Source organism: Myotis daubentonii, chromosome 8 (assembly GCF_963259705.1).
Source record: "Myotis daubentonii chromosome 8, mMyoDau2.1, whole genome shotgun sequence".
Classification (NCBI taxonomy): Eukaryota; Metazoa; Chordata; class Mammalia; order Chiroptera; family Vespertilionidae; genus Myotis; species Myotis daubentonii.
This window is the reverse complement of record NC_081847.1, coordinates 6979369-7123547: the sequence shown is the minus strand read 5'-3', so window position 1 is coordinate 7123547 and position 144179 is coordinate 6979369. Positions and strand designations below refer to the sequence as shown.

The window sequence follows — 144179 nt, the reverse complement described above, 5'->3', positions numbered from 1 at the left end:
GTAACTGTCTCATTCACTCATCCATCCTTCATTCGCAGTGTGTGTGTGTGTGTGTATGTGTGTGTGCGTGTTCCTACTCACAGGTCAGGCACACGAGTACCCACCACGGTCCTTGCTGTCGTGGGGTTTGTGTCATGGGAGACAAACAGGCAGGGACAATACGGGGTCAGTGATGTGATGAGGGAAGTTCCGGACACTGGGGGCTGGGACAGGGGCTCTGTGACCTGCCTGCACAGGTAGGAAGGACGCTCCCAGGCCCTGCGAGCTGAGGAGTCTGGGCAGTGTTAGGGGGATGCCCCGGGCACCCTGCAGTGGGCTTGTGGGGGCAGAGGGAGGGGGAGGGCGCCCTCTTCTCTTCTCGGCTCTGCTGGGACTTGCTTTCTGACCTTGACCACATTCCTCTCTCCCTTGGCCTCAGTGTCCCCAGCAATGAAGTGCAAGTAGGACCAGAGGTGCCTCTTGACATCTGTCCCTGGTGGGGAGGGGGCAATTCTTGTCCTGGGAATAGCCTTCTGCCGGCCGGCTGCACCCAGCATCTTTGGGGGAGGGCTTTGACCAAATGGTCCCAGGATGGGCTGAGGCTGCGGGGCAGATGGACTAGCGTCTCGCCTGGTCCCCCCAGGCCCTCTGTGACAGCTGGCGACAACCTTTTGGGGGGCCACCTTGGTGCTTTGTCAGGCAGCTGGTAGGCTTTCAGATCCCGGTCCCACAGCCCATGAAAAGACGCACGTCCTCAGGCTGGGAGCCCCACCGCCCACTGCAGAGACACCGCGCGTTTGAATGTAGGAATGAGGTCGAGGGGCGGCGTGTAAATGCAGTCTCTGTTTGCCGCTGGGCCAGCCGGCCTCCTGCCTCGTGCGGAGACACAGAGCACAGAGCTGACATGGCTCTGAGGGTGCTGCAGCCTGAGCTGAGGCCTGGCAGAGCCGGGGCTGCGTGCTCCCTGGAGCGCTTGGCCCCGGAACTTGTCTGAAATCGGGGACGATAAAAAGGAAACATACTGTTTCCAAGCCCCTTAACCCTAATCTTTGCGATACCGCCGCCGACGGGAGGAAGTGTCCGCTTCTGGGAGGCCGCTGGCTGTCCTTTCTCCCCCACATGTGCCCACCAGGGTGGGGTTGAACACCTGGTGAATTTAGAGTGAGTCGGGGACCAGCGTGGTCAGAGGAAAACCGACTGTCCCAGCTCGCTTAGCTTGGCCATCACACATCTCAACCAAGCTCCTACATTGAGCAGAATGCCACCAAATTGTTTATAAAAAGAAAAATAATCCCTAAAAATGGGATATAGCTGCAATACTATCAACAATAAAAAATATATTAAAAAAAACAACACAAAAACAAGCAAACAAAATCCCTATTGTGGGGAATGAGTGACCAGCCTATTTCTCCTCATAGGCTGACCCCACGCTGGAAGACAAAACCAGAACCATGACAAGGGAAGTGTCTTCTTTGTGGATGGGAATACTTCCCAGCACTGGCCGAGGACATCCTAATGATGTTCCATTCAATACTAGTACATACTGGCCAATGAGTCTTAAAAGTTTACACACTTTATCATGTTTACTCATTTCAACCACAGGACCTTTGCTTGTGACAAGATCAAACCCTCCCATCACAGGCCCTTGTCTTTGTAGAATTTATCACAATCATCTATACTAATAAAAGGGTAATATGCTAATTAGGCCGGACATCTTCCGGACATCCTTCTGGACAAAGCCACAGTGGCGGGGCCCAAGGCAGAGTCGGTTTGGCTGCCAGGGGAGGGCAGTTAGGGGAGATCAGCACAGCAGGCAGAGGCAGTTAGGGGAGATCAGGCCAGCAGGGGAGGGCAGCTAGGGGGCAATCAGGCCAGCAGGGGAGGGCAGTTAGGGGGTGATCAGGCTGGCAGGGGAGGACAGTTAGGGGGCAATCAGACTGGCAGGCAGAGGCGGTTAGGGGAGATCAGGCAGGCAGGCAGGCAGGCAGGCAAGCGGTTAGGAGCCAGCGGTCCCAGATTGCAAGAGGGATGTCTGACTGCCAATTTAGGCCCCATCCCGTGTTGAGGGACCCTTCATGAATTTCATGCACCGGGCCTCTAGTCCTATATAATACCCTATATAATAAAAGGGTAATATGCAAATAGACCAAACGGCAGAACAACCGAACAACCAATCAAAGTGTAATATGCTAATGGTATGCTAAGACTGCTCAACTGCTTGCTATGACAATGCACTGACCATCAGGGGGCAGACAGTCAACTGGTTGACCAGTTGCTATGATGTGCACTGACCACCAGAGGGCAGATGCTCTGATCGGTAGGTTAGCTTGCTGTTGGGGTCTGGCTGATCAGAACTAAGTGAGATGGGCCGGACATGCCCTGGAGCCCTCCCATGGTCCTTCCCTGGCCCAGTTGTGCACCAGTGGGGTTCCTCAGCCTGGCCTGCACCCTCTCGCAATCTGGGACCCTTTGGGGGATGTCTGGGATCCGGTTTCAGCCCAATCCCGCAGGCCACTCCCCTTTGGAGGGCACCAGACACAGGGCTCATGGCTGGTGAGCGCTGCTGCTGCAGCGTGAACCTCTCCTGATCAGGACTGATTGGGCGCGAGCCCACAGCAGGCACAGTGGGGCCGGGATGAGTGGGAGTGGCAGGTAGGAGCTGCAGGTGCGTTGGACTTCGGGTTTTGGCCTGATCCCTGCAGGTCACCCAGAGGGCCTCTAGTACTTTTATATTTACACATTTGCGATGTGATTCATGTCTGCCTCCTCTCCAGACTGTGCCACTCATGAGGGTGAGGTCTCGTGGGTCTTATTCAACGCTGTGTCATCAGGCCCAGCCCGGAGTAGGTGCTTGGTAACTGTTGAAAGAGTGCACAAGAACCCGGGTAAGGTGGGCTCTGTTCTTACCATGCTTTTACAGATGAGGAAACCGAGACTCAGAACCGAAGTGGCACATTCAACGTGCACAGCTGGTAGATGGCAGAGCGGATCCATGCCCTGCTGCTGGGCCTGTGTGCGTCTCTGCGTCGGCCCTCTGTGCTCTGACTCCATAGCGCAGAATGCAGCCCCAAGGCGTCTCAGGGCTCATGCCCTCACTTCAGCTCTCATCTCCTGACAGTCGAGTGGCCTGCAGGCCTGTCTCACAGATGACAAGATGGAGGAGGGATTTGAACCCAGACACTCAGACTCCAAAGTTGTTGGGCTCCTCACATGGTGCAGTTTCACCACCCACCCCATTCCTGGAGGCCTTACCCTGGGTGGGACACTCCTTATGCCCTGCCTTGCTGCACTGTCACTACCACACCATGAGTTCACACCAATTCCCAGTGCCCGCGGTACCAGGCCCTGCTCATGTCATGTTGGGCACACTCGGGTGGTCCATCAAGGCTTTATGGAACCCAACACCTTCTCACTAGATTGCAGGATTTTTCTCTTCACTCTCCACCCCATCTTCAACGAAGAGCTTTGTTAAATGGCAAAGGGGCACCTTGTCTTGAGAAAGTCTTGCTGAGAAATCACGTTCTTTGTTAAACCTGAAGGGTTTATTTCACATGTAAAGTAAAATATCAAAGTTGTCATTCTAGAAAGTTATCAGGCGGGAAGCAGGTGGGGGAAAGCAATGGCTTTCAAAGATGTCGGGAAAGCCTGAGGCACAAGGCGATGAGTTGTAGTGGGTAAGAGTGGGGGCTCCAGAGTCCAGCTTGGCTGCTCACCAGCTGTGTGACTTTGGGCAAGTGGCTTGCCCTCTCTGTGCTTCAGTCTCCTCATCCATGAAATAGAAATAATGATAGTATCTGCCTCATAGGGTTGTTATGAAGACTAAACCAGTAAAAGCATGTAAAGTGCTTATGTGCAGAAGAAACAATGTATGTTAACTATTCCTTTTGGTACCAGCGTCGTCATCACCAGCAGCAGCACCAGCATTGTCAGAGCTCCTTAAGGCACGGGGACACGGCCTTTACATGATCCGTGGAGTCAGGAGCACGTGGTTGCTGGTTACAAACACAGAAAATTGTAGTGGCTTAAGATCAAACTGTGTTTCTCTGTATTTCTCTGTCTGGTCTGAACCAGGTGTTTTCTGGTGTTTTTTGTTTTGGTGTTTTTTGTCTGTTTGTTTTGCTCCTCCATGTTTTGCCTGTGGCTTCCACTCTCCTTTGCCTCATGATCCAAAACGGCTGCTGGAGCTCCAGACAACACCTCTGCATTCCAGGCAGGAAGAGGGGACTGGGAGTGTAACCGCTGCCCTGACTCTCACTCCCCTGAACTTGCCACGGCAGGGCGTCCTCCTGTCAGAGAAGGTTTGCTCTGGCTCGCGCAGGGGCAGGGCGAGCTGGAAGTGCCCTGAGGGCAGGCAGCCTTCAGTGTGGACCAGAGTTGGTGGATAAATACCCACCTCCTCACCCCCTGGTGGGGTAACTCGGAGAGGTGTGTTCTGTGTCATCTCCCCCAGGTCCCAGCAAGATTGAGCTCATGTTGCCCATAGTGTAACCTGTTCGTCAATGTGCTCTGTGCTGGCGTCCTTTCTCTCTCAGACTCACCTTCCCACTGCATGACCTTGAAAAAATCCATTTGCACTTGTGAGGAAACCCAGTCAAAGAGAGGGAGGGGATCCCAAGGGGCACCTGGCTGTCCACCCGCCTCCGAAGGAGCCCCCTCCACAGTTCCACCCTCATCTCAGTGCCCAGCTGCAAGGACAGCTGGGAAATGCCACCCGTTAGCCAGGGTCCCTTGTCAGGAAGGCGACAGGAGCGCGGCTGTGGGAAGGCAGCCAGCACTGCCGCTGTGAACGGAGGAATAATTACAGAGTTTCCGCCTTCAGCTGGGACCAGATCTGACAAGGAAGTGCCAGGTCCCTTGGCCCCTTGCAGCTTCCTGGGAAATGTATTCATTTATTCCACTCCCGGTGCTGACTGAGCACCCACTGCGCGCTCAGCTCTGGGATGCCTCGGGAACAAGACCTGCTTCTCACTCTCGCGGCTCCTGTTGGGAGCCTAGAGGAGGCAGCGGTGCTGGAGGCTGGAACGGGCCAGTGGTGGGAGACGAGGCTGGCAGGGCCTTCCCTGGGCGGGACATGGCCCGTCTGTCAGGGGAGGCTGGGTTATTCTGCAGCAACAAAGAACGCAGCTCTCAAGGGCTCAGAGCCATGTGTCGGTTGGCAGGGAGCTGCCATCTTGAACGTGGTGGTCATTGTGCCCGTGCAGGTGGTCTGGAAGTAGAGCCGTGGCCACCATGCACTGGGATCATTCCGTGCATTTCCTTCCAGGCGTCTTTCTCTGAGTTTGCATGCGTGATAGGTGCCCCGGGAACATACGCTGCACCCTACTATGAAGCTCATCCTGCAACTCTTCTCGTTGTCCCTGAAAAAGTATCACAGAGCCTCTGTGTCGGGGTGTGTAACTGTTTCGTGCTTCTAAGGCCCCATGGTTTATTCTGCCAGCCCCCATGGGGGCCTCTGAAGGTGTGAGTTTTTGCTGTGACTAACAGCCCACGATGGGTGTTCTCACCTGTGCTCATTGTCATTTGAGATTTTCAGACACTGAGAATCCATCCTCCAAGGTGACTGTGTCCACAGATGCTCCCACCGGCGGCGTAAGGCGAGTCCCCACATACCGGCCACAAGCGACATCACACCATTTGCATGTGTTTTTACGGTGACGGGAGATCCCCTTTTGATTTTTTAAATTATAAAAAGTTACCTGCAAAGCATGGAGAGGTATGCGTGGAGCACAAGCCATTTCTCCTTTTCTCCTTTCACACCCCGTTCCAGAGGGAACACTGAGAAAAGCGAGCCTTCCAGACTTCTCTTTATGCATTTACACAATAGGCACTCATATATGTGTATATATATTAACGCATAAATGTGACCACTATTTTATTTTGCTCTGAAGCTTGCTCTGCCGCCTCCTCCCCCCCCCCCGCCCTCCCCCCTACATTTTTCCCATCTCTTATCACACTCGCTTGTATGAATAAGAAAACCTCTGCTGGCAGCTTGGGCTTTCTTTCCCCTGTGCTCTGTCTTCTCACACATGCCTGGGTGGAGGGGGGGGAAGCAGGGGAAGTGGATTCCGGGCTTGTGTTTTCTCTTCCCTTCCTGAGTCCGGAGTTGCGTGGGGCGAGGGGCCCCGTGTGGAGGGGGAAGGGCGGCGGCGGCTGCAGAGTCCCCGGGGAGAGGATGGGGGGGGGGGGGTGCTGTGAGGAGCCGGTGTAGGCAGACAAGAGCCCTCTAGATTCCAATGGGGACTCAAAGCTCTCCGGTGGCGGGATTCAGCAAAATGCTATTAAGGATGAATTTTTTATTGTTCTGTCCTGCAGGCAACTTGGGAAAATGCTGTCATTTCAGCATAAATGAGTCCCTCTGTCTTATTTTATTTTTAAGTGATGCTTTCAGCACTAGTTCTGACTCTGGAACAGGGAGACATCCCTGCGGCCCCACAGCAGGGGCGCTGGGAGCAGAGGTGGGAGACTGGCCTCCAGGTGGGCAGGGGCACGTGGCTGCCTCCCCTCCCCGCCTCCACTCCTCACCCCACCGAGGGCTAGAGGAGGGAATTGGAGCAGTCCTCTGTGTAACTGCCCAAGGAAAATCAAATAACCTGGATGACAAACCAGCCCCGCAACCATGCATGCCGGCTTCGCGTTCATGCCCGGATTTATTTGCTTACTGACCAGCTCCTATGTGGTGCTTCTTATATGCCACGCACTGTCCCTAGTGCCTTAGACCGTCATTTACTTACTTTTACAACCACATGGGGTGATGCTTGGCTACCCGGCTGGGTGTAGGGATGGTGCGTGGATATCCATGAAGTTGGTCCGTGGTGTGAGTGCCCAGCCCAGCTTCTGTCATCCCAGGACCCCCATGGCCTCACCTGCTCCCTGGCCAAAGGCTTTCCCTAGCGAGGGAGCATTCTGTCCCCAAGGCCATAAACCATCAGCTACCTGTGTTGTTGTCACATCTTTGTACCCCACCCCTCCCCCACCCCGCCCCCCATGATGGTCCAGCTTTAGCACAGCCACATCTTGCCCTTAGTGTTAGGGCCACAGCTGCTTCGGGCCCCATGCATGCCTGGAGTGGACTCTTAGACGCTCTGGTTTCTCCAGTAGCCACCCCAAAGGGCAGAGCAATGCACCCTAAGAGGATGGGGAGCCGTCAACACGCAGCAGGGTAGAAGTTTGGCCGAGGCGGGGAAGGAGCCAGGAGGTGAGTCACTGGCCGCCTTTCTCAGCAGACTGTCCAGGAGTCAAAGACCCCTCTGGCCTCGGTGGACATCCTGCCTGACCCCGCGGCCAGCTGTGTCTTCCGGACCAGCTGTGGCCTCCCCGCCCCCCGCTGCCCTGGGACGACACTGCTCAGGGGAGCGGCGTGTGGAGCTCGGCCTCCAGCCTCGCTTTCTGGAGCATCCGCTCAGCCAGAGAGAAGGACCCTGCATGCAGCAGCCGCCACGCCCGTGGCACGCTCGCGCCGGGGCCTGCCACGCTGCAGGCACATAGCTCCTCTCGGCCTCTCGGCCTCTGTGTGGATGAAGAGGCTGTGGCCCCACGGTCGCCACCGGCTGTGGAGGAACCCGGCTGTGAGCTGTACAACCAGCCCCACTTAGTGACGCCTCATGTCGGTTCCATTGTTCAAATGCCAAAGGATCCAGGCATGAGAACACCTTCCCTGCCCCCAGCCTCCCAGCCCGTCGTCGGAGCCAATCAGGCACATTTCCTCTCGTCCCCGCTTCTGAGGGCTTACGGGGCTCAGGTTGTGTTTCTGATGCTCTGCCCGAAGCCCGGGCCCCACACCACAGGCAGGCGGGCGATTCCTCCGGAGATGAACCACGAGGCAGAGTGGAGAGCGAGCGTGGACAGGGCTCCCTGCTTGAGCGGGGTCTTCCACGTCCCCAGGTGCAGCTCTCCAAGGCCCACTCAGCCCAGACGAGAAAGGTCAGACCTGGAGGCTTAGCTGCTGGAAGGGCCTGTGGGTTCCCGGGCTGAGCGATTCTGCTTCTGGGGACTCGCCTTTGTTACCAAGGCCGGGTTCGCACAGCGCCGCGAGCTGGGTGGCTCGGGCTGGCTGACAGAAAACTCAACCCACCTGACTTTAGTGATTGAGGAGAGTCCGTGGGACCTGCTGGGACCGCACAGCACGGCCAGGCGGGGCCTCCGCGCCCTCTGCGCCCAGGGCGGGGCGTCCTCCTCAGACCGCCCACCTCTGGTTTAAGACGACAGGCAGCGTGCCTTGCTGCTGCCGGCTTCAGGTTTGACATCAGTAGGAAAGAGAAAGTTCATTCCCCAGAGCTCAAGCCATGGTCCCAGGACTGAGCCCTGCTGGCATCAGTCTGGGGCTGGGGCCCATCAGGGTGGCAGTGCCTGTGGCCAGACCAGACCAGCTGGCCGCTTGGCTAACTGGTCAGGGCTCGTCTCGAAAGAGGGCATGGGTCATGTTCATCTAGGGTGGCCTGGGTCAGCAAATTAAAATGCAGGGTCCTGCCCTGGCCGGTGTTGCTCAGTGGATAGAGCATTGGCCTGCGGAATGAAGGGTCTCGGGTTCGATTCCGGTCAAGGGCATGCGCCTCAGTTGCAGTCTCAGTGTGTCTCTCTCACATCGGTGTTTCTCTCTCTCTGTCTCTCCCTTCCACACTCTCTAAAAATCAATGGAAAAATACCCTCGGGTGAGGATTAACAAACATAATACATAAATACATACATAAATAAGTAAAGCAGGGTCTTCAGTTCGACTTGAATTTCGGATAAATAATTAAAGGTTTTCAGTGTAAGACTTTTAGTATGTCCCCCATAAATTAAAAAATATATATATAATACAGATTATGCTATACATGTAATACTGTGTATCATAATATATATTTACATGTGTATTGAGAGTGTACATAAATGGAAATATATACCTAAGTCTATTTAAACTATTGCTTATCTGACATTCATTTGTGGATATCCGTATTTTGCTGGGCAGCCTGGGGACTTAGAGGTCCAGGGAGGCTGGGACTCAGGGACGCAGGTGGCAGCTTGTCCACTGTCACACATGAAGGAAGTTCCCCCTTGCACGTGGCGAGATTTACAGCAGAAGGTGGGCAAAGGGGTGCTGTCCACACAGGGGTGAGATGTCACTCATCTGTGGATCGATTGTTCTAACTGCAGATGACAGGGAGCTTTGGCGGCAAGAGCCTCAGCTGCTGGAGTCGCCGTGACTAAGCTGAGCTTCCTGGAGGGGCGAGGGCCCCCACGCTGCCCCCATCTGAGCAGCAGCCGGCCTGGCAGCAGGCTCTCCATCCACGGCTCCTGCTCTCGGGATCGTCTGGACTGCCCCATGGGCACCTGCGCTGGCCTGGAACTGGTCACCTGTGATGAGGTGGGACCTGAGGCAGCTCCGGAATGTCATCACTAAGTTTTAGCTTGACAACTGGCCTGCAGACGAGGTGTCAGCATGGGGACTATTCGTAGCAGCCTCCACCCTGGGCTGCTCTGCCATGCGAGTGGGACTCAATTTTGATTAATGACCAGATGGATTGAGACAAGCAGACTTTTAGACTGAACTATGCCAAACAGCCCTAGAGACGATATTCGCTCTTCAATCATTCATTTAGTTGTTTGATGGATATTTTTTGAGCAGTAACAATGCACCAGGCAGTGTCGTAGACACTATAGAGACATGACACAGATGCAGTCCCAGTTCACACACAACTTACACGGCATGTAGCTGAATGATTGAACATTCCAAAACACCTACTGGGTGCAGGCAGTGTTCCAGACATTGGAGAGAAAGCTGGGAACAAGGTAGACCCATTTCTATTCCTGACAGAGCTTATAGTCTATGCAGTTGTTTGAACAATGGGTCATTGATAAAGAGCCTACTGTGTGTCAGGCAGCATTCTATGCCCTGGGAGAAAGCTGGGAATAAGATAGACTCACTAAACTCACAATCTATTCAGTCATTCACCTGAATACTCTTTGATAAAGCACCTACTGGGAGCCTCTGAGGAAGGAACTGGGCTTCTGCTATGGAGGGAGGGTCCAGGGAGCCCTGGCCTGGGGAGCATGGACACAGGCACCCTGATTGTGGGTAGGGAGGGGTTTAGGGCGAGGAGCATCTTTCTGTGCCTGCCTAGCATTCTTTCCTGAACTCTGGACAAGGTCAGGCACAAGGAAGGGGTGGAGGAAATGCCTGCACATGAGGTTGGCAAGTCCCTTAGGTTCCTGGAGGCTCAGTTTCCCCATCTGCTAAATGGGCTAATTGTCACCTTTAGATTTCAAAGTTCTGTTGTGGGCATGTGCTTGCCTGTGCCGAGTATTCTACAAATCCTTGTTATTTTTACGCGGTTGTATTAGTTTCACAGGGTTGTTGTAACAAAATAGCACAGTGGAGTGGCTTAACACCGGAAGTTTCCTCTCTCCTTGGTCTGAAGCTGGAAGTCTGGAGTGAGGGTGTGCGCAGGCCAGGCTCCCTCTGAGAGTTCTTCCTGTCGCCTGTGTTTACTGGCATTCTGTCCCGTGTTGGCTTTTAGGCACATCCTGCCCATCCCTGTGTCTGTCTTCTGTGGCGTCTCCCCTCTGTGTGTTTCTCCTCTGTCTTTACGGACTGAATGAGTCCCCTCAGTTCATGTGTTGAAAGCCTAACCGGCATATGATGGCATTTGGAGGTGAGACTTTGGGAGGTGAGCTCATGAGGGCGGAGCCCCCTGGCGGGATTAAGGCCGCTGTCTACTAGCCAGGAAGTGAGCTCCCATCAGAACCCGCCTGATCTCGGGCTTCCAGCCTCCAGAGCTGGGACGGATAAATATCTGTGGCTTAAACTGCCCCAACTTCGGTCTTTGTTCTGCAGCCCGAGCTGATGGTAAAGGTCAATGTCTGTCTCTCTTCTTCTGAGGACACCAGCCACACAGGGACAGGGACAGCCCTACTCCAGTGTGCCTCACCGAACTCCACACTCTAGTGCCAAACAAGATCACATTTTGAGGCTCCAGGTGGACATGTATTTTTGGGGGGACACTATTCAACCCAGTACACTGGCTGTCTTGCTTATTGCTTCATCTAGTCCTATAATAACCCAGTGAGGTCAGCCCATTTCTCAGATGAGGAAACTGAGGCTCAGGGGGCCCAAACAGCTTCCAAGTGGCAAACACAGGACGTGCACCCAGACCCTTAGACACCGGGACACGATGGAGAAGGCAGAGAGTGTGCGGGTCCCGAAATTCACGTCGCCTCTCCAGCTCTGCAACCAACATCATCAACAAAAAAGAAAACAACAAAAAAACAAAAACAAAAGAGGAAAACAGAAAGAAAACTCAACTTGACTCTGTTTACAACCCTGGGGCCTCTCCTGGGAGTCGAGGAGGAAATGTTCATGTCTTAGGCAGGCAGGCCCTGCTTCTTGTCTAGACACGGAGAAGCGGTCGGAGGCAGACTTCTTCCCGACGCTCAGCTGAGGCCACGCCGCGCTGCGTCCCCAGAGGAGGGTGTCGTGTGCTTTGCCTCTGGAAACAGACAGCGCAGAGGCCCCAGCGCCGCGGAGGGCTAGGCAGCAGCGCTCCGTCACGTTGCAGGGGGACCCGAGAGAGGCTGGCTGGCGTGCGTCTTCTCGCAGGCGGCTGAGCTGCTTACAAATCAATGAGAGCGGGTGATTGCACGAGGGGCTTATCATACTCGAGGCTGGCACCGCTGTGAGAACGAGGCGGCTGTGCAAGAGGATCATTAAACCTGTAATTAGCTTTCAGAAACACTGGGCCGGGAGGGGGAAGGGAGGGATGGGGTCGGCTTGGCGGTTCGTGTTGTTTTGCCTGTTTCTCTCTCATTTGCCACCTGGGGAGCTAAGCAGGCGGGGGTCCTGGGCTGTGGAAGCCAGAACGGGGGGAACCAGGCCCAGCCTCCTCTAAGCCGTGCGCCCTCAGCCGCCGCTTCCCCTCTGTGTCAGCTTCCTCCTTCATAAGTGGGCTCCGGCGCCAGGGGCTCGCTGAGTGGGTAGAATTGGTCTCTTCGACCTTAAAGTTTGCACAGGACCCAGACTGGAGGTCGGTGGGCGAGGCCGGGAGGCAGCTGTGGCCGTTAAGGAGCGCCCATCATGTGGTCAGCACCAAGCAGTTCTCTCGCCTGCAGATGGGGAAATTGAGGCTCAGAGCCAGGTGGGGACCAGAGTTGCCCGGAGGCTCTCCCAGAAATCTGACTCCCCAAACCTTCCCGGCACCGACTGCCTGGGCCGATGCTGCCGGAACCTGGTGGCGTCACTGAGCCGCCAGGGCGGAGTAGAGCAGAGCAGCAGACCCTACACTTCCCCCGAAACCTCCATGGCAGAGAGCCCAGGGAGCCGCTGTGGTGGGCCAGGTGCCATTACCTGTTCAGGCTGCTGTGGGCTTTTCCTTCTCTCTGGTGCCCACACCTGGAGTGGTGTCCTGCCTTGTCTGAGCAGTGGTGGCAGAAGGGGCATCAGAATGTCAGGGTCACGTGCCAGGCCCGGCGTTGAGTCATTCCTTTATTTTACACCAGGGGCCCAGGGCACGAATTCGTGCACTTTGAATGGAATTGTGAGCTGCAAGGCTGCGGTGGGCACAGGGGTGGGTCTTGGCCCATCCTCCATGCCCCTGCTGGGCCCCTCCTGCCAAGGCCCCTGGTCCCCTCTCTGCTGGCAGCCCTGCTCCTATTGCCACCACTCCCAGGCACTGACGGCGCGGGCCCCACTTGCTCACACCTGCTGATGGCACAAAGCGATTGGGGCTGGCACCAGCAGCGGGTGCGAGTGGGGCAGGTGCCATCAGTGGGTGCGAGGAGTGGCTGCTACCCCGATCGCCCCTCAGGAGCAGGGGGAGGTGGAGAAGCCCTCAGGGGCGATCAGGGCCGGCAGCCGCAGCTCACACCCTCTGACAGCACAGAGTGATCGGCACCAGCGTCAGGTGCCGGCAGTGGGTGCGAGCAGCGGCTCCAACGCCAGCTGCAGGTGTGAGCGGACCGGTGCGAGCAGCGGGTGCAAGCCCCCGCGGGACCACAGCACTCAGGAGCAAAGAATTTCCAGTAACCACCAGAGGCTCGCCCTGATGATAGCGACAGGCGCCCCACCTTGGTCTGGCGCCCCCACTCACCTGCTCCACCATTCCGCTGTGGCCAACGCCCGCCATGTTCTGCACACACCCCCTGGTGGTCAACGTACATCATAGCGACCAGTGTTCGGTTGTTCAGTTGTTTGGTTGTTTGGTTGTTCCGCTGTTCAGTCTATTTGCATATCAGCCTTTTATTATATAGGATTATTTGTTGCCCAAACCATGTGCCGCCTTTCTTCCAACATAACTGTGAGCACCTCCAAAATGCTGGCCAAGCACCACCCACTCTGTTGGGGCTGGGGGTGCCCCACCGCTGCCAGGCACTTACTGTTAGCTCTGTGCTCAGGACCTCTGAGCCCGATCCTCGGAGGGAGCAGTGCCATGGTCCCATTTCACAGGCGGTGAGAGTGAGGACTGGTGAGGCGAGGGTGGATGGCAGAATAACGGTCCCCCACGGTGACCTCTGAACCCAGGGACACGTCATGTCTCGGGGCAAAGGGAGATGAGAGCTGCCGGTGGCATGAAAGTCACTAATCAGCCGACCTGAGCCGGGGAGAGGATCCTGTCGTGTCAGGCGCCCGTGGAGCACAGGGTGGTCACCGGTGAAAGAGGTGCAGGACAGCCACCGTGTCAGCGATGCGACGTGAGGCAGACTTGCGGCCATTGCTGGCTTTGATCCACCCAGACCAGGGATGCGGGAAAAGGCAAAGACATGGATCCCCCCAGAGCTTCCAGAAGGAATGCACCTGCTGACACCTGGGCTTTAGCCCCCTGACACCCATTTTGGGCTTCTGACCTTTGGAACTTTAAGAAAATAAATTGTGCTGCTTACGTGTGCGGACATTTGTCATGGCAGTCACAGCCACGGGTACGGCTGCTCATCCTCGGGCACACTCGCAGCGGATGGTTGGCGGATTCACAGGCTCAGTGACTGGGTTGGGGGTGGGCACATGACGAAGGATGGCAAGTCTGAAGCCCTCCTGGGAGTCCCGTCGGAACAAACGGGAAAGGACAGCTGTCCTGCTCTCCGGGAGGCCAAGGGGGAGGTGAGTCTGGAGGCGCCCCCGCTAGGTAAACGTCTGTCTGAATGACAGAAGCTGGGGTGACAGGACAACAAGAGGGTGACATTGCCGGAGGCCCTGGGTCCCACCATGCCTGACCACCAACGGCTTTCCATTCCAGGAAACGGTAAACGTTGGCTCGGCAGGGGACCAAGTTCATAGTTTCTCCTGTGCAAATGCCCCCTTCCCGGTTCTCAGAGACGAGCTGAAATCAGACGCGGAGGCTAGAATCACATGCTTCACAGTGGCCCAGGCCCGGGCAGCCTCTTTCCTTTGCTTTATGCTTGTCACACGGAGGCACTGAGGGGGAGGGTGACCTACCCAAGGCCACAGAGCACTGAGAGACCGTTGAGACTCAAATCTGGGTCTCCCCCCTGCCCCGAGCCTCCCTTTGTCCCTGTAGTTCCACAGGAAAGGGCTCAGGTGCGTGATGTCGGGCGCTTTTCCCGTTGACGGGACTCACCAAGAGCCGGGCCTGTCCAGCCTCGGGTCCGCACACTCATGAGGTGGCTCTCATTCGCTTGTGGGCGAGGCCTGAGAAGCCAGCATCTGGCTGAGCCACTCTCCAGCCCAGGATTCGTCTGGAAGTCTTTGTGGGGCCTGCCCTCTGGTTAGCTGTGGTTGTGCAGTTAGCATTTCCCAGGCGAGGCGTTCTTCCCCGGCCCCGGGCTCTCTGCCCCCTCAGGGCTCTGCGAAGAGAAGAATGTGCCACAGGCAGGTCCCCTGGCTCGCCCGACGGGTATCTGCCCCGCTCAGGGGGACCGACGGCTCCAGTACAGCGCAGTCACAGCCACGCTCTGACCCAGGTGGGTGCTATCAACCGCCAGGTATGTCCAGGGCAGGCTCCTCTGCTTCCTCCCTTTCCTCATCTCCGTCTGCTGTTGTTTCCGTGGGCAGCCCTGCCATGTTCATAGCTGAGGCCCACCCCCGCTTCCTGCGAGCTGGTCCGAGCAGACGCCCAGTCTCTGATCCTGAGCCAGAAACTCACTGAGCACTTGCCACGTGCCAGGACGCTGCAGATCATATTAGTTCAATGGCACCCCATGTGGTTGGTACAACTAGTGTCCCATTTTAGACACTGGAGGTGCAGAGTGGCCACCTTTGGGCAGCACGGCTGGGAAGAGGCACCGGCGGGGACAACAATAGCATGAATCTTTTTGTCCGTCTTACTGTTGAGGTAGCTGAGGCCCAGAATGGTAAACTGACCTGTTCAAAGGCACACAACAAAGGAATGGCCTGTTTTCTGACTCCCAGTTCTTTCTCCCTCCCCTAGGGCTCCACGGGCACCAAGGGCACCAGGCTATGTGTGGCACGTGGATGGACCTTCACCATGGGCCACCATGGGTCCCTTTGGGAACCTGCCATGGCCAAGGTGATTGAAAACCCTCCCTGGTCATGGGAGCCTTGTCCTCCAGTGAGAGGTCCTGTCCAGCCCATGGATCGATCGCAGTGACACCCCCATCCGCCCCAGTCTGAACCCTAGGAACTTCAGTGGCTCCTGGGGGGGAGGGCCAGTGGAGTAGCTCAGCTTGATGCATCGCTCGAAGCTTTAAAACAGGTCCCATTCAAGGCACAGCCTCTCCTTCCCAGAGGGAAGGCTGCTTTCTCAAGTCTTTGAAAGTGAGCAGAGGGGACTTCATTCAACCACAGTTCATTGTGCGTCTATTATAGTCCAGGCATTGCAGTAGGCGATGGGAAGGTGGCATCGAGATAAAACCTGAACAAGGAGGAGGAGGCGGCCACATCCATATTTGAAGACAAGTTCTGAAGGGCTCCAGGCAGAAAGCATGGCATGTGCAAAGGCCCTGAGGTGGGAATGAGCTTGTCTCAAGGAGAAACCAGAAGGTCAGTGAAGTGGGGGAGGGTGGTAGGAGATGAGGTGGAAGAGACAGAGAGAGATGTAACCAATCAATGGCATATTTTTCAACCCAAATACCCAGTTGCCATTGGGCAAGGGCGAGGGCGAAGGGAACTTAGGTGTGTGCATGTCAACTGTGTGCCATCTGCAGCCTTTCACGCCACCCTCGCGGGAAGGGGAAGCGATAGCTCCCATTGTGCCCATTGAACAGGCGAGGAGCCTGGGGCTCAAGGAGGTGGAACTGCCCAAGGAAGCCGTTACTGGCCAGGCTGGTCTCGAGGGGCCTGTGGGCTGAGGAGGCTGGGCTCTTTGTTAAACACAGGAAGCCCGGGGAGGGACTTGCGGCATCTTAGCTTTCCTCCGAGTCACATGGCCACACGTTTTGGAAACTCTGGGAGGCGTCAGCCCCTACAGTCCCGGGAGCCGCTTCCATAGCGGCTCGCTCTGGATTTCCGCCAGCCTCCTCGCTCAGGCCGGGCGGGGATCTGGGAAGACTGCAGCTGCAGGCTTTTCGGAGAGTCTGGAAAGCTGTGCTCGCCAGGAAGGAACTGAAAGCGGGCGCTGTTTGGGCAGCATGGCCAGATCCGCTCCCAACTGGCTAGACGAGGCCTGGCGCCTGCGAGCTCTGGCTCCTGGCCCGGGAGCGCTGCCTGCACGTCGCTGGGGGCTGTCACCCACGAAGCTTCCTCGAGCCGGGCCTGGTGGCATCTGGGGTCTCCGGGGCACTGCTCTGTGCGGGCTCAGGTGCGATGGGACTCAGGACCACCTGTTCAGGAGCTTGTCTCGGTTGGAGGCCAGAGTCTGTCCTTGGGACCGAGGCTGCCAGGGGCAGGACTGATGAAGTCTTTTCTCATGAAGCTCATGACGCAAAGGAGAGCCACACACCACACAGGGAAACAAATGCAAACATACCGCCTGTGAGTGACGAATGACGGGGACTAGGGTGGAGGGAGAAGGAGGGGTCGGAGAAGAACACTGTGAGGAGGTGGCCTTGAGAGACCTGAGTGGGGACAGAAGATCCCGGGAAGGATAGGATGGCAGGGCCTCACGCACCACCTTAGTGCTACCTACCAACTGTGCCCTCCTGGGGGCCCATTTCACAGGCCAGGAAACGGAGGCAAAGAAAACCTAAGCAACTTGCCAAGGTCATAAAGTTGAGGAACAGGACAGGTGAGACTCGAACCCAAGCCCCTCCCTCCAGGGCCTGCACACATAACCACTAGGCTACACTGCCCCTTGCAGATACTGATCCCCACTGTAGCCCGTGGCTCCAAACTGAGGTCCTGTGCACATCCGAAGACCAAAGGAAGGTGGCACTGGGCAGTACAGCCTGACTGATGGACAGCCGTGCCCATCCCCTCCTGGCCCCCCCCCCTGCCAAGGGTCCCCACCAATTCTGGGCACTCTCGATGGGGGCCTTGAGCAGGCTCACTGGACTGCAGTTGCCCACACGTGTGGCCAAGGGATGGATGTTTCCTCTCATGTGTCAGTCCCCGGGGTGGTCCCACTGCACATGGCTCTGAAGCTCCCGGGACACACGACTCCTTCGAGCTCAGCCTGACCAGGCCGGCTAGGTCCGGCTCCCCGCAGTGTCTGTCGCTACACCCCTTTCTGGACACTGTCAGTGTCTGTCCTCTCACTGTGGACGAGTACCAAGAAGGCCCAGGCCATGAGGAGCACTGGGCTGGCGTCACCACATAGCATCGCCCCGACCCCCCAGCGTCTCACCACAGAGTCCCCTCCGCCCGCCTGAGGAGCCACTGGCATGTCTCCCCAATGCCACTGCGGGAACAGCAGTGCCCAGGCTGCGGTTCTTCCCCAGAGGCCTCCCAAGCCCCGTTCCCTGGTCGCCAGGCTGGTTTGTGCTTCTGGGGAGAGGAAGGGGCGAGGCCCGCTGCTCAGCTCTGCGCTGGCCTTTCCGAGGCTAGCAGCACACACTGACGCTGTGGGCCCCGGTGGCCTGTCTCACAGGATCACGCCTGCTTCTGGCCTTTAAGCGGCGGCCCACGGCCCACCCATCCCTACCCCTGAGCCCTAAGCGTTTCTTCCAGCTCTGGCTCACACCACAACCACCGTCTCAGGAACACCCAAAGCCGGCCTGTCTCTGGGCGGCCGAAGCCTGCGCTGGCGGGAGGGGTGGTTCAGGCACTGCCCAGCCCAGCCAGCCCCAAAGGCCCCTTCCTTTGAGCCAGGGGCCAGCAGCAGCCTGCGGCCCGAGAAGAGGAGGATGGAGGGAGGGCTCACGGCAGCCGGTGCAGCAGGAACAGGAGAAGCACAGCATGTTGCCTGAAACTCAGGCAGGAAAAGCACCGACTCGTTTCCTCCCTCCCGCCTTTATTTTTCTTGCCAAAGCAATCGCTAAACTTTTTCCATTTCCAGCCCCCAAAGCTCAGGACATCCTGTATCAGGCGGGGTCTGACTGTGGATCAACTCCAGGCATGCTTTGTTCTGTTAGGCGCTCCATCTCACCAACCAGGTTGGGGTCTCCGCCCTTTGCCCAACTTCACCTCTGCTGTCGGGTGGGTAGAGGGAACCCCCCGAGCATGAGCTCCAGGGGGTTTGGGGCTACCGCTGGTTTGACCTGCTCTTGGTGGCACCGTGGCTGCTTGGTTTGAAGAAGCTAAAGGTCACAAGGTCACTGGGAGACGGTGGGAAAGCTGCAGCGGCCCTTCCATTCGCAGCCCAAGGAGGCCCTTTGTCATCGCGACCTCTCCGGAATCTCCGCCACAAATATGCGACATTAAGATGCAGAGCTATTTGTTAACGTCATCACACTGCAGCCGAAAAACACGGTATTTTTCCCTCCGTGACTTTTCTCTTCCATCACCAAGAAAAGGGAAGCATAAAATCCAGCAGGCATTCCGCCCCCCGGAGCGGCGTCTGCCGGGTGTCCGACGCGTGGCCTCTGCTCAGGTCCAGGGCTCTCTCCGTGCGGGGGCTCCGCCTCATGCAGTGGGAAACCCATTGTGTTTAATCAGGTTGTACTAGGAGGGAACAGCCAGGCCAACGGAGGAACCGCGATGCCTATTCGAGGAACTTACACAAGCGGTATCAGGAAGCTCACTGTTATTGCTGGTGAGAAGAGCAAAAGTCATCTGCGTTCTGTTCAGATGACTGGAGAGGCCCCGAGGACTGTCCCTTCTCTAAGGCGCCGAGTTCTGATTGGGTCCTGGCTCCCTCCGGCCTCTGGGCTGCCTCCTCTCAGAAGGGAGGGAGAAATTCCTTGCACTTCGGTGCCCGGTGTGGGAGCAGACATGTTCATGCCTCATTTCCTCGGGGCACGTGGTTCAAAGACAGCCCGAGGGTCTGAAGCCCGGGGTAAGGGAAGCCACTCATCACGCTGCCTGTCTCTGTGGGCCACGGCTTAGGGCCTGCGAGAAAGTAACTGAAAGATGCCAGCTGGGACATAACCGCACAGTCCAAGTTCAAGGTTAACTCACTTCCTGACAGTCGGGAAAGCTGCCAGGCCGGGGGAAGAAACCGACCGTCTCCAGCCTGAATGTACGTGAACCTGCCTCGTCCGCACAGACGTGCACAGGGTTTCTCAGATAACCACCCGCTTCTCTGAGAACAAGGACTCCTCTTCAGCCATTAGACCAATTTCTGGACCAAGGACCCTAAGAGAAGACCCTCACCTCACCTCCTCTGTGTCTTTTTTCCCCGACAGTAAAATGAGGGGTAAGAGAATGTAACAGAGTATTAGTTCACTTGTCATTCCTCAAATGTTTATTTCCAAGCACCGGAGAGAAAAATAAAGGAATAAGACATGTCCCTGTCCTCCAGGAGCAAGGGCCTGCGGGAGCAGAGCCTGAGGCCAGGATGGGGGACTGAAGGTGCTGGCCCAGGGTGGGCGGGGAGGGCCAGGGAGCAAGGCAGCCAGGCAGGTGTGACCTGCAGGGGCCCTGGCTGCCAAGCCCGGGCACACTGAGGGTGGACACCCACAGGGGTGCTCACTGAGCACAAGAAGTTCACTGGAAAGGCCACGGGAGGCACACACCTGTGAGGAGCCGCCGGAGAAAGAGCGGAGAAGGAATTTTGCCCGGCTGCCTTGTCCCCCTGGGAATGAGCGCCTTCCAGGTTCCTCATCCAGCCCCTCGGTGGCTGCTCAGAAGCCAGCAGCCCCACCCCCTCCCCCGCTGTGCGGGGCTTCATCCACAGATGAAGCTGGAGATGTGGGTGGCGAAGCGTAGTGCTGCCCACGAGGGCAGGAAGGCGCCTGGCGATCCGAGGAGGTGCGCCAGGTTTTCGACCTGTTTCAGGAAGACGGACCAGTCATGGGGCAGGGGCGTGTGAAAGGGGGCGGGACAGCGCAGAGGGAGCGGACGCACTGTCCACCCTCGAAGGCCCCACATGCTCGGGGCACAGCAGACTGACTCTAGGAAGGAGTGTGTATCCCGACACCAGAAAGGTGAGGAGGACTTGGCCAGAGGAAGGATGTGGGGTGGGGACAGTGTCTGGGCAGCTGGCCCAGGAAGGCGAAGCCAGAGGCTGGGGAGAGCATGGGCTGGGAGGAGCCTGGAGATTCAGGGCAAGAGCTGGGACAGTGGGGAGCTCCCTCCCACATCCAGCCTGGCCCACGGCTGTCTGCTTCTCTTTCACCTTTCCTCACTTTCTCTGTCCTGTTCCTCCCTCCTTCCTCCTGGGCAGGGAGTGGAGAACTGGCAGCCTCCTCCGCTGCTGGCAGAGCAGCAGCAAAAAGGAGGGCAGGGGGGTGGGCACGGGCGGCCGGCTCTGCTGTCCCCAGAAGGGCCCCACCTGGCTGGCTGGTGGGCTAAGGAAAGCCCTCGATGTGAGACCCGCCAGCCTCCGGTGGGAGACCTGGGGATGGGGCATGTGTAGGGCCTGTCGTGGTGCCCCAGGGCCTCCCCACACACAGATCCACCTGATGGCTGTCCTTCAGAGCTGTCCCCTTTCATTTCTCTGATAGCTTCAGGGATTGGATCAGCAATGGACATGTGACCCAAACTGGACCAATCAGAAGTCCAAGACTGAGGCTCTGAGCTGCTGCCTAAATGAATGAATGAGGAAGTCCCAACTGGCCAAGATGCCCGTCTCTGAGTGTGACAGGCAGAAGCGTGGCCCCCAAAGATGTGCATGTCCTAACCCCCAGAACCTGCCAATGTCACCTTAAATGGCAAAAGGGACTTCGCACATGTGATTGCCTTTAGGATCTTGTGACGGGGACATTATCCTGGGTTATGGGTCGGGCCATGTAGTCACGGGGTCTTTATAAGAGGGAGGTGGGAGGGTCGGAGAGAGGAGAGATGTGAGGCCGGAAGCAGAGGTGTGAGTGATGCCACCAGTGTCTGAAGACGTTGGAAAGAGCCAGGCACCAAGGATGCAGTGGCCTCTGGAAGACGCCGCAGCAAGGAAACGGATTCTCCCCTGGCACCGCCAGCAGGAACCCAACCCAGTTTACACCTTCGTTTTGGTCCAGTGAGACCCGTCTCAGACGGCTGACCTCCAGGCCTGTATGGGAGTAAATCTGAACGCCGGAAGCCACTGGCCTTAGTAATCGGTCAGAGCAGCAAAGGAAACAAGGACTGTGGGAGCACCTTCATTGCAGAGTAACACACGCGCCCCTCGTCAGAGAGCTGGGGCTTGCACCACTCGCGGGGTTCTGGGGTGGCGCCTTCTTCCTGTGTAACACACAGGAAGTGCGTCCTGACTGTGTGTATGTTTGCACACACCTGTGTAATCTCCGCCCGCATCTAACACAGACCATTTCTAGCCTCACAGTTGGCCATTAACACTCCCCTCACCCCCCAAAGGTACCCTCTGTCCTGATGGATGTCTGTGACCACCAGGCACTTTTGCCTGTGCTCCTGGGTCCTGCCACCCATGGAATTTTACTCTTTTGTGTCTGGCTCCCTGCACTTGGAGCGGCCTCGTGCTGCTGCGGGTGTCACTCACTGGTGCCGGCAGTATTGCGTTGTACGGATGAATCACATTCTCCTGTTGATGTGCGTTTGGGTTGTTTTCAGTTGGGGCTGTTACGGATGAAACTGCTCCAAACATTCGCGTGTACGTCTTTGTCTAGACAGAAGTGCTCATTTCCAGCAGGAAGACCCTCCGTGTGAAATTGCTGTGTTGTAGGGTCGCTGTATGTTTGGTCGTAATTCTTTCTTGGATTAATCTCTCACTGGTTGCATTTCATCGTGAAGAAGTTCCATTTTCTTCCAAAAAAAACTCTAGTCAGGGAGTCTTCTTCGTGGGTGTGAGACCCCTGAGTGCTCTCGCAGCTTCCCGCTGTGTTGGTGTGATGCCTGGACTGTTCGTTATGCTTCCAGAACTTTGTGGGAGCTGTTAGCTGCTTTCTGCGCCGTGTGTTGCTGCAGAGACGGCTGAGGTCAGCGTGCCATTACCCTGCTTTTCTGTGACTTGTTGTCTGACTCAATGTTTAAAGTCCTCCTCTATCTTTGAAATGCAATCGTCCCATTCGGACATGTCTCAGTGTTGAGCATTTTTCATAAAATTTTCTTGGAATATAATGAGAGTTTTTTAATGTAATTTGTAAGAGGGTTTTCTTCATTTCAGGGAAGCTTTTCTGATTTGTGGTTTTGGATCCATTGTCCTCGCCAGGCTCTGTAATTCAGGGACACCTCATGCCCTTCATTGGCGGCCTTAGCTTTGCTCAGCTTTAATTCTTTGCCTCTTTCAGGTTTAGTACTCATTTTATCTCGAGCCTTTTTTCTATGTTAAATAATCGAATTTCCAACTGTAGCTGCTGTGTTCTCTGTCACTTAAAATTTTATTTCTTAGTAATGCCGTGATGTTATTTTTGTTTTTAATCTGTTTTCTTAGGCCAGTTTTTAAAAATCTTAAATAGGATTTTGTTTTGTTTTGTTTTCATCATTTTGTCTTTGAGCATTTGTTTAATTGAATAAATAATTTTAACTAACATTTTCTATAGAGTGAAGCAACTGGGAGAAAATATCTTCTGTTTCTGGAGACACGTTTTCTTCCTAATTGGGCTTTTATTTTTGTATACCTCTTCCTTCCTTTCCTATTTTGTTCTTCCCTCCCTCTCACTCCCTTCCCTCCCTTCCCTCCCTTCCCTCCCTTCCTCCCTTCCTTCCTTTCTTCCTTCCTCTTCCCTCTCTTTCCCCATCCCTCCCTCTACCTCTACCCTCTCCCTGTTGTAAGTTTCCTTACTCCAAAGTCTGCTCTGCCTGAATTAAAATAACTACATCTTCCTTGGCTCAGTGGTTAGAGCATCAGTCTGTGCACTGAAGGGTCATGGGTTCAATTCCTGGTCAAGGGCATGTACCTGGGTTGCAGGTTTGACCCCTGGCCCCGTCAGGCCACATGTGGGAGGCAACCAATCAATGTGTCTCTCTCACATCAATGTTTCTCTCTCTCTCTCCTCTTTCCCTTTCTTTCTCCCCCTCCTTCCCCTTCCCTGCCATTCTCTCTGAAAATCAATGGAAAAAAATATCCTCAGGTGAGGTTTAACAACAACAAAATAATAGCTACATCTGCCTTCTTTTGATTATTGTTAGCATGGTATATCTTTCTCCACTTCTTATTTTTAATCTGTCTGTGTATTTGTATTTAAAGCATCCTTCTTATAGATAACATATAGTTGGGTCTTATCTACGCTGTCAGTCTCTGTCTTTTAATTGGTAAATTTAGGCTATTGATGTTTAAAGTGACTACTGATTTGGTTAAATTAGTATCTACCATATATTACTATTTCTATTCATTGCACTTATTATTTTTGTCTTCTCCTTTTCTGCCTTCTTTGGTTTTAATTGATAATTTTGCTTTATGGCTTCATTTCTCTCTTTTCTTAGCACACCAATTTTGCTTTACAATTTTTTTTAATGGTTTTCTTAGAGTTTGTAATAATACATTTACAACTAATCAAAGTCGCTGTCAACTAACACTATACTATTTCATGGGTAGTGAAGGTACCTGACTATAGAGTATTTTCAATCCAATTCCTCCTTCCGTTGCTTATAACATTGCTGTCATTAATTGTATTATAAAAACCCAATGCACTTTGGCTATTACTATTTTGAACAAAGTTATCTATTAGATCACTTATAAATAAGAAAAACAAATCATTTTATTTTACTTCAATTTATTCTTCCTCTAATATGCTTCCTTTATGTTCATCTGAATATTCCTTTTCTTTGAAGAACCTGTTAAAACAGTTCTTACAAGGCAGGTCTACTGGTGTTAAATGCCCTCAGCTTTTGTTTGTTCAAGAAAATCTTTCTTTTTCCTTCAAATTTGAAGGGTAATGTCACTGGACACAGAATTCTAGGTTGATGTGTTTTTCTTTCAACACTTTAAATATTTCACCCAAACCTCTTCTTACTTGATGATTTCTGAAGAGAAGCTGATGTAATTCTTATCTTTGTTTCTCTGTAGGCAAGGCATTCCCTCACCACCAGCTTCTTCCAAGATTTTCTCTTTGTCTTTGGTTTTCTGCTGTTTGAATATGATATGCTTCGGTGTAGATTTCTTAGTATTTTTCATACTTGGTGTCCTTTGAGTTTCCTGGTATCTGGCATTAATTGTGGAAAATAGGAGCCACATTGTTACTCCTAGTGCACTGATTTGTTCTCGCAGCCATGCCCAGTCTACTGATGAGCTTGTCAAAGGGCATTCTTGCTTTCTGTTATGGTGTTATTTCCGCCACCCTCTGTGCCCCCCCCCCTCCACACACACACATACACACCCAGCATTTCCTTTTGATTCTTTCTTAGAGTTTCCATCTCTTTGCTTACATTATCCAACTGTTCTTGCATGTGGTCCACTTTTCCCATTAGCATCCTTAACATATAATCATAATTATTTTAAGTTCCTGGTCTGATAATTCAAAAACCTCTGTCATATCCAAGTCTGCTTCTGATGCCTGCTTTCTTTTCTCTTTTTTCCCTTGCCATTTAGTCTGCCTTCCTTGTAATCTTTTGTCGAAAGCTGGACATGTTGTATTGAGGAACTGGGACTGAGGTAAGTGCACTTTGGTGTGAGGATCTCGTCAGTCTGGCTCAGAGCTTCACTGTGGCTGAGGCTTCCAAGTCCTCAAGTGTCTGTTTTGTCTTCCCTGGTGTCTTTGGGTTTCCCTGGAAATTCCCTCTTAAATCGAGTCTGTGTCTTGCACTCTCTTGGTTGTAATCTACTGTTATACTGGAGCCCTGTTGCTGTGATGGCAAGGCAATGGGGAGAGAAAGGCTTTTATAATCTCACATTTAAATCTTTTCAGTGGGCCACATCCCCTGGGATGTGACATTCAGAGGAGTTTCTTAGTCTCTTTTCCTTCCCCCTGAAGTGAGACGGAAAGCTGGGAGGGGCTCCAGCTGTCTGGCTGCCCTTGATTGGGTCAGAGGAGGCGCTGGTAAGGTAGTGCCCTTCGAGCGCAGGCCTTTGTTAAGAAGAGCAGATGTTGGGGAGTGTATTTCACAAAGGGCACTGTCCCTCCTCCTGCTGGAAGCACAGGTGGGGCTCCTGAGGGGAAACTCCTGACAGTGGGGCCCCTCCCGAGACGGGCACCTTGAAGTTCTCATCGTAAGCTAGTTCACACTCAGCCTCCAGCAGTGACTCAGCTACTGCTCGAAAGTTCTGCCTACTCCCGGCTCCAGAAGCTTCTCTCTGGAAGCTGTGACTCCGCATCCCTGCACCCGCTGTCTGTCTCCCAGCCACTGGGGTGGCCATCTGCCCTGTGACCTCATTCTCTGAGGATCTAAGAAGAGATGTTGATATTCAGTTAAGACACCCCCAAGCTATACGAGTTGGAGCAGAAACTGGACGTCTACTGAAGGCACTTTAAAATCAAAGTGCAATGTATTTTATTACCAGTTACTTAAAGCCTCTTGAAACACGCAGATCAAAGGGACGAATTATTTCTTGCATAAACTATCTGCATAATTATCTCAATTACCCCATAACCTGAGGTCAGCCTCAGAACCAGACCAGCACTCCCCCAGCTCATATGCAGGGGATGCTAATGGGCAGGGGTAGGATTGTGGGGGAAGCTCATCCCAGGGAGCAGGTTGCACAGAGTCCTGACCCGGGTGGGGACTAGGGTTAGGCACCCAGGTTCAGTTAGGGAGGTCTCGCTCCCAGGCGCCGACCGTGCACCCCACCCACAGAGCCCTGAGGTGACACGCCCTAGGTTTTGCAGCCTGGGTGCCTGGCTTCATCACCCTAGCCCCAGCCTTGGTTATGAACACAAGCTCTGCACTCTTCCCCACCTAAGTGACTGTGGGTGAAATAGTAGCCTCTTTGTGCCTCAGCTTCCTCACTTGTAAAGAGGAGATAAAGCTGGTGGGGCTATTGTGAGGTATAAATGAATTAACATGGACAGAAACATTTAGTTGGGAGCCTGGCAGCTTCAGATTGAATGTTTGTGTCTCCCATATCATTGTGTTGGAACCCTTGCTCCCAATGTGATGAATTGGGGGGGCCTTTGGGAGGTGATTAAGTCATGGGGGTGGAGCCTTCATGAAGAGGTTTAGTGCCATTAAAAATTATTATTTTCTTTATTTAAAATTTTCTTCATCACCATTTATCCCCACCATACCCTCTTCCACCTCTCCCCCTCTCCCCCCAGGATTGTGATCTTTTAAAAGAGACCCCTGAGAGTTCCTTTACAGGCGAGGACATAGTGAAAAGATGCTCATTATAGACACTAGGTCTGCTGGCGCCCTGATTTGGGCATTCAGTCTCCAAGGCTGTGAGAAGTTAATGACTTGTTCCTAAGCCACGCGGTCTGTGTATCTGTTACAGCAGCCAAATGGCCTGAGACACTAGCGAACAGAAAACCCTCAGACACATCCCTTCCTTTTGCTCCCCTCTCCGGATTCCTGTAGCAGAAGCTGCTGGACCACTGGGCACCTTAGGCACCGCCAGCCCATCTCGCTGCCTCCCACTCTCCACTAAGCGCCTGCTGGCTCTTTCCTGCACCCGTGGGTTGCCCAGCCCACATGCAGGGGCAATCAGGAAGCGCCCATGGCAGCCCTCTTCCTCCGTGAGCTCAGCAGTCAGTGGGTGGAGACCCCGGCTACGCAGCTTCAGCAGGTCATTTAAGATGTCTTCCACGAGTGGTTGGAGGAAATCGGCTCATACTTCAGCTTTATCATCCTTTCTCCCCACCCCTGCTTCCTGCAGCCGCTGCCCTATGAGCCACCCACACCCTCACGCTGTCTCAGGGCCTGCACTGTGGGAGCCCAAATGAGGCCATTGGTCAGCAGAGGTTGTCCTCTCTGGAAACGCCCGTTTCCCAGGACATCTGTCCAGGATGCACTCGTGGTGATGGTCCGTTCAGTCAGCCAATAGCACAGACCGTGCACCTGCTGTGTCCTCAGGCTCCGCCGAGGCTGGGGCTGTCGCCGTGGGTGTCAGGTCTCCTCTGGGCCCAAGGCTCTCCAGAGAGGAGGAGGCTGGTCAATGAGGAAGGGCGTGACTTCTGGACGCGGCCTGCGGGGGCTGGACCGGGCTCCACCCCAGGTAGTCATGAGACCTCCAGCAGGTGAGGGATGCGGCTGATGCTCAGGTTGCCCATCTGTGAAATGGGCAGATGGCCCGGGGACTCAGGGCTTCAGTGAGCCTAAGACACGACGGTGCCCGGGAAGGCCCGTGTTCATTTGCTTGCTCTGTGTCTGGCTGGAAGAAAAGAAAAACAGAGTTAAAGGGGCCTGAAGCAGCGACCGCTCATTTCGGGGATTGGAGGGAGCTGGGTGTGCCCTGTCCCTTGATTTGGGGGCTAGTTATGTGGGCGAGTTCACTGAGGAAACCCATTGGGCCGTGCACCGTGATGGGCGCATAGTTCAGTGAGCGAGTTACCGCTCACGTAGCATAGCGTCTAATGAGGCCCGCCCCCTCGGCCTCCGGATTGCTGGATGAATTCTACTTTGTCTTCATGGAAACAAAACTGCCTCCATGCCCCTGCAACCAGGACGGCGCTCCCCTCAGGAGAGAAAATGATCACTGACTGCAGGGGCCCCGCAGGACGCTTCCTGATCCTGCCTCTCGCGACTCTGGGACCGGGCTGTCCTGCAAGTCCATCGAGTCCACACTTTGCCCCAAAGACAATCGGCTTCTCCTTGATGGTGTGGCAGAGAGGCAGGGCTGGGACAGCTTATGCGGAAACTCCGGAAGGGACTGAGGAATCTGACTACGTGCCAAGCGGCTGCAATGCTGACCGTTCACTGATGAAGGAAAAAATAGATGGAACAAAATCCATCTTCTTAGCGCTGAAGAAGTCTGACTGGTGAAGGAGGGAGGTTTCAGGGGAACGAAGTGGAAAATTTTCCTCTGACTTTTCCTTTCTCGGGGGAACATTGGCCTATGTTGCTGGTTGGTTCCCTTTCTCGCTTCCTGTCCCACCATTTCTGTCTAGTTCTCTCTCCCCCCCCCCCCTCACAATTTCTGATTCCTCAGCCACGCTTGTTCACCTTGAGTCCCGCCTGCCACCCCCTGCACTGCTGAGACCTCCCGACTTCCCACCAGCTCCTCTGTCACTCAGCTGGCAGCCCTCACCGTGCACTCCCGATTCTGGCTCTGTGACTCCTACCTAAAAACGCTCTGAGAGCTGTCACAGCCCCGGGGGACCAGCCGTCTGCAGCCAGAGAACCTTCCTTCTGGGCTCTAAGCGTTCCTTCTGCCAACACATCCCCCCGCTGGAGATTCCAGGTCTTTCTGACACGGGTGGAGCGGGACCGCTGGGCGCCTGTCTAGCTCACCCCGGCTGCCGGCTTCCTGTGCTCCCGTCTTCACTGAGCCCCAGAGCACTTCCTACACTGAGTCAGGTCGAAGGCCCTCAGACCCTGCAGCCGCCGCGAGCCCCCTGCCCCGAGCCCACACTGATGTTTGTGAAGACCTGGTCCCTGGGTCTCTGGGGTTTGCGATTGGACAGCCCCGCCCTCCCTGTGTGGCTCCGCATCCTGGCAGGACGAAGCCCGGCAAAGTGTTTACTAAAGTCCATGGCTTTGGGCACCACTCTCTCTGGGACAGGCCAGCCTCTGGGCTCCTTGAAAATCCAAGGCTGAAAAGTCCAAACCCATGAAACCCTCAGCTTGGAGGGCTGGGGGCCCAGGTGAGGACACAGGGCTCCGGCAGTGAGGGGGTTAAGGCTGCTGGGCAGAGAGGGTCAGAGAAGCCAGGCAGCCCCCAACTCCATTGCCCCACTTCCAGCCCAGGACTGTCCCCCCGAGACACAGAACCCCCTCCCCCCAAGTGCCAGGTCAGCAGAGCGAGGGGTTAGGAATGAAGGCCTGGAGCTGGGACATTGGCCAGAAACTGCCCTCCCTGGGGGCCACGGTGGGAAGGAATGAGAGCGTCTGAAAGCACTTGGCCAGAAGCTCAGTCCATGTGCACAAGGTGAGGGCGACCGGAACTCCACTGTACTCAGTCCTGGGACCCTGCCTTCCAGGGCCCCCCAACCTGCAGGGGAGCCGCGCCCTCCTCCCCGGGCCTCCTCCCAGCTTCCCTTGGGTCCTGAGCTCTGGGACCCCTTTGCTGAGACAGTGGTTCCCTCTCGTCTCATAGGACAGCCCCTCCCTGGGGCCCCAGGACCGGGATCATGCTGCCCCAGACAAAGCCAGAGTACAGACCGCACTGCCTGCCTCTGACCAGTGTGTGGCTGTTATCTGACTTCTCTGCTCAGGGTACAGTTAAGCCAAGCTGTGTCTGGGAGGCGGGCAGGGGCCCGTGGGCGGGACCCCGGGAAGCTGGCAGTGTGGCCCGTCCAGTCCAGGACACTCAAAAGGCAGACACTGGCGGCTTTCATGTCCGAGGCTGGGAGTCAGTGCCCGGGAGCCGGGGGGTGCAGCTCGGCTGGGAGCAGCCCCTCTGTGTCTCTGCATGCCCCCATCCCTCTCTACCCTGTACCCCCCAGCCTCCTGGGCCCAGGCTGGAGTTTCGGGTGAGGGGCACTCACCGAGGCAGGCCCCTGACGCAGACTGACTAACCGCACTGCCTGTTTTGCTTCGGTTGGGCTTATGACTGTGTGGGATCCGGCCGTGTTTGTGCCCCAAATGAAACCCGAGTGGCATGGTTCCTTTTTCCCACGGATCCTTCTGGACATTTCCAAGGTCAGTTCCCGCCCCGGGGTGTGTGGGTTTGGAACTGCGTGGTTACACGGACTCATCTGACCTCGGGCAGCCTCTGCTGACTCCTGCTGGGAAGTGGGGCTGGGGGAGCCTTTTGGGGGGCTGGGAAAGGGGTGCTTTCACACTAAGGATGCTCTTCAGACAAACCTGCTGCAACCGAGGGGCTCCCGGGAGGTGGATGTGGGCGGGGAAATTCCACGTCTGTCTGAGTAGCCTCCATCCAAGGCTGGCCCCTGAGGAGACACCTACTTCAAGGGCCACCCACTGTGGACCCCCCCCCCCCAGCTCCATTGTTTGCCCGTCCTACTCAGGGCTCATCTCAAGACCCGGGCCAGTTCTTCCTGGCCTCATTGCTCCGCTGTGTGACTTTGAGCCTCATCAAACCTCTCTGCCTTGGTTTTTGTGTCATACAAAGAGGATTCTAAACTAATCTACTGTAAGGGGTTGTTTGGATTAACAAGTGTATTAATACATGCCCAGGGCTTAGCACAGTCCTGGCCATAACATAAAACAGCCACTAACTGGGTCAACATCCGTGTTCTTAAAATAAGGTCCATATTTTATGCCCCCGAGCCTCGTCCCTTCCCCCCTCCCCCTTTCCCCAGGACGGGCCCTTGCCTGGCCGAGCTGCCTGGGAGCCCTCTGCAAACCTTCCCAGGGACACCTGCTCGTCCAGCAGGTCCCGGGCCCATTTCTGCCTCCAGCTTCTCAGGAAGGAGGGCTTCTAGCAACTAAAACTATTGTCACCCCCCAACCCCACCCGCCGCTGGGCCGAGCACCGAGACGCGGTTTCTGCAAAGCCACGTTACAAAATGAGAGCAGTCGAGCGCTCCGCGTGTAGGAGTAATTACCATCCCAGGTTCTCTGAACGTTCTTCTCACTGGATCTTTTTGTGTCGCTGTCTCAGAATAGACACGCTTGTGGGCTTTCCTGGGCCCAAAATAGTTGTGCGATAGGAGTTGCAGTCGACATCTGAGTTTGAATTATAACAACTTGGGTACAACTTGTGATTGGCCGAGTCTCAGCAGCCAAATGTGGCTCCTTCTGCAAATACCGCTTCCTTTTATGGAAGAAGAGAGTTCCTGCCCGAGGGCTGTGCCTCCGCGTGGGTCTTTAGCAGCCGGCGTGGCCTGGGCACGGAGCAGGCGTCTTGTTGGGTCAGGGCCTCTGAGGAGGACAGAGTGCCCGCTGCCAGGCTGGGTCGGAAGGCGTGGCAGGTCTCTCTCTGCCTCAGTCGGGGCCTCTGGCAATCTGGGCTTATGCTCTGGCCTAGGGCGTGTAGCGCAGTGGGTAAGGGCCTCGGCCGTGAGGCCAGGGGGGTGGCGTAAGAACCCTGCCTCCTCCACTCTGACCATCCTAACTTTGGGTAATTTACTCCACTTCCGGTGCCTCCGTTTCCTCTTCTGTCCAGGGCATACGCCCCTGCACACCTCCCAGGGTGGCTGTGAAGGTCAAATGAGCCGAGACGTGTGTGGGTCTTAGGACTGTGACTGACATGGGGTGAGTGTTGCTCATTTTGATTGCTAGGCACACAGTAGGCGCACAATAAATGTCTGAGGACCCAAACCGAGCCGGAAGTCACTGGTCCTCCTACTTCACCACTTCACCTCAAAAGACACACCGAGTCTCCCATGGGGCATGTTCCCCAGGACGTGAGGTGGCGGCCACAAATGACTCAGGAGGAGCTGGGGGGGGGGGTGGCGGGAGGGAGTGGAGATGGCACTGGTGCCCCCCCCACCCCCTAGCCACAGGGAAAAGGGGCATTTCTGTCCAGGACTCTGCATTCCCCTCCTTCAAAAATGCACTTAAAAGGCTCAAAAAAGAAAAGTTGGCCCTCACCCCGAGCCCTGGCCCTGGCCCAGGGCACCACGTTTCGATAGCCCGAATTCCTTCTAGAGCGGCGGGGCTGTGGGCAGGAATCACCGTGGGGCCTGTCTCTGCCAGCGTCCCAGGTGAAACCCAACCACGCAGGGGAGACGATGCACTTGACTTCATGTTTTAAAACAATATTTTCTTGGTTTAACTGAGGCTGTCTCGTCGGGGCTCCCCTCCCACACGCCCTGTGCAGACAGGGCGGAGGCTGTGTGAGTTCATTGCCTTGTGAAGTGCGGCTGAAAGTACCTCGGCCGAGGGACTCACCGAGGGTTGGCTGGGGGTGGGCCCTGAGCCAGGGGCTGTGCGGTGCCGACCCCATGCCTGTCCCCTCGGGTTGTCCCTATGCGCTGAGGCCGAGGGTCTCTGCACCTCCAGGTCTCATACTCCCAGGAGAACGCAGTCACACTTCACAGCCAGGGAGCTCTCGGACCCCGGAGCCTTTTCCTCTCCAAGGAGATGCAAGGAAAGGGAAGAGGTGAAGAGGCCGCTGGGCACGAGCAGCCTGGGCACACATATGCCCGTGGCTGCCCTCTCCTCTCTGCAGGTGGTCGCTGGACCTAAGGAAGGCAACCTCCTGCACTTGGGGCTTCCCTCCTGCGCTTCGAGTGAGCCTACAGCCCGGGACCGTTCCATCGTGATTGCCTCCCAGGCCTCTGAGTTCAGGTGAAGCAGGAACAAAGGCGGAATTTTAAGAAGTGCTCACAGTCCCTTACCGCTGGGGAAAGGACTTTCACAGTCCGGTGTCATCCCCTTCGCCACCCTGTCACTGCTCAGTGCTCATAACAGCGGCCAAGGGCAGGGCCGCCTTTTTGTCCAGTTTCTCTGCGCACGGAGCTGAGTGACTTAGCTGAATTTAATTAGGATTTACTAGTAAGCAGCACACCGCAGAGGCTCCGAAGGCAGGGGCCGCTTTGAGACCCAGGCTCCAGGCGTTCCAGGCTGAGTCCGATGGCCGCTGTAGTTCGCCCAGAGGACAGACAGGCTACAAAACAGCACCTTCTCCCCCTAATACTCTTTTTCATTAGTTGAGGCATAATTTACATACAATTAGATGTGCACATTTTAATCTTCACTTTGATGATTTTGACAAATTTCTACTCTATATAACCACTATCAATCATGACCTAGATTCTAGAACATGCCCAAAACTCTAGAATATTCTGAGCATCATCTTAACAAGAGAACCCATTTTACAAATGAAACACACACAAAAATGAATGAAAACCTCTTGCTTATTTGTGAATTTAGGTAGCTTTTCAGCTGACTCCTTGTCCCAGTGATTGTCATGGTGTCTCCTTTCTTGAGGAGGACTTGTTGGCCCTAGTAGACCACAAGCCTTCTCGGCAGACCTGCTGCAGCACCCTGAAGCCAGAACAGCTACAGCCTGCTCAGACGCCGCCATGGCTCCCCACCCTATTCTGAAGCCTCCTCTCTGATTTTGAAGAGTCCTCCAGCCTGCAAGGACAGCTGGCTGGCCCCAAAGCAGGCTCGGTCAAAGGGCAGGTGATAGGACTGGGGTGCCAGCAAGTGCAGTAGGAAGGTGATCCCTTTCCCAGCCTCACCCCAAATCCCAAAGATGTTTCCTCACTAAACGCCACTCCCAGGCCACCCACTGAGAAGGAGCCTGAACCAAGGAGGTGCAACATCAGAGTGTCCTCAGAGCTCCCGGGCCACTGGCGGCTCTCCGGTGCCTTTGAGACTCTGTGCCTAGAAAACTCCTACACATCTCTCAACAACCCAGCCTGAATGTTACCTCCTCTGCAAAACCTTCTCCCGAGTTCCTCAGTCAACCCTCTGACATTCCTTAGTTTTATGTGCTTATTTTTAAAAAAATGAAGTTTATTTCTTTAATTTTACTTTTTGGACCCCAGGTCCAGAGATTTGAATGAGTCTATCTTCTGGGCTCAAAACTCCCGATCTTTTCTGGTCCCTGGAAAGCCCTGCCTTGTTTCTTTTATTCTCTTACTTGCTCCCTCTCTACCTCCATCCCCCCATCCCCCCCATCCCCCCATCCCCGTGTCCGGGCTCCCCCTCTCTCCACAGCCCCACCCTGGACTGGATGTGGAGCCTTCAACTGCGTGTGTCCTCCCATGAGAAAAACCCCAAGAACACAGAGTTTCATAGAACGCGTGCCCTTTCGACGTCCTTCCCTCCCTGCAGCCGGCCCCCACCCGGTGGAGCTGTGCTTTTATCACCGTCTTTGGGGCCCCGGGAGTGGGAGGCTCTGAGGCAAGAGGATTGTGCTGTGGTTCCAGATGTTTCTCGTCTCCCACATCTGGGCCTTTCTGTTCGCACATAACAGTTGTCAGGTTTTACTATTGTCACGTTCCAACGAGACCAGCCAGCAGCCCTCAGCTCCATGTCGCTCCCATCACACGGTCGGCTCTGGCGTCTCCTGCTTCATGACCGGGTGGCGAGCCCAGAAGGGGCTGGAGGGCAGTGGAATGATCAAGATGTGGATTTCAAATCAAAGCCATTACTGGAGCCAGGGTCAACCACGGTCTCTCACCAACACTTGGTCCAAGCGGGTTTTCAAGAAGAAGCTCTGACTTAAATTATTTCTATGGATTGTTCCAGTATTTTGAACTTGAAGTGAATATTTAGACTGTAATTCACAGAAACCTCCCTCTTTGGGGGGAACAGAAAACTGGTTTTCTTGTTACAGTTTTTGTCTTTGTCAGCATTTCTGGCGGCAAGAATGACAAACTGCGCTCGGGAAACGCCGGCCCCACAGCTGTGTTTTATTATTGAATATTTCTGGTGGCGGGGTTGGCGGCCGCTCTGTTTATAGTGCTCATAAGATTTTATGCACGGCTCTGCGAGGTCCTGGGTCTGCGCCTCGGGATAATTCATCCCATCCCCTTTATTCCTGGTCCCTTTCTTTCCAATTTTCCAACGGCAAGTTGAGCAGAGTCAGAAAATGGAATCTGACGGCGGCGTGCTGCAGACCCTGCCGCCCGGCCTCCCGCCGCCCCAGGTCACCCCCTTGGTCCATGACGGTGCCAGGGACGCGAGGTGCCACTTCTCCACTGAGCTACTTGTCCCCAAGGTCAAGCAGACCAGGTCCAGATTCTGCCTCCACACAGGCCTCTTAGGAGCCCCTCCCTGCCCTCAGCCCATGGGTCCTGCTGCAGACTTTCTGGGGGGCTCCGTGCTCACAGACAGAGGGGAGTTGCATTTCATCTTTCAAAATGTTCTGTTTCTCCTAAAGTCAGCCGGCCCGTCTCAGAGCGTTAAGCCTGGCTCTGGAGGTATGAATGGGGCCTCAGCCTCTTGGATGGTCTTTTATCCTTTATTCTTCATGAACATGAAACAAACAAACCACGAGAAGAGAATCTGCCTGGCTCACTGGGAACCCCCCGAGACCAGTGGTTTTCAACCTTTCCCATCTCATGGCACATTAATTACTGAAATTCTGTAGCAAACCAAGAAATGTTATGTTTTTTGCCAATCTGTCAAAAAAAAAAATAGGTATAGTTTTGATTCATTCACACTGGATGGCTATTGCCGTGCTGGCTGCTGTCATTTTGTTATTTGACCATCTAAGAGGCCGGTGGCCCTGAGAGCCAGCTATTGCGTGGCTTAAAAGTTCTGTGGCTCACCGGTTGGAGATCTCTGCCCGAGGCCGGTGGTGTACTGCTTTGGCCTTGGGCATCGGCCATAGCTCCTGAGCGGGGACAGAACTGAGGTCCACATGTGGGCGGTGATCCCCTGCCCCCTAAGACAAGATCGTTTCCAGCCCCCCTTACACATCCACTGAAAGTCCAAACTCTCTGCTTGGCGCCTGCGAATCTGTGGGGGGAGCCGATCTGTCAGTCTCTCTGGTCCTCCCCGTCATGAGTCCGGCCATAGGCCCTCAGCATCGGTCTCCAGGCTTCACCGTGCTGTTCGGCGGCGGGGTTTGGCCTCCCCTGTCTCCACCCAAAGCCATTGCTCACAAGACAGGTGAGGGCAGGGAGGGGGTGCTGGGGACTGGGGGTGTCGGGAGCATTCACATCCCAGAGGAACAGACAACGTTTACTCTCCATTTATTTTTCTGAAAGTTCTCGGCCGTGTCTGCTACGGGGGCTGCCCACCCCCCGGCGAGAGCCAGGACGCTCCCAGCTGTTCATTCACTCTTTGACTTGTTCCCTTTCTGTTTATCCAGCGCCTACTCTGCGCCTGATAACCCAGGGCGCGAGGAGACCCCGCCAGCTGCTGGGTGGGGTGTGCAGCGGGCGTGGGGTGAAGGTTAGAAGTGGCTGGGCTCGCCAAGAATGACAGCACGCTATGGCGACCTGGATCAGTCCTCTGTGACCCAGCCTCGGAGGAGCTGATGGTCAGGGCGGCCTGCAGGAGAGCCAGGGCAGGTGGGTGTGTCCTTGTGGGGCGGGGAGCGCGTGTTCTAAGCCTCCTCAAGGCCCCGGGAGCGCCAGTTCACCATCAGGAGAAGCTCGGGGAGGGAGGAAGGGAGGGAAGGAGGGAGGGAGAGAAGATTCTGTGCCTCCCATGGCTCCTTCCCCTCCCCAACACACTCCCCGCATGGTCTTCTCTCGGGCTCCTGCTGCCGTGGGGCACCTGGCCTCTCTGGGTGCCAGGACCCTCAGCCTGCCTCGCGCTCCCCGGCGTCCTCTCAGAATGCTCTGGTTCGGCGTTGCACGGCCCAGATCGAGCTCACCTGCTGCCTCTCCATCCTGGATTTGCCTAAATGCTGGGCTGCTGGTCCGCCATGGACCCGGAGCTTCACCCGGTGGCTGGAGCTTCCGGTGGCACGTTCTGTGTGGGGCTGTGGGGCAGTTTCCGGCATCCCCCCAACTCTTTCCCCCGCCTGGCCCTTGGGGGCCTTCCCCCATCCTTCCAGCTGGCCAGGGACACAGCCCATGGTGGTCTCCATTTCAAGGGTCTGCCTGTTCCCACAGGGAAAGGGAGGGTGGTCACAAAGTCACTGTAGCTGTTTGGGGCCTCAGCATGTCCCCTCGGCCCGTGCTGGACACCCCCTCACAAGGGCAGCCTGAGTCATTTCCTCCTGAAGGCGGAGCCCCCAGGCCCCCTCACTTCTGAGAAGCGGTGAAGAGGCGTCAGTGCCTGGCATGTGCCCACGGGTGGCATCTAGGGAAGCATTTTGAGCCCAAGCAGCCTTCCAGCCTCCTCTCCCTCTCTCTCTCTCTCTCTCTCTCTCTCTCTCTCTCTCTCTCCTGTCCCGCCCTCCTCTCAGGCCTCCCTCAGCCATGGGCAGGCGGCAGAGTGTGTTCGCACAGAGCCGGGCAGGAGGGTGCAGTTGTGTGTGGACATTTCGAGGCTCCTTGTGCAGGCGTCCCCTCTGCTATGAAACAGGAAGGTGAACGTGTGGGGACAGCCAGCCCGGGGAGGCACCGGCACTGTGACGCCTGCTTTACAAATGGAACGCGGCTGCCCTGGGCCTTGCCACCTGCTGGAGGCCCAGGGCTGGTGAGTGGCCGCTGGAGTCTGCCCCAAACGCAGGGCCCTGTCTCTACCCTCCCTGCAGGACACAGCGGTCGCCACACACCAGCAAACATTGGGCACCTACTGTGTGCACGTGCTCTAGCGTACTCAGTCCTCACAAGCCAGGCTGGCATCGTCTTCATTCCCCGGATGGGAATGGAGGCTCACCCACGCCCAGGAGGAGCAGGCCGCCGAGCTGGGGTTCGGTGTGCTGTCCTCCCGCTGCCGCTGAGAGGGGAGCATGGTGGTCGGGTGAAGGCCGCGCCCTGCCTGCACCTTCCCCAGTCCCCACAGAGGACCCGGCTCAGCCTCCACAAGACGGTCTCTGCATCACCAGGACATTCCGCTGAGATGAGGCTCCAGACGCCTTTTGCTCCATCCAAGGGCTGTTTGTTGGTGGCACAGCCTCCCTGCGTGCTCCTGCCACCTTTGAGCGTGGTTTCTCTCCAGCCCCTGCTGAGGCCCCCCCCTCCGCCCCCCCCCGCGCCCCCCCCCCCCCCCGCCCCTGACTCCAGGCCGCAGAGGCCCCAGCTGTGCTCAGGCCACACTGCAGATGCCAAACACTGGGTATTGGGCCTCTGCTTCCCCACCCTCCAGGGGAGACCCCGCCGCCCTCCACCTGGCCCCAGAGCTGACAGCCCAGAGGTCCTGGCCCCCCTGAATTATACACACAAAAGAAGGTGCTACCCTAGCCCTCATTTCTGGATGTGACTTTTTTTTAAGTGAAGTGGGTTGGCTCAGGGCTTCTTAGAGGCCCAGGCGCCCACACAAGCCCCCGCAGTCTTGTTAAGATGCACATTTGGGCTCAGCAGGTCTGAGGGGCCCAGGATCTGCCTGTCTGAGCGGTTCCTGGGTGCGATGACCCAGAATAAGGTGAGGAAGGGCTGGCTGACGGCCTGGTGTGGTTTGTGCGTTCAGGCGTGTTTGGGGGCCGGGGTGAGGATGGACTCCAGACAGGACAGCAGGGAGAGGGTCAGCTTTGGGGACAGGACATGGGTAGTGACTCACGACTCGCCTGCATCTGGCTCACCCTTCAGACCCAAGGACCAGAAGGAAGGGAGGCTGAGGACCGAGGCCCAGCGCCTCCTGCGGGCTCCCTGCCCTCTGGTCCCGCCGCACAGTTGAGAAGCCTGGGCCCCGCCCTCCTCACCGCCTCCGTGGGCCTGACTGCGTGGCACTGCCACCATGGCAGGCGGAAGGCGGGCATGTGGCCGCTGGCTGCTCACACCTTCCTCTGTTTGTACCTCACGGGTCAATCCGTGAACTTGAGCTCCTCACCTGCCAGACTCAGTTCAGCGAAGGCTGTTTTGTGATTAAAGGGCCTCAACGGGTTCTGGGCCGTGCCCCTTCCCCGCCCCAGTCTCCTCCATCCCGGAGGCCAGAGCTGCAAGTCTCCCGGGCGCGGCATTTCCTTGTCAGAACAGGAAAGAACAGCTGGTGTTGCAGTGAGAATCCATCCGGCCGTGCGCAGGCTGAGCCGCTGAGCTCCTGGACAATGGCCCTAAGGCGGGCGTGGCACCCTCTGACGGGTTAGCAGTAGGTCCAGGCTGTAGATCTGTGTGTGTGTGTGTGTGTGTGTGTGTTGGGGGGCTGGGGGTGTGCAGCAGGGCAGGCGGGGTGGAGAGGGGGGCCCAGTGATCACAACCACCCACTGCCTGGCTCCCAGTGCAAGTGGAGCTGACGCAGCCCTGACGTGAGGGGTCTGGGAGACTGTCCTCAGCACCCAGTCAGGAGCCGGTGGTCAGCGCCCACCGTGTCTGTCCCTCCGGGGTCAGCGGGGGGTGGGATCACTGTCTGATGGGGGGCTGGGCCCTGCAGGACCCCAGCCCCCACCCACTAGGTGCCAGTCAGCAGCAGCCACCCCACCATTTGTGACGGCCAAGTGCCCCCTGAGGGCAAAGGCACTGAGCCTGAGAAGCTGCCGGGACCAGCGAAGGCGCACGCGGGGGACGGAGGCCCAGTGCCGATGCCGCCCCATTCCATGTTCAAAAGGCGCTGGACACTGGGGGTTAGCGCCCTGTTTTCCTCATTTCAAGAACTGGGCCGGCCACAGCACACTCGTCTGAGGACCAGCTTTGGCCCTCCCCTCCCCCCCGCCCCCCATCATGGCTCGGCCCCTCGAGTCCTCGGTCTTTCTTTCATCTTCCTTCTGGGAGCCGGGCCCAAGGCAGGAAGCCAGGCTTGCTCTTGTCGCTGGGCATGCCCAGGGGTTTCCTGAGAGTTCTGTGCCCTGGGGGCCCCGTGCTTGGGGGATGTTGGAAGAACGGCTCCTGGCAGCCTCAGGGATGAGGCCCCGGGAGATCAGGGGCCGTCACAGTCTAACTCACTTTGGGTGGCTTCCCACTAAGTCCTTTATGCCTTAAAAAGAAACTGCGTTTGGTTGCACTGAGCCAACCAAGCCCCCAGTGAGTGAAATCCCAGCCGGGAGCCTGAGGCGACTGCGTTAGAAAGGGGAGCGAGGCTTGTCTCAGTCCCGGGACGGGCAGGAAGCGGGCCCAGTTCCCACCCGTACCCCTCGCCCGCACCCTTCGCCTCGCCTTGGCTTCAGCGAGGACGTCCTGGGCAGCAGTGCTGAGCACCTACTGTATACCCCACACCATGCTCACAGGGGAGCCCACGGTAGTCCTAGCACAGGACATCACCAAGGGTCCCCTCTCCCCCTGAGATCTGCCTGCCCCGCCTGCCGTCTGCGTGGGCCCGTGGCAGGAGGAAGGGGGATGAGAGACCCAGGAGCCTCTTCTATTTCCAACAGCCTCTCAGGCAGAGAAGGAGGCTCCTCGGTGGCCCCAGCCCCCCTGGCAGCCCCCTGTGCCCCTCTAGCCTGGGTGGGGGAGCTGCTGCCGCTACTCTGTGCTGCCCTGGTGCCCGGCGTTGGCTCTTCGGCCCTTCCATCCCCTGATGCAGGCGTTCCGGCCTCCCGGTGCTGCTGGGCTATCTGGGCTCCCCATCTCCTCTGGACTCTGACCAGTCTCCTCTGGACTCTGACCAGCACACCTTCTGCCCGCCCCAGCGTCAAGTCCTTTGCAAAGTGCCTCAGATGGTGGGAGGGGTGCCTCCAGCTGCCCCTCTTCCTGTTGAGTTCTCTGCCTCCTCAGTGACAGTCTGTGGTCTGGGAGCAGCGCCCTGAGTCCATCCTGAGGAAACCAGTGTCGAGGCCGATGGTGCTCAGGGTCAGGAAGCGGCTGAGCCGCCAGCCACACCGGGGCTCTCTCTGCTGACTCCTGTGATGTTCTGTGTTTTCTAAGAGGTTTATGACAAACAGGTGCTGCTTTTGTTATCAAAAATCACCAATAAAAACTGGAATTAAAAGAAGATCACTAAAGCTTGCTCAAGTCCAGTGCTGTTCAATGGAATGTCCTAGATGATGGGAATGCCCTTTCTGTCTGCCCTGTCCAGTACACTGGCCACTCGCCACGTGTGACCATCCACTGCCTGAAGTGTGGCCAGTGCAACCACCGAGCTGGATTTTAAAGTATGTTTCATTGCCCTTCACTAAGGACACGGTTGGCCAGCACAGGGAAGCACGGATCTGGACGCTGCCGCCTCCTGGACCCACGCGCAGGCTACCAGCGACTGCTCCAGCTCCTGAGGCTTCCTCCCGGCATCTCCACCTGCATACAACGCCTCATACAAAAACACAGCCATCACCACTCCGCATGCTCCTTGTGCGCAGCCTCGTGTGATGGGCTGGGGAGCAGGCTGGAGGGTCCAGTGCCCGCGGGCTCTGGGCAGTGTGACTAACGTGGTGGCTTAGAGGACAGTCGGGAAGTCCATCACTCCTCCCTGCCTTCCTCCCCCAACCCTTAGTGCGGCAACGTTAGTTCAAGGTCCTTCCAAATCCCTGAATGGCACAGGACGGGGGAATAGAGAGAGCGCAACATGGAGTTTTTAATTTTTTATGTAACTAGATCTGCCCACTCAGCCGGCTGCAGAAGGCAAGACCTGTCCCCACCCTTCCCTCGCCCCCCCCCCCCCCACCCCGAGCAGCCCTCTCCAATCCTGGTCCCCGGGCTCAGCCGGAATGGGGGGACCGCAGGGAGCCATTGCTTCCCGGTGAGTGGACAACTTTGGAGAGCAAGTCCCCAAATGCCAAGGCCTTCCCTCCCTTGTCAGTGTGGATCACTTCCTTCCTCTTTCCCCCCATTTATTAAGAACTAACACTGCCCCACCCCCCGTCTCTCTTCTCACTAGGCCTCCAGCGAGATGACTAGATGCTGTTTGCTCATTTTTTTGGCCATTTAACCATTTCTGATAGAGCCGGATCCCATCCACGGTGTGAGTGGGCAGGAAGGTTATCCTCCACCCCTCCCCATCCATGTCATCTTCTTAGGAGAAAAGGAGATCGTGGCGGAGAGAAGTAGCACCTGGTCCAAGGTCCCACCATCCGTGAGCAGAAGGGCTGGGATCCTGGACTGTAGAAGATTCTGGAGGATTCTAGAGTCTGGGTTTGCTTTGTAGACCAAGCCCAGCACATCCTTCCAGGAGACATAAATGCCAGCAGCCGCAGGACTGGCTGACAGAGGATTTAGGACACAGAGAAGAGAGAAAGTAGGGCAGCCTGGGGGAAGCTCTGGATAAATGATTGCAGGGTTTGTCTAGCCCAGGATGACCCACAGGGAAGGCTGCTAGCTGCAGGGGCCATGAGGATCAATTTCCGTATTGCACAGTCAAGGGCTTTTCATTATTGCTTCTTACAAATTGGCAACTTCCCAATGCGGGGATGCTGCTGCTATCGCCCCTGTTTCACAGCTGCAGGCCTGGCTCAGGGAGGTGAGATGACTGCCAAGGTCACACAGTGGGTGAGGGCGGGGCAGGGCCTTGACCCGGACCTGGAAAGCCGGAGCTCATCCTGAGCACACAGCCTCCTCCCTGGGTCTGAGAGGAGTGCAGCTTGGCCCGGCAGAGCCGGGGCCTACCCAGGTCCCATGGCCTCTCTTCCCAAAATAGTCCTGTCAAGGGCTGTCGGAACTCAGCCCACACCGTGCCCAAGCGATGCTGACATGTCCCTTCCCTCCTGACGCTGAAGTCCCACACCCTCTACCCCTGCAGCCCTAAGGAGGGAGAGCAACTCCAAGCAACTCCAAGTGGTCAGACCAGGGCACGCATGACGCCTTCTGAATCAGATAGTGAGGGCACAGGCCCCAGGGCCTTGGATGGGCAGGAGGTGTGAGTGACAGCCCATGAGGAAGAGGTGGGCACCCAGACATGGAAAGGTCTTGGCATCATAGCCCAGTCCATGACCAGCAGCCCGGCGGTCCACTTTCTCTCCGTCCTCACCTCTCTCCATCCCTGCCTCTTGCTAAGAGAAAGAAGGGGTATTCAGGTTTTAAACAAAACAGGTTCTGAAGTTACAGAGACCTGGGCCAAATCTGGCTCAGGCTCTTATTTGCTATTGACCCTTGACCCTGTCACATGACTCCTCTGACTTTCCTTACTCCTCAGGCATGAAAGAGAAAATGACGGTGCCTAAAACGTTAAGTCTGTGGTGGGAGATAGAGGAAGATGCAAGTGCTTGGCCTGAGGCTGGGTGCAGAGCAAGGCTCTAGTATGGTGGTTGCCATATGCTGTGGACACCTGCTCCTGCCTGGCTCCGCCCTGAGTGGCCACAGGGGACGAATCTGCAGGGGTCCCACCCTAATAAATATGCTGGGGCCTTTCTAGGAATGCTGGGCTGAGCTTATACAAGACTCAGAGATTCAGCAGGTGGGCCAGCCGAGTGCTAAGAATGGAAAGATAAGCCAGGTAAGACATTGTCCTTGGCCATGACTGTCCTGCCTCCAAGCCCCAGTTGTATGGGCTTGTGATGTCCCAGCCCGAGGGAAGGACTCATGAGTGGTCTGAGCCAGCATGATTCTTTTTCACTTTGTCAAATTTCACTTTGTCAAATGCTTGCTTTCCGAGCCTTTTTTTTTTTTAACCAGGAGTGGCCATGTGACCCAGTTTTAAATGATGAGAACAAAAAACCATCTTCTGGATTACATCTGGAAAGGGTTTTCATCCTGGATAAAAAGACTCGATCTCAGAAGGTCTTTGGTTCCTGGGGATGCTGCATACGCAAGCATGATGTTTGGAGTTAAGTAGCTATCTTGTGACTAAGAGGCAATGAGCATTAGGCCAAAACTACATTGGGTATAAGAATGGACAAAGCATGGATCCTTGATGAGTTTGTTGAATGTCTGAACCTGCCCTGTGACCCTACATAGCTGGGCCTCTGGTTAAGTGAACAATAAATAGCTATGGTTGGAACCAATGTTGATTGGGTTTTCTGATGCTTACAACTAATCAAAGCAGTCCCAACATCAGCCCCGGAGGCCTGTGTTCAGGAGCATGAGCAGTGAGTGGGAGCTGGAGCACTGCTAAAGGAGCCTCTACACAGGTGCTGGGTGTGAGAGAACAAGGAGGAGGCAGAAGGCATTTTGAAGAAGTGTCTTGTGGGTTGTGATTTGGCCCTTAATTTTCTTTGAAAATGCAAGTGAGCACTGGAATTATATTTTGTTTACTTTGGACTATTTATTGTATTCTTTGACTGGCAGAGATTGAGTCCTCTGGGACATAGAAGTTACTTGGGTTCCATCAGAAACCACAACTGGGCTCTGAAAAAAAAAACCAGGGCTTAAAAAGGAGATCAATTTAAAAGGAACTTACATGACAATATTTGTATTCCTTGTGCTTGGGTTTCTCATTTGGAATAACTTGGGGAGGGGGGGAGTGTAAAATAGGTTTATGGCCACAGGAACTGGGGAACAGGGGCTAATGTCAAAGCATAATATTCAAAGAAGTTAAAAACATAACTCTCCTGTAAGAAAAAATAAGTCCACATCATAATGCATTCATTCATCAAGGAGGGAACTGCCAGGATGGCAGAGTTAGCTCAAAAGAGGAGATGAGAGAGGTAAAAAGTTAGAGACAAAATTGGCTAGAGCAAAGAGACAAGAAAGAAAGAAACCCAGGAGCACAGCTACCTGACATTTTTATAGACAGGGACTCCCTTTCCAAAGAGTAACATCCCTCCATCCCTCCTCTCCATAATCAGTCATCAAGAGCTCTCAACATTAAAGAGGCCAAGATTTAAAATGGCAGTGGAGTAAGAGGATGCTGCATGGACCTGCTCCCAGGACCAAACTGGAATTACAACTAAAATACAGAAAAACTTTCTGAATAATCAATAGAAGACTCACTGGAGAGAACACTGATAACTGAGGATGAAGTGGAGACCACATACCAGTAGAGACTGGTAGGAAGGCAGAAGTGCAAAAGGTCTGGCTGGGCTCCCACAGATAGCAACTGAAGTTCTGGAGAGATATCTCAGCTGTGGGGGATTGCCACTGAGAACTTGGGGTCTAATCCCCGAGCCAATGCACAAAATACCCTGTGAAGCCACTCAGCTTGTGCTCTGGCAATGGAAGGGCAGAGTGGACTGGAGCAGTGTGAGCAGAAGCCAGGACTGGGAGCTCTGGGGTTCGAGCTCAGAAAGCAGATAATCCTGTTTCCTATGCTGAGTCATTCACTCACGCTTTGGAGGTTATCTTTCTCACATAGAAAATTGCTAGACAGGCAGCTTTGCCTGGGGGGAAGACAGCAGACCCACCCTATTGGAATACACCTTGCCCCACCATGTGGAGTTTCTGAGACACATTAAGAGACTGAGAAAAACAGTTAGCCTCCAGGCAGAAGCAATTGCCCCACTTTGTTGAAAAAACAACAACAAACAACTCTTGCCACACCTGTGGACAACTGTGTACAGGCAATTCAAGACAGAATCCTATCAGTCTGTAGGCAGAGGTGGTCAGAGGAGGATTTGAGTCTCTGCCTAATCTAATTAGTCAGAAACAGCATTTGACACTGTCGTGCACCATAGATTGAGAGGCATAGCAGATCTACCTAATACAGAGTCACAAACCCAAACAGGCAGCCAAAAGGAGGAGAAAAAGAAACAGCCCACAAATGAAAGAACAAGAGAATTCTCCAGAAAAAGAGATAAATGAAATGGAGATAAGAAATTTATCTGATATAGAGTTCAGAACAATAATGGTAAAGATGCTCAATAGCATGAGAAAAGATATTGTAACTATGAAAACAGAAATAAAGAATGACATCACACAAGTAAAGAACACACTGGAAGGAATACACAGCAGATTAGGGGAAGCTGAGGATCAAATCAATGATTTAGAAGACAGGGTTGAAAAAAAATCACTCAACCAGTGAACCAAATAGAAAAAAAAAACCAATTAAAAAACAAGAGGACAGCTTAACAGAGCTGTGGGACAATGTAAAATGTCATAATATTCGAATAGCAGGGGTGCCAGAAGAGGCAGAAAGGGATAAAAGGATAGAGAACATGTTTGAAGAAATAATGGCTGAAAACTTCCCTAACCTGGTAAAGGAAAAAGTCATACAAGTTCAGGAGTCACAGAGAACTCCAACCAAGAATCTAAATAGGCTCCTGCCTAGATACATCATAATTAAAATGCCAAATATTAAAGACATATAGAGAATCTTAAAGGCAGCAAGAGAAAAGCAAACTGTTGCCTACAAAGGAGCTCCCATAAGGCTGACACCTGATTTCTCATCAGAAACCCTACAGGCCAGAAGGGAATAGCATGAAGTACTCAAGGTAATAGAAAGCAAGGATCTGAAATCAAGATTGCTATATCCAACAAAGCTATCATTCAAAATAGAAGGTCAAATAAAGAGTTTCCCCAGACAAAAAAAAAGGCTTAGGGAGTACATTACCATCAAGCCAGCATTACAAGAAATGCTAAAGGAACTGCTGTCATGAGAAGAAGAAATAGAGAGAGAAACCTAGGCACACAGAATTAAAATGGCAATAAATAAGTACCTATCAATAATAAATAAGTACCTATCAAAATAAGTACCTATCCATTAGTAAATATAAATGGATTAAATGCTCCAATCAAAACACATAGGGTAGATGAATGGATACAAAAACATGACCCAAATATATGCTTTCTACAAGAGACATACCTCAGAACAAAAGACACCCACAGTATGAGAGTGAAAGGATGGAAAAAATTTTTCCATGCATGGAAAAGAAAAAAAAAGGTGGAGTAGCAGTAGTCATATCTTACAAAATGGACTTCAAAATGAAGGCTATCACAAAAGACAACAAAGGTCACTACATAATACTAAAGGGATTGATCCAACAAGAATATATAACTTAACAGTATATATTCTCAGTAAACTTATATTCAGCCAATATAGGAGCACCTGAATAGATAAAAACTTCTAGATGACTTTAAGGGAGAGATCAACAAGAATATAGTCATAGTAGGGGACTTTAATACCCACTGACTTCACTGGATAGATCTTCCAGACAAAAACTTAACAAGAAAGCAGTGATTCTAAAGGACACACTGGATCAAATGGGTTTAATTTACATGTATAGAACATTTCACCCCAAAACAGCAGAATATACATTCTTCTCAAGTGCACATGGGTAATTCTAAAAGATAGACCACATGTTCGGACACAAAGCAAGTCTCTACAAGTTCAAGAAGATGAAAATCATATCAAGTATCTTCTCAGATCACAGTGGAATGAAATTAGAAATCAACTACAGCAAAAACACCCCCAAACATTCAAACACATGGAGGCTAAATAGTGTGTTACTAAACAATGAATGCGTTACCAATGAGATCAAGAAAGAAATCAAATACTTCCTGGAAACAAATGAAAATTAACACACAACAACCCAAAATCTCTGGGACACAGCAAAAGCAGTCCTGAAAGGGAAGTTCATAGCACTACAGGCCTACCTCAAAAAACAAGAAAAAATTAACAATATAATACTTAACCTTACAACCTAAAGAACTAGAAAGGGAACAACAAAAAAGGGCCTGAGTAAGTAGAAGGAAGGAAATAATAAAGATTAGAGCAAAAATAAATGACATGGAGACTAAAAAAATACAAAAAAATCAGTGAAACCAAGAGCTGGTTCTTTGAAAGGATAAACAAAATTGATGAACTGTTAGCCAGACTCATCAAGAAACAAAGAGAGAAGGTCCAAATAAATAAAACAAAAACCTAAAGTGGAGACATAACCACTGACACCACAGAAATACAAAGGATTGTAAGAAAATACTATGAACAACTATATGCCAACAAGCTGGACAATGTGGATAAAATGGACAAATTCATAGAAAAATACAATCTCCCAAAACTGAATCAGGAAGAATCAGAAAACCTGAATAGGCCAATAACAACCAATGAAATAGAAGCAGTAATCAAAAACTCCCAGCAAACAAAAGCCCCGTGCAGACAGTTTCACACGGGAGTTTTACCAAACATTCAAAAAAGAACTAACACCTCTACTCCTCAAAGTATTCCAAAACATCCAAGAGGAAGGAACACTTCTAAGCTCTTTTTATGAGGCCAGCATTACCCTAATCCCAAAACTAGATAAAGACACTACAAAGAAAGAATTACAGGCCAACATCCCTGATGAACATGGTTGCTAAAATCCTCAACAAAAGGCAGTCTCTTCAATAAATGATGTTGGGAAAATTAAACAGATACATGCAGAAAAATGAAACTAGACCACCAACTTACACCATACAAAAGAATGAACTCAAAATGGATAAAAGACTTAAATGTAAGTTGTGAACCATAAAAATCCTAGAAGAAACCATAGGCAGCAAAATCTCAGACATCTCTCACAGCAATATGTTTACGGATACATCTCCTAGGGCAAAGGAAACTAAGGAGAAAATAAGCAAATGGGACTACAACAAAATAAAAAGCTTCTGCTCAGCAAAAGAAACCATCAACAAAACAAAAAGGGAGCCACTGCATGGGAGAACATATTTGGCAATGGTACATCTGATAAAGGGTTAATATCCAAAATATATAAGGAACTCATACAACTTAACAAAAAGGAGACAAACAATCCAATTAAAAAATTAGCAAAGGACCTAATAGAGACTTCTCCAAAGAGGATATACAGTTGGCCTGGAGACATAATGAAAAAATGCTCAAAATCACTGATCATCAGAGAGATGCAAATTAAAATGACGAGATACCACCTCACACCTGTCAGAATGGCTACCATCAACAAATCCACAAGTGACAATGCTGGCGAGAGTGTGGAGAAAAGGGAACCCTCTTACACTGCTGGTGGGAATGCAGACTGGTGCAGCCATTATGGAAAACAGCATGGAATTTCCTCAAAAAATTAAATATGGAACTGCCATTTGACCCAGTGATCCCACTTCTAGGAATATATCCTAAGGAACCTGAAACACCAATCAGAAAGAATGTATGAACCCCTATGTTCATTGCAGCACAATTTATAATAACTAAGATCTGGAAACAGCCCAAGTGCCCATCAGTAGATAAGTGGATAAAAATGCTATGGTACACTTATATCATGGAATACTATACAGCAGTAAAAAAGAAGGATCTCTTACCTTTTGAGACAGCATGGAGGGACCTGAAGAGTATCATGCTAGGTGAAATAAGTCAGTCAGAGAAAGACAAGTATCACATGATCTCACTCATATGTGGAATCTAAGTAACAAAAACTGATGAATGGAGTGGATCCAGAGACATGGAAGCAGGGAACAGAGTGTGGAATCTCAGAGGGAAGGCGGGGGAGGGTGGGTGGGTGGGGAGGTAACTAACCAAGGACCTTCTATGTATATATGCATGGCCCTTGGACACAGACAATAGGGTGGTGAAGGCCGGGGATGGGGCAGGAGTAGGCTGGAGGGGGCCGATGGGGGGAAAAGGACGCATATGTAATACTTTCAACAATATAGAAATATTAAAAAACAAACAAAAACCTGGTTAGTGTCCTCTGTCCCACAGGATAAAAAAAATTGTCAACCCTGAGGTTATCTTTTCTATTACCAACAGTTAATCATTTTTATCTCTCTGGACAATGATTTGTAAATGGTCAATCTTCTATAATTAACATTTCACTGAACATGGTCTGGGCTCTTATCACTTGTTAAGTGGTGTGTCACAGAAGGTACCTCAGAAAATCAGCTTCCTTTCTTTTTTTAAAAAAATACATTTTATGGATTTTTTATAGAGAGGAAGGGAGAGGGATAGAGAGAAACATCGATGAGAGAGAAACATCGATCAGCCGCCTCCTGCACACCCCACACTGGGGATGTGCCCAGAACCAAGGTACATGCCCTTGACCGGAATCGAACCTGGGACCCTTCAGTCCACTGGCTGACGCTCTATCCACTGAGCCAAACCGGTCAGGGCACAATCAGCTTCCTTTCATCCAGGCGTGAGACCTTGCTCTGGTCCGCGCTGGAAGAGCAGGCGTCATCTTTCCCCCCCTCCCACGCTTGAGTGACACCTCTTAACGTCACAGAAGGGAAATCCATGATGGTGCTTTGTGACTTATGAAGCTGTGAGACCTGGTAGCCCATTTTCAGTATTCATCCACGCACATGTACACACACATGCACACTCAGAGGCGTGCATGCGCCTGGGTAAGAGAATTCCTCCTTGGATTGGAGTGTGACCTGCTACAACCTGGGCCCCGTGTTGCCCTGGTGATATACTCCTCACAAAGAGTTGCTATGCTGGATGGGCTGGGGCATGTGGTTGCTACAACCCAAAGTCAGCACAGGCTTGAGCCCCAGGGGACCCAGTCATGACCACCAGCATGACTGGCTCAGACCGCATCCGCTCTGGAGGGCTCGCCGGCTGAACTCCAGCCCTGCTGCCCGTTGAGTTTTAGTCTCTCTTCCTTTGACCAAATCTCTCTGATTTTCATGTGGACAAACTTGACTTCTCTGGGCAGGTCCTCCCCTCTTTCCCTCTGCCTCTCTAGTCTTGTTTCTGTCCAACCTTCTGATCCTGCACCACAAAATTCTGGGAAGTGGCTGTCAAAGAGCAGCCCTCAATGGGGGACTGGGAGCAGGAGCGGGTCAGGGGGTGGGCACTGTGACACGGTGACACATCTTACTTCACTCTGTGGCTGGGACTCCAGTCTGAAGAAGGCTCAGGTACAAAACATCAGCTGTGCATGCCCATCCTCTCTCTCTCTCTCTCTCTCTCTCTCTCACACACACACACACACACACACACACACACACACACACACACACACACTTCCTGTGCAGCTGGAATTGCAGGGTCTCCTACTTGCATGTCCCCCTTCAAGGCCCTGGAAAGGGCTCTGACAATTCCGCATTCACAAGTTTGTAATCATCTCCTCCGTGAAGGCCCCCAACTGTGTAAGCCACAGGCTCCACAGAACCTCGTGGGCCCCCAGTCCTTCTCCACTAATACAGTCAGGAGAGCGGCCATGTGGCGGCAGCTGGAGTTTCCCTCCAGTCGAGGCTTTGGGGTGCGCACAGCACCCGTTCTCGGTGGTTTATCCTGCTCCAGCAAAGTGGGACTTGCTGTAACCGGAGGCCTCTGTCAGCCAGGCTGCTTCCTGGTGGCTCAGGACAAGTTGTGACCAGGGTGACTAGGCCCTTGGAGACATGTCCTTTTCCTCGTGATAACCAGAGGAGGGAAGGGCTGGCACATGGCCCTGGAGAGGGCATAGGGGGCTGTAGCAGAACTAAAATGATTCTTAGTCACTGGGATCTCACCTTGGCTTCTGCTCCCAGCCCCACAGCCGGGGAGCCCTGACCCCGCCTCAGGCTGCTGGATCTGAGCTCTCCCAGCCTCCGCCAGCTCCTGGGCCTCTGTCGCTCACTGATTTGGGGAACGGGGAGGGGGGTTGTCTTATCTTTAAAGAGCAGATGGAGAAGTTCTCATTTTATATTAAAGCCATCCAGTCTCAGAAAAAGCAATCTGCTGGCAGCTGCTGGAATAGCGATTTGAAATGCATGTCCACTGCCCCTCGGCTGTCCGGGGGGCTGGGCTTCTCTTTCCCCCCATCTCTTGGAAATTGGCCAAATGCTGGTATCCTGCTCATATGGGGGGGCCTCCTTTATGACAGGGGGACAGAGAAGGAGCCAACCTGAGCCTGTGCCGGTGTCCAGGGCCCAGGACAGGCTCCTGTGGATGCTCATCACCAACTGGTCGGAATCGGGAATGTGGGCAAATGCAGGGCTTCCCTTTCAGGCCCCCATCCTTTGCTCCTCCAAAATCTGGCGTTGCCTCCATCCATCCATCCATCCATCCATCCATCCATCCATCCATCCATCCATCCATTCATCCATCCATCCATCAATCCATTCATCCATTCACTCATACCTGCATTAATTCTTCTATTAGTGGTCTTTGAACACCAGGGTTCTTCTGCTAGAGGCAGCAGAGACTGGCCCTGCCCTGCTGTGACAGAAACAGGAGCGGGCGGTGTGGGGGACACGTGTGGGCGCTGGCGGCAGGTGTGTGGGCTGCCTTAGGCGGGGCCCCGAGAAGCAGACCCTGACACAGGCAGGGGAAGCAGTTCACTTGGGGGTCCATCCCAGGAGGCAAGTGGGAGTGGGGGACTGAGACAGGGAAGGGATGACGATGGGTAGAGGCCACTGCTATGGGCACCTGGGCTCAATTGCCCTGGGGACCCCAGAAGTGTCCCCTGAGGGTGAGGGGGTATTGATGCCCCAGCTCCATCCAGCATAGCTGAGGCCTTGGGACCTGAGGACGCCGGCTACTGAGGTCACAGCTGTGCCATGGGGAGCCCCCCAGGGTGGGACAGAGCAGAGCAGAGGGGCCAGTGAGTATGAGGGGGGCCTCTTCTGGGCAGTGGAAGCATGAGTCCCTGCTCAGGGTTTTGGGGGCTGAGGGTAGGGGGTCAGCAGAGAGCCTGGCACAGTAGGAGGCCGCCTTGGCCTCACTTTTATAGTAAGAACGGGGTGGCCCTGCCCAGCTCTGGGGAAGGTGCCCCCGGGGAGAGAGCAGGTGGAGGGAAGATGAGGAAGGAGGCCAGGGTGGTGCCCAGAAGGGACAGCTGCAACCCCAACAGTCTGCATCCTGCAGAGGCAGTTTCTGAGCCCCCCACGGCCCGGTCCCCTCACACTTGGCTCACTCCCACAGGGACCCGAGGATTTGCTCAGCTTCCCATCAGCCGCCCCCGTTGGGCCCCTCCAAAGCCAGGACCCCTGCGGAGGCCCAGGAGAGCCTGTTTAATGAACAATGAGAACAGGACACCCCAGAAAGCAGCCGGGGCCTCCCAACGGGTCCTGAGCAGGCGTGCGGCTCCTGGCCACGGCCACTGCGGGCAGGTCTGGCTCTCCCAGTCTGTGTCCCTGTCTGCGACGGCATCCCATGGCAGCGCTGTGAGGAAAGAGCGGGTGATTCGCAGTGTGGTCACCCCGAGGTGGGGTGGCTGCTCCTGCCACTGTGGGCAGAGGCCAGGGACGTGCCACACAGGGTGGCTCCCACAACAGAGAATTATCCTGCCCAAGTGTCAATTGTGTCAACGTTGGGAAAACCCCCTCTTGTGGAAAGATGAATGTTCCAGAATATTCTGGAAACATGGGCTGGGCTCCTATCAGGCCCGCGACCCAGGGAAAGCCATGTGCCTCTCTGTGCTGGCTCCCTCCACCTGGAGCTGGGAGACCCCTTCTTCCCCCCCCAACCCCCCAGCTTCATCCCTTGAGTGTTTCCAGGGCAAACAAGGCCTGGCTCCTATAGGGATGAGGCCTGATAAATAAAGGCCCGGTTTTATCCCACGGCCCACAATCCAAGGGAAAGAAGAAAAGCCTGGCCCGTGGCTCAAAGAGCTGCCTCGTTTCTTCCTGGAAATAATCTGCTCTTAAACCCCACCCAGGCGGCCGGGCTCTGGGCATCCTGCCCTTTAAGGCAGATTGGTTTGTACATGGCTGTGTCTCTTCAAAGAGCTGGCAGTCCAGGCTGCGGGGCACCAGCCTTTTCAGGAGGCCCTTAGAATAGGAGCTGTTCAGCTGGTACCTGGGCAGGTAAGCTTCTTAGAAGAGAGTGTGCCCTCGCCTCTCAAAGGTTCTGAAGAGGCTCCGTGGGGAGCTCCTCCTGATTTATCTGGCAGGTCCCTGGCTCGCTGGGTTGTTACCAGAAGGAAGGTCCTGGAAGCTCAAGGCAACGTGCGTCTCACAGCCAACCCTCACATTTGCCAGCCCAGTGCCCAGGCCCCTCGGTGCCATCCCCTGGGGCAGGAGGACTGTGCAGAAATGCATGTAGGGATGTTATTAGAGCTCCAAGAACGTGCAGTTACCTGGTTCCGCCGAAGACCCCCTGTCGATAGGTGTCCATGCAGGAATCACATAGGGCCGGGGCTTGCCACCAGCATTCACAGCGCCCATTTGGGGTGGAAAATGCCAGCATTCTTTCCAGGGCTTCTGTTTAAATTCTGCTACACATTCTAAATATCACCTGTATTATTTATTGACTCCAAATTCTTCCCCCTTGGAGCCTCTGTGTGTTGGGAATGATGAATGGGAAAAAGGCGTTAAGGGCTCTGTCGCTGGGATCAGGTGGCCTTGGTTTGAGTCTGGCTCTGCCACTTGTTGGCTGTGTGCCCTAAGGAAACTTATGCAACCTCTCTGAGCCCAGGTTAGATCATCTGGGAAATGGTATGGAAATGGGGCTCTCATCCCAGGGCTGGCAGGAATGAGGATGCGGTGAGAGGCAAAGCTCTCTGCACAGTCAGTGCTCAGGGCCGGGGAAGACAGAATGGAAGGAATTGGAGCTGAAGGTCTTTCCCTGGGGCCAGGTAAGAAAGCAGGAAAAGACTTGATCGCATCAGCCTTGGACACTTGATGGAAACTACCTATCATCTCTGATGGAGAAACGAAGGACAGAGCAGGAACCCTGGGTCACATAGACCTGGTTTCAGTCCTGGCTCTACCCCTTCTGAAGTAGTGACCTTGGTCATAGGACAGCTGCTCTGAGCCTCCGTTTCCTCATCTATGAAGTGGGGATCCAGGCGGCACCCACGCCCTGGGGCTGCTGGGACTGGCCACGGGAAGGAAGGCTTGTTACATGTGTGGTGTGGTGACTAGCAATCACTGAAAATATTTGAGGCTGTTTCATTATTTAAGAGTGACTGCACAGGACACAAAGCGAACCTTTATTCTTGTTATAAACAGTCACACAGAATGCTGTTCTTTATCTCCTCAGGGTTGGGCTGAAGGAACCAGGGGTCCCAGAGTTTGCTGGGCACCATCACCCTGGGTGTCTCAGTCTGCCCTGGCAGGCGGGGTCAAGGCTGCTGCCCTGGTGGGGCTGTTAGAAGCGCCCTCCTGCTTTGCTCCGCATGGAGTGGACGGTGCATCATGGTCTCACTCACCCTTCTGCTGGACGCTGCAGTCCTGCCTCTCCCAGGGCCCCTGACAGAGCACACCCCTCCTTTGCCCCAGAACGCTTAGCCATGTCTGTGGATCTGAACAGTGACAACACCACCCCAGCATCCTCTTCAGATAGCTGAGTGCACCTCCCTCCTGTGAGGCAGAAAAACCCCCAGCTCACAAAGCATATGACACACAAAAGTGATATCAAACAAGACAACAGGAACTCACATGTCCAGGGGCCCAGTCCTGCCTTGTATCTAACAAGCACTCAGCAGGTAGGTGGCATCCCTCAAAAGGCTGAAAAGAGTTGTGGGGTTTTTTGGTCATTATTACTTTTATTTATAAGGTCTTTTCCCCCCCTCAGTAACATTTGTCGTTTTATTTTATTTTTCTTTTAATCTTTATTGTTTAAAGTATTACATGGGTCCTTCTTTCCCCCCATTAACCTCTTCCACCCCACTCCTGTCCTCCCCACCCCCAGGCCCTCACCAGCCCATTGTCTGTGTCCACAGGTTATGTATAGAAGTTCATTAGTTGATCTCTTCCCACCCATCCTCCCCTGCCTTCCCTCTGAAGTTCAATAGTCTGTTCATGCTTCTATGACTCTGGGTCTATTTTTGATCATCAATTTATTTGGTTCATTAGATTCCACATATGAGTGAAAGAAAAATCATGTGATACTTGTCTTTCTCTGACTGGCATATTTCGTTCAGCATAATCCTCTCCAGGTCCATCCATGCTGCTGCACGTGGTAAGAGTTCTTTCTTTTTTATTGCCATGTGGTATTCCATTGTGTAGATGTACCATCGTGTTTTTATCCACTCATCTGCTGATGGGCACTTAGGCTGTTTCTAAGTCTTAGCTATTGTAAATGGTGCTGCTATAGACATAGGGGTGCATATATTTTTTGTGATGAGTGTTTCGGGTTTCTTAGGATATATTCCCAGAAGTGGGATGACTGGGTCAAATGGGAGTTCCATATGTAATTTCTTTTTTTAAAAAAATATATTTTATTGATTTTTTACAGAGAGGAAGGGTTAGGGATAGAGAGTTAGAAACAACGATGAGAAAGAAACATCAATCAGCTGCCTTCTGTGTACGTGCCCCCAACCAAGGTACATGCCCTTGACTGGAATCGAACCTGGGACCCTTGAGTCTACAGGCCGATGCTCTATCCACTGAGCCAAACCAGTTAGGGCTGTAATTTCTTGAGGAAACTCCATACTGTTTTCCATAATGGCTGTACCAGTCTGCATTCCCACCAGCTGTGTATGAGGGTTCCCTTTTTTCCACATCCTAGCCAACATTTTTCATTCTTTGGTTTGTTGATGATAGCCATTCTGACAGGTGTGAGGTGATATCTCCTTATCATTTTCATTTGCATCTCTTGGATGATTAGTGACTGAGCATTTTTCATATGTCTTTTGACCATCTGTATGTCCTCTTTGGAGAAGTGTCTATTTAGGTGCTTTGCCCATTTTTTCATTGGGTTGTTTGTCTTCCTTCTGTTAAGTTGTATGAGTTCCTTATATATTCTGGAGATTAACCCCTTATCAGATGTATCATTGCCAAATATGTTCTCCCATGCAGTGGGCTTTCTTGTTGTTTTGTTGCTGGTTTCTTTTGCTGTGCAGAAGCTTTTTATTTTGATGTAGTCCCATTTGTTTATTTTACTCCTTAGTTTCCTTTGCCCTAGAAGATGTATCCGTAAACATATTGCTATGAGATATGTCTGAGATTTTGCTGCCTGCGGTTTCTTCTAGGATTTTTATGGTTCACAACTTACATTTAAGTCTTTTATCCATTTTGAGTTTATTCTTGTGTATGGTGCAAGTTGGTGGTCTAGTTTCATTTTTTTGCATGTACCTGTCCAATTTTCCCAACACCACTTATTGAAGAGACTGCCTTTACTCCACTGGATCTTCTTGATTCCTGTGTCAAATATTAATTGAGAATAGTGGCTTGGGTCGGTTTCTGGGTTCTTCGTTCTGTCCCATTGATCCATTTGGCCATTCTTGTGCCAGTACCAGGCTATTTTGAGTACAGTGGCTTTGTAGTATAACTTGAAATCTGGTATTGTGATTCCTCCAACTTTGTTCTTCCTGCTCAAGATTGCTGCAGTTATTTGGGGTCTTTTTTGGTTCCATATAAATTTTCAGAGAGTTTGTCCTAGGTCTGTGAAATATGCTATTGGTATTTTAGGGATTGCATTGAACCTATAGATTTCTTTGGGTAGTATGAATATTTTAATGATGTTGATTCTACCAATCCATGAACATGGTTTATTCTCCCACTTGTTTATATCTTCCTCTATCTCTTTTTTCAACATCCTATAGTTTTCAGAGTACAGGTCTTTTACCACCTTGTTTAAGTTTATTCCTAAGTATCTGAATTTTTTTTTCTTGCAATGGTAAATGGGATTGTATTTTTTAGTTTCGCTTTCTGAGAGCCCACTATCGGTGTATAAAAATGCTATGGATTTTTGGGGTGTTAAATTTGTATCCTGCTATGTTTCAGAATTCATTCATTAAATCTGGTAGTTTTTTTTGACAGAGTCTTTAGCGTTTTCTATGTACAGTATCATGTCATTTGCAAATAATGAGAGTTTTATTTCTTCCTTTCAAATTTGGATTTCTTTTATGTCTTCTTCTTGTCTGATTGCTATGGCCAGGACTTCCAGAACTATGTTGAACAAAAGTGGTGAAAGCGGCTATCCCTGTCTTGTTTCTGTTCTTAGGGGATATGGTTTTATTTTTTGCCCATTGAGTATAATGCTGACTGTAGGTTTGTCATATATGGCCTTTATTGTGTTGATGTATGTTCCCTCTATTCCCACTTTGCTGAGAGTTTTTATCAAAAAAGGGTGTTGGGTTTTGTCAAATGCTTTTTCGGCATCAATTGATATGAACATGTGATTTTTGTCTTTCAATTTGTTTATATGATGTATCACATTTATTGATTTGCGAATATTGTACCAGCCATGCATCCCTTGAATAAATCCCACTTGGTCATGGTGTATGATCTTTTTAATGTGTTACTGGATCCAGTTTGCTAATGTTTTGTTGAGGATTTCAGTGTCTATGTTCATCAGGGATGTTCGCCTGTAGTTCTCTCTCTTTTTTGTGTGTAGTGTCTTTATCTGGTTTTGGAGTTAGGTGATGGTGGCCTCATAGAAAGAGTTTGGAAGTGTTCCTTCCTCTTGAATTTTTTGAAATAGTTTGAGGAGTAAGGTGTTGATTCTTCTTTGAATAGTTGGTAAAACTCCCTGTGAATCTGTTTGGACCAGGGCTTTTGTTTGTTGGGATATTTTTTATTACTGTTTCAATTTCATAGTAGTTATTGATCTACTCAGGTTTTCAGATTCCTCCTGATTGAGTTTGGAAGGTTGTATTTTTTAAGAATATATCCATTTTGTCCAGGTTGTCCCATTTATTGGAATAAAGTTGTTCACAGTATTTTATTACAATCCTTTGTATTCCTGTGGGGTTGTTACTTCACCTCTTTTGTTTCTGATTTTGTTTATTTGAGTCTACCCTTTTTGTTTCCTGGTTAGCCTGGCTAGAGGTCCATCAATCTTCTTTATCCTTTCAAAGAACCAGCTCTTGTTTATCCTTTTTTTTTTTTTTTTTGGTCTCTATATCATTTATTTTCTCTCTGATCTTTATTATTTTCTTCCTTCTACTTGTCCTGGGTTTTTCTCTTTTGTAACCCATTCATTGTTAAATAGAATGTTATTTAGTCTCCATGTATTTTATTGTTTTTGAGTGTTTTTATTGTAGCTGATTTCTAATTTCATGCCTTGAGGACAGAGAAGATGGTTGATATGTTTTCAATCCTCTTGAATTTGTAGAGACTTAGCCTGTGTCCTAAACGTGGTCTATCTTTGAAAATGTCCCATGTGCACTTTAGAAGAATATCTATTCTGTTGCTTTGGGGTGGAATGTTCTGAAGATGTCAATTAGTTCCATCTGTTCGAGAGTGTCATTTCGGATTGCTGTTTCTTTGTTGATTTTCTGTCTAGAAGATTTATCCAGTGATGTTAGTGGGGTATTAAAGTCCCCTACTATGATTATATTGCTGTTGATCTCTCCCTTGATATATATCATCTGGAAGTTTTTTAACCCATTAACTGCCATAAGCATCTAATAGACGCAAGCGGCAGACCTTTATTAATTAAATTAAAAATATCATGGCAGTTAACTGGTTAATATATTTAGATGCTTCTGCATTGTGTGCCTATATCTTTACCAGAGTTATAGCGTCTTATTGTATTGATCCCTGTAGTATTATGAAGTTGCCTTCCTTATCTCTTGTTATGGCCTTCACTTTGAGGTCTATTTTGTCAGATATAAGTACTGCTACTTCAGCTTTTGTTTCATTTCCATTTGCCTGGAAACTTTTTTCCATACCTTCACTTTCAGTCTGTATGAGTCCTTTGTCCTAAGGTGGGTCTCTTGTACACAGCATATCTAAAGGTCACGTTTTCGTTTCCTTCAGCCACCCTATGTCTTTTGATTGGAGCATTTAATCTATTTACAGTTAAGGTTATCATTGATAGATACTTGTTTGTTGCCATTTTTATTCTTTATGCCTGTGTTCCTTCTTCCCTTTCTATTTTTTCTTTTTACAACAATCCCATTAGCATTTCTTGCATTGCTGGCTTGGTGGTAATAAATTCACTTAGCCCTTTTTTTTTGTCTGCGAAGCTCCTGATTTCACCTTCAATTTTGGATGATAGCTTTTCTGGATAGAATACTCTTGGAGTCAGCCCCTTGCTTTGCATCACTTTGTATACTTCATTCTATTCCCTTCTGGCCTGATGTGTTTCTGTTGAAAAATAAGTTGATAGTCTAATGGGAGATCCCTTGTAGGTAACTTTCTGTCTCTCTCTGGCAGCCTTTAAGATTTTTACTTTGTCATTGATGTTTGCCAATTTAATCATGATGTGTCTTGGGGTGGGTCTTTTTGGGTTCATCTTGTTTTGGACTCTCTGTGCTTCTTGGACTTGTGTGAGTTTTTCATCCCAAAGTCAGGGAAGTTTTCTATCATTACTTCTTCAAACAGGTTTTCTACTCCTTGCTCAGCTTCCTCTCCTTCTGGTACCCCTATTATGTGGATGTTGTTTTGTTTCATGTTGTCCCAGAGCTCCTTTAGACTCTCCTCCTGCTTTTTAATTTTTTTTCCAGTTGCTGCTCTGCTTGGGTGTTTTTTCTACCTTGTCTTCTAACTCTCTGATTCAGTTTTCGGCTTCTGCTAGTCTACTGTTGAAACCTTCCATTGTGTTCTTTATTGCAGCTATGTCATTCTAAATTTCCTCTTGATTCTTATATATGTTGGTGAATTTCTTATCCAGAAGTTTGAGCATCCTTATAACCATTACTCTGAATTCTTTCTCTGACAAATTGCTTGCCTCCATTTCATTTAATTCCTTTTCTGGTGATTCCTCCTTTTCTTTCATTTGGGGGATATTTCTTTCTCTCCCCATTTTTGCTGTTCCTTTGTAATTGTTTCTATGTATTAGATCAAACTGCTGAGCCACCCAGGTTTTTTTGAATTGGTCTTATATAGTAGTGTTTTGTGGGACCCAGTGGTGCAGTCTCTCAGGTCTTCTGGGCTGGGTGTTCTAGGAAGGCCCCCTACTTGAGATATTTGGGTTCTCCTGATATAGTTGGGTCATAAATGTTATTGTCCCATTTGTGGATGGAGTCTCCTCTCAGGATGTCTCACTCCCTATCATGTTGTGCCAACTGCTTTGGAGGTGCTGACTGAACAGCACAAAATACAACACAACAAGACATGACACAGAAGGAATAGAACACAAATGTACACAAGACACCTATAACTCCAATAAAAGTGACCACCAGGAAACAGAGAATTAGGAAAGAGAAAAGAGGACAAAAATGACAGCGAGAAGGAGAAAAAGAAAGAAAGAAAGATTATGGAGAGAAAGCAAAACAAAACAAACAAATAAAACAAAAATAACAAACAAAAAACACCCAGAAAAAGGGGAGATCAGAACCTGTAGATACAGGGCTTAAATAGAGAAAATAAGGTTAAGGAATTGGATGAATAGGGGAAGGACCATGGTTTAGAAAAGAGGAGATGGGGGGGGAAAGAACATAAGAAGAAAATAAATAAATAAAAACTAAATTTTTTTTGAAAAGGAGAATAGAGGCAAGAGCAGATAGGCCTGAATTTAGGAAGTGAAACAAGTTAAAAAATTAGGAGAAGAAAAGAGCAAGAGAAGAGAGAAAAATTGAGTAATGAAGAAAAAGAAAAGATAAGGGGAAATGGAGTAGTAGCAGGGAAGAGGAATTAGATATATGAATAAACCAACAGAGACTAGGATAATAACATCTATAAAGCAGGTAAAGAAGATCCATTTTTTATAAGGAGATAAAAGAAAGGAAAAAGGAAAACTAAAATGGGGAAAGGAGAAGAAAAATGAGAGGAAGAAAAGAGAAATGAGGAAGAGAAAGGTGCAAAAAATAAAATAAGGTAAAATGAAAAAAATTTAAATAATAAAAATAAAAAAGTTATGTGTCGTTCACTTCAGCCGAATTTTACTGCCAATGGGGGCTGGTTGAGGACCCCACTCTTCTGTTCTGTCTGCCAATTCTGGGCTTCCTACTAGGTCCTTAGGTGCTGGCCACCGTCAGACACTGTCTTTGGCTTTTAGCACCCTGTTGAAAGTCCGAGCGATCCACCAGTCCACTGCTTGTGTCTGTCTCCACAGGCCTTGGCTGCAAGCAGGCAGGGCCAGACTGCCCTCGTTGCCTGTCTGCCAGCTGTCAGTCTTAATCACTCAAAAGTCTGTTTCTGATAGGGCTGTAGGTGGGGTTGGTGCTGTTTCGCTTTCAGGGAGTAATATGGGTGATTTTTTCCTGACCCAGAGTTACTCCTCCTTGAGTGGCCCAAAATATTATCCTGGCCTTGGTTGGTCAGAGAACCTTATATGGAGACCAATGGGGTTGGCTGGCAACCTGGAGTTTTTATTGGTCTGGTTCCCAGAATAGTGGGGCGGACAATCCCTCTTCCAACCCAGGGCTCCTTGGGACTATTCAGACCGGTAACCTTGGCCTCTGCCTTTGTTTCCTCTGGAAGGCTCCAAAGGCAGGGTGTGGCGGCTGTATCACCTGTCTTGAGGCTACTGGGAGGGGCTAGCTCTTCAGGGGAGAAATGGCCACTTAGGTTTGGAAGCTTAAGAATGTCCCAATGCAGGACTCCTGGCCATGTCTCCCTGCCCTGCTTCCCTCCTGGGCCTCTCCTCAGGCACCTCAGGTCTGTGCCTCCCTCCCTCCCTGGCCAAAGCCTCAGGTGAGTGTTTGCAATTGAAACGGCCTGTGTTCTGGGCTTAGAGAATAAAAGCAAAGACAAAACAAAACCAAAACAAGGAAACTTCTGGTTTCTCCGCCTCCCCCCCCCCCCCCCACCAGGCTGCTTTCACACCCGGCTCAGCCTTTCTCCTCCCTGTGCAGCCTTTCGAGGCTGTGGTCTTGGGTCAGTTCCCGGCAGCCAGTAGCCCTGTGGCCTTTTCTTTTCACAGGTGGACGTTACACCTGTTGCCAAGGGACTTGGCTTTGGTGCAGCACAGCTTCCCTTCACCCTCTTGGCCCACTGGCCCACCGCCTTCCACAAGCCCACGTTCCCGTTCCTACCATCTCCAGGCGTCCTCTGCCCTTCCTTGTTGTAAATTGTCTCCTCAGCTGTGTTTAATTTGTTAATTCCAGGCCGATGATCTCTGATTTAGTTGTATTTCCAGTCTGATCCGGGATGAGGTGTATGACACGTCTGCCTATTCGGCCGATATCCGCGTTGTCATTTTCATACAGAATACCACGAACCTGTCTACTGATGTGCCATGGGGCTCACCTGCATTCAGTGTGAGTCGCTTTTTTTTTTTCTTTTTAATTTAAAGGTGATGAAAATAATAGGCTCTAGCTACCAGAGTAATTCAGGTCAGTTTCAACCCAGCCAAGCCCACGTCTCAGCGCTAACACTGTTGTTGCCCTGGAATTCTGTTATCCAGGAATGTTGTTGAATGATTCGGGCCCATCCCTCTGGCCTCGAGAGTCTGGTGTGACTCACCCCCTGGCCAGCAGTTTAAACCACTTCAGGCGGGAGGAAGTGCCCAGTTACCCTGGGGCAGCCCTGGTGCCACTTTGATTCTTTTCAAAAAGGCAGTTCACGAAAGACGATTCCATTTAGATCCCTCAGCAAAACTTCTCATACCAATAAACTCACATATCACACAAAAATTCTTGGTCTGACCATATGTACCATTTTTTTATATTGAGAAAATGCTAATCATTAGAATAAGACCCAAGGAAGATATTTGTTCCCATTAAGGGAACGAGGAAAACCGAGTCTTGAAAAGCCTAGACAAAATTTGACGGTGCCTTGGAAGCGGTCAAAGTGGCATAAGGAGCTCTGGGGGTCTGGCAGACTTGAACTTGCACCCCTTAATGCTAACCACCAGACCTAGCTCTCAGAAGACTCTGGCTTTGCAGGGTCTCGCGTCGCTAGCATGAATGAGGTCAGACACATAGTAGGTGCTTTTATGAGGAGCCTACACTTCTCTGCGGGGCCCCGGGCCTGAAGAAGTGCCCTCAACAGGCTCATCCAAATGCTGGGGTGCGGGGCGGGACACCTGTCTGAAACAGGGGATGCTGGCCCTGGCCGCACACACAGGATGGAGATTTGAAATGCATTCCTGAGAGGTGTTTCATTTCAGTCGGCTGATGAATTGATAACCATGAATACTTTATGTCTCTCTCTGGGCTTGTCTGGACAACATGTCGTGCTGAGAACTTGACAGAAAAATTGGATTCAGGATCCAAAGAGCCTGGGAGGCAGAGCCCAGACCCCCAAACCCACCTGACCCAGGCTGGTCCCGCCCCCCCCCCCCGCCCACTTTTTCCAAGGGTCAGGGAGCTTTGGAATAATGAGAGGTCCAGGGTGTTTTTGAAATAATAGAGGAGGTATGTTTAGTTGGGGGGTCTTTAGTTTGGGCAATCAATTCCTAATAGCCCTCCCCCGTGACCTGGGCTAAGGTGAGTGGGCCGGTCCCCGAGGCAAGGACAACAGAAAGGAGACAATCGACTTAAACTCAAGAAGAACTTGAGGTTTTATGAGAAACTCAGGCCCAGAGAGGGTGGACATACCCAAGCTCACCCAGCAAGTCAGGGGTGGACCACAACCCACATAGGTGAATAGCTGTTATTCCTGGATTCCATCCATCCATCCATCCATCCATCCATCCATCCATCCATCCATCCTTCCCATGGAGGAGGGAGGGAGGAGACAGGGAAGGAAGGAAATAAGCTCTAGGTCCAATTCTCTCTTCACTTGTGAGCCTCCTTCCCACGGACCCCACGCCCCCTGTCCGCCTCTCCCTGTTCCTTCCTCGCTCTGTGCTGTGAGTCGTCCCTCAGGATTCGTCTGTCCTCCTAACTGTCGCCTGTGCTCAGGGCTCTGGAGGACACGGTCCCCCTTCCTGACTCTCCCGGAACCTCTCTCCCCTCCCAAACCCCGGGCTGCAGGAGGGCGGTCCCCGCTTCACTGCGGGCATGGGCCTGTGCTCTTTAGCGAAGGCACCACGGGTGCCTGAGCCTGGAGGGCCCTTTGGGACCCGGGCCTCTGACTCCTGGGCTCTTCCTCCACGCAGGTGGGGAGCCTCCAGGTGGAAGGGCCGTGGATTGAGATCCCATTTCGGTTTCACAGTAGAAATGTTAGTGTTTTTGCAGCGGCCCTGAGGGGCTGGCTGGCTGGGCAGGTGGAATTTGTCAGAGCACCGGAGGCTCCTGAGTGTGGGCTCAACACCTTTTCTGCCTGGGCCCCCTGCCCCCCTTGCTCCTCCTCCGGCCCCCCCAGGACAGCGGATGCCCCCAGGCAAGGCCCCGAGTATGCCACTTTCTGGCTTGGAGGAGGCGGGTCATTTGGGGAATCGAGGTGTCACAGCCGGTGAGTGGCAGGGCCAGCATGAACACCTCGAGTTCATCCTCCTCCCACAGGCTGTGCGGGTGGTTAGAGGGGAGCTCTGTGGGTGAGACAGGGGTCACATCCCGGGCCAAAGCACGTGCACCCAATAAGCGTGGTCATCCTCAGATACACATGCATGCACACAGCATATACACCCATGTACACACATGCAAACACACATGTTCACACACACAGCTGACTCAGGCCTGGCAGTGGCTGGCATGCTTGCTGTCTAGACAGAACTAGGAGCTGAATTGTCCCCGACTTTGCGCGGATGCAGCTGGGGGCTGTAGACAGGTACCCACACCCGAGCATACACATGCACCCAAGCATATACAAACATGCATGCACACCTGGTCATACACAAACATGAACCCACACATGAGCATACACATACACCCGAGCATACACAAACATGCACACACACCTGAACATACACATATACCCGAGCATACACAAACACGCACACATACCTGGACATACACAAACATGCATGCACACCTGAGCATACACATACACCGAGCATACACAAACATGCATGCACATCTGAGCATACAGAAACATGCACACACACCTGGACACACACAAACATGCATGTACACCTGAGCATACACATACACCCAGCATACACAAACATGCATGCACACCTGAGCACACACATGCATGCACGCATACACGTGCACACCAGGATGGGTAGTAAAGCTTAATTGACATTCAGAGGATGGCTGGGTCACTGCTGGGGATCCCAGCACACTGAAAGCCCCACCAGCTGTCTCCTGCTACTCCCCCTTAACCCGCCGTTTGTCTGGGAGCTGAGGAAAAGTGGCTCTGAGTGATCTTCCTCCGCGGTGGCTCCGCGGGGGTTTCCGGAGACTGCAGGTGACGTAGCCACTCGGCTGTCCACCCTCCTCCGAGGGCCTGGGCGCTCAGCGCGTCCTCCCTCTGCAGTTAACTGGCAATCACACCGCACAGTCCCCCGGCCGATGCCGGGGTCCAGACCCAGGGGTGCGGGGGCTCCCTCACAGCCTGCGGCGGCCGTCTCAGACAGGCAGGACGGAGGGGACATGCGGGACTGTGGGAGCCAGCGGCTGGGACCTTAAATATTCCAGTCACGGCGCTGGCGGCAAGGCCGTAACCCGGTGCATTGTAACAGGGGAGAATTCCATTTTGTTTCTGAAATGCTGTTATTACACACTCGGGGAGCCCACAAAGGCACCTTGGCAGGACAGGTTGAAATAAATACCTGAACTCAGAGAGCAGCAACATTTACTTAGCAAATGACATTTTAATGCTGCGAGTCGAATTTACATACTAATTAAAATTTCCCTTTAAAACATGGAGACTTTTGGCCTCTCCGCCTACCCACAGTGACGAAGATTAAAAGATTTTTTATTACATCCTGTCAAACGGAGCTCGCTGGGAAAGGTAGGAGCGCACTCGCATCGCCCATTGCCGCCAGGGCCTCATTCAGCGCCTGGCCACCTGCGCCCTCAGCCAGCTCATGACAGGCCGGGGCCCGCGAGGCTGGGGTCCACAAGGCTGGGGTCTGCAAGGCCGGAGTCCGCGAGCCCGGGATCCCTGAGGCCGGGGCCCACGAGGCCGGGGTCCCTGAGGCTGGGGTCTGCCAGGCCGGGGTCCACGAGGCCGGGATCCCTGAGGCCGGGGCCCGCGAAGCTGGGGTCCCTGAGGCTGGGGCCCGCGAGGCTGGGGTCCCTGAGGCCGGGGCCCGCGAAGCTGGGGTCCCTGAGGCTGGGGCCCGCGAGGCTGGGGTCCCTGAGGCCGGGGCCCGCGAAGCTGGGGTCCCTGAGGCCGGGGCCCGCGAGGCTGGGGTCCCTGAGGCTGGGGCCCACGAGGCTGGGGCCCGCGAGGCTGGGGCCCGCGAAGCTGGGGTCCCTGAGGCTGGGGCCCGCGAGGCTGGGGTCCCTGAGGCTGGGGTCCACAAGGCTGGGGTCCCCGAGGCTGGGGTCCCCGAGGCTGGGGCCCACGAGGCCAGGGTCCATGGGGCGCACCTGCCTCCTGCTCCTGGGAGCCGGGGCCTGAGCAGTAGGAGCTGAGGTGGGGGAGGGACACAAGGACCCCGTTCATTGTTCCCAGAAACATTGTGCCTGGTCTCCAGGGGCCTGACATGCCATAAAAATGCCAAGGCCTCCCTGGCAGGAAGCACCTGGTTGCATTGCCCAGGGAAGCTGGTACCTGGTAAGTGGGAGACCAGGCGGCCATATCCAGTCATGCCTCTCCCCTCCCCCCACTCCGCTTCCTTCCCAAGGTCCTCTGAGTAGCAGTCCCTTCTGGGCACTGGACAGATAAGGGGGACCCAGATGGCCCCACTTCTACAAGGCCACACTGGCCTTCTATGGCTTCAGCTCTTGAACCAGAAAAGCCGCCTTTCGCGCCTGTTCCTGGGCAGGTCTGCCCAGCATGCGTGTGCTCCACATTGGAACCATGTGTGGTGTTGCCGAACTTTTACCTTTTAGTGATTCTGGGGTTTGCGCATGGTATCTTTCTGGCTCTAATTGGCATTTCCCTGATGACAAACAAGGCGGGTGCCCTCTGGGTGTCTGCGACCACGGGCCTGTCCTCCTTTGTGGAGTGCCTTTTCAAGGTTTTCCCATCTTTCTGTGGGTTGTCCATCCTTTCCTCGCTGATCTGTGGGCGTTCTCTACAGGCACGTCCCTGGTGAATAGCTCCTGGGAATGTTCTGTCCCTGCTACTCCGTGCCTGCCTGCTGCTCTCCCGTCAGTTCCTTTGCTGGGTAGTTAGCTCTTAGTCACCAATTCAGCAACCCTGTCCTTTCTGCGTCCTGCTTCAGAATTCTTTCTCTACTCCACGGCATAAAGATAGTTGATATGTTTTCATCTCGAACCCTCTTCTTCCACCTTTGCATTTAGATTCAAAAACACTCTTAGAAATGCTGTTTGCACACAGCGTGATGGGGGGGAGGGGCGGGCGTCAGAGACAGCCCCTCTGAGGGGAAGCAGCCACAGCCGCCGTGGGCCCGGGCAGCTCCGCGTGGTCTACGTGGGGGAGAGGGCCGGGAAGGAAAGGAAGGCTCTCTCCCCGGAGCCCCCAGAAATGGCTGCAGGGTGTGAAGTGGCGCAGGCAAGACACGGCTAAGTTGGGGGTAGAGGCGCTGGCCGGGCTGCAGGTGGGCTGCAGGGTAAGCAGCCCTGGGCCTCTGGCCACATCAACTCTGAAGGTCCTGCTTGACCCACTGGCTCTCCCTCCAGGGTTCCCCTGGGCCCCCCAACTATTGTTGTCTCCACTCTTCCTCTACCCCAGGGGGCTCTGCCTGGTCACTCCCTCTCCTACCCTGCTGTCTCCTGAGCAGCAGCTCTCTCCTCCAGCCCAGCTCAGTCCCTCACCTCCTCTCTCTGTCACTTTGCTGCTATTTATTGTTTTCACCAACCCAGCAGCTGGCTCCGCCCTGAAGGAAATGGCCCAGCGATGAGCTCTCCTCCTCCAGGTGACACCTGCCTGGTCCAGGGGTGCCCCTGCCCCGCACACCATGAAGCTGCCCACAAACATTCTCCCAGGACTCAGGCTGAGCAAGGCCAGCCCTGTGGGAGCTGCCGGCCAGTTCTTAGAGGCCAAGACTGCAGATGGTCCACAAGCCTGCAACACCGAGCACATCCTCAGGGAAGGGGCGTGCCCTGGGCCTCAGCCCTTTCCCACCTGCAGACGAGACCCTCACAGCCGGCTGTATAGGAGGGGCCACTCTGTTCAGCTAAGGGACCCATCACAGCAACAGGTGACCAGATCATTTGCAGTTATTAAAATAATTCCACATCCATCGACATCTGATCTCACCTCCAGCATCTTCCCACGGGGGGATGAGTTCCAGGCTGGGGCTCTGAAAAGAAAGGGCAGATTTTCTGGTCTCTGAGCACTTCACCATCCTCCCTCCGGCCACCCCCCCCCCCCGCCACCCCACACACACACACACACACACACACACACACACACACACACACACACACACACATTCTGGAATGCTCCATTCCTTCTGAACATAGTCCTTTTTTCATTGATGTTCTTTAAAGTGTGGGTCTTGCATTGGGAATTAGGATTGTCCAGCAGTCACAGGGGCAATGAGAAGCAGCTGGGGGTCTGTTTGGGAAAAACAAAAGACAACAAGGAAAGGCTCTCCCAACTCAAAACCAAAAGAATGGTCCTGCCCCATAGCCAGGGACCCGTGGGTATGCTGGTGGCCTGTTTGCTTTTACGTGGAGGAGCATTTTATTCTATTTATTTTCTTAGAAGTTTTTTTTTTAAAATAGATTTTTATTGATTTCAGAGAGGAAGGTAGAGGGAGAGAGATAGAAACATAAATGATGAGAGAGAATCATCGATCACCCCCTACTGGGCATCAAGCCTGCAATCCGGCATGTGCCCTTGACCAGAATCGAACCCGGGACCCTTCAGTCCACAGGCAGATGCTCCATCCACTGAGCCAAACCCGCTAGGGCTAGAGGAGTGTTTCAGAAGAGCGACTCTCTTGTGGGTGGGTTTGCGAGTTTGATGAGCGGGGCAAATGTGGCATTATCTAAATGTCTAGAAGTGCTGTCTTTCTGGCAAAGCTGAGGAACACCTTTTCTGTTTGTCTATTGCTGCACAAATGACCCCAAATATCATGGCTTAGACAGCAGTTTATCATTATTATGGATCAGATTCTGGGAGCGGGTGGGCAAGGCACAGCAGGGACACACACATCTGGGACCTGATTCAAATGGCAGGGGCTGCCAGGCCTCTCTCCTTTGCTCTGTCCACGTGGCTCTCCATGCAATGGCTTGAGCTTCCTCACAGCATGGCAGCCTCAGGGCAGTGAGACTCCTTACCGGGTGGCTCCACAAAAAGTGATGTAGAAGCTGGCATGTCCCTTAAAGGTCACGCCTGTAGCTAACAGAGCATGTCTTTCTCACACTCAGTTGGTCAAATCAGGCTCAGGCCAGCCCAAATTTAAGAGGAGGCAACATGGACTTTACCTCTTAATGAGAAGAACATCAAATAACTTGTAGCCATTTTTAATGCCCTGAACCTCACAGTACTTGTGAACTTGGACAGAAATTGCAGATGACAAGAACCAAACCAAAAATAAGTAGAATGCTCAGGGTGGCCACAAAGAAATGAAAACTAGAAAATGCAGCGTTCTTCATGGTTCTCCCAGGGGAATAACAGCCACTCATCCACACATTAATCTATTCATCACTTATTCATTCAATAAAGGGAAGACCTACTATGTGCAAAGCACTGTTCCAGGTGCTGGAGAAACAGCAATAACAAGGCCCTGCTATCATGAAACTAAGAAACAATTGTCAGGAGGGAAGACATTAAACATATAATCAAAAAAATATTTAACTATCAAAAGGCAACATCATGGGATCATAAAACCATATATTGGGGGATTGACCCAAGCAGAGAGTCAGGGGAGGTTCCTTTGAAGAAAGGCGATTTAAAATAGACATAAAAGACAAGTTGGTATTTTCTGGGTGAGGGGAGGAGAGAGAGAGAGAAGGCATTCCTGGCAGAGGGAGCAACTTATACAAAGGCTCCGAAGCAGAAGCAGGAAGAGAGAGAAGACCAGGGTGACTGGATCTCAGAGTGCCAGAGGGGAACCATGTGGGCTGGACGGGCCGATCATGCAGGTGGTAAGGACTTTGCCCCATCACAAGGACAATGGCAAGCTCCCAGAGGCCTAAATGAGCTTTCTAAGCTCATCCTGGAGGCTCAAGAGGTAGCCAAGAAACTGGGAGGTGTTGGCTGCAGTGTCCAGGTGAGAAGGATGGGCTTGCTCCAGGCCAGTGGGTTGGAAATGGAGCACATTCGGGAGGTAGAACTGACCGCTCTTGGATGATGGCACGCAGCCTGGTCGTGGGAGGTTGCCGAGGAATATCCAGGAACAATTCATTCGTAGACAAATGAATGCTGGGTTGACATCAGAGACAAGAGGGGGGCTTCAAGGTGGACTCCCAGGTTTGGGGTTTGAGCTGAGTGGGGTTTGGATCTGTGGGCGGGACATCGTGGTGGGAGGGAGGAGAGGGAGCAGGTGAGCTCAGTCCCAAGCCCGGTGGGGCTCTCTCAGGTGCTGGGGTCACGGGTGCAGTTTCCTGGCATTGGCTCTGGGACAGACCAGTCCTCTGCTAAGCCAGGCACCTGGCCAGAGCTGCTCCCCTCAGAAGGTGGGCTCTGTCCTAAGAGACCCAACAGGGGGTGGGGGAGGCTGCAGCCCAGCCTATAGGCTAGACCAGTGCTTTGCCGTCTCCTGGGGCAGCTGAGACTCCAGCCCCCACGTCTGACGGTACAGTCTCAACAGGGCGCCCCCAGCCTGGGCCTCCAGCCTTAAGGACACTCAAGGCTGTTTACAGGGTAATTGTCGTGTTAATTGACGGTGGGAGGCCACACTGCTCCCCAGCCACCTGCCTGGGGTCTGGCTTCACTCTGTGACCAGGAAATACTGCTTTCTGCGGTTCTTCTAATCTAGGAGGACAAGAAGCAAGGTAATAAACAAACAGAAACACACACAAAACAAAACAAACTCCAATTCATTGTTTGAATCAGTGTTCTAAACGTAAGAAATGGTTTCTGCAGGCCACACGTTACCCTCCTTCCTCTCCCTCCCTCCCTCCCCTCTGTCTTCCTCTCCCCTTCCCTTCCTGCCTATCCAATCTACCCCCCACACCCCTATCTATAACGGTTCAGGAGCCTCAGTCTTCTCACTACCATCCTCTCTCTTTCTCCAGACAGAGCAACAATGGTCCGTGGGCCCAGTTCTCCTCTGAGAAGTGGGAGGACAGTAGTACTCGCCACACGGGTTTGCTGTGACAATGAAGTGAATGTGAATGCTAGCCCTGCTTCCTGCTGTGTGCCAGTCCTCCATACATGCAGTGACGGGGTCCAAGGCCCCCCAGACACAGGCCCTGTCCCCTGGTCCTACATGGGAATGAATACACCTGACAGGGGTCTGAATTTGACGCCTTCACATCCAAGGCGTCTGCAGGGGCGCAGGGGCTCAGGGGCTCAGGGGCCGTGGAAGAGATGAGCCCCAAGGCGCTGTTCCTGGCCTTCACCTTTGCAGAGGGGCCGGCTCACCTCCTGTTACAGGAGCTTGTACAGGGGTTAGGTGTGAGGAAACGGTACTGGTGGTGGGCGGGGTGCGGGCGACAGAGAAGGAAGGCCAGTTGCCACCTGGGAAAGGAGGCGGACTCCTGCGTGACCGGCTGGTTGGTCCGGGGACCCTGGGCCGATATGTGTCACGGGTAGACCTTGAGCCTTGCCTGCCTAGCGAGGTTGAGTTTTCAATAAATAAAATCAAGGGCTGGGAGGGAAGACAAGGAAATTGTAAAATCAATAGGCAACTGACATGAAAATGTACTGTCCTCTCAGACATATTGAAAAGCAGAGTCTGGGTCTGGGAACATCAGCATTTCTAAGTGCTGGAGCCCATCCTGGCGGGAGAGGGGTTCGCTCCATGTTAAGTCATCGGGCAATTGCTGACTTTCAGCCTCTGAAGCACGGACGGCCGTCTTTCCCGACACCTGCGTGGATGGGCTGTCTCGGGCCACTTCCAGAAGCCACAGGCAGGACACAGTTCCCTGCCGGCACCAAAAAGCTGACCTGGAGTTGCTTTTGCATCTACAAGTCAGTGAGATGTAGCTGTTGATCTCAAGGGAGATGTTTCCCGAAGGGAAGACACAATCCCGGGACCGGGTCAGGTGGGTGTGCGGATCCCAAGTCCCAGGCGGTTTTCCATGCCTGAGGCATTCTGGGAGCAACTGGTTTGGGGATTAGCGTCTGGGGGTGGGAGGTATTAACTGTTTTGCTCTCAGGACTAATTCCCTGGGACTGACCGAGATGCCTGAGGACTCCCAACCTGTCTTTCCAGCTGTGTGTAGGCGTAGTCATCAGAAAGCATTCCTCATGCAACTGAAGGCTCATCTGTCATTGGTTTTGTGGCGTGTCCACTCTGTAGAATCACAAGAAATACCACGAGAACAAAGGTAAGGACCCCCTACCCACTCAGCTTCCTGTCCACGTCTTGGCCTCAGTCGTTTTTCATCTGGATTCCCTCTTCCCCAACCAAATCCTCTGTTTTAGAGACGGCCCCAGTGATGCCTCCTCCATGAAGACAGCTTAGGTCGCCCATGTCCATCAGGATTCGTTCCGTCGCAAGGGACGAAAGAACAACTCAACTCGGCTTAAACAAAATAGGACAATTCAGTGGCCCACACAACTGAAGGATCAGGGGAGACCTTCAGGTGCGGGTCCATCTAGTAGTTCATGGATGCTATTTGGGCATGATCTACTTCTTGGCTTTCTCTTGACCCACAACACAGCACAGGCACACATGGAACAGGGCACACAACACAGGCACACATGGCACAGGGCACACAGCACAGGCACACATGGGACAGGGCACACAACACAGCACACATGGGAACAGGGCACACAGCACAGCACACATGGGACAGGGCACACAGCACAGACGCACATGGAAACGGGGCACACAGCACAGGACACATGGGAACAGGGGAGACAACACAGCACACATGGGAACAGGGCACACAGCATAGGCACACAATGGAACAGGGCACACAACACAGCACACATGGGACAGGGCACACAACACAGCACACATGGGACAGGGCACACAGCATAGCACACAAGGGACAAGGCACACAGCACAGACGCACATGGAAAGGGGCACACAGCATGGCACACATGGGAACAGGGCACACAACACAGCACACATGGGACAGGGCACACAGCACAGCACACAAGGGAGAGGGCACACAGCACAAACGCACATGGAAAGGGGTACACACCATGGCACACATGGGAACAGGGACACACAGGAGAGGCACACACGGGAACAGGGCACACATAACAGCATACATGGGAATAGGGCACACAGAACAGCACACATGTTAACAGGGCACACAGCAAAGGAACACATGTTAACAGGGCATACAGCACAGGCACACATGGGAACAGGGCACACAGCACAGGCACACATGGGAACAGGGAACACAGCAAAGGCACACATGGGACAGGGCACACAGCACAGCATACATGGGAACGGGGAGCACAGCACGGCACACATGGGAACAGGGCACACAGCACGGCACACATGGGAACAGGGCACACAGCACAGAGACACATGGGAACAGGGCACACAGCACAGGCACACATGGGAACAGGGCACACAGCACAGGCACACATGGGAGCAGGGCACACAGAACAGGCACACATGGGAACAGGGCACACAGCATGGCACACATGGGAACAGGGCACACAGCACTGGCACACATGGGAACGGGGCACACAGCACAAGAACACATGGGAACGTTGAACACAGCACGGCACACATGGGAATGGGGAGCACAGCACAGCACACATGGGAACAGGGCACACAGCACAGCACACAAGGGAACGGGCACACAGCACAGCACACATGGGAACAGGGCACACAGCACGGCACACATGGGACAGGGCACACAGCACGGCACACATGGGACAGGGCACACAGCACAGCACACATGGGACAGTGCCCACAGCACAGGCACACATGGGAACAGGGCACACAGCACGGCACACATGGGACAGGGCACACAGCACAGCACACATGGGACAGGGCACACAGCACAGGCACACATGGGAACAGGGCACACAGCACAGCACACATGGGAACGTTGAACACAGCACGGCACACATGGGAACGGGGAGCACAGCACAGCACACATGGGACAGGGCACACAGCACAGGCACACATGGGACAGGGCACACAGCACAGCACACATGGGACAGGGCACACAGCACAGGCACACATGGGAACAGGGCACACAGCACAGGCACACATGGGAACGTTGAACACAGCACGGCACACATGGGAACGGGGAGCACAGCACAGCACACATGGGAACAGGGCACACAGCACAGGCACACATGGGAACGGGGCACACAGCACAGGCACACATGGGAACGTTGAACACAGCACGGCACACATGGGAAGGGGGAGCACAGCACAGCACACATGGGAACAGGGCACACAGCACAGCACCCATGGGAACAGGGCACACAGCACAGGCACACATGGGAACGTTGAACACAGCACGGCACACATGGGAACGGGGAGCACAGCACAGGCACACATGGGAACAGGGCACACAGCACAGGCACACATGGGAACGGGGCACACAGCACAGCACACATGGGAACAGGGCACACAGCACAGGCACACATGGGAACAGGGCACACAGCACAGGCACACATGGGAACAGGGCACACAGCATGGCACACATGGGAACAGGGCACACAGCACAGAAAAACATGGGAACAGGGACACACAGCACTGCACACATGGGAACAGGGCACACAGCACAGGCACACATGGGAACAGGGCACACAGCACAGGCACACATGGGAATGGGGCACACAGCACGGCTCACATGGGAACAGTGCACACAGCACAGGATACATGGGAACGGGGAGCACAGCACGGCACACATGGGAACAGGGCTCACAGCATGGCACACATGGGACAGGGCAAACAGCACAGCACACATGGTACAAGGCACACAGCACAGCACACATGGGACAGGGCACACAGCACAGGCACACATGGGAACAGGGCACACAGCACAGGCACACATGGTAACGTTGAACACAGCACGGCACACATGGAAACGGGGAGCACAGCACAGCACACATGGGAACAGGGCACACAGCACAGCACACATGGGAACAGGGCACATAGCACAGGCACACATGGGAACAGGGCACACAGCACAGGCACACATGGGAACGTTGAACACAGCACGTCACACATGGGAACGGGGAGCACAGCACAGCATACATGACAACAGGGCACACAGCACAGCACACATAGGAACAGGGCACACAGCACAGGCACACATAGGAACAGGGCACACAGCACAGGCACACATGGGAACAGGGCACACAGCACAGCACACATGGGACAGGGCACACAGCACAGGCACACATGGGAACAGGGCACACAGCACAGCACACATGGGACAGGGCACACAGCACAGGCACACATGGGAGAGGGCACACAGCACAGCACACATGGGACAGGGCACATAGCACAGGCACACATGGGACAGGGCACACAGCAAAGGCACACATGGGAACAGGGCACACAGCACAGGCACACATGGGAACGTTGAACACAGCACGACACACATGGGAATGGGGAGAACAGAACAGCACACATGGGAACAGGGCACATAGCACAGCACACATGGGAACAGGGCACAAAGCACAGGCACACATGGGAACAGGGCACACAGCACGGCACACATGGGAACAGGGAGCACAGCACAGCACACATGGGAACAGGGCACACAGCACAGCACACATGGGAACAGGGCACACAGCACAGGCACACATGGGAACAGGGCACACAGCACAGACACACATGGGAACGGGGCACACAGCACAGGCACACGTGGGAACGTTGAACTCAGCACGGCACACATGGGAACGGGGAGCACAGCACAGCACACATGGTAACAGGGCACACAGCACAGCACACATGGGAACAGGGCACACAGCACAGGCACACATGGGAACAGGGCACACAGCACAGGCACACATGGGAACGGGGCACACAGCACAGCACACATGGGAACAGGGCACACAGCACAGGCACACATGGGAACAGGGCACACAGCACAGGCACACATGGGAACAGGGCACACAGCATGGCACACATGGGAACAGGGCACACAGCACAGAAAAACATGGGAACAGGGCACACAGCACAGCACACATGGGAACAGGGCACACAGCACAGGCACACATGGGAACAGGGCACACAGCACAGCACACATGGGAACGGGGCACACAGCACAGGCACACATGGGAGCAGGGCACACAGCAGAGGCACACAAGGGAACAGGGCACACAGCACAGGCACACATGGGAACAGGGCACACAGCACGGCACACATGGGAACAGGGCACACAGCACAGAGACACATGGGAACAGGGCACACAGCACAGGCACACATGGGAACAGGGCACACAGCACAGGCACACATGGGAGCAGGGCACACAGCACAGGCACACAAGGGAACAGGGCACACAGCACAGGCACACAGGGGAACAGGGACACACAGCACAGGCACACATGGGAACAGGGCACACAGCACAGGCACACATGGGAATAGGGACACACAGCACAGGCACACATGGGAACAGGGCACACAGCACAGGCACACATGGGAACAGGGACACACAGCAGAGGCACAAATGGGAACAGGGCACACAGCACGGCACACATGGGAACAGGGCACACAGCACAGAGACATATGGGAACGGGGCTCACAGCACAGCACACATGGGAACGGGGCACACAGCACGGCACACATGGGAACAGTGCACACAACACAGCATACATGGGAACGGGGAGCACAGCACGGCACACATGGGAACAGGGCTCACAGCATGGCACACATGGGACAGGGCACACAGCACAGCACACATGGGACAGGGCACACAGCACAGCACACTTGGGAACAGGGCACACAGCACGGCCCATATTTGACAGGGCACACAGCACAGCACACATGGGACAGGGCACACAGCACAGGCACACATGGGAACAGGGCACACAGCACAGGCACAGATGGGAACGTTGAACACAGGACGACACACATGGGAACGGGGAGCACAGCACAGCACACATGGGAACAGGGCACACAGCACAGCACACATGGGAACAGGGCACAAAGCACAGGCACACATGGGAACAGGGCACACAGCACATGCACACATGGGAACGTTGAACACAGCACGGCACACATGGGAACGGGGAGCACAGCACAGCACACATGGGATCAGGGCACACAGCACAGGCACACATGGGAACAGGGCACACAGCACAGGCACACATGGGAATGGGGCACACAGCACAGGCACACATGGGAACGTTGAACACAGCACGGCACACATGGGAAGGGGGAGCACAGCACAGCACACATGGGAACAGGGCACACAGCACAGCACACATGGGAACAGGGCACACAGCACAGGCACACATGGGAACAGGGCACACACCACAGGCACACATGGGAACGGGGCACACAGCACAGGCACACATGGGAACGTTGAACACAGCACGGCACACATGGGAACGGGGAGCACAGCACAGGCACACATGGGAACAGGGCACACAGCACAGGCACACATGGGAACGGGCACACAGCACAGCACACATGGGAACAGGGCACACAGCACAGGCACACATGGGAACAGGGCACACAGCACAGGCACACATGGGAACAGGGCACACAGCACAGGCACACATGGGAACGGGGCACACAGCACAGGCACACATGGGAACAGGGCACACAGCACAGCACACAGGGGAACAGGGACACACAGCACAGGCACACATGGGAACAGGGCACACAGCACGGCACACATAGGAACAGGGCACACAGCACAGAGACACATGGGAACAGGGCACACAGCACGGCCCACATGGGAACAGGGCACACAGCACAGGCACACATGGGAACAGGGCACACAGCACAGGCACACATGGGAACGGGGCACACAGCACAGGCACACATGGGAACGTTGAACACAGCACGGCACACATGGGAGCGGGGAGCACAGCACAGCACACATGGGAACAGGGCACACAGCACAGCACACATGGGAACAGGGCACACAGCACAGACACACATGGGAACAGGGCACACAGCACACACACAGGGGAACAGGGACACACAGCACAGGCACACATGGGAACAGGGCACACAGCACGGCACACATAGGAACAGGGCACACAGCACAGAGACACATGGGAACAGGGCACATAGCACGGCCCACATGGGAACAGGGCACACAGCACAGGCACACATGGGAACAGGGCACACAGCACAGGCACACATGGGAACGTTGAACACATCACGGCACACATGGGAACGGGGAGCACAGCACAGCACACATGGGAACAGGGCACACAGCACAGCACACATGGGAACAGGGCACACAGCACAGGCACACATGGGAACAGGGCACACAGCACAGGCACACATGGGAACGGGGCACACAGCACAGGCACACATGGGAACGGGGCACAGAGCACAGCACAAATGGGAACAGAGCACACAGCACAGGCACACATGGGAACAGGGCACACAGCACAGCACACATGGGAACGGGGCACACAGCACGGCACACATGGGAACAGGGCACACAGCACGGCACACATGGGAACAGGGCACACAGCACAGGCACACATGGGACAGGGCACACAGCACAGCACACATGGGACAGGGCACACAGCACAGGCACACATGGGAGCAGGGCACACAGCACAGGCACACATGGGAACAGGGCACACAGCACAGGCACACAGGGGAACAGGGACAAACAGCACAGGCACACATGGGAACAGGGCACACAGCACAGGCACACATGGGAACAGGGCACATAGCACAGGCACACATGGGAACAGGGCACACTGCACAGAGACACATGGGAACAGGGCACACAGCACAGGCACACATGGGAACAGGGACACACAGCACAGGCACACATGGGAACAGGGCACACAGCAAAGGCACACATGGGAACGGGGCACACAGCACAGGCACACATGGGAACGGGGCACACAGCACAGCACACATGGGAACGGGGCACACAGCACGGCACAAATGTGAACAGGGCACACAGCACAGCACACATGGGAACAGGGACACACAGCACAGCACACATGGGAACAGGGCACACAGCACAGGCACACATGGTAACGTTGAACACAGCACGGCACACATGGGAACGGGGAGCACAGCACAGCACACATGGGAACAGGGCACACAGCACAGCACACATGGGAACAGGGCACATAGCACAGGCACACATGGGAACAGGGCACACAGCACAGGCACACATGGGAACGTTGAACACAGCACGTCACACATGGGAACGGGGAGCACAGCACAGCATACATGGCAACAGGGCACACAGCACAGCACACATAGGAACAGGGCACACAGCACAGGCACACATAGGAACAGGGCACACAGCACAGGCACACATGGGAACAGGGCACACAGCACAGCACACATGGGACAGGGCACACAGCACAGGCACACATGGGAACAGGGCACACAGCACAGCACACTTGGGAACAGGGCACACAGCACAGGCACACATGGGACAGGGCACACAGCACAGGCACACATGGGAACAGGGCACACAGCACAGCACACATGGGACAGGGCACACAGCACAGGCACACATGGGACAGGGCACACAGCACAGCACACATGGGACAGGGCACACAGCACAGGCACACATGGGACAGGGCACACAGCACAGGCACACATGGGAACAGGGCACACAGCACAGGCACACATGGGAACGTTGAACACAGCACGACACACATGGGAACGGGGAGCACAGCACAGCACACATGGGAACAGGGCACACAGCACAGCACACATGGGAACAGGGCACACAGCACGGCACACATGGGAACAGGGACCACAGCACAGCACACATGGGAACAGGGCACACAGCACAGCACACATGGGAACAGGGCACACAGCACAGGCACACATGGGAACAGGGCACACAGCACAGACACACATGGGAACGGGGCACACAGCACAGGCACACGTGGGAACGTTGAACTCAGCACGGCACACATGGGAACGGGGAGCACAGCACAGCACACATGGTAACAGGGCACACAGCACAGCACACATGGGAACAGGGCACACAGCACAGGCACACATGGGAACAGGGCACACAGCACAGGCACACATGGGAACGGGGCACACAGCACAGCACACATGGGAACAGGGCACACAGCACAGGCACACATGGGAACAGGGCACACAGCACAGGCACACATGGGAACAGGGCACACAGCATGGCACACATGGGAACAGGGCACACAGCACAGAAAAACATGGGAACAGGGCACACAGCACAGCACACATGGGAACAGGGCACACAGCACAGGCACACATGGGAACAGGGCACACAGCACAGCACACATGGGAACGGGGCACACAGCACGGCACACATGGGAACAGGGCACACAGCACGGCACACATGGGAACAGGGCACACAGCACAGAGACACATTGGAACAGGGCACACAGCACAGGCACACATGGGAACAGGGCACACAGCACAGGCACACATGGGAGCAGGGCACACAGCACAGGCACACAAGGTAACAGGGCACACAGCACAGGCACACAGGGGAACAGGGACACACAGCACAGGCACACATGGGAACAGGGCACACAGCACAGGCACACATGGGAATAGGGACACACAGCACAGGCACACATGGGAACAGGGCACACAGCACAGGCACACATGGGAACAGGGACACACAGTAGAGGAAACAAATGGGAACAGTGCACACAGCACGGCACACATGGGAACAGGGCACACAGCACAGAGACACATGGGAACGGGGCTCACAGCACAGCACACATGGGAACGGGGCACACAGCACGGCACACATGGGAACAGTGCACACAACACAGCATACATGGGAACGGGGAGCACAGCACGGCACACATGGGAACAGGGCTCACAGCACGGCACACATGGGACAGGGCACACAGCACAGCACACATGGGACAGGGCACACAGCACAGGCACACATGGGAACAGGGCACACAGCACAGGCACACATGGGAACGTTGAACACAGCACGGCACACATGGGAACGGGGAGCACAGCACAGCATACATGGCAACAGGGCACACAGCACAGCACACATGGGAATGGGGCACACAGCACAGGCACACATGGGAACAGGGCACACAGCACAGGCACACATGGGAACAGGGCACACAGCATGGCACACATGTGACAGGGCACACAGCACAGCACACATGGGACAGGGCACACAGCACAGGCACAAATGGGACAGGGCACACAGCACAGGCACACATGGGAACAGGGCACACAGCACAGGCACACATGGGAACGTTGAACACAGCACGACACACATGGGAACGGGGAGCACAGCACAGCACACATGGGAACAGGGCACACAGCACAGCACACATGGGAACAGGGCACAAAGCACAGGCACACATGGGAACAGGGCACACAGCACATGCACACATGGGAACGTTGAACACAGCACGGCACACATGGGAACGGGGAGCACAGCACAGCACACATGGGATCAGGGCACACAGCACAGCACACATGGGACAGGGCACACAGCACAGGCACACATGGGAACAGGGCACACAGCACAGGCACACATGGGAATGGGGCACACAACACAGGCACACATGGGAACGTTGAACACAGCACGGCACACATGGGAAGGGGGAGCACAGCACAGCACACATGGGAACAGGGCACACAGCACAGCACACATGGGAACAGGGCACACAGCACAGGCACACATGGGAACAGGGCACACAGCACAGGCACACATGGGAACGGGGCACACAGCACAGGCACACATGGGAACGTTGAACACAGCACGGCACACATGGGAACGGGGAGCACAGCACAGGCACACATGGGAACAGGGCACACAGCACAGGCACACATGGGAACAGGGCACACAGCACAGGCACACATGGGAACAGGGCACACAGCACAGGCACACATGGGAACGGGGCACACAGCACAGGCACACATGGGAACGTTGAACACAGCACGGCACACATGGGAGCGGGGAGCACAGCACAGCACACATGGGAACAGGGCACACAGCACAGCACACATGGGAACAGGGAACACAGCACAGACACACATGGGAACAGGGCACACAGCACAGCACACAGGGGAACAGGGACACACAGCACAGGCACACATGGGAACAGGGCACACAGCACGGCACACATAGGAACAGGGCACACAGCACAGAGACACATGGGAACAGGGCACACAGCACGGCCCACATGGGAACAGGGCACACAGCACAGGCACACATGGGAACAGGGCACAAAGCACAGGCACACATGGGAACGGGGCACACAGCACAGGCACACATGGAAACGTTGAACACAGCACGGCACACATGGGAGCGGGGAGCACAGCACAGCACACATGGGAACAGGGCACACAGCACAGCACACATGGGAACAGGGCACACAGCACAGACACACATGGGAACAGGGCACACAGCACAGCACACAGGGGAACAGGGACACACAGCACAGGCACACATGGGAACAGGGCACACAGCACGGCACACATAGGAACAGGGCACACAGCACAGAGACACATGGGAACAGGGCACACAGCACGGCCCACATGGGAACAGGGCACACAGCACAGGCACACATGGGAACAGGGCACACAGCACAGGCACACATGGGAACGTTGAACACAGCACGGCACACATGGGAACGGGGAGCACAGCACAGGCACACATGGGAACAGGGCACACAGCACAGGCACACATGGGAACGGGCACACAGCACAGCACACATGGGAACAGGGCACACAGCACAGGCACACATGGGAACAGGGCACACAGCACAGGCACACAGGGGAACAGGGACACACAGCACAGGCACACATGGGAACAGGGCACACAGCACAGGCACACATGGGAACAGGGCACATAGCACAGGCACACATGGGAACAGGGCACACTGCACAGAGACACATGGGAACAGGGCACACAGCACAGAGACACATGGGAACAGGGACACACAGCACAGGCACACATGGGAACAGGGCACACAGCAAAGGCACACATGGGAACGGGGCACACAGCACAGGCACACATGGGAACGGGGCACACAGCACAGCACACATGGGAACGGGGCACACAGCACGGCACACATGGGAACAGGGCACACAGCACAGCACACATGGGAACAGGGACACACAGCACAGCACACATGGGAACAGGGCACACAGCACAGGCACACATGGTAACGTTGAACACAGCACGGCACACATGGGAACGGGGAGCACAGCACAGCACACGTGGGAACAGGGCACACAGCACAGCACACATGGGAACAGGGCACATAGCACAGGCACACATGGGAACAGGGCACACAGCACAGGCACACATGGGAACGTTGAACACAGCACGTCACACATGGGAACGGGGAGCACAGCACAGCATACATGGCAACAGGGCACACAGCACAGCACACATAGGAACAGGGCACACAGCACAGGCACACATAGGAACAGGGCACACAGCACAGGCACACATGGGAACAGGGCACACAGCACAGCACACATGGGACAGGGCACACAGCACAGGCACACATGGGACAGGGCACACAGCACAGCACACATGGGACAGGGCACACAGCACAGGCACACATGGGACAGGGCACACAGCACAGGCACACATGGGAACAGGGCACACAGCACAGGCACACATGGGAACGTTGAACACAGCACGACACACATGGGAACGGGGAGCACAGCACAGCACACATGGGAACAGGGCACACAGCACAGCACACATGGGAACAGGGCACACAGCACGGCACACATGGGAACAGGGCACACAGCACAGGCACACATGGGAACAGGGAGCACAGCACAGCACACATGGGACAGGGCACACAGCACAGCACACATGGGAACAGGGCACACAGCACAGGCACACATGGGAACAGGGCACACAGCACAGACACACATGGGAACGGGGCACACAGCACAGGCACACATGGGAACGTTGAACTCAGCACGGCACACATGGGAACGGGGAGCACAGCACAGCACACATGGTAACAGGGCACACAGCACAGCACACATGGGAACAGGGCACACAGCACAGGCACACATGGGAACGGGGCACACAGCACAGGCACACATGGGAACAGGGCACACAGCACAGGCACACATGGGAACGGGGCACACAGCACAGCACACATGGGAACAGGGCACACAGCACAGGCACACATGGGAACAGGGCACACAGCACAGGCACACATGGGAACAGGGCACGCAGCATGGCACACATGGGAACAGGGCACACAGCACAGAAAAACATGGGAACAGGGCACACAGCACAGCACACATGGGAACAGGGCACACAGCACAGGCACACATGGGAACAGGGCACACAGCACAGCACACATGGGAACGGGGCACACAGCAAGGCACACATGGGAACAGGGCACACAGCACGGCACACATGGGAACAGGGCACACAGCACAGAGACACATGGGAACAGGACACACAGCACAGGCACACATGGGAACAGGGCACACAGCACAGGCACACATGGGAGCAGGGCACACAGCACAGGCACACAAGGGAACAGGGCACACAGCACAGGCACACAGGGGAACAGGGACACACAGCACAGGCACACATGGGAACAGGGCACACAGCACAGGCACACATGGGAATAGGGACACACAGCACAGGCACACATGGGAACAGGGCACACAGCACAGGCACACATGGGAACAGGGACACACAGCAGAGGCACAAATGGGAACAGGGCACACAGCACGGCACACATGGGAACAGGGCACACAGCACAGAGACACATGGGAACGGGGCTCACAGCACAGCACACATGGGAACGGGGGACACAGCACGGCACACATGGGAACAGTGCACACAACACAGCATACATGGGAACGGGGAGCACAGCACGGCACACATGGGAACAGGGCTCACAGCACGGCACATATGGGACAGGGCACACAGCACAGCACACATGGGACAGGGCACACAGCACAGGCACACATGGGAACAGTGCACACAGCACAGGCACACATGGGAACGTTGAACACAGCACGGCACACATGGGAACGGGGAGCACAGCACAGCATACATGGCAACAGGGCACACAGCACAGCACACATGGGAATGGGGCACACAGCACAGGCACACATGGGAACAGGGCACACAGCACAGGCACACATGGGAACAGGGCACACAGCATGGCACACATGTGACAGGGCACACAGCACAGCACACATGGGACAGGGCACACAGCAAAGGCACACATGGGACAGGGCACACAGCACAGGCACACATGGGAACAGGGCACACAGCACAGGCACACATGGGAACGTTGAACACAGCACGACACACATGGGAACGGGGAGCACAGCACAGCACACATGGGAACAGGGCACACAGCACAGGCACACATGGGAATGGGGCACACAGCACAGGCACACATGGGAACGTTGAACACAGCACGGCACACATGGGAAGGGGGAGCACAGCACAGCACACATGGGAACAGGGCACACAACACAGCACACATGGGAACAGGGCACACAGCACAGGCACACATGGGAACAGGGCACACAGCACAGGCACACATGGGAACGGGGCACACAGCACAGGCACACATGGGAACGTTGAACACAGCACGGCACACATGGGATCGGGGAGCACAGCACAGGCACACATGGGAACAGGGCACACAGCACAGGCACCCATGGGAACGGGCACACAGCACAGCACACATGGGAACAGGGCACACAGCACAGGCACACATGGGAACAGGGCACACAGCACAGGCACACATGGGAATGGGGCACACAGCACAGGCACACATGGGAACGTTGAACACAGCACGGCACACATGGGAAGGGGGAGCACAGCACAGCACACATGGGAACAGGGCACACAGCACAGCACACATGGGAACAGGGCACACAGCACAGGCACACATGGGAACAGGGCACACAGCACAGGCACACATGGGAACGGGGCACACAGCACAGGCACACATGGGAACGTTGAACACAGCACGGCACACATGGGAACGGGGAGCACAGCACAGGCACACATGGGAACAGGGCACACAGCACAGGCACCAATGGGAACGGGCACACAGCACAGCACACATGGGAACAGGGCACACAGCACAGGCACACATGGGAACAGGGCACACAGCACAGGCACACATGGGAACAGGGCACACAGCACAGGCACACATGGGAACGGGGCACACAGCACAGGCACACATGGGAACGTTGAACACAGCACGGCACACATGGGAGCGGGGAGCACAGCACAGCACACATGGGAACAGGGCACACAGCACAGCACACATGGGAACAGGGCACACAGCACAGACACACATGGGAACAGGGCACACAGCACAGCATACAGGGGAACAGGGACACACAGCACAGGCACACATGGGAACAGGGCACACAGCACGGCACACATAGGAACAGGGCACACAGCACAGAGACACATGGGAACAGGGCACACAGCACGGCCCACATGGGAACAGGGCACACAGCACAGGCACACATGGGAACAGGGCACACAGCACAGGCACACATGGGAACGGGGCACACAGCACAGGCACACATGGGAACGTTGAACACAGCACGGCACACATGGGAACAGGGCACACAGCACAGGCACACATGGGAACAGGGCACACAGCACAGGCACACATGGGAACGGGGCACACAGCACAGGCACACATGGGAACGTTGAACACAGCACGGCACACATGGGAGCGGGGAGCACAGCACAGCACACATGGGAACAGGGCACACAGCACAGCACACATGGGAACAGGGCACACAGCACAGACACACATGGGAACAGGGCACACAGCACAGCACACAGGGGAACAGGGACACACAGCACAGGCACACATGGGAACAGGGCACACAGCACGGCACACATAGGAACAGGGCACACAGCACAGAGACACATGGGAACAGGGCACACAGCACGGCCCACATGGGAACAGGGCACACAGCACAGGCACACATGGGAACAGGGCACACAGCACAGGCACACATGGGAACGTTGAACACATCACGGCACACATGGGAACGGGGAGCACAGCACAGCACACATGGGAACAGGGCACACAGCACAGCACACATGGGAACAGGGCACACAGCACAGGCACACATGGGAACAGGGCACACAGCACAGGCACACATGGGAACGGGGCACACAGCACAGGCACACATGGGAACGGGGCATAGAGCACAGCACAAATGGGAACAGGGCACACAGCACAGGCACACATGGGAACAGGGCACACAGCACAGCACACATGGGAACGGGGCACACAGCACGGCACACATGGGAACAGGGCACACAGCACGGCACACATGGGAACAGGGCACACAGCACAGAGACACATGGGAACAGGCACACAGCACAGGCACACATGGGAACAGGGCACACAGCACAGGCACACATGGGAGCAGGGCACACAGCACAGGCACACATGGGAACAGGGCACACAGCACAGGCACACAGGGGAACAGGGACACACAGCACAGGCACACATGGGAACAGGGCACACAGCACAGGCACACATGGGAACAGGGCAAACAGCACAGGCACACATGGGAACAGGGCACATAGCACAGGCACACATGGGAACAGGGCACACTGCACAGAGACACATGGGAACAGGGCACACAGCACAGGCACACATGGGAACAGGGCACACAGCACAGGCACACATGGGAATAGGGCACACAGCACAGCACACATGGGAACAGGGACACACAGCACAGCACACATGGGAACAGGGACACACAGCACAGCACACATGGGAACAGGGCACACAGCACAGCACACATGGGAACAGGGACACACAGCACAGCACACATGGGAACAGGGACACACAGCACGGCACACATGGGAACAGGGCACACAGCACAGCACACATGGGAACAGGGACACACAGCACAGCACACATGGGAACAGGGCACACAGCACAGCACACATGGGAACAGGGACACACAGCACAGCACACATGGGAACAGGGACACACAGCACGGCACACATGGGAACAGGGCACACAGCACAGCACACATGGGAACAGGGACACACAGCACAGCACACATGGGAACAGGGCACACAGCACAGCACACATGGGAGCAGGGCACACAGCACAGGCACACATGGGAACAGGGCACACAGCACAGGCACACATGGGAATAGGGCACACAGCACAGGCACACATGGGAACAGGGACACACAGCACAGGCACACATTGGAACGGGGCACACAGCACAGCACACATGGGAACGGGGCACACAGCACAGGCACACACGGGAACGGGGCACACAGCACAGGCACACATGGGACAGGGCACACAGCACAGGCACACATGGGAACAGGGCACACAGCACGGGACACATGGGAACAGTGCCCACAGCACAGGCACACATGGGAGCAGGGCCCACAGCACAGGCACACATGGGAGCAGGGCACACAGGACACACTGTGGGTCTTACATCCTAGGGCTCCAGCACAAGGGAACTGTCTCCCAGTGTGCAAGTAAGACATCTCAGGAAAGGACTGGGTTGGGTCTGGCTTGGGCCTGGACCTGGAGGTTCTGATTGGTGCATTGCCCCGCCCCCCAATGAAATAGGGAATGGTGGTTCCCTGATGGAAGTGAGGGAGGGCACACAAAACAGAAATAAGGGGGTGGGAGAATACTGGGGTACCACTGGCCCCCGTTGCCAGAGCCATTCACTCCCTCTGCGTAGGACCCCTAGCCGGCGGGGGAGGGGCTCTGTTACAACATGATCTGAGGGCTTGCCTGGCCTTGCACCCTGAGCTCCCTGAAGCCTGGGCAGTCTAGTGCGCATGCCCAGGGGCCCTTGGCAGCCTTTGGAGGTCCAGCCTGGGGGTGAGAAACACCCCCCTTTCCTGAGACTTTAGGGATGCTGCCACAGACCCAGAATGAGAGACTGTGGCAGTCTGGGAAGTGGGCAAACCAGGCAGTGCCCGTGCCCCAGGGTTCAGGGCTCTCAGGAGCTCCCGCCTGCCCCGTGTTCCCTTTTCACCCCAGAGTCTTAATGACAAGGGCTCTCTTTTTGACCAGACTTGAGCCAGGCTCCCGTGAGCCCTCTGCTTGAGTAGGTGTTAGTGCCGCCTGGAGCCGAGATAGACATGCTTACTCCGGCACTGAGCTGCTGTCCGGTCCTTCGGAGAAGAATGTAGTAGCTGACGCTGCGGGAAGACCCTCTCTTTTTCTCCGCCTGTGTGCCCTGTTCCCATGTGTGCTGCTGTGTGCCCTGTTCCCATGTGTGTACCTGTGCTGTGTGCCCCATTCCCATGTGTGTGCCTGTGCTGTGTGCCCTGTTCCCATGTGTGCCTGTGCTGTGTGCCCCGTTCCCATGTGTGTGCCTGTGGTGTGTGCCCCGTTCCCATGTGTGCTGTGCTGTGTGCCCTGTTCCCATGTGTGCTGTGCTGTGTGCCCTGTTCCCATGTGTGTTGTGCTGTGTGACCTGTTCCCATGTGTGCCTGTGCTGTGTGCCCTGTTCCCATGTGTGCTGTGCTGTGTGCCCTGTTCCCATGTGTGTTGTGCTGTGTGCCCCGTTCCCATGTGTGCCTGTGCTGTGTGCCCCGTTCCCATGTGTGCTGTGCTGTGTGCTCTGTTCCCATGTGTGCCTGTGCTGTGTGCCCTGTTCCCATGTGTGCCGTGCTGTGTGCCCTGTTCCCATGTGTGCCTGTGCTGTGTGCCCTGTTCCCATGTGTGCTGTGCTGTGTGCCCTGTTCCCATGTGTGCCTGTGCTGTGTGCCCTGTTCCCATGTGTGCTGTGCTGTGTGCTCTGTTCCCATGTGTGCCTGTGCTGTGTGCCCTGTTCCCATGTGTGCCGTGCTGTGTGCCCTGTTCCCATGTGTGCCTGTGCTGTGTGCCCTGTTCCCATGTGTGCTGTGCTGTGTGCCCTGTTCCCATGTGTGCCTGTGCTGTGTGCCCTGTTCCCATGTGTGCTGTGCTGTGTGCCCTGTTCCCATGTGTGCTGTGCTGTGTGCCCTGTTCCCATGTGTGCCTGTGCTGTGTGCCCTGTTCCCATGTGTGCTGTGCTGTGTGCCCTGTCCCATGTGTGCTGTGGTGTGTGCCCTGTTCCCATGTGTGCCTGTGCTGTGTGCCCTGTTCCCATGTGTGCCTGTGCTGTGTGCCCTGTTCCCATGTGTGCCTGTGCTGTGTGCCCTGTTCCCACGTGTTAAATTTGTGATTCCAACATACGTGGGTGCGCCGATGTCGAGAGGACCAGCCGTTAGCGCGGGAGACGTGGGGGATGGAGCTGCCCTCTCAGCCTGGCAGAGCCCCACACAGGGTGCCTATGGTCCTCAGAGGGGGGCCCTGCAGCGTGTCATTGTCCAGTGGACGCCCCATCCCTGCCAGCAGAGTCTGCCAAGACGGAGACATTGACGCACTTGAGCAGATGTGTGTCAACAGTGCCCTGATCAGAAGGCACCGGCATCCTGTTGGGCTCACACCCAAAGGGAACCTGGACTCAGGGCAGGGCCGCCTTGTCCGCACAGTCGGCTACTTACAACCAGGCGAGGATACCGGCCCTTCCGGCGTGTCCAGAAGCTTGGCCAACAGGAGAAGGGCCCGGATCAGGGCCAGGTGGCTGAGGGGAGAGGCGGGAGGTACCCGGGAGACCTCAGTTCCGGCCCAACTGCAGTCCTAGCTTGCAAAACCCAAATGACACCTCCCGCCCCAGCAACATGCATCAAGGAACTCGGCTAGTGTCACAGGGCTCCTGACGGATGGGCTCCTAAGCCTTTTAGTTCTGCCGATCAAATCCCCGCCTGAAACGTGTTAGCCCAGCCACATGCGCTCCTTTTCCAGGGCTCGCCAGTCTGGAGGCCTCGCCAGCTGTGATTACGCAAAGAGGAAATGCGTGGCTGTTCTCGGCGGCCAGCAGTCCTGGGCCTGCCCCTGAAGAGGAGTCAGGTGGCAGCGTGCCTTGGGGACCCCCAACCATCGCTGCAGGTGGCAGTCTCCAGGGGAGAGGGTCCTGTGGTTCTTTATCTTAACTATAAACAAGGCGGTGGCTGGTTTTAACCAGGCCTATCTGCAGGGCTGTTCAATGGGTCTACACCCACCATGTAGCCACAAGCCGGGTGTGACGGTGCAGCAGCTCCGGCAGGATGTACTCTACAGACGCCAAACAAACAATCACACCTGACAGCACTGTCACCCGTAAACCCAGGGGAATACTTCCCGCCGGGAGGCGGCCCGCCCAGGCCCTCCCACAGCTGTGTGGGTCAGCAGGGGAGGACGGAGCGGAGGTTTGTCCCTGCTGGCTCAGGGGCTGAGGAGGAGGACATTCCTTATGGATTAAACGTGCAGACACGATCGGCCTTCCATTCAGCATCCAGGCAGTTCTCTGGGGGAGGGTCTGGTTTAAACATTTGCCCCAGAAGCCATGGGAAGCCTGTGGGAAACTTTGCTTGCTTGCAAGTGGCTGTGGGCACAATGGGGTTCCTGGGTCCTGGGCATAAACCTCCTTGTGTCCCAGAAAGTCAGTCTTGTTGTTCCTCTGCTGAAGAGCCAGGTCTGAGAGGGGGAGCCCCGCTGGCCTGGCCGTGCCCAACTCTTGCCCAGGAGAGCATGGGGCCTCTTCTCCCAGCACCGTCAGGCCACGCCCACCCGGACTGTGCCCAGGTCTTGGATGTCACCTGGGTCCTTCCCCTCCCGTGCCTGGTTCCCCAGCTTCTCCTATACGAAACTTCCAGGAAACCCTCTCTCACCTGAGCCAGAGTGGGTCTCTGGCTTGCAACCCAAGAACCACAGCTGGTATAGTCATGAGCCTCGTTTTCCTCATCTGCAAAATGGGTGTAATAACTTATTGTTACTGGTGCTGACTAGATCCTTGTGGCAAGTGCTGGATCGGAGAGTCTCACACATTTTGGTCTTAAGACCCCTTTACCCTCTTAAAAATGATTGGGGACCCCAAAGAGCTTTACAGAGGTTGTGTCTAGCCGTACTTACTGTTAGAAACTAAACCTCAAACGTCTTGCAACACTGGGATCACCAGCACACATCCTGTCAGCTGGCAGAGAAGGACACGATACGCACTGTGTTGCCGCTGAACTCCACTGTGCACTCCTCAGCCCACAGCCGCACGTCCCTGCTCTCTGCTGTGCTCACTGTGCGCCTTCCGAAGTGCACAGCGCGACTAAGCGGGGCGTTTTCCACCCCGGGGCATGGCACACTACAGCTTGTCCCAGAAGCTTCTGAAGACTGGGGGAGCATGGATTCCGGGGCCCCACCACCAGGGATTCTGACTTAGTTGTTTGGGGGGAGTTGGGGTCCCAAGAGTTAGCCTGGACCACACTTTGAGCAGCACTGTCCTGACCCAGAAATCCACTCCACACACAGGCAAAACCGGAGTTCTAAAAAGTTTCAAAATCCGATGACGTCTGAGTCTGAGCTTCCATCTCCCTTGCAGGGCCTGGGCCATCCCCTGGAGACGTGGTGGCCTTCATGGTGAGGACGATTCTCCCCTGGAGTTGGGTGTAAGCCAGGCTGAGCGTGACCCCTCTGGCTGCTGGAGGTACATGGAGGGAGGGAGGTGAGCGGATGAGGAGCTCAGCCAGTGTAAGAAACATGCCTCCGAGTCATCTTCATAGAAAGGAAACGGCATGTGGCCAGGCGGTTACTGAATTTCCCCAGAGCAAACAGGGTGTGGGGTGGGGAGAGAGTATGGGACAGTGGGAGGGAGGCCAGGTAAGTGCACCCCAGCGGCATATTCTGGAGAGACCTACGAGGGAGAGTCAGCAGGGCTTGGCGACCCTCTGAGTGTAGTGGTCCACGGGAGCAGCAGGCGCCAGGGGGTCTTTTCTGCTGGATGGGAGTTCTAGAAAGACAAGGACCACGTGTCCCGGATTCCTCCTCTTAAGGCAGTGAGAGCAGACACACGATGGGCGGGGTGTCGGGGAGAAGACTGAGAAGGTTACTCTGCATTCACCTCCTGCATCCAGCCTCACCTCAAGCAAGGTCCCATCTGCCTGGGTGTCCCAGAGTCTGATGTGTCCCCCAAAATTAGAAGAAAACTCCCAGGAATGCTCCGGGGAGGCCAGGAGCAGGAGTCCTTGTCCCGGGCTGCACACTAAGTACATATGCTTAAGGCCAGCCACAATCAGGACGGAGACCGGAGCTCACAGCCATATGGGGATGTGGTTGTGGAAAAAATATTTATAAAATGGTTTTTCCAAATGTTTAATCTATAGCAGGCGCATCTTGCATTAATCTGTTTGGCTTGGCTTTCACTGTGGGGAGACCCTTTCATCCTGCAGGCCTCCCAGAGCAGAGGAAACGGGTGCTGATGAAAGATTCATGTGCTTGTGACTCAACTCAAAAGGCAGGTCTTGGGGGTGGGGGACAAGCTGGGGTGGGCGGGAAGGCCAGAGGGGAAGCTTCGAGGCGGGGAAGGGAAGGAAAGAAGTTCCTTCCACCTGCTCTGTGGCTCCGTGGGCCACCCATGGTTTAATTTTCACCTCATACGGGAATAGTAAACTGATGGCTGTGCTGTTACATTGGTCAGCAATGAGGACTGGGGCCCCACACCAATTCCTAACTGTGGGATTTCCCTGGTTTTTGCAGAAGAGGAAAGAGTGAGTGTGCTCGACATCACAAATGTCTCCTCTCTCCCCAACCTGCCCTGCTAATGTGCTTGTGACACCCTGTTCCCCTCCTCTGTGGCATTGACCAGAGTTACAATTACACACCTTTCTGCGTTATTTCATTAATGTCTGCCTCCCCCTCTAACATACCCAGCATTCACACAGCACTTTCCTTGTGCAGACTCTCTTCTAAGCAGTTCATACATGTACTCATTCTCTTCAGAAAAAACCCTCTGGAATCTATTGTTATCACTCCCATTGAACAGAGGAGGAAACCGAAGCACAGATGTGAAATAATTTGTTCAAGGTCACTCACTAGAGAGGGGAGGAGCTGAAATTTGAGCCCAAGTATTCTGTCTGTCTGTGTGTCTCTCCATCTGTCTATCCATCCACACATCCATCCATCCATCCATCCATCCATCCATCCACTCATCCATTCATCTACACATCCATCCATCCATCCATCCATCCATCCACCCATTCATCCACTCATCCATCCATCCATCCACCCACATATCCACACATCCACCCATCCACACATCCACACATCCACACATCCACACATCCATCCATCCGTCCACCCATCCATCCATCCATCCATCCACCATCAGCCCCATAAAGACAGAAATCGAGTAGTTTTGCTCAGAGCTCTAACCCCAGTGTCTGTCTAGCACATTTGTAAATATCTGCAGGATTACAGGATGTATCCTGACCTGTACTCTACAATTCCCCACAGCAGAACCTTCTTGGAACCAATGTGGACAAAGAGAAGAGAGCCATGGCTGCCTTCACTTTCTAGTTCTGGTCAAGGGACCTCCCCCTCGATGTCTGCCTGACATCAGTGTCAGTGTCTGATGGCTCTGCCTCTGATATCCTTGAGGGGCTGGTTCCCAAGTGGTGACAGGAAGAACCTCCCCTTAACTCTGTGTCCCTGGGGCCCAAGCAGCAGGAAGAGAGGCTCCTCCATTCCCTCCAGTCACAAACCACGGTCCCCATGCCCAGATGGAGACCCAGCAAGGTGTCCGAGCCCTGCCAGGGGGACAGTTAGGTGACTGCACACCCCAGTCTGCATGGACATTTACAAATTAGGAGCATTTCTTGGCTCCTCCAAGCACTTTCATCCAGACCAGATGGACACCTGCCCAAGGTTATCCCTGAACGATTCTGGTCCAGCCCTTAAATGAATCTGAAGGAAGAGCCAGGTCTGGAGAGTCAGGCAGATCCAGCTTTGATCCTGTTTCAAGTCCTATGACCCTGATGCAGCTACAGAAGCTCCCTGAGCTTCATTTTGCTCACCTGTGAAATGGGATGCCCGTGGCAGCTAATTCTTGGCGTTGTTACAGGTGCACAATCCTGCAAACTCCGTCCTGGGCACAGCACCTGGCCCGTGGGGAGCGGTCTGCAAATGTTAGCGGTGTTTATTATTAATGAGAACCTCCCCGCCTCAGGCTGCTATTTTCCAACCCGTCCCCTTAGGAGCATCTCTTTCAGCCCCAGCTGAGACGGAAATGAGGAAACAAGCCTGACATCCACTCTACACATCACCCTTCGGGAGGAGAGACCTCATCGAAATGTAATTTTCCCCCCATTAATCATCCACCCAGACAGCTCCCCGTTCTCCAGTTCTCTTAAGCAAATAACAACCAAAAAAAAAAAATCTTTTCTTCCAACTTGAAGTGCAGATTTGTTTAATAAAAGCAAGGCATTGAAGCAGTTATCTCCTCTCATCTGGTTTTCCCTTTCACAATTCACCAAGGCTCTGGCCCTCTCTCTCCCTCTCATTCCTTTCTCCAAGGCCACACGCAGACACAGGACAGTGCCACTGCAGGCCATGGACAGGGCGCAGCTCTGAACAGCCCCCACCATGAGGCTGCCCCTCCAGCAAGCTTTCCATGGGTGCTGCCTCCCTAACTCCTGCTTCCCTGCCCCCCTTTTCTCATTGTCCCAGTCACGTGGCAGTGCGGCTAGGTTCACAGAGGAACTGAGCATAGTGGAAAGTGTGGCTTCGGAATCTCAGCCCAGAGTTCAAATCCTGCCTCAGCCATGTGGTTGGAGCGAGTCACTGCCCCTCTCTGGGTCTAATTTAAATGGTAAGGTGGACATAACAAAACCAACAGCCCAGCCTTTTTGAATGTCAAGGGCAGCCATTGTTGAATGAATCAATTCAAGGACTATTTACTGAATGCTTCCTGTGGGCTGGAGCTAGGGCCCGGGACCAGCAGCAAATAGGACCCACTGAGGCCCCTTGGTACTTACAGCCTGCACTGGCCACAGAAGAGGTGCTCTCAAAACAGAGATTGCAGAGTATGGGGGTTCCCAAGACCAACCTCCCTTTGATGCCAATTGCAAGTTTGGGGTTCCCAAGAGCATGCCCAGTTTTGATAATAAACTAGAAGGAACTCAGAACTTACTGAAAGCTGTTTTACTGTTGCAGGGTACAGGATACGGATGAAAGTCAGCCTAGAAAAGAGACATAGGGGATGGAGCCCAGGCAAGTTCCAAGAGCAAAGCCTCATTTCTCCACTCACCGTGGAATCCTGGACAGCACTACCCTTTCCTGGCAATGACATGTCACAGCACACCCAGGGCACCCACCAGGGATACCCCCTGAGCCTCAGTGTCCAGGGTTTTATGGACTTGCTCACGCAGACATGGTTGACTGCCTGCGTGGCTGCCCTTTGCCTCCAGCCCCTCAAGTGGTCAAGCTGATATCACGTGGCCCAAGGTGCCCACCCTACATCATCTTGTCAACCTAGACTGTCTGGCATGGCCCAAGACCCTCCCTCCGCTAAACAAAGACACTCGATCAGGCTGGACAAAAGCAAGGGCCCAGGGCACAGCCAGACCTCTCTTTGGGCAAGCTTAAACCTTTACTGCCCAGAAATGTAGTTGCCAAATCTCTCAAGATATAAACAGCAATCTGGGCTAAGTGGATGGGGGCAGGGAAAGGCATTCCTGGCCAGACAGCTGCATGTGGAGGGGCTGAGAGGTCTGACAATGAGAGAGGATCAGAACTTCAAGGACAAGAGGGAAGTCCATGTGGCCAGAGTGGAAAGTCCATGAGAGAGTGAGTGAGGAGAGTGAGGCTGGGGTGGTTTGCAGGGTCAGAGGGGCAGCGCTCATGGGCCAAGGTGACGGGGGGACTTTATCCTGGAGGTAGTGGGGAGTCATGAGGGCCTAATACCGGGGTGGCATACTAAAGCTGTTAGGTGCTCCCAAGGTTGCAGGGTGACAGAAGAAGAGGAAGGCTTGTGGGAGGACAGCTGTGGTCAATGCCGCCCAGGTCTCCTTCCCAGCCCTCCACATCCTCCAGCCAGTGGGAGATGACGGCTAATGAAGGGGGTGCTGGGCCAGCTCCTCCTGGCTTGTGAGAGCTGATTATTAAATATTCAGGAATTTTGCGAGCCAGCTGTTACATTGGTGGGTTTGCAATTGGCCATTGACAGAGTATTTACACCACAGAAATGGGCAAAAGCTACAGTTCAGGACCCTCCTCCTCGCGACCCTGGAGCGCTGGTTGCCCAGCACACTGCTACTTCCCAAGAACACTGCCCCCTTCTCTGGAAAAGTGTTCTTGACAAGGGGAAGCCACACTATCTCCCTCCAAGGGCAACCCACAGCCCATGACTGGCTGACAAGGGGGTGTGAGGGCCTTGCCTCACGCCAGAGGTGTATTTAACTCTGTGGCAGAATTCACACTGCAGGGCTCCCCCTCCCACCTCCCAGATGCCTGAGGCTAGACTCTGGGTGAGATCACATCCTTTCCCAGTTCCTTCCCTGCTCCGGCTGCCTTCCCAGGGCGCAATACATGCTCAGGGTACATATGAATAGTTGCCCCTAAACGGACCAGGATATCACAGCCCTCTCTCCCTAGGTGAGAATCTCCACCTCAGGCTCTGCTCCCAGGGAGCCCACCCTAAAAGTTCACCTCCATGGCATCCTCATCAGCGCGCCTCCAGCTCACTCCAGCCACAAGTGGGAACAGTAGGAGCAAGAAGGTATCTCTACCAGGGAGAGGGAACCCCAGCAACTGCCGAAGTCAGCAGACACTGAGGACAGCTCTCTCTCATATTCTAGACCAGTGATTTTCAACCGGCGTGCACAGAATGCTTAACACATGCAATCCCTGACTATTCAGTCAGGCACACTGACCTCCTTTCCCTTAGATTGTCAAATAAAAAGATGAAACAGCGAACAAAACAATAGCTGTCAGAGTGAATGCCCTGTCTTGAACCATAAATATGTAGGTCATATAACAGACTTGCGTTTTATTGGTCACATTGCATAATAAGGTTGCATCTGATTGGTTACTTCTTGGTACCAGAATATATACAAGTATAGGGACCTGATTTTCTTTAAATGTCACTTTGGAGCAAAAAGGGTAGGTAATTACTACTATTATTAGTTTTTATAAATCAATCAAAATTATACCTATGTTTTTGTCATCCAGGTGAAAGTAGTTAAAGCAGAATTCGGTAGATAGGATAAGGGGTGGAAGAAGGAGGAACCGTGGAGCTAGCTGAACCAAACAAAAAAATATATTTTGCAGAAAAACAGGATGGATAGCAGAAAAACAGGTTGTTTTGAAAGAAGGATGTTTTTCTTGCAAGTGCAAAACAAAATGTTGCAAAAAGGCCAGGCAATCAGAGAGCAGCACAGATAGACAAAGAGCAGGCCTTTAGCAGATATAAGGGGAAGAGCAGCCGCTTTGGGAGCAGCCCATTTGAATCTCCCTCCTGAGTTGGGAGCCTGTATTAGTTTGCAATGAACTCCTGGCTTGTTTGAAGTCCTCTCTTGTTTGAACTCCTCTGGTCTGCGGCTTCATTCTTCCATTCAGTGAGACACGACCCTGGGAAGAATTCCTCCTCACTGGTACCGGTATCATCTTTGGGGGCTCGTCCGGGATTGCACAGGGCTTTCTCTTTCAAGTCCCCTCTGGCAGCATAATTCTGCAGGATGACTTGCTCACAGGCATGGAGTGTATCTCCTTCTCTTTCTGGAAGGAATGAGGCTGGATCCAGAGCAGGACAGGCCCTTCTTTGAGGTCGCTTTGGAGCAAATGCTGAGGGCCAACTTTCCCCATCTGCCAGTTTATATTGGGGTCATGCCTGGGTGCAGAAGAAAATCAGGCATTTCTTCTGTAAAGTCTGGGGGTCAAAGGAATCTCAGTGTTTAAAGATGCAGCCCCAAGGGCTGTCTGCACAGGGTGTGGAAGATGCGCTTCCCACAGAAAGATGAGAAACACCCAGAAAGATGCCCAGCACCCTCCATGAGCTTTCCCTTTGCTATCAGGGGCCCAACCTTCTGGTCAAAGAGTGTGGAGAGACCACTTCCCTTCCCCAGTGTCCAGAAGCAGTTCATGCCTCTTTGTGCAAAGAGGAAGGTCTGTCGGACTAGTCGTGCTTACCAACAAGACCTCGGGACCCTGGGCCAGGAGCCAGGTGCCCTTCCTCCTCTCTTTGGGAAGCCGTGTGTACCCATGTTTGCTCCAACCTGTCAGTGTGTGCCCACTAACAGAGCTGACCTACCGGACTGTGCACTAATGCCTGGGGTCTTTCCCAGCATCTAGAAGGGTTCAGGAATCTGGAGAAGGCACTGCAGCATAAATTAATAAAGAGACTAGAAATATAATATAAATTTGTAATCCATGGGGGAGCCAGAGGAGTTTAGCTATAGAAACCAAGTTCTCCTAAATCTCTGGACCCCTCACTCTTTATTAACACAAATTGCCCTAAGGCAAAGCAGATATACATATCAAAGTTTAAGGGTTTGTATACAGTAGGCATTGTCAGATTGGGGGAACTGCCTTTGGCTATTCAGGTGTTTGGCCAGCAGGAGGCAATAACATGTAGATTAAAATGCCCTCAGCTGTCTGGCAACAGGCAATAATATATGCAAATCTTTAGGTGTGGGGAAATGCCCTTAGCTATTCCAGCAGCAGGTAATATGTATTCAGCCCTGCTGAATCCCCAAGTTCCATCAACCTTTTGATGAAACTTCTTGCATTTATGACATCCTGGAATTAGCTTCCAGCAGTGCACACTTACCAGCCTGGCCCCATGGTCCTATTTGATTTAATCCGTGTCTGCTCCCTGCAATGCCTCCAGTGGGGTATATTTTTGTAGGGCCTGCATCCTTTCCTGTAGGATGAGAATTAAGGTGTCTGCAAGCAGATGGTCTGCAGGAGTGGAATTCCATGTCTTCCCTGCCCCCCCATCCCAGGATCAAAATAGCCCTTCCGACCCTAGACTTGTAACTGCCGGGGTCCTCCCAAAAGGAGGCTGCAAACAGTGGCCTTCTCAAAAAATGGAGCTCGATCAGGGCCATGGGATGGGGAATGGCCCTCCCTGTGAGATTATGTCCCCTGTGCAGATTCAAGACATCCAGCACCGTAGTGAATAGGCTAACATGGAAACATGCCCTCTCATGGGGGGCCACAGAGTCACTGTCCCTGGCAGGTGGAGAAATGGCAGGGGGCTGCCTGCTTAGCTCACCAGAAGGCTCGGGGTCATGGGAGTCACATGCTGGGAGTGGGAGGAAAGAACTAGGTCCCCATCGCCCTGGAGAGCCACGAGCCATGCTCCACGGGCACCATGGACACCGTGGGGAAGGCAGCCTTAGTGCCATCCGAGGAGTCCAGCCCCCATGATGTAAACAGGGACCAGCCAGTGGAGACTGAAGGTTAATTTAGTGGGGTCCGGCCCCGAGGAGCGGCTCAAACAAAAGGGGGTTCCCATGTGAAACCACTGGAGCGTCCATTCTAGGAGAGCAATGGAGGTAGCAAGGGCAGCGAGCGAGTCTCTAACCAAATATCCTACTGGGGACACAGGCCGGGAGGGGTCAAGTGTTGTGGGTCAAAGTGTGCTGCTTATGGAGGGAGCTCCCAGGGGAAGTGACGCCTCTGGTCATCCTCTCCCATTACGTGCCTCAGTTTCTCTCCCTGGCTGTCTAAAACAGCCCTGAGGACCCAGAGTGCTGGGTGACCAGCCCTTATGTGCACTCCCTGGACAGGTCAGAGTTTAATTACAGTTGCATTCCCTATGAGGTCCCTGCACGTCTTAGGGTTCAACCCCTGACACCTCTGTGAGGTCCTTAATCACGTAGGACATTGGGGAGAACAGAAACAGAGGGAGGAATTTGCCTCTTGGATCTTTGGAGTTCAGGCAGGGCCCAAGTGCTCATGCAGTCGTTGGTCAGACTTTGTCTTGCTACTGGCGGGGGCCTAATGCCTTCTGCCTGGGTCCGACTACCAGTTTATCCTCGCCTGGGAGTACTCTAGCAGCAGCCGCCCTAATGGCTTTTAAGTGGCTCACCCAAGCCCGCATCAGATGGCCCATAGTTTGACATCACTCTAAGACAAAGGAGTAGAAAGTGAAAGAAAAGGGAATTCTATTTCAGAACGGCAGCCAGAATGACGTGGCTGACGGGTGCCCGAGGACCCTCACAGGCCTATATAGGGGAGAATTCCTGCTTGCCAGTTCCGGTACCACCTTTGGGGCTCGCCCTGGATCCCACTCCATCAGCAACGAGTATCCTTCCAGTGTGTGCAGAATTGTGGCAGTTAGCTTGTGTGTGCATGAGATGGAAGAGGCTGAATCTCGCTGTTCCAGATCTTCGTTTTGATGACAAAGCTGCTCACAACCCCAGCTCCGAGTTTAGAAACGAAATGAAACCCAGTTTTGAAAAACAAGCCTTCAGTTGTGGGGTGAGATCACCGTGGAACCCCGTGTCAGTCCCAAAGAATGCTTCCACCTCCCCGCCTTTCAGGCGACCCCTGGGCGGAGGCCTGCCTGCTGCGTGGGTCCCCAGAGGTGAGTCATTTGTGCAGCCCTTTCTTGCAACAGCACCCCATGCGGCGGTCACTCTGATGCTCCGTTTGGATCTGTGTTAAAGATTCTCAAGAGCTCGGAACCCCAGGTTCCTGAGAAACTGGCCTCCACAGCACTGGCTCCTCAGGGCTCCCTAAGGGGTGCCCCAAGGTGACAGCAAAGGCCACCTCCAGACGCCATGGGGTCATGGGCAGGCCCTTCCCCTCCCAGGCCTTCGTTTTCTCGTGCAAACTCCCGTGGCCCCGAAACTCCACCTCCACTTGGGCCCTCTGTCTCCTGTGCTCTAAGGCAATGACTGCATTTTTCTGCAAATCACCTCCCATTTTTAATAAACTATAACTAATCTAAAAGGGAGCTTGGTCTCACCATCATAAGTGGAAATTAGTGTTCCTTGCCATTAATAGAAGGTAACTATAGACACGAATACCTTAAAATTATTGTGATTATTAAATAATAATTTCTGTGTTATTTGGAATTACTGAGAAATAGTTATTTCTCAACTAATAGGACCCATGTCCAGTCAGATGCCGCGGCCTGGGAGGGCTTGGAGGCTGGGCCTCTGTGTTCACAGGAGACAGGCAATGTCTGGAGGTGTAAGAGACTCAGGGCCAGAGGACTTTCCCCTTGACCTCCCCGGGGGATGGAAAGGGGGCCGTTTTCACACCCTGTGAATCCGTTATTGAAGGCCACGTGCTCGCTCCACCACCTCACCCTCCACCAGGGCCCTACACTGTGGAAAACACGGGTTTAGCTCCTCCCTGAAAATCTCTAATTTTGCATAATCATCCGGAGCTCCAGGATGCTTCTAGACTGAGCCTCCTTCAAGCTCGCTCAGCACTTGGCTGTGTCGTGACCCCGCCCAGACCACAGTCAGAACCCCTGGACCGGGCCGGGGACGTGCCCCTGTAACAACGGTCCCGTGAACACAGTCGGAGGAGCGCAGGGTAGAAGACAGGACGGGCGCTCGCTCGTCAGGCGGCTGACAGAGCAGGCCCTGCTGTGAACGGGACCGGCACGTGAAGCTTAAAGAGCCAGCATCCCCGAGGTCAGACTTTCGGGGTCAGCTGCTGTGCACACGTGCGAATAACCGACTGTCCCGGGGGTGCAGGTAGCACCCCTGGCGCACTTTCCCCAACAGGCCCTCTGCTCCGGCCTCAGAGCAGCCTTGGATCGCTCCGCCATCAGCACGCACCTGGAGAGGCAACGTAGCTGAATGTCACTGCTGGCCAGCGGGAACACCTGCTGTGTCCTGGGAAGGGCGAGGTCTGTGCCAGGCTGAGAGGAGGTTCTGGAGGGTCTGAGGAAGAGCCTCCCAGCGCCTGGAACAGGCGGGCGGCGTCCTTGTCTCTGCCTTTGTGCCACCAGGCACACATCCCGCCTGGAAATGCTTATGTGGCCCCACCCACCTAAACCTGGACCTGGGCCTCCACTCCTGCTTTCCCGCCGGCCTCCGGCAGGCCGCTCATCATCTGTTTTATAACCAAGACGGTTCTGGCCGCAGAGTCTGTGAGCACAGCGCGCTTTGGAGCCCAGCTTCACATCGTCCTGTCCCTTTGGGGGTGGGGGGTGAGGGGGGACTGGCATGAGAGAACAGTCAGGCTGGGGCTGGCTGCAGCTTCGCTCTTTGAACTCAGATGAGCTGGAAGCAAAGGCGAAGATGCTGGCACATCCCAGGGCTGCTCCCCCTGCCGCCTGCAATAGGACAGTAGCCGCTGTCCCTCTTCCCAAGGCGCCTGGAGGAGAGTGTGGGATGATGTCTGCAAAGCACTGAGCACAAAAAATAACCAAAGCTATTCTAGGCTGTGTACTGTCCCCCCAAATTCTGTCTATTGGAACCTCACAATGTGACTTTATGTGCAAGTAGGGTGCTGGCAGAGGGATCAGTTGAGGTCATCCAGGGTTAGGGTGGGCCCCACTCCAGTGACTGGTCTTAGAAGAGTAGGGGTCACAGAGGCAGAGGGACAAGCTCCTGGGGGTGGGGGCAGTCTCCTCCTGCTCATCCCCAGACTGTGCCATTGACATTGTCCAAAACTGTTCAGAAAGTCCTGGCATCTCTGGGCAAGGTCTTCAGTTCTCTCCAAGGAAGGGAGAGAGGGAGGGAGGGAGGGAGGGAGGCAGAGGGAGGGAGGAGAGAAGGAGGTGGGGAGGGAGAAAGGGAGGGAGGGAAACAGGCAGAAAAAGAAAGAGGAAAAGCTCTATGCAAGTGGATTTTTATGTAATTATGTAAGTATCAACGTCTGCTATGAAAAGATTCAAACGTGAGAGAATCTGTTGGTCCTCAGGCTTTGGTGAACCAAGACTGCCCCCGGGCAAAGATCGAAGCCGCCAATTCTGCAGTGACTCACTGTCCCGGGCCGTGGGGGGCAGGTGTCCTGTGGGGGCACGGGGAGAAGTGCTGCCGGACAAAGTCGGCATGTGACCCTCCGTCCCAACCAGAGGGACTTTGCAAGGAGAGGACTTTTGCCAAGAAAAGACAGGCGCTGGCGAGTGGCGCAGCCCCTGCAGCAGGGCCAGGCCTGTCGGGACCCAGGGTGGAGCCACAGCGCGGCGAGGCCCCCCAGGACTCGCGGTTGTTCTGCGCGGGCCGCTACGTGGAGCACAGCGGGGCCACGTGGGAAGCACGCCCAGCGCCGGAACCCACTAAACACGGCGTCCCTGCCCAGAGCGGCTGGCGAGCCCCGGGAGGACAAGGCATTGAAAGGCCATGATGGCCGCAGGCTGGGCGTCACAGGACGGTTCCATAACCTTCGCTGTTGTCACTTAACGCTGGCCAGTTAACGCTGGGGTGGCCTGAGCTAGGGATCGCTGGGGAGAGGCTCACTTCCGGTGTGCGGTCCTATAAACGGGGCTGTGTCCGTGGTGCGCCCGGCCTGTTCATGCTTCGAGGACGTGGGAAAGCCCCGGAGAGCGCGCTGTCCCTAAGCGAGCCGGCCACCTGGGGGGGTCTTTTCAGCTGGGACAGGTGGGACCATAGCTGTGGCGGCAGCACCACCAGGCCCGTGGCAGGGCGGTCAGGAAGACGACGCCTAACGTCTCGGGGGGACAGACGTTTCCTGCCACAGACGAGGGACCCCGAGGGCCCTGTGCTCAGTGCAGTCAGCCAGCCGCAGGAGGACCGGGCTGTCTGACTGCCCTCATGTTGGGGACCCAGAGGGGAGGATGGTGGGGGCAGGGCTGGGGTGGGGGTTAGTGTTTAGTGGGGCAGAATTTCCCTTTAGGAAAATGATGAAGTTTTGGAGCTGGATGGTGGTGATGGCTGCACAGCAGTGTGAATGTGCCTCACGCCACTGCACCCCGACACTTAAAAAGATAAATTTTATGTTATGTGTATTTTTTCCACAATCACAAAGGAAAGAGTTTCCCCAAAGGGTGTTTTGAAATCTGCAAGCCTGACCCCTTGGGGGCTAACAGTGGAGATGGAGCTGCCCAAAGCTTTCATCAATAGGTGGGAAGTCTCAGCTCCATGTCACTAAAACCTGGGGTCCCGAGTTTCTCCAGTCCTTGTCACCCCATCACAGCTCCCTACCCTCACCACACCCATGCCCCTCCCCTCACCGAGGGAGACCACAGCCTCGGAACAGCGTCCGCTGAGCCACAGTCCCTGGAGCAGGCCCCACAGACGCCACCACAGGGGCCGTCCTGCTTTGCCCACTGGGAGGGAATGATCTGGCCGTTTCCATTTCTACTCTTTACAAAGGCTTTTAGCCTAACCTAGTGGTTGGCAAACTGCGGCTCGTGAGCCACATCCAGCTCTTTGGCCCCTTGAGTGTGGCTCTTCCACAAAATACCACGTGCGGGCGCGCATGTTCAGTGCGATTGAAACTTCCTGGCCCATGCGCAGAAGTCGGTATTTTGTGGAAGAGCCACACTCAAGGGGCCAAAGAGCCGCATGTGGCTCGAAAGCTGCAGTTTGCCGACCAGTGGCCTAACCCGAACCCAAGAGCAGCCCAGATAAATATTTGCTCTGCTCCTCTGTGCCCCCAGCCAGCCACAGCCCGGGGATTGTGCTGGTCCATCCACCGGACGGGAGGCGGCCCCCGGGATGGAGATGCTGCCAATGGCTCCTGGTTTGTGAGGGTAAGAAAGGGAGGAAGACGGTCCTGTGTGTGGAGAAGGGGGGGAACCTGGGCTGGGAGTCGGGAGGCGGGCTGGGGACACGTGGCAGCCGGAGACCGGTTCAGGGCGGGATGGCCGTCAAAGTGGAGGCGGATGGGAGTGGCCTGGCCTCAGGGGTGGGGGCAGGAGAGTGGGCAGCGGTCAGGACTGGTGTGGCAGACTGGGACCCTGGCTCTGGAACCCGGGGCCCTCATGCACCCTGGACACGGCCACCTCTGCCTTGTCATCTGTGACATGTGACTTCCGCTCTCAGCCTCTGTTCCCTGAAATATGAAACGCCACTAATACTAGAACCTACCCTGCGGGCTTAGGGAAGGCCCGGTAAGTCCATAAGTGTGAATTCGAGAACAGTCCTCAGCGCACGTGAGTGCAGGATGGGCGTTTCCATGTCATTATTGCCACCGCCTCATGGCGGGCACAACCAGGAGGCCCTGTGTCTTCGTGTCCAGGGACCTTGCATCATCATTTGCACCCAGTGGCCAACCCAGTGGGCCGCACAGCTCCCAAAGCGGGACAAACCCGATCACACGGAATGGAAGCAGCTGAATCCGGGACATTCCCCCCCGCTCCCCTCCCCTGCAGGCGGCCTGAGCGCCCTCTGTCCACACATCCGTGGAGACCTGGCCTCCCCCGGGAGCATCGGTCCAGACCTGACGTGGAGGCTCCTGCTTCCGTTTGCGGCAGAGAAAGAACAGTCAAAACGTTCATTGCAGCTTCTCCGTAAATTACCGCCTGGTTTGATTTATAATTCATTGTACAATATTTATTCCTAACAGGAAATTAATTTTGGAAACTCAGTGGGTGATTAAATTAAATTGCAAAACCATTCCACTAGTTTGGGGAGGGGGGCGTGGGCAACTGGTGATTCTCTTTGGAGATAAACTGGGGAGAGTCTGCATTCAGAAACCCCGGGGCAGAGGCAGGGGTGCAGCCCAGCCCTGCTCAGAGGAGAGGCCAGCTGGTCAGCGCTTGCTCCTCACAGGCGACAGCCCCGCGCTGTGGCCGCGCAGTAACTCCTGGCCACCGTCCCCGTTGAATTTATCATTGCCGGAAAGAAAAGTCTAGGCTGATGACTTTCACCCCAGTCTCTGTCACGCTTCTCCGATCCGCTACGCACCAGTATTGGGACAGACTGGGGAGAAGGCGTATGCCAAGCTGTTAAGACAATGGGGGTGTGTGGTTAATTTTGTGTCCGCTTGACCGGGCGAAGGGATGCCCAGGCAGTGGTAATACCTGTTTCTAGGGGGAGGAGGGGCGGGGAGGGTGTCTCTGGAAGAGGAGCATTTGCATCAATGGGCTGAGTGAAGACAGTCAGCCCCCCGGTGCCACATCCAAGAAGCCAGTGCGACTTCCCCTGCATTCAGTCCCAATTACAGTTTTAGGACGTTAGCTTATGGCTATACCCTGCACAGGTACGTACAATAACATTAGGTTCAAGGTTATCACTGTAACAGCAAAAGACAGGAAACAACCTAACTATTCATCAGTGATAGATTCAATAAATTATCAATAGAATCGTATGCAGTCAAAAAAGGAAAGAAATTCCTTGTTCCTTACATACTGATCGGAAGTGGGGGGGAAAAAAGGCCAGAGCAAAGCCTGTGAATAGTTTGTTCTCTTTTGTGTAGAAGAGCCACGCACACGTGGCGAGGCCGGAATCGTGGTCAGTAGCGTCGGTAACTGCTGGCAGTGCCGGCCTCCAGGGGGAGGGGCCCGGAGCCAGAGGGGAGGGCCCTTCCTTCTACCTCACTGCGTATCTTGACCCAGTGGAAAAGTGATGTATTCAAACATTTTTGTTTAATTTTTTAAATGGACTCATTATACATTTGACAAATTACAATGATAACCTCTGATTGCAACAACACACACACAGTTTTCTTGTGAAAATCACTATAAATGTAAATGTGTTTCTTTTAATGTGAAAAGGCATAAAATTTCCTTTATAGGCAACTTGTCATTTTTCCATCATGCAATGTCAAATGCACCTAGAATCCCTGAAAATAATTACGATTCTTTTGAGGACGAAGCCAGATCAAGTGCATCATTAAGGGAAAACATGAAGTCGACTGAGGACAAAGGCCATTACTTTACATATTTTTTAAAAATATATTGATTTTTTTACAGAGAGGAAGGGAGAGGGAGAGGGATAGTGAGTTAGAAACATCAATGAGAGAGAAACATCCATTCAGCTGCCTCTTGCACGCCCCCTACTGGGGATGTGCCCGCAACCCAGGTACATGCCCTTGACCAGAATCGAACCTGGGACCCTTCAGTCCGCAGGCCGACGCTCTATCCACTGAGCCAAACCAGCAAGGGCGACTTTACATATTTTTAATTCCCCAGTTCCTGATGGGGTTCTCAGAATAGAGTTTCTCGGTTGATGAGTAGCAAATTGATTTATTGGTTAAATTCCCAACTATGGAGTTGTATATGTCAGTTACAGAGAATAGTATAAAATAAATGGATAATTCACCAGAAAATGGCTTTTAGATTTTAATTTTAATGACCTTGAAACAACATAATTTAGTACCAAATGTTTAAACACCTACTTATAATTGCTAACCTGTGAAATCAGCATTATTTCTATCTGATTTATATCAGCTGTACAAAATTCATCAATTTTTCTTTTGAAAAAGGCTGTAGAAATCCCAAAGAATAAGGGAGAAACTACTAATTAAAGGGCATGTTTACTAATCTAGCACAATTCCAGTCTTAGGGCCTCCCACGCTGCTGGAAGGAAGAAGGGGAGAGGCGAGGATGTTGGAGAAGTATGGACAGTTCTTAACTCGTCGTCCCATTTGTGCTTGAAGCAACGCAGGGCTACACCATTGACCCCCGACTCTCCCCACCCAGGCTTTCGGACTGGGAATGACTCCACTTCCTCACGGCACGTGGCAGGTCTTGAGGAGTGAGTGAGCGGTCCAAGGTCACTGTTAAAAGCACATGGCACTTGAATGACTTCTCCTTGGAAGCCACGTGGCATCACTTCTGTGGTGCTCTGCTCATGGGGGCGGGTGTACACTTCTGCCCAGGTGCAAGGGCAAGGGCAAGACTCCACACCCAATGGGAGGAGTGTCCCATCCAATGGTCAGAAGACGTAAGGGGTGGGATGTGGCAAGGTGGTCGTCTTGGGAACTGGCACTGGTTGTAGACTACCTTCTGGCCATAGCAACCCTAACCCTCCCACACTCAGAAGAAACCCTCCCCAGACCACGGGGTCTCACCCAGGACAGCATCAGCTCAGAGTCCAGGACCTCGTCAGATGAGGCCCTTCGTCTGGTTTGTGCTCCTTGAGCAGCCCCGTCCCTTAAGATCTAAAGACTCAAGAACCAGAGACCAGCTGTCCTCTGACGTCACCTCCTGCAGTGAGATGAGGGGGTTGGGAGAGACCGGGGAAGCCGGGAAGATCCACACTCAGGCCACTCTGGGACCGCAGCGACGCTGCGCTGGGCAAGGCGGTGGGGGCACATCCAGAGCGCCATGTGCACACTGGCCCTTGTCACCTGTGAGAGGAGCTTACAGTTGGGCCTCAGGTTTTGTCACCAAGTCCAAATGCCCTCCATGGGTTTTTTGGAAACGAGGGAACAGCCCCAGATTGGTTGGGAAGACCCTGTCCTGGCCAGCGGGCTTTGACGAGGAGAGGGGTGTGGGTGTGAAGAGATGAGGCCACAGCTCTGTCTCTGCCAGAAGCTGGGGGGAAAGAAACAATTGCTCCAAAAGGCCAAGGGGTTGCATGTTGGCTCAGGGTGACACGGTGATCCCCAAATTGGCATCAAAAGTCTCATGGGAGCAGACATTCTGGTTAAGTCCACCAGTGGGGCAGCTGACAACCTGAATATCAGGAATTGCCCACTGACAAGTTTTTATTGAGAACTAATTTCTCTTTAAATGTCCCAGGACAGGCTGACCACAATAGAATGCCCATGGAGGGGGCAGCGGTGGGAGCTCAGAAAACAGAGGGGCCACTCTCGGCCTCACCGCTAACCAACTGGCAACTGGGGGTAAGCCATTCTACCTCTGCGGCCTCGGTTTCCCCAGCTGGACTACAATCAATGTATTCCGCCGAGTGACGTAGCTGAGAAAGCATCACCCGTGAGCTCCACAGTTGCAGCCGGCCCCGTCGGTGTCCTGCTAGAGCCCAGGACACCCCCTGCCCAGTGTGCCTACCACGAGCCACGGCTGGACCTTCAGTCTCAGCCCGGGGGCAGGGGTGGGCGGGGGGGGGGGGCAGTTAGGAAGGGCCGGTGTTAACCCCTGGAGCAGCCCTCAGCCAATGGCAGGCAGAAGGAAGCGAAGGACAAAGCCCAGCTCCTCAATTATTAACGTGCTGTGTCTGCCCCACCCCCACAGGAGCTTCCTGGGGGCACCTCCCAAACCACTTGACCAAAATCCTGGTCCTGGGGCCAGGCTCAGAACACTGTGGGCTCCAAATGCAGAAAGCAGAAGGTATTAGTAATGGATTTGGCTCCACATACATTCACATGCACACACATACATACATGTGCACGTGTGTATACACACATATATATACATGTATGCACACAGCGCAGCATCTGGCACAGTGCCTGGCCCATAATAGGCACTCAGCAAATTCTCCAAAGAGATGAATGAATAAACGAATGGCTCCCCCAATTCAGAATTTCCCTCACATCTCCAGCAGTTTGGGACATCAAAGTATAGGTAGGTTGCCCTGGAAGTGGGAACCTAGGGTCATTCCAGGAACCTATCTGCTGGCAGGAAGGAGCAAGAAGCCCCTTACTTTCCCCTCTGCCCCTCCCAGCAGGCCAACCAGTCTCAGCCAGGGCCCCCTCACCCCCCACCAGCGCTCTCGCTGGGCCCCTGCCCCAGCCCATCTGTTCAGCATGTGTGAGTATTGTCAAATTGTTTGAATAAATTGTCACTCTGATTAAAATGTTTATGTCTGTAGGATGGCTCACTTCTGCTAAATTGTACGTAAATAGTCTTGCGTTTGCTGTAGATATTTGACATCTGTGTCTGGTCACCCCACTGATGGCCGTTCAGAGATCTGGACCCATTGCAGAAGCTCCCTGTTCCCCCACTCACACCCTACAGCCACTCAGGGCTTGCGTCCAAGTGGGTGGGAGGGAGAGCAATACTGGGGGTCTCGCCCACCCTGTTCTTGATTAGCTTCATAGATAAACACACACATGTTTAGTTTCCCTGAGATCAGATTTAGATGGTAAGAGCCTTCATGCCTTCTCAAAGCTGGCCAAAGTTTACAATCTCCTATAATGTGCAGACAAAGGACACCCCCAGATGGAGCCCATGCACCCCGGGGATTCCAGGTGTGGCTGCTCAAAGTGTCAGCACTTCTGCAGGATACAGACCTTCCCCTTGGTAACCCTCACTCTGCAGGAGGGAGGGAGGAGTGGATGGGTGGGTGGATGGATGGATGGATGGATGGATGGATGGATGGATGGATGGGTGGGTAAATGGGTAGATGGGTGAATGGATGGGTGGATGGATGGAAGGAAGGAGGGAAAAATGGATGGATGGATGAGTAGATGGGTTTATGAATGGGTGGATGGATGAGTGGGTGGGTGAATGGATGGATAGGTGGTGGATGGGTGGATGGATGGATAGATAGATGGGTGGGTAAATGGGTAGATGGGTGAATGGATGGGTGGATGGATGGAAGGAGGGAGGAAAAAATGGATGGATGGATGAATAGATGGGTTTATGGATGGGTGGATGGATGAGTGGGTGGGTGAATGGATGGATAGGTGGTGGATGGGTGGATGGATGGATAGATAGATGGGTGGGTAGATGGGTAGATGGGTGAATGGATGGGTGGAAGGAAGGAAGGAAGGGAGGAAGGAAGGAAGGAAGGAAGGAAGGAAGGAAGGAAGGAAGGAAGGAAGGAAGGAAGGGTAGATGGGTAGATGGGTGAATGGATGGGTGGATGGGTGGATAGGTGGATGGATGGATGAGTAAACTAATATAATAACAATGATAGCATCCAGTGAAGGTCTGCTGGTGTGTACATGTAACATTTATATCCATTATTTCTCATTATAATTGTATTCATTTTTTATTGCTGTATGACATGTTATCACTAACTTAGTGGCTTAAAACACATTGACTACCCCACAGTTTCCACGGATCAGGAGAGCGGGCATGGCTAAGCTGGGTCTTACACAGGGTCTCAAAAACCTGCAGTCACGGGCCAGCTGGGCTGCCTTCTCACGCGGAAGCTTGACTGAGCTCCTGTCTGCTTCCAAGCTCGTTGTCATGGTTGGCAGCAGCGTTCCTCTCCTTGCTGTTGGAGGACTGGGCTCCACTGCCTACTGGTTGTCAGCACCCACAGTTTCTTGCCACCGACCGACTCTATAGACCATTCACAAGGTGGCTGCTTCTCCAAGGCCAGCAGGAGCCTCAGCCTGCTCAGATGGAGGGAGGCCTATATAAGATAACCTGGTCAGGGAGAGACACCCCTCATCTTTGGTCACATTCTGTTGGCAAGAAGCAAGTCACGGGTTCTGCCCAAACTCAAGGGGAGCGGTTGATACATGGATGTGACTCTGGGGATCCCCTGGGGGTGTTTTTGCCTCAATTCATTTATCCTGCAGACGGTTCCTCAGGGTCCGACAGGTGGCTGGCTGCTCCAGGTAATGGGGACCCAACCATGATGGGTAAACCAGACTGGTCTCTGCCCTCAGGTCTCTGTCACTGTTCAGTGAGTCAGCCCGGACAGGCGGGCAACAATCCCAGTTGCCATCAGTCTGTGAAGGAAACCACCAGCGGCCACAGCCCTGACTCACTGCAGGGAGACCTCCACCCCCTCTGCCTCCTGGGCCCTCCCATCCCACAAGGCCCGGGGCATCCCCTCGGTGCCCTCACCTGTCTAATGGGCTATCTCCAGGTCTTCCTGCAGGCGGCAGAAGGTGTGGACAGCACCTGGCTTTTAAAGAGCGCCCAGTAAGTAGGCAGTGGTGATGTCGATAGGCTGCCACCCGACATGCTCACCAATCACCACCCTCAGCACCAGGGCCTCTGAGCCTCCACACCAACATCTGTGAAGGGGGGACCTCTGGGCTTTGCAGATCCTCAGAGGAGTCCTTGATTTCTACCCTCTCAATGCAGAGTCTTGACCTAAAAATGTCTCCAGACACTGCCACTCGCCCCCTGGGGTGGGACTGTCCCTGGTGGCAATGCATGTCCCCAGGGCAGGGAACGGAGGCTCAGCTTGTCCTCAGGCCTGGTAGGATCCCTGAGATGCGGACAGGAGGAGAGAACGTTCCAGGCTGGGGGCCAAGCAGGGGGGCCCCTGTGGCTGGACCAGTGCCTGCCTCCGCGTAGACGCTCAGTCCCTGTTGGTGGGCGGGCCCGGCAGCGGCACAGTGCCCAGTGCCGGTCTCGCCTCTGTCTGACCCTCCCTCCCCCTTTCTGGTCCCTAACGCCCTTTCCTCCTTCCTCTCGTTCTCTCCCCGATTATGTATGAATACTCACTCTTGGCGCTTCCCCAAACACTTGCTTCCCAGGGACCTGGACACGCGGAAAGGCCACCTCACTCCAAGGAGTTTTTGCACAAATGCCACACTGGCCCCTCGGGCAGCGGATGCCCTTTCCTGTCCCCCCTCCCCCAGAACCGAAGCCCAGGCCCCTTGGCATGTGGAGAGCCCGACCCCACACCCGACCCACCAGCAGGATAAGCTCCCCTGCCTCTCCCTGTGCTGTCTGTGCCCGGTCCCTCTCACCTTCAGCTGAAATAACACTGAGCACCTGCCCCCACATGCCTTTCCCGACCCCCTGAGTCCCAGCCTCTGCGGGAGAGGTGATGACTTCAGGCAGCTGCAGGCCTCCGCGGCCCTGCCCTGTCCTGCCCTGCTCAGCGGGAAGCCTTTGAATCGCTGTTTACCCTGCTCACCAGCCAGCATCAGCCAGGGGGTGCTGGCTCCTGCTCAGCTAAGAACCTTGCCAACCAATAGCTTGTCCCCTCAAGTCCAAGGGCCTGTCCTCTGCCAGCTTTAACACCCTTGTGGCCAATCCTGGGAGCATCTGCCGAGCCCTGTCCTTCCCCCATCTGCCCCCCGTGGCCCTCACCATGATGGCAGAAGGGGACATGCTCACAGGGGCCAAACACACAGTGGCCCTGACTTGGAGCTCAGGGATGGAAAGCGGGGTCCCCCTTGCCCTGCTCCCCACATTCACTTGGCTCCGACTTTGTCAGCAAATAGATTCTGAATATGAGCACTTCTTTCAGAAGATCCCACCGTGGTCCAATTTCCATCCAAATGCGCCATTTCTCATCCTGGTTATTAAACTGTCTCTTCCTAGGCTCCCTGGGCCTGCCTGGCCCTCTAGCCTATCATCTCAGTAGCCAGAGGGATCCTGTTAAGATGCAAGGGAAGTCCTGTCTCCTCTACCCATGACCCTCCCAGGAACCCACATCTCATGAAGTCTTGGCCATGGCCTAGGGCCCACGCCACCTGCCTCTCTTTGCACACTCTGCCTCGCTTCCCCAACTCCAGCCCCCCTGCCGCCTCTATTCCTGCCTCAGGACCTTTGCACGGCTGTTTCCTCTGCTTGAAAGAGACTCGGTGCTACTCCAATGGGTTACACTTTCGTTTTCTTTATATCTTCACACAGCTATGGCCTTCTCTTTGAGACTTTATCTAACGACGTTTAAATTGCACGAACCCCCCGCGCCCCCCCCCCCCCCACACACACACCACCATGCCATCTGCCCCTATTCCTTTATTTTTCTCCATAACATTGTCACCACCTGGCAGCCGAGAGGGTCCAGTGGCCCCAGGGAAGCTCCCCCTGGAAACAACTCCTGCTCAGAGTTCCCTGGCCTCACCCAGCTCAGAGCTGGGGGGACCTCCTTTCATGTGAAGCTCCATGTGACCTAAAGCTAGTCCTAGTCACTGCCATTTATTTCAGGGTGACCATGTGCCAGCCCCCACACAGGATCTGAAAACGCTGTCCCACTGAATCCTCAGACAGCCCTTGGAGATGGGGAGAGTGTTACCCTCATTTCGTGGATAAGGACGTTTTCTCTCCAAAGCATGTAACTCACAGGGGCTTGAAGCCATGGAGTCAGAATGACTCTCTGCACCTCACGTCCAAGGCCATCCGTCCACCTGAGAGCGGGAGGTGGCCCCAGGCCCCAGCTCCAGCAAGGCTTTCCCCGGGCTTTCCTCGGACAGGGAGGTTGGGGGGGGATGTTGGGGCCTGGGAAACAGACGGAGGCCTTGTTTGGGACAAGGGACAGGAGAGCTTAGATGTGACTCTACAGCCGCCTGGGTCTTGATCCCCAGCGGCTTTAGCCAACACCTTTCCAGGCTCATGGACTCCAAGACTGTCCACACCTCCGGGGAATTTCTTCAGGGCTGAGAAGAGAGCTGGGCCGTTCGGAGCAGCAGGGGAGCTGGTCTCCAGGCACATTAGAGGGTCGCATGTGAGAGGAGGAAGCCAATGGGGAGTAAAGCTTTATCGATAGTCCTCAGGGAATCCGAAGACGAGGCTGGGTGACCTGCTTTGTGAGTGTTGGCAGCCTGTCCGTGCGCATGCACACGTGTGTGTACTCAGGTAACGTGTACATCTCGGTAAGATGTGAGGGCATTTACTACTTAAAATTATAGTGGGGGATGTCCTGACTTTTTCTGAGGATGCATCACCGATAAGAGTGTGACACGATGAAGCAGCAATCACGCACAACCAACGCTGAGCCGAGCTCGGCGTCCGTAGTCCATTCATCGAATACTCACAGCTTCGCTAGGAGTGGGCGTGATAACGCCCTCATTTTACATGTGAGGAAACTGCGGCTCGGGAAGGTGGAGTAACTTGCTTCAGACTGAGGGGGAGGGGCACAGGCACACATAGGAACAGGACACAGTGTGTGATGGCCGTTCGCCTTCCTCACTATGGGAGGAGCCTTCCCTAGACCCTGGAGGACGTGCTGCAAGGAGAAGGACAGAGCTGTGGGAAGATAAGAGACACCTGGGGGCCCAGATGGGTCCATTGCTCAGAAAAGAAAACACATTTTGAGAACAAAGGGGAGGAGACACTTTGATTTGGTTGCTGTGCCTGGACCCCGAGGGCGGCGTTTGCCTCAGGAATGCTGACCATTCGCCAGTCCCAGCAATGGGTGGGGCTGTTTTCAGCGCCATTGAAAATTAACTACCTTGTTATCAGACTTCAAGATCCTGAAAGGAGACACAGGGACCAAGAACCTGCAGCCCCTCTCTCCCCTTCCCCTTTGCTCACAGCCTTTCTTCCTTATCCCTCTGTAATCAGCCGGCTAGGAGGAGGAATCAGAGCAGATTTGCATGGATGGCCTGCTGCTCTGCCATATTGCCGGCAGGATTATTATTTTTTAATAATTTTCATTGCTGATAGTATTACAGATATCTCCCTCCCCCCCCCCAGGGCATTATTGGATAAATGCTCATACATGACTCTATCCTGTTTCTGCTTAATTGGCTCAAGTAGTGACAGGCAGCCCGGACCCATTTGTGGTCCAGTTTCATTTTCTGGTGACTCTGGTGAGACCACAAGGTGGGGACTCCTCTGGGGTGAGTACCCAGGACCCCACTTGCTGCCTGGACTGGGGTACTTGGGGCTGAAATCGGGACTTTTTAAAAATGTGCAGCTCTGCCGGGAATGTTCTTGTGTAGTCCCATTCAGCCCCCCAGTTCCCGTCCTTTTGAAAAAGAAAAAGGGGAGGGGGGGCTCACAACCTAGTTCAGTGTCTGGTTAAAACTGTAGACTTACTTCCCCACTGTGACTGACACAAGAGGAGCTGCAGAGCCTACCCCCAGGGCCCCGCCAAGACTGACGGGTGGAGCTGCGGGGACCCTCAGGGGCTGACACAGGAGGAGATAGATGGGTCAGAGCCTCCCCACGAGTTCAGTCCAGGCTTTGGATTGGAATTCCCCTGGGCCAGCAGATCTGTGAAATAAAGGTTAAACTTTCCTCCCTCAGAGTGCTAGCTGATCGTTTCCGTGCATTCTGCCACAACACTGTCACTTAAGTTGAATCAAGCTGCTGGGAGCCGGTCCATCCTTGCTGTTTCAAGGGACCTGGCATATATGGCATACTGTTCTTAATATGTTTGCTCACCTTCTTGGCACTATGTGTTTTAACCAAGGTCACCTCTCTGAGAAAGGTTGTTTCCCCAAGTAGGGATTTTCCCCTGAAGTTAGGGAGGGAATAAAACCCCTTAACTAAGTGCCAGGCAGGTAATTAATCACTTTAACTACGAACAATCATGCTTAAGCTACATAATCTTTACTCCCTGGAATGGAGATAAGAAACGCCCTAACCTTTGGAATAGAGATTGATAGGATTGGAATCAACTGGTATAAATACAGATGTAACAAGTCAACAGGACACAGAACCTAGACACAGAACCTACACAGAACCTAGAGACAGAAGAACTTCGCTGGAGAGAACATGGCAAAAGATCCTGGACAGAAACTGGCCACGGAACCTAGAGACAGAACCTAGACACAGAACCTAGAGACAGAACCTAGTGAGAGAACATGGCAAAAGATCCTGGACAGAAACTAGAGACAGAACCTAGAGACAGAACCTAGCGAGAGAACCTGGCTGAAGAACCTAGAGACAGAACCTGGCTACAGAACCTGGATAGAACATGGCAAGAGAACCTGACTAGAACCTGGTGACTGAACCTGGCTGGAGAACCTGGAGAACCTAGCAAGAGAACATGGACACAGAACCTGGCTGGAGATCCTGAACAGAACTTCGCTGGAGATCCTGGCTAGGCTGCTGATCAACTGAACGCCGTCTTCATGTCATTCCTTCTTCGCCGACTCGTCTACACCTTTGGGAACCCCTGGACCTGCTGGGGTTGGACCCCAGCATCAAGCATTTTGTATGACGCGAGAAGCACTTACTGCCTCTCCTCTGGGCGAGCCTGATCAGCTGTGGGTGACAAGAGACCTCCAGCAGTCCTTGCCTAGGTTCCGAGCCCTTAGCCTGCTCCGCTCTGGCACAAGAGACATTGCTCTGCTTCAGTGGGTGTTTTTGGTTGTTGTTTTTGTTTTTTTAACACAGGGAATGCTGATGTTTCTGTGACTGGACAGACAAGGAGCATTGGTAGAAAGCTCTTGCCTGTAAATTCTGCATATAAAAGTCTCTGTTGAGTGTTGTTTTGTGTCTCTTTGTTGCTTGGTTTAATTTGTTTAAAGATGGGGCATATCCCACTTTGCTGGGGCCCCCAGCTGCATGTGGCAGGCAGAACCTGTGGCAGGGAAGGCAGGAACTTCCCAGCAGCTGCCAAGAGTTCTTTGTCTCGGGGACCTTCCTACTCTCCCTCTCAAGGCATCAGCTGCCTGAAACGCTTAGCTAGTGAGAGTTCTTGTCTGTCTATAATGTAACTTTGGTTGCTCCCTTATCTTTGGGGGACTTAGTTTGCTCTTTGCCGTTTTATGAAGTCAGAGAATCCTCTGTCTCTGCTGTGTGGACTCTGGACCACTCGGACCGCAGGTCATCTGCTGTACTGGGTGTGTGGGAGATAAGATTGTAAGGCTAATGTCCCAGTCCCTCCTTTTGAGAGCACGCATCTATTTACATTAGAGGTTGCTTTTGTTTCTGTTTTGAAATAGGATAAGATCCCTTCTTATATGCAAGATTTCACATTGGTACATCATAAGGATTCTACTCAGAAAGAAAAATATGGGAAACAAACCATCTAAACCAGCGGTGGGCAAACTATGGCCCGCGGGCTGGATCCAGCCCATTTGAAATGAATAAAACTAAAAAAAAAAAAAAAAAAAGACCGTACCCTTTTATGTAATGATGTTTACTTTGAATTTATATTAGTTCACACAAACACTCCATCCATGCTTTTGTTCCGGCCCTCCGGTCCAGTTTAAGAACCCATTGTGGCCCTCGAGTCAAAAAGTTTGTCCACCCCTGATCTAAACCCTCAAGTCTCTCTCCTGCAAGGGTGGAGCTGCAGAAGTGCCCTCCAGCAGCTGCATAAGCAGCAGCAGGAGCCACTCCCACTTTGTAGAGAGAAAAAGTACTTTCACATGAAAGCCGCTGGAGGCTAGGGAGTTGCTGTGGTCCTGAGAACAAACTGTGGGGGGCCTGATATCTCCCTTCTCTCCCTTCCTTTCTCCAGCCCCCTAAAAGTGGTCAAGGTCATGTTATCCCTGTTATGAAATTTGTCAGGAAAATGCCTTGGGTAGTAATAATTGGCTTTGAAATCTCATAGAGTTCTTATCCTATCTAATAATAGACAAACATGGTAACTAACCGTACCTCTGACATGTTTCCCATTGGTTAATCAGGGCAATACGCAAATTAACTGCCAACCAAAATGGCGGCCAGCAGCCAGGCAGCTGAAGCAAACAGGAGGCTTGCTTGCTCCAGTGATGGAGGAAGCCAAGGTTCCCCGCCTGCTGCCGCCCAGCTCTGAGCTGCACTCTAAGCAACTATGTTGCAATTATAGAAGCTAAACAATCCCCAGAAACCTGCTTTCAGCCAGCCGGGCCTCAGAGCTGGAGTTGCAACAGTGTTTCAATTATAGAAGCTAAACAAAGCCCAGATACCTGCTTTCAGCAGCCGAGGTCTCAGAGCTGGAGCCGAGCCTCAGAGCTAAAGCTGGCTTTCAGCTCCAGTGACAGCCATAGAAGGTAAATAAATCCCAGAATAAAAAGAAAAAAGAAAAAAAGGAGAGGTTGGGAACTTCAGTCAGCCGCCAGCCTGAAAACAGCCCTCAGCCCCTCACCCAGACTTGCCAGGCACCCCAGCGGGGACCCCCACCCTGAAGGGGGTGTGACCAGCTGCAAACAGCCATCATCCCCTCATCCAGGCTGGCCAGGCACCCAAGCGGGACCCCCACCTTGATCCGGGACACCCTTCAGGACAAACCAGCGAGCCCCCACCCATGCACCAGGCCTCTATCCTATATAGTAAAAGAGTAATATGCCTCCCAGTACTGGGATCAGTGGAGCCACGAGGCCTCATGCCCCAGGATCAGTGGAGCCGCGAGGCCTCCCGAACCTGGGATCAGCAGAGCCGCGAGACCTCCCAGCCTGGGATCAGCAGAGCCTCCCAGCACCGGGATCAGCAGAGCAGCGAGGCCTCACTGCCCTGGTGTCAAGGGGAGCCACGAGGCCTCCCAGAACCGAGATCAGTGGAGCAGCGAGGCCTCCTAGCACTGGAATCAAAGAAGCCGCGAGACCTCCCGTCCTGGGATCAGCAGAGCCTCCCAGCACTGGGATCAGTGGAGCAGCAAGGCCCAGCACTGGGATCAGCAGAGCCACGAGGCCTTCTGTCCCCTGGAGCAGCGTGACAGGGGGCAGGGCCCAAACGCCCTGATTGCCCTGGGGCTCTGTGTGTGACAGGGGGCAAGGCCACAACTTCCCTATCCGCCCTGCTCTGTTCATGACAGGAGAAGGTGCCCCAACCCCCTGATTGGCCTTGCTCTGTGCCTGATAGGGGGGAGCTCCCATTCTCCTGATCGGCTCTGCTCTGTGTGTGACAGGGCGCGGTGCCCCAACCCCCCCATGGGCCCTGCTCTGTGTGTGACAGGGTGGAGCTGCAACCTCCCCATCGGCCCTGCCCTGAGTGTGACAGGGGCGAGTGCCCCAACCCCCTGATCAGCCCTGCTCTGTGTGTGACAGGGGGCGGTGCTCCAACTCCCCTATCGGCCCTACTCTGTGCATGACAGGGGGGAGCTCCCCAACCCCCTGATCGGCCCTGCTCTGTATGACAGGGTACGGAGCCCCAACCCCGTGATGGGCCCTGCTCTTTGCGTGACAGGGGGCAGCGCCCCAACCCCCTGATCAGCCAGCTCTGTATGTGACAGGGGTGGTGTCACAACCCCCTGATCCACCCTGCTCTGTGCGTGACAGGGGGTGGCACCGCAACCTCCCCATTGACCCTGCCTTGAGTGTGACAGGGGGCGGTGCCCCAACCCCCTGATCGGCCCTACCCTAAGCGTGACTGGGGTGGCATCACAACCTCCCCATCCGCCCTGCTCTGTGCATGACAGGGTGCGACACCCCAACTCCCCAATCGGCCCTGCTCTGAGCCTGACCAGGGGCTGCAGGGCAGGCACCTAGGGATTGGGCCTGCTCTCTGCCACCCAGGAGCGGGCCTATGCCAGCAGGTCATTATCTCCCAAGGGTTCCCAAACTGTGAGAGGACACAAGTGGGGCTGAGGGACACTCCCCCTCACCCCTGCCAGTGCACAAATTTTTGTGCACCGGGCCTCTAGTATACACTAATAAAAGACAAAGATGCTAATTGACTGTACCTTTGCTATGCCCAAGCCATGCCCACCAGCCAATCAGAGCGATTGTATGCAAATTAACCCAACCAAGATGGCGGCCGGCAGCCACGGAGCTGGAGCAAGCAGGAGGCTTGGTTGCCCTGGCAATGGAGGAAGCCAAGCTTCCCACCTGCCCTGGCCAGCTGTGGCCTCCGCAAAAGGCAAGAAAGTTTCAATTATAGAAGAAAAATAAATCCCAGATACCTGCTTCCACTGGGAGCTTGGGTGGCTGGGGGCTGTGACCAGCCTGCAAACAGCCATCAGCCCCTCACCCAGGATGGCCAGGCACCCCAGGGGAGACCCCCACCCTGAAGGGGCTGTGGCCAGCCTGCAAACAACCATTAGCCACTCACCCAGGCTGGCCAGGCACCCCAGCGGGACCCTCACCCTCATCTGGGACACCCTTCAGGGCAAACCAGCCGGCCCCGACCCGTGACCAGGCCTCTATCCAATATAATAAAAGGGTAATATGCAAATTGACCCTAACAGCAGAGCGACTGGGGATCACTGGTCACTATGACACACACTGACCACCAGGGGGCAGATTCTCAATACAGGAGCTGTCCCCTGTTGGTCAGTGCACTCCCACAGGGGGAGCTCTGCTCAGCCACAAGCCAGGCTGACAGCTGCCAGTACAGAGGTGGTGGTGGGAGCCTCTCCTGCCTCCTCAGCAGCACTAAGGATGTCCAACTGCAGCTAGGCCTGCTCCCCACTGGCAAGTGGACATCCCCCAAGGGCTCCCGGGCTGACAGAGGCATGTCTGACAGCCAGCTTAGGCCCATTCCCCCAGATAATAGGCCTAGCCAGCAGATGGTCATTCCCTAAGGGGTCCCAGACTGCGAGAGGGCACAGGCCAGGCTGAGGGACCCTCCTGAGTGCACAAATTTTTGTGCACCAGGACTCTAGTCCTATATAATGAAAGGATAATATGCAAATTTGTCCCCTCCACTGGGACTTCACTGGAGTTTGACCTCTGGGCAGGGCCAGCCCGCCAACCGCCTGGGCACCCCCCTCCCTGGCTGGCCCCATCCCTGATTGGCCCCCCCAACCCAATTGGGAGTGAGGCCAACTGGACCCATCCCATGCACAAATTCGTGCACAGGGCCTCTAGTGACATAATAAATAGATGTAACTAAAATGAAGGGTTTTTGATAAAGCTTTTTAGTAATAATTATATATACTTAAACATAGTTTTTCCAAAGTTTTTGGTAACTTAAAACTTGGGAGTCTGCTGGGTTAAATAGTAAAAATGATTAAATATCTAGGTACCAAGATACTGAAATACTAAATAACCTGAGTTTGCCTATGTTTGGCTTCTTATTACAGAGAATCTAGAGGACGGATTTGAATCTATTAATGAATATGACTTGGATTTTATTTGAATACTAGAGGCCTGATGCATGAAATTCATGCAAGAGTAGGCCTTCCTTCCCCCAGCTGCCGGCACCAACTTCCCTCTGTCACCTGGGACCCGGGCTTTCCTTGCAGCCTTGGCTTTGTCCAGAAGGTTGTCCGGAAGTACGTATGGTGAAATTAGCATATTATGATTTTTTTATTATAGATAGCTCTTAAAAATGTGAATGTATTGCTAATCTGAGGAATGTTAATTACTTACTTGTCACCAAAAAGGTCAAAGTTTCTAAGAATTAAGAATTCTAATTAAATTGGAAAGAAATGATATGGTTTTGGTAATCTAGCATTGAAAATAGGTGGCTCTAAAGTTGGTTATTTCTGGTTCTCAGCTGGTCTGCCTTAGACCCCCTAAGCGTCAGCTCTAGTCCTTCATGTGGCCCCATTTCCTCTCCAACAAGATGAAAGAAACTATCATGAACCAAGAGAAACTTGCCAAACTGCAGGCACAGTGCGCATGGGTGGGAAAGGAACTGCTCAGAGAAAGAAGGGGGTTCGCAGAACAGCTACAGCAGACGGTAAGCAACGTCAGTTCTCCTTAAAGAAGTCAGGGGTAAACAGTATCTCTGGTATTAAAGAGGCAAATATGCTTACAAACCAAGGAGCAGTGGTCCACTTTAACAACCCTAGAGCTCAGGCATCGCTGGCAGCAAACACTTTCACCATGACAGGCATTGCTGAGACAGGGCAGCCGACAGCAGGGCTACCCCACGTCTTAAACCAGCTCGGCAGGCAGTCTGACGGTTAAGGAGACTGACTGAAGCTCTGCCCAGTCTGTGTGTGGAGAGGATGATGATGACGAAGTTGCAGATCTCGTGGAGGATTTGATGAGGCTTCCAAGAATGAAGCAAACTGAACTGAGTCAACTTCTGAAGAAGAGAAACTTGAAGAAGTTTCTGGGAGCTGCTATTTTATATTATGACTGCTTTTTCAAATTTTATTTATGGATCTGATAATATGTTTTAGCCCAACGCCACTCTTTTCAGTTTTTGCTTATATATAAATCATTCTTTGCAGCTAATTAAGCTGAAGAATCTTGGGAATAAAGTTTGAAACAGGTTAATAAAGTTCTCTGCCTAGTACAGGTTTATTTTTTATGTCATTGACACTGATTTATACACAGAAAGCAGTTGTTTGTAGAAAGTTAATCATGGCATGTAATATGACATAATCTTTGATGGAATTTTATTTAAGACTTAACATGGTAGGATCATGTAGAAAAATAAAGTTGGTTATTTCTGAATGAGTGAAGAAGAAAAATAATCAGAAGGGGATTAGGAAAATTGTAGGTCTGCACAAGTTGAAAAAAATTATATAGCGGAAAGAAGCAAAAAGAAACATATAGGTAATTGGAATAATCCTATTTCATAAAACCCCAATATGCAAATTGACTGAATGGTGGAACGACTGGCCGAATGATGGGGGCGGGGGGGGGGGAGGGCGGCCAGCTGGCAGTGCCAGCCACCAGCCGAGGCAGGTGCCAGTGGGGGCCCCCCATTGCTCTGCCTGCTGGTTGCCCCACAGATGGTGCTGATCGCCAGCCAGGCCTAGGGACCCTACCCTATATATTGGGAACAGTCTCTTAGATTTAAAAACCTGGCAAGGCTACTCTAACACTGAAAAAACAGGATGATGCAGCGATGACATGCATGGACTCTGGCTTGCACATTTTGTGGTCAGCCCTGATTCTGACACTTATAATAACTGTGTGACAAAGCCAATTACTTAACTTCTCTCTGCTTCAGTTTTTCCACCCATAAGATGGGGGAAATGGTACTACTGCCTCAAAAGGATCATGTTATGTACTACTTTTTATAATCAGGGCACAAAAATGTAGCTGCCCATACAAAAGCAAGATGCCTTTCACCTGTATGAAAAGTGTGGTCACTGGTGCATGCAGCATCCTGGATTGTGAGAGGGATGTCCTACTGCCAGTTTAGGCCCAACATCCCCCAAAGGGTCTCTGATTGTGAGAGGGCACAGGCTGGGCTGAGGGCCCCGCCCCCTGCATGAATTTCATGCACCAGGCCTCTAGTGCATTTAATAAAATATATGAATCTAAAGTAAACTAATACAGAATTTGTTTGGTCCTTTTTCAGTCTGTTAAAAGGGGAAAAGTTTTTTTTGTATTTGCCTAGAAGCAAAAGTTCTATAAATTATTAAAATGGTTATATATTATGTTATATTAATCAGGTACTTGGTGACTTTTTGGAAAAAAAGCCATCTCCTTAATTGTGGGAACTGAAGTTCTGCTAGCTTATGTTTGTGTTTAATACCCTTTTGTTGTCACTTTGAATGAAAAGATAATTTAATACTCTTTCTTCTTTATAATCCTATATAATAAAAATCTAATATGCAAATTGTTCAACCAGGAGTTTGATGGGAAGTTCGACTGCTCGCTATGACATGCACTAACCACCAGAGGGCGGCGCGGCACTGGCAGGGGGTGGCAGTGGAGGTGCTGCTGGCTCCCGTGGGCCCTAATGAGAGTGGGACCACAGCAGGATGGTGGAGCAGGTGAGTGGGCAGCGCCAAGCCAAGGCGGGTTCAAGCGGGGGTCCAATTGTCCTGCTGATCACTCCACAGACAGTAACCAGTGGCCGGCAGGCCCTGATCGCCCGATCAGGGCCAGGCCCCGGGCTGGGATGGGAAACTGGGGGTGGGTGGTGGCGACCAACCTTCTGCAGCGCCTGGGTGGGGGGCTGCAACCTCTTGCTGGCTATTTGGGGGTGGAAGTGACAGGGATGGAGGTGTGGTGAGAATGTGAGGTGTCCACCAAACTCACTCTCACTCCCCCTGCTATCCTCTCATGGGATGCCAGGGCTGTGCGCCAGGGAAGGGCCCATGCTCAGGTGCCGGGCGCCCACGAGGAGCCCACCTCACACTCACTGCAGGGGCTGGTCGGGCTCCCCATGGGTTCACACAGGAGCCAGTCTGCAAGGCCGGCTGGGAGAGAGCGCGATGCCCACCTGGCTTCCATGTGACGCTGCTGGGCAGCCTAGAGGCCCATGCTGCACCCCAGCCATGGTGTCTGGCCGCGCTCACCACATCTCTGCATGGGGACTCGGGCGCCATGACTCAGGTGGAGGGGGCCCAGGTGCTGCCCAGGGCCCAGAGGTCAGCTGGGACCTGTCCTTCCACACCAGATGCTCATGCTTTGATCACCGGCCAGGCCTCGGGACCGCACCTGTGCATGTATTTTGTGCACTGGACCTCTAGTAATATATAATCTTTTGGTCAAATATGCTTGACAACCTTCCCAAGATTTGAATTTTCAGAAACTCTTCTTTGACCTAGAATTGGCTTTAGGTCATGCCAATAGGTCCTGGAATGCCTCGAGGATTTGCTTTCTCTCCTTCTGAAGGTAAATTATATATATATTTAATATATTTTATTGATTTTTACAGAGAGGAAGGGAGAGAGATGGACAGTTAGAAAATCAATGATAGAGAAACATTGATCAGCTGCCTCTTGCACGCACCCTATTGGGGATTGAGCCCACAACCAAGGTACACGCCCTTGACTGGAATCAAACTTGGAACCCTTCTTCAGTCCACGGGCTGATGCTCTATCCACTGAGCCAAATTGGTTAGGGTGAAAATTTTATATTTAAGGTATATGGGAAGCTCTGTCAAATAAAGAAATAATAACTATATTCTATTTGTATATGCATATTATCAAAATGGATGTTCTGAAGATTATATAAAAATCTCCAGGAGTCCATAAATTAGGATATACTTTCATTTATAACTCTGTTATTATGGAATACTGTGTTTTGCAGAAAGGACAGGATTTTATGCCAATTGCATTATAATCAAATCCATAACCATGTCATTTTAAATTTCTTCTTTTCATTTAGAAACGGTCTCTGTTTTGTTATAATGCATTTGCAAAAATTTATATCTTCTGAGAGATCCATAGAAAGGACTCTGACATTTTAAATTACATACCTCTGAGAATAGATTGTTCAGGTCAACCCCTTTAAACTGGATGGAAATTATTAGAACTCTATAGAGTATCTGGATTTATAGAAGTATTGGTAAGAAAAATCAGGAGAAACAAAAATTGATTATGGGACTTAATGAACTAAAAATAATTATAGTTTTTGTAAGTTATTGTTGTTAAAAGTATTGCTGACTTTTAATCTTACTGTTTTTCAGACATAAGGAAAACCCAAGTTGCTTTTCTTAAAGCAACTTGGTAAATTATACTTTCATAAGCAATGGTGAGGCATTTAGATTTTTCTCCCTACCTGATCCCTCTGGAATTTGGAAACTCTTAATGAGTGAGTATTATTGTTCTCACAGCAATATAGTTATTTGCATAAATCAAATAGGAATCTAATTTCTTCCTAACAGGAATCTAATTTCTTCATAAAGCCAGTTTCCAAATGTGGTTTTATTAACCAAGACTTGGACTGGAATGTCATATCTGAGAGAGACTTGCTAGGACTCTGGATGTCTCCAGAAAGCTCTGAGGAAAAGATGGACTTTGAAGGGATGAGCCCTTGGGAAAATAGCCTGGTACCTTGCTTGGTCACGTGGTTCATGCCAGTCTTTCCAGGTAAGGAATGAAGATTGCTTTCCTGAAAGATGGCAAAGAGAAACCTCAAGACACCTTTGGGGACCTCAAGGACTTGAGGACATGGCCCAAAACATACAGATATTCCAGGTAACCATGCTTTGGCTTCTCTGCCCTGAGGGACCAAGTGCTCACTTGAGCTCAATCTAAAGATTACTTATAAGTGAATAAATTCCGGCAAAGCAAATTTGAGAAAGCCTGTGCAATCAATTTGCTCAATTGCTACGCTTGGGTTTCTGCGAAACAAAAACCAAACTTGATGCAATCTCTTTGAAAATGAGGGTAATCTTAGGGAGAAAACTTGTGCTTCAGTTGAAACCACAATGTCCAATGGTGGGTATTGGACTCCAGGACAATGAACTGTCTTGAAAGTTTTGTTTTTAAGGCTGCGGCTATGGAGGCCTTACAGGCCATAGCCCTGATGACATCACCAGAAATGTTCTCTATCGACATTCCATCAAATTGTCACTGTGTATTTCATTCCGGTGGAAGCCCTGTATCTGAAAATCTTCTCCACTGATTTAAGATTTACTGTATGCACTAACCTTTGTGTTTCGTTTGCTTCTGTTTTCACAGAATGAATGAGTATATTTACCTGATCGCTTGCTCAAACAGCACAGACCTCACTGTAGAAGCCATCCACATCACTGGGTCCTAAAAGTAAGACTCAGCAGCTTAGACTGACGATTGAGTCAATGAAACATGGATGGTCTGTTGGCTCCACTTAAAACTGCTTTCCCCTTTCTGGTTCCCTCCTTCTTTTGTCAGACAGGGAGGACTTCAGGACTCTCATCAACAAGAAGCAGCTACAGAAGAGACCCAACGCCCCTTTTCCCTGAAAGGATTCAGAGCCAAAAATCCATAAAAGGAAATTAAAATAGTCCAGGAATAATACAAATTGGTAGCAAGACACTTTCCATATAAAACTAATCTATATATATAAAAGCCTAAGCAACCGTTAGGACCAAATGACCAGAACGACCAGTCGACCAGTTGCTATGATGCGCACTGACCATCAGGGGCCAGACGCTCAACACAGGAGCTGCCCCCAGGTGGTCAGTGCGCTCCCACAGCCAATCTCCCACAGCCAGCCAGCGGCGTTGGCAGCCAGCATCTGTTCCTTCCGCACCTGGCCTGCAATTGTCACCTTTGGCCCTGGGCTGGGATGAGGAACCAGAGGTGGGTGGCGGCAGATCCCTTTCCCAGGGGGGCCAAAGGCCAACTCCCAGGTCGGGACTGGCAGTCATCCTCCCGCTCCCCATCCCTCCCTCTGGCGGGCAGGCCCTAATCGTGGCCACGGCCCCTCCCCGTGTCCCTCTCCCTGGCCAGCAAGCCCCAATCAGCCTGGCCCTGATTGGCCCTGATCGCTGGCCAGGCCCAGGGACCCCACTGAGCATGAATTCGTGCACTGGGCCTCTAGTCTCATATATATAAGATGATGAAATTGACAGGAGGGGAAATGATAGGGGGAAGGGCACACATAAGAACAGGACCACAGTTTTTGATGATTGTTCACCTGACTAACTATGGATAGGAGGCTTCCCTACAGACCCTGGACAACTGGAGGATGTGCTGCAAGGAGAAAGACAGAGCTGTAGAAAGATAAGAGACCCTTTGGGGCCCAGATCGGTCCATTGCTCAGAAAAGAAAATGCAGCCTAAGTTTCGACCTATGAACCAGGATATCACAGTTCCATTCCTGGTCAGGGCATATGTCCAGGTTGCAGATTCACTGTGGGCTTGATCCCCAGTGTAGGGTATGCGGGAGGCAGCCAATCAAAGATTCTCTGTCATCATTGATATTTCTCTCTCTCTCTCTCTCCCTCTCCCTTCTTCTCTGAAATCAGTAAAAATATATTTTTTTAAAAAAAAAAAAGAAGAAAATTTTGAGAACAGACAAAGGGGAGGAGACACTTTGATTTGGTTGCTGTGCCTGGACCCTGAGCCCCTCGGCGGCGTTTGCCTCAGGAATGCTGACCATTCTCCAGTCCCAGCAATGGGTGGGGCTGTTTTTAACGCCATCGAAAATTAACTACCTTGTTATCAGACTTCAAGATCCTGGAAGGAGACACAGGGACCAGGACCCTGCAGCCCCTCTCTCCCCTTCCCTCTTCACACAGCCTTTCTTCCTTATCCCTCTGTAATCAGCCGGCTAGGAGGAGGGATCAGAGCAGATTTGCATGGATGGCCTGCTGCTCTGCTATACTGCCGGCAGTACCGGAATAAATGCTCATACGTCATTCGACCCCGTCTCTGCTTAACTGGCTCAAGTAGTGACAGGCAGCCTGGACCCATTTGTTGTCCAGTTTCAAGACTGTGGACCTGGGAGCTGTGCTGGCCTTCCCTGGGCAATGCCCCGTGTGGGGTGTCCAGCTTCTTTAGCCACCTCAGAGGGGCAGCTGTGGTCTCCCCGGGTGAGGTGAGCAGCACCCTCTGCCTCTGGGGAGGTTTCCGTGCAGGGCATGCCCTCTGGAGCGTAAGAAAGCTCATCCCCGCAGGCCCCTCGCCTTCAGGAAAACATCTCCGTGGGGTTAGCATGTCTTTAACCCACTTCTGACCCCGGAGCCATAACACCACAAAAAAAGGAGCCTGTGTTCAATCCACCCAGGCAACCATCTCCAGCCAGACATTTCGAGCAACTTTGTATGTTTTTGCCCTTATTTTTAGAGTCCTGTCTATTTGTGGCAAGTGATACTGGTTCCCCCAATGCTGTAATTATATAACGTTTCCACTTAAATGCATTTATTTGACTTAAGAAAGTAAAGCGAAATAATTTAGGAAATAATTTAGGAAATCTATGAAATAAATCATAGTTGTACAACAGTAATTGAGGTTGATTCAAACTATTCAAGCCCAAATTCTCTAATATGAACTATAAGGCTGCCAAGGAAGGGAGAGGAACACAGCCAGCCTTCAAGGACCTTATGGTCTTGCCCAGGGTTGCTCAGTCCGGGCGCTATGAGGTCTGAGGCTGGCTCATTCTGAGGGCAATTCTGTGCCTTGCAGGACATTGAGCAGCACCCCTGGCCTCTAGCCACCCAATGCCAGGAGCACCCCAGACACCTTCAGAACCCCCATTGAGAATCGCTGGTCTGGGCTCAGGGTGGGGTCCAGGGGGCCTTGGACACCCTCTCTGTCTATCAACCTGCAGAGGAACAGGAGGTGGGGGTCCCAGCTGAGAGGTCTGGCCTGGAGAAGGGAGGGCCAGGGGCCAGCCAGCATCTCTGCCTCAGAACTGCTGAAGTCACGAGCCCGAGCCCGGGCAATAAAAAGCGGAGACTTAGAGCTATTTAGGGTCCCTCCATGGTCCTGGGATTTCTATAGCTGAGCTCCCAGAGAAATGGCAGAGGCATAGTCAAACCTACCCTTGCTGTGTGGATGTGAGAGCTGTTCGTCCAAAGTTCATTTGTGCTTGCTGAGCTGCATGTCAGAGGTGTGTGTGGGGGGGGTGGGGGGCAAGGTGTGTGGGGTTGGGGAGAAACTAGGGGAACAAAATAAAATAAAAACCTTCACAAAGCAGGAAGAAAAACAGGAATAAAATATAACACAAGCCCTAGACAGTTTAGCTCAGTGGATAGAGCGTCAGCCGACGGACTGTAAGGTGCCAGGTTGCATTCTGGTCAAGGGCACATACCTCGGTTGCAGGCTCAATTACTGGCCCCGCTTGGGGCATGTGTGGGAGGCAACCCATTGATGTGTCTCTCTCACATCAGTGTTTCTCTCTGTCCCCTTCCCTTCCACGCTCCCTAAAAATCAATGGATAAATATCCTCAGGTAAACATTAACAAACAAATATATATATATATATATATATATATATATATATATATATATACACACACACACACACACACACTAGAGGCCTGGTGCATGAAATTCATGTTGGGGGGGGGGGCGTCCTTCAGCGTGGCCTGTACCCTCTCCAATCCAGGACCCCTCAGGGGATGTCTGACTTTCAGAATTGGGCCTAAACTGGCAGTCGGACATCCCTCTCACAATCGGGAAGCACTGGCTCCTAACTGCTCGCCTGCTTGCCTGCCTGGTCGCCCCTAGCCACCTCTGCCTGCTGGCCTGATTGCCCCTAACTGCCTCTGCCTTGGCCCCTGCCACCATGGTTTTGTCCGGAAGGATGTCCAGAAGATGTCTGGTCTAATTAGCTAATTAGCATATTACCCTTCTATTAGTGTGTGTGTGTGTGTGTGTGTGTGTGTGTATGCTGAGTGGCCAGATTATTATGACCACCTGACATTTGTAGACAAATTAGCTATAATTTCGCACTGAAGTTGCTAGAGGGCCAGACCATTATAAATAGGGAAGCAGGTTGTTTACCACGACAGTAGAAGTGATTTTTTTTCTGAAGATATAGGTAAACAACTCGATTTAACAGCCTTTGAATGTGAGAGATATACATATATACACTGAGTGGCCAGATTATTATAACCACCCCATTAGTACTTCGTTGGGCCACCTTTTGCCTTTAATATTGTGGCGATTCTTTTTGGCATTGACTCCACAAGGTACTGAAAGGTGATGCAAGGAATCTGACACCATGCCTGATGAATAGCACTGTCCAGTTCTGTGAGATTTGATGGTTGTGGAACCAGCTGCCTGATGGCTTTTTTAACTTCGTTCCACAAATGCTCAATTGGATTGAGATCTGGTGATCGTGGGGGCCACCTGAGCAAGGTAAAGTCTCCCTCATGTTCTTGAAACCACTCCTGCACAATATGAGCACTGTGGCATGACGCATTGTCCAGTTGGAAGAAGCCATCTCCATTGGGATACGCCATCAACATGATAGGATGAACCTGATCAGCAACAATACTTAGGTATGTTGTGCTATTCAGACGTTGTTCCACACGAATTAAAGGGCCCAAATCATGCCAGGAAAACATGCCCCAAACCATAACACTGTCCCCACCAGCTTGAAAGGTTGTACTCATGCATGTGAGGTGCATGTTTTCATGCTGTTTCCGCCAAATTCTCACTCTGCCATCTGCATGATGCAACTTGAAACGTGATTCATCGGACCGCATGACTTTTTTCCAATGCTCAACTGTCCAATCCTTGTATTCCTGCGCGAAATGGAGACGTTTTATCTTGGTAACTGCAGAGAGCAAAGGTGTTCGAACAGGCCTTCGGCTTCCATATCCCATACGATGCAGTGTACGGCTAATTTGCCTATGTCAGGTGGTCATAATAATCTGGCCATTCAGTGTGTATATACACTAGTATATGGCATGATACAGTGGAAGGATGGAGGCTTGAGGATTGTTTTATCAGGTGAGAACTTTGAACAAGATGCCAACAATGTTCACTTAAACAAAAAGGACTATGAAAAGGGATGGCAGGGTTTTACTCACCAAGATCCCTGTCCCTGCTTGGGCTGCAGGCAGAGTCGCCTGGGGGAGCTTTCAGGTAACATCCACGCAACCCTGAGGGGGTCAGCATTTCCCAAAGCCCCCTCCCTCCCCACCCCCTTCTATATATAGCCAGAAGGGAGGGCCACATACATAAGCAGATGGGAGGACCACATAGCCAGACGGGAGGCCCACATAGCCAGAAGGGAGGACCACATAGCCAAACGGGAGGCCCACATAGCCAGAAGGGAGGCCCACATAGCCAGAAGGGAGGCCCACATAGCCAGAAGGGATGACTACATAGCCAGAAGGGATGACTACATAACCAGGAGGGAGGACTACATAGCCAGAAGGGAGGACCACATAGCCAGAAGGGACGACTACATAGCCAGAAGGGAGGACCACATAGCCAGAAGGGAGGACCGAGTTTCTGAAGCTTCAAAGCCTCCAGGTGAGCCTGGTGCTGTTTCCATTTCTCTGTAAGTTACCTTTCTTTGCTGCATGATGTTTCTGTTTTCTTTCCTGTGGTTTTCCCGCACACCACCTGTCTGTTTTGTTTTTCATCAATTTCAAAGTTTCTGACAAATGACACCATTTTAGGGGCTCTGCCCAAGCTCTCCGAAGCCACTTTGCAAATGCTGGAACAGATGGCCAGATGTGCCGGAGCCCCAGCTTCGCCGGACACAGTTGCATTGCCTCCCTTCCAGGCTGGTTTCCTGCACAAACGCAGCGAAGCCGCTGGAACGCTGAGACACTGAGACCTCATCTGGGGCTGCTGCATCCTGGGTCTAGCTCAGCGTCTGGCGTCTGCACACAGTCGGCTTTTAGTAACTATTTCTTGAAAACGAATAAATAAACAAAAGGATGCTAGCCTGTGCGTGACCTCATCGTCTCTACATTATCCCCACGCGAGAGCCTCCGAAGCCACTTTGTGAGACTCATCTGCTTTCCTGCACGCGTGGTCGACGTGGCGCAGCTGGCAGTGCAGTGGGACAGCACCTGGTGCACCTGTTCCCTTTACTCTTGAGGGTCTGTGCCTCTCGCTCCACATGGGGCGCACACAGGCTGCAAGTAGGACGAGGAATGTGCAGCACAGGCACATGGTGTAAGGAGAACCCCCTCAGAGTCCTGAAACCCAGGTTGGCACGGAGAGAGGCCTGCTTACAGCTGGGGCCCCGGGGCCTCGCCAGCATCACCCTGTCCCAGCCCTGTGATCTCAAAGAGGGTGAGCTGCTGGAAAGACAGCTGCCGGGGAACACACTTCCTGTTAATCAGACACAGACATATTGGAGAAGAATGCAGAAGTAAAAGCCTTCAGGATGAAACACAAGACCTAAGTAACGCAAAAGGAAGGGGGCTGTGCTCAGATGTGGGTGCAAAGTCTCTGGAATCTGTCCTCTCGGGTCTCATCCCCAGGACCTACCCGCCTACTCGTCTCCCTGGACCACTGCACAGGTCCCCTGGCTCCTCCCCTCCATCCCCGTCGCCTCTTCTGGCATCGCGTGCGTGTCCGTGGCCCCCTTTCTCCCTGGGTACACTCCCAGGTCTCCAGCCTGGCTTGTGGGACCCTCCTCCCTGCCCTGCTAGCCCATCCCACACTCAGCCACCCCAGCTCCCCAGACAATTTTCTTCTGATTCTAAAAGAAGTTGGGAATGTTTGGGGTCCCTAAGCACTGTGCCCAGAGGGGAAGTGGCAGCGCCCGGGGACCCCGCTGAGCTGCCCTGTGGGGTTTTCTCAGTCCTCCTATAGAGGTCTGGTTTCCCCACCCAGCCCCGGAGACAGGCGACACCCCAGGCTTCCAGCTCCCCCCGCAGCCTCCACGAACCAAACTCAATTAGCCTCGTGGGTGATGCTGGAGAAGGAAGCAAGCAGCCCCGTGCTGGACAGCCTGTCGTGGCTAAACGAGCGTGAACGTGGCCATCTGCCTGGAGAGGGAATATTACCATCACCGTGAAAGCACAAATGAGGTGCTGGTATTGTAGGAAACAGAGAAAGTCTGCGGCCAATTGGTTGGTTTATTTGTTTGTTTATTTATTATTTTATCCTCACCCAAGGATATTTCTTCCACTGCTTTCCAGAGAGAGTGGAAGGTGGGGTGCGGGGGGCGGGGGAGAGCGAAACATCGATGTGAGAGAGGCACTTCCATTGGTTGCCTCCCACACATGCCCTTAGTGGGGCTGGGGAACCTGTAACCAAGGTATGTGCCCTCAGCCAGGCATTGAACCCATAACCCTTCAGTCTGCAGGCTGACGCTCTAACCACTGAACAGCTGGCCAGGGCTGAAGCTGTTTAGAGGCTGTATCTGTCACCAGGAAGGTTAGCTGGCCCCTGTGGTGCGCATTCGAGGGGCAGGTTTATCTTGGCATCTGTTTTGCCTGCATTGCCTGCTAAAATGACTCTCGCTCAGCCATAGCTGTGATGGAAACTGTGGCTCGACCCTCTATTTCATTCTACTTTTTAGGTTTTTCTTCGAAAAGTATTTTGATGGAGGAAACAATAAAAAAAATAATTAACAGGGTTTACAAAAAGAGTATTCTTTCATTTTAAAAAGTGGTCTGGCCCTGGCTGGTATGGATCAAAGGGTTGTGAGTTGAGGATTAACAAAACAAAACAAAACAAAACAAAATAGCGGTCAGCCTGTGATTTAAAATTACAGCCAGGAAATAAAAAAATAAAATAAAACATGGAGAAAGATATGTATATTTTGATATACATGTATGTATATCATATTAATATATACAATATCAATATATTTTATATACCTATGTATATATGCCTATATACATATATATTTTTTAATATATTTTTATTGATTTCAGAGAGGAAGGGAGAGAGAGATAGAAACATTAATGATGAGAATCATTGATTGGTTGCCTCCTGCACACCTCCTACTGGGCATCAGCCTGCAACCTGAGCATGTGCCCTTGACCAGAATCGAACCCGGGACCCTTCAGTCTGCAGGCTGACGCTCTATCCACTGAGCCAAACCAGTTGGGGCTAAACATACATATTTTTATATCAATATATGATATATATCATATACACATGTCAATACATACATATATTGTATATACATATGCAAATATACATGTACATTTACAAGACAGCCATATTTAATATACATGATACCACATTACTAATAAGTTGAACTTAGAAGGGAGGAGGGCTCCAGTCGCACTGTTGCCGGGGTTGTTAATCGTCATGGTGACTGTTGCTAATGCCTGGATGCTGCTTTGCTGGCTGCTGGTGCCTTTTACCATGTGCATCATTGTTATCATCACACATGGGCGAGGACACTGAAGGTCGTGGCGTATGATTTGACTGAGGTCACCCAGCTGGACTTGAACTCAGGTCTCCTGACTTCAAATGCCACAATCTTTCTAGTAGCTCAGCTGCCCCCTCGCACCCCGCCCCCCCCGAGGCACACACCATTTCACAAACCCCAAACTTGTTCCAGGGAGAGGACTGCATTAACTGTTCGCTTTTCCTTTCCCCTGTGTGGAACTTAATTCATAGTTTAAATAGGGGATGCATCCAACTTCCAAAATTAATGAGATGTCTTCTGGGCGCTGGCTCTGCTTTCTGCCTGACTGATGAATGCCGGGACAGTGTCGAACTTAGGCACATGATGGATGCAGTCCTGGGAGGAAAAAGCACGTCTGATAAGCCAGCTGAGCGCGAGAGCCGCTGGCGTCACGGAGCGCCTCGGGGAAGTGACAGCGAAATGGAGTCATAAACTCCACGAGGGTGTCACCTCCCGGCTCCACCTGACATCCGGGCAGCCGCAGGCAAGTAGCTCGCTGTCTGAGCCGCAGGTGTTTCTTCTGTGATATGAAATAATAATAACGAGAGTCCCCAGATCACTGATACCAAACATGTCATGTATTTAGCACAGGGCCCGGCGTGCGGCAACCCCTGGGAAATGGTGGTGACATTATACTTAAGGTGGACACTGCAAGGTCCCTAGTCAATAGTCATTCTCCTTTCTTCTTTACCAACAGAATCTCAACTCCGCTGAGGCAGCAATGGGCCTAATTAAACACATTAACTCTCCTGGACGTCCTTGCAGCTGGAAACAGCCGTGTGACCCAGCTCTGGGCAGCGGGAAGGCAGAAGCACATGCCCGGGTTGCAGGGCAATCCTCAGTGGGGGACATGCAGGAGGCAGCCGATCAATGATTCTCTCTCATCATTGATGTTTCTCTCTCTCTCTCTCTCTCTCTCTCTCTCTCTCTCTCTCTCTCTCCCCCCCCCACCCCCATTCCTCTCTGAAATCAATAAGAATATATTTTTTAAAAAGGGCCGGCTTTGTGCAACACTTATTCAAGCAGACGCCACCCTGCAGCTACATAAGTGAATGAGTATTTCCTGCTCATAAGTGCATTAGGGAGGGACAGCAGAGCTGCCGGGGGCACGCTTGCAGGGCAGCTCCTTAGGACGGCCTGGGGGGCTGTGGAGTCATCTCTCCTTTAGCGGATTCTCATCACGCTCTTTCCAAATGTCGCTATGACAAACTCATACCCATTTCCACCATGAACACACACTTTTGCACAATAGTAAGAGACATGAAGCCTTAGTTCTGCAGTTCTACCCCACAGCTCTCAAACGCAGCTTCTAATCTGATGCTGAGCCTCCCTCCTTTAAAAAAAAATGTTTTTATTGATTTTAGAGAGAGAGGGAAGGAGAGGGACAGAGAAACATCAATGTGAGAGAGAAACATCCATCGCTGCCTCCTGCACACCCCTTACTGGGTAGGGACTGAGCCCACACCCCTGGCATGTGCCCTGACCAGGAATGGAACCGGTGACCTTTCGGTTCATGGGACGATGGGATGGCACGCTACCAACTGAGCCACACCAGCTGGGCAGAGCCTCCCCCCTCTCTGCCTCCACCCCCACATTGGTCCACAGTCCAGAGAGGGTGGGAAGTCCTGTCTTGGGAGGGGCAGTGAGTCTGAAATTTCTTGTGAAAGTGAATCCAGTGCTAATAACATGTTGACAACAATACTAGTAATACATCGCTCACTTCCCAAAATCACACAGAGAATGACTTAAAAGCCCCTAGCTCAGTGCCACTGTCCTACCCACCAAGACAGGGCCAAGCCGGCGGGGAGGTCACAGGGCCCCCACAACCCCTGCCCCCACCACACCTCAGCCCCCCAGCTAATGGTTCATGTCTTCAAACATGGATTTGGTATTGCCAGATTTTTTAAGAGAGATTAGAGACATGGATTTTTATTTAAACTCTCCCAATTTTTAAATACTGGTCACTTCTTAAAAACACTGTAAGGGCCAAAATACTGAAAGCATTGCACAGGCACAACCTGGCCCGCCCGCGGTCTCGGGTTCGGCGGGTCCTGGCCACCGCCTCGTTAGGGAAGGGCACCTGCAGAGGAGACGGCCAGGCGCTGCATTATGGTGATAGCCTTTCTACTGAACGTTGGTTTGCCAGACACCGTGTGCTTTGTGCACAAATGAGACAAATTAAGGGCATTTGCCTGGGAACGAGTGCATATTTTTTCATTAAGGAGCTGAGTGTGTGGTTAGCTGCCCAGGGCTGGGGAAAGCGGGAGGCCCCGCAGACAGGGAGGTGCGGCATTCCGGAGACTTCATTCTGTCCCCACCGCAGCCTCACTGCCTGGGCCAGGGGGCGTGAGAGCCCCCTCCACCAGCCCCATGTGCCAGCCGCAGCCGGAGGGGGTTTGAGCTCTGATTTTTGTCCCCCAACTATCCAGGCCTCCAGACCCAGCCCTGGGATGTCTAGAGGCAATGCCCAAGAGCAGACGGGCCCCCTCACTGGGCGCAGCAAGGTGGCGCTCACCCTGACTGAGACCTGGGAGGCGGTTGCCGGGTTTGGTTTCCAGGCCTCACTGAGTCGTCTGGAGCGTGTTTCGTGGCCCAGACTTCGGTCTTGTTGAGGTGACCAACTCATCGCAGTTTGCCGGGACTGAAGGTGCCCCACCCTGGGGAGCCCCTCTGTCCTGGGAAGCAAGGACAGCTGGTCACTCTAAGCCTAGTCAACCCCCGGGAATGGCTTTAGATCCACAACCGAGAACTCCTACCAGGCTGCAGAGGGCATAACCTAAGAGACTTAGGACAGCGGTTCTCAGCCTCGGCTGCACATGAGAATCACCTGGGAATCTTTTTAAAATCCTGATTTCTGGGCCTCATCTTCTGGAAATTCTGTCTCCTTGTTACTAATGTTGTGGCCCCACCCCATCACAAAGACACGGAATTTCCGGAGGATGAGGCCCAGAAATCAGCATTTTAAAAAGATTCCCAGGTGGTTCTAATGTGCAGCCAAGGTTGAGAACCACTGACTTAGGACACGGCCCGGCCAGCATGGCTCAGTAGTTGAGCGTCAACCTAGGAACCAGATGGTCATGGTTCAATTCCCGGCAGGGCACATGCCCGGGTTGTGGGCTCAATCACAGTGTGGGGCGTGCAGAAGGCAGCCAATTGATGATTCTCTCTCATCATCGATGTTTCTATCTCTCTCTCCCTCTTTTCTTTCTGAAACCAATAAAAAATAAAAAAGACTTAGGACATGGGGTTTGAGTTGAAAGACATTCCCTACACAGCTTTAGTTCTGCAAGTAGGAGAGAGGCATGGACCGCCAGTGGGGCACTTGTAGACACAGCTGGCCGCCCCCTACACCCTGCTGTCCACCTGCAGCCCCAGGCCCTCGGCATCAGAGGCCCCGGGCAGTGAGTAGAAACACAGACTCCGCACCGGCTGGGTTTGCACCTGCCCTTGGAGACGACTCCGGGGGCTTCCGGGATGCTGGCTCTGAGAGGCACTGTCTGCTTCTGTGTTCCCACAGCTCAACTGGACGAAAGGACAGAGCCGGTTCCAGGGGCAGCTCAGGGGCCCGAGCAGGACCGCGCAGTCTGGTGTCACGCCCCTGCTCCGAGGGCGAGCGCCCGTGTCAGTCCTCACATCGCTGTCCCCGCAGACCAGGCCTAGAACCCTCCATCCGCTGGACAAACAGGTTGGCCATGTCACGCGGCCTGACTGATCGCAAGTCTCTGAGGATACGGGACTTGGTGCGTTTTAAAATCTCTTCTGTCTAGATAGTCCAGAACCTTCCAAATGCAGTTTGCTGAACTCTGCACCCGTTAAAATGCTTTAGGCTGCAAGTAACACAAGTCCCAACCAACAGTGGCTAAAACAAACAGGAGTTTGTTTTTCGTGCATGACAAGGAGTGACAGGGGTGCTGCTTGGCGGGGTCCCTGTCCCTGTGACCCCAACGGGCACTGAGGCTGCCCCTGCTTTCCCTGGCATTCGGGCACCGAGGTCTCTGTCCTCAGAGTGATGGCCTCCTGGTCTCAAAACAGCAGCTGGAGTCGACATTTTCAGAAGAAGAAGACAGCAGAAGGGGCAGCCAGTGACAAAGGCCTTCTTATCAGCATATTCCTCAGAAACGCCTCTTTAGACTTAATGATGTCTCATTTGTGGAGCCATGGGGCCACCGAGGCTGCAGCAAGGCTGGGCAGGGAGGGGCTTGGCAAAGGGGAATGAGTGGCACGATGGGCAGACCGATCCTGGTCCCCTGCCTGAGCCCAGGAGGCAGGAGCGCCCTTGCAGGTCCTCAGTGGCCTTTGCTCAATGGCCCTTACCATGTGGGTCCGGCTGTTTGATTATATTTCTGACCCCCACCCCGCAATAGATGATAGACCAAGTAAAGGCAGCGGGTACTTCCATTAGCCCTCATATTGCTGCTGCTAACACCCCAGGCACAAGGCAGGTGCACAGTAAGTATTTATTAAATGAATGAATGAGGGCACCTTTGCTGGCCATGAACCTTGTTGAATTAACCATAATATCTCTCCCAGGGCCACTGTCCGCAAGTATCTGCAAGATGGTGTCATAGCCTCATCCGATGACCTCTGTTGCCTTCCAGCTCGCTCAGTGACATCTTTTCAAACGGGAGCCCGGCTTCGGAGAACCAGGCCAAAGTCACGCACAACCATCCCCAAGCCTGGTCTGGGAGCACAACTCCAGCTGGTCAGCAGCGGGCAGACCCACCCACGCCCATAGGCCTGCGACGTAAACGAGGAACAAAATAAGAGGCAATGTTTTGGGCGGGGCCCGGCTGTTGTTCTTGTGGGAGTAAGTGGCGAGCAGAAGCGAAGCGCCTCAGAGCATCGCCACCAGTCACACTGCGTGAAATGTGGTGGAGAGGGAAGGCCCGTCAGGGGGTCCGGCCAGATCTGCACCATCTGATGGCTGTTAAGTCGCTCTGTGTCCTGGAACTAACATTTCCGGGGGAACCAGGTGGGGGCTGCAGCCAAGAGCAGAGGGACTCCACCAGTCCCGTTGGAGAACTGGCCAGGGTTGTTGCATTTCAGGAGCCAAACCACAGCATGTAAAAGCTGGGGAGAGCGCAGGGTCTCCCCAGGAACTCATTTAGATGGGAAATTGACTGTGTGCTGGGACAGGCACTGGTTAGCAGCAGGGGTCTGAACGGGGCCCAGGCAGCGGGAGGAAGCGGTCCTGTGCTGGTGGAGGCACGGCCTTGGGTGGGGGGGGGGGGGGGGGGGGGGGCAGGGGAACTGCGCCTGGATTCTGGGAGGTGCGGGGCATGGAGCAGCGAAGGGCATGGGCTCCAAGGACGGGCCTTTGGACAGGCCTATTCTACCTCCTCCTCAGCTTTCTCTGTTCCCACACCTGCCAAGTGATTGTGAGGCTTTAAGCGGGGGGGGGGGGGGGGGGGGGGGAGGTGGCGGGGGGGGGGGATGCTCAGACCCATCACGGTATCTGCACAGAGAGGCTGCCCAATAAACAAGCCATTAATAGGCCACTCCCAGGCTAGGTGGTGGGATTGCCAGATTGAGCGAATACTAACAGAGGAGACCCAGTGAAATCAAATTTTAGGAAATCAATGAATAATTTTTTTAGTATAAGTATGTCCCAAATACTGCATGGGACATACTTAAACTAACACTTACTTATTTGAAATCCATGGCAGGCAGAATTTTCTCTGGCAACCCTAACAAGCAGGGGTTAGGCGGGGAACAGAGAGGCTAATGACGTGGTTCTCAACCTTGGCTGCCCATTAGAATCACCTGGGAGTCTTTTTAAAATCCTGATTCCTGGGCCTCATCCCGGAAGCATCTACGTGTTGGTCGGTTCTATGCCCTCTGGCCAATTTGCAGACTTTCTGAGTGAGGCGCAGGCAGGTGAGGCCGGTGCTGGGCTGGCCCGTGGCTGTGGCCCAGGGCTGTGCTGTGTACGCCCATTATCTTCACCAGGAGACGCCACACTTAGAAAGGCCCCACCTAACAGGCAAAGACCACCCCAACTTTCCCGGGGAGCACGTATCAAAGGACACCAGGTGAGGGTGAGTCTCCTAACCTCTCCGTGCCTCAGCTTCTTCCTCTAGAATGGGGATGATCATTCCACCATCTTCCCAGGGGTGCTGAGTGGCTTAGTAACTTAGTGTATGTTAACTACTTAGACCCTAATTATGACGGGACAAATGTTATTTATTAGAATTATTAGAGGCCCAGTGCACGGGATTCATGCACTGGTGGGGGATGTGGCCTGCGGGGATCGGCCTGCTGCCGAGCGGCTGTGGACCCGCCCTGTGAGCGGCCGCTCCGCTGTGGGAGCCCACTGACCACCAGGGAGCAGCTCCTGCATTGAGCGTCTGCCCCCTGGTGGTCAGTGCGCATCAAAGCCACTGGTCGAGCTGTCGTTCTGGTCATTCCGCCATTCCGTCGCTGGGTTTTTATTATATAGGATTATCGTAGAGACAGTAAAGCTTCATTGCTAAAGTTTTAGTTAAGAAGTCTGATGAGACCGGTTCAGCCCAGATCCACCTCTTACCAATCTTGGGTGTGTCTCTCAGCCCATCTGCGTCTCAGTTTGCTCATGCATATAATGGGAACATTATCCAATGTACCTCTCAGAGTTGTTGGGAGTGAAATGGACTCACAATATAGAAAGGATTTAAGATCATGTCAGGCAAGTCGACACTCAACAAGTTCGGGCTATTTTTATTGAAAAAGTCAGGGTGTTGGAGGAATGGCCAGCAGCCTCTTTGAGGACCCCTCTCTAAAGTTTTACCTCTTCTCTGGCCACCCTCCCTCCGCAGTGGACTGTCACAGGCCCACATCTGTGGCCGGAAGAGACGTTTCTCTCACACCTCCCAGGCTCCCACCCCAGGGCCCATGCCCTTCTCTCCTGTTTATACACCAAGGACAGGGCAGACCTGGAAGCCAAGTACTTTTTAATTAGAAACCGGGTCTTGAAGAAAATGGTTGTCTCTCTAATAAGCCCACCGGCGTCATCGATAATGACCCTGAACCACGCTGCCCACCCTGAACGCCTTCCACTGGGGGTCAGGTTAATGAGCTTGCCACCATTAATTACCCATGAGGCACTGATTCTTCCATTCCACACACAGCCAGGAGGCAGCGCCTCACCCATCTGTTACTGACCTTCCTCCTCTTACAGCTCTGCTCCCTACTATGTCCCACATTTGCCAAAACTTTAGGTTCCCCAAGGGACAAAGGCATGCCAACTGCACTTTCTGAGCTTGCTTGAGGGGTGTGAGCGGCACAGACATCTTTCCAGCTTCATAGACATTGCAGCCAGGAGCGCCCTTCAGCTGGGAACTGAGACTTCATGGGGGGCTGGGACATGGGAGCCCACAGCAGGGAGGGAGGGTGCTCCTGAGAGCCCTCTTCTGGACTAAAAGCTGGTGATGGGCTCTCCTCGCCCCCCACTGTCCTTCACACCCCATCAGGTAAATATAAGCACCCACTTTTGCTGAGGAATAAATCATGGTGCCGGGGAGTGACATGGTCCACTCAACTTTTCACAGCAAGCAAATGGTGGAAGGGGACTTGAACCCATCTATAGGGTGGGCTGTGTTCTTCCCCCTGCACAGATCTGGCCACACTCAGTTCATGCAAATGCTTGAGGACCACGGCAGAGCCAAACCCTGGGATATCATCCATGCAGCTCCTTAAAAGCCTACGTGGCAGCCAAGGTTCTGTAAAATCCCAGTGCCATTAACGCTGATGGTCTAATGACCTAATGATCCACCCAGCCACCCATCAGGCATTCTTATTTTTGCTGATTGGAGCTCCATATTAATCTTCTCACACAGACCACTTTCTGTTCTCTAGAACTGCTAGTTTCCAATAAGTGAAAGTGGAGTAAAAACATAAAGAACATTTGCAGAGATTCTGAATGTAGAATCCTTCATTTTCCGTGAATTTTTTTAATCCTTGCAGTAGCCTCTCCAACACCTAATTCTTCAGCAAAAATTTTAGCATCTTATATTTATCAAGTCCTTCCAAAGCATTTAATGTATTTTTCTTTTTTTTATTATTTTATTTTTTTTTAAATATATTTTTATTGATTAAGATATTACATATGTGTCCTTGTCCCCACGTTACCCTCTACCCTGCCCCCGCTCGTGCCCTCACCCCCCCCCCCCCCGTTGTCCGTGTCCATTGGTTAGGCCTATATGCCTGCATGTAAGTCCTTTGGTTGATCTTTCTCCCTTTCCCCCACCCTCCCCTCCCCTCCCTCCAAAGCCCGACAGTCCAATCAATGCCTCTCCATCTCTGGATCAGTCCTTGTTCATCAGTTTATGTTGTTCATTATATTCCACAAATGAGTGAGATCATGTGGTATTTATCTGCTCTCCAGTTCCATCCATGCTGTGGCAAATGGTAAGAGTTCCTTTTTCTTCTTCCTCTTCTTAAAGAATACCTTTCAGCATTTCATATAATGCTGGTTTGGTGGTGATGAACTCCTTTAGCTTTTTCTTATCC

The 144179-nt window shown here is 53.3% G+C and overlaps 1 pseudogene; it reads left to right on the top strand.

The window, feature by feature from the left end:
• The first annotated feature begins 122778 nt into the window (after nt 1-122778).
• Nucleotides 122779-123395, top strand: LOC132240216 (transcription factor BTF3-like; annotated as a pseudogene).
• The last annotated feature ends 20784 nt before the right edge of the window (nt 123396-144179 follow it).